Source organism: Monodelphis domestica, chromosome 3 (genome assembly GCF_027887165.1).
Source record: "Monodelphis domestica isolate mMonDom1 chromosome 3, mMonDom1.pri, whole genome shotgun sequence".
In the NCBI taxonomy this organism is placed as follows: Eukaryota; Metazoa; Chordata; class Mammalia; order Didelphimorphia; family Didelphidae; genus Monodelphis; species Monodelphis domestica.
The window spans coordinates 82,993,175-83,137,353 of NC_077229.1; the positions used below are offsets into that span (position 1 = coordinate 82,993,175).

Sequence of the window (144,179 nt, forward strand, 5' to 3'; positions counted from 1 at the left end):
GTGACCTCAGCAAGACAGTATATGACAAACCCAAAAATCCCAGCTTTTGGGACAAAAATCCATTATTTCATAAAAACTGCTGGGAAAATTGGAGGACAGTGTGGGAAAGATTAGGCTTAGATCAACACCTCACACCCTACACCAAGATAAATTTAAAATGGGTGAATGACTTGAACATAAAGAAGGAAACTATAAGAAAATTAGGTGAACACAGAATAGTATACATGTCAGACCTTTGGGAAGGGAGAGGCTTTAAAACCAAGCAAGACTTAGAAAGACATGCAAAATAAATAATCTGGAATACATCAAATTAAAAAGTTTTTGTACAAACAAAACCAATGTAACTAAAATCAGAAAGGAAGCAACAAATTGGGAAACAATCTTCATAAAAACCTCTGACAAAAGTTTAATTACTCAAATTTACAAAGAGCTACATCAATTGTACAAAAAATCAAGCCATTCTCCAATTGACAAATGGGCAAGGGACATGAACAGGCAGTTCTCAGCCAAAGAAATCAAAACTATTAATAAGCACTAGAAAAAGTGTTCTACATCTCTTATAATCAGAGAGATGCAAATCAAAACAACCCTGAGGTATCACTTCACACCTAGCATATTGGCCAACATGACAGCAAAGGAAAGTAATGAATGCTGGAGGGGATGTGGCAAAGTAGGGACATTAATTAATTGCTGGTAGAGTTGAGAATTGATCCAACCATTCTGGAGGGCAATTTAGAACTATGCCCAAAAGGTTATAAAAGAATGTCTACCCTTTGATCTAGCCATAGCACTGCTGGGTTTGTACCCCAAAGAGATAATGGGGAAAAAGACTTGTACAAGAATATTCATAGCTGCGCTCTTTGTGGTGGCCAAAAATGGGAAAACGAGGGGATGCCCATCAATTGGGGAATGGCTGAACAAATTGTGGTATTTGTTGGTGATGGAATACTATTGTGCTAAAAGGAATAATAAAGTAGAGGAATTCCATGGAGGCTGGAATGACCTCCAGGAAGTCATGAATAGCAAAGGGAGCAGAACCAGGAAAACATTATACACAGAGACTGATACATTGTGGTACAATGGAAGGTAATGGACTTCTCCATTAGTGTCAATGCAATGTCCCTGAACAATCTGCAGAGATCTAAAAAACATTATCCACAAGTAGAGGATAAACTGTGAGAGTGAAAACACCAAAGAAAAGCAACTGCTTGACTACAGGGGTTGAGGGGACATGTCTGAGGAGAGACTCTAAATGAACACTCTAATGCAAATATCAACAACATGGAAATGGGTTCGAACCAAGAAAACATGTGTTACCCAGTGGAATCATGTGTCGGCTATGGGAGAGGTGGTCGGAAGGGGTGGGGAGGAAAAGAAAATGAGCTTTGTTTCTAATGAATAATGTTTGGAAATGACCAAATAAAATAATGTTTATAGAGAAAAAAAATAAATAGTAATCTGGCATTTGGAAGGCAGTTTCCAAAGCAAGTGGCATATATTATTTCATCATGGCTCCCAACAATACCAGGAGACAGTTTGTTCAAGTATTATTATCCTTAATTTATATATGGAGAGACTGAGGCACTGAGAAGAGATGACATTTGCCCAGTGTCACATAGCAAATAAGTTAATGCAGCTTTATAAAGTGAAATGATTTCATAAAACGATTTCTATGATTCCTCCTCACTTCCTTATCATTACAGCCCCTCTGAGTTCTAGGCTCCCTTTATTTGTATGGGTAGAATTTTCCCTTGATTTAGTTGCCAATATTGGCCAGTATTCTACATCTGACTACTATGTATGATGTATCATTCATTAATATAATTAGAATATAGCTTAAATGAATAGAGAATGTCAGAACCCCCAGAATGTCAATTTGATCTTAGTAATTTGACAATAATTCCAGAAATGGTTATAAGGAATTTTGAATTCCCCTAGGCCCTGTATCTACCCAAAATATTTCTATTTTTTCTATCCACACTTAGCTTTTGCTTTGAGTTCATCCAAATCTTTTGTTTTGCCCAAAATATATAGTTGCTGATAAACATCTCAAACTACCTTTCTCTTAGAAACTATCTATTGCCTATTTGAGCCCTACTTGAGACACATTTTTATTCCAATTTTTGAAAATGCTATAAAATGTAATTCTTTGTATTAGAAAGGTAAATCTGTGTAGAAACTATTTCTTGTTGCAATGACTGATGTACTCTGGCTTGTGACTAGAGAGAGCTGCTAGTATGGGGATACACCTGAAGGTACCTAGTTACAATGGTGCAGATAGAAGTACTACAGAGATAGAGAGATACTGAGAGATACTGCTACAGATAGAGGGATGTTGCTACAGGTGAATGCTCTGGGGTCTGCCTACTGATCACTATTTGAAGAGTAATGGATCAATCTATTTCCTAACCTCCTCCTCCCTTCACTCCCTCCCTTCTCCAACCCTCTCCCACCTGCCTCCCTTCCCCTCCCCCTTGTCAGTCAGTCTCCTTTCTATGTAACTTAAAGGTGACTATTAGGTTTAGAGAAACTTCTCTTGTTCTCTTTCTCAGGTAAGGAGGTTTATTGGAAACAAACAGGATGGGAGTTGAGGTGAAGGGGATAGGGGTGTCCCTAATCTTTAAGGAGAATTTAGGAGAGTTATGGAAATAGTCAGTCTTGTCACAATTGTGACTCAGGGACAGTTAGAGATATGGATGGAGGACAACTGTTTAAAATCTTCTTTCTTCACAAAGCCACCAAGGTCTCTCAGCCTAATTTCAGAAGCCCCCCCTCAAGGGTCCTTCAGCCTGGGACAAAACTAGCAAGATTAGTTCAGGGCTTCTCTCCTTCAGCCAGCCACCAAGAAACATCTCTCCTTCAGCCTGGTTTTCCTCCAACTTGTGGTCAGTCAAATCTCAGAGAGAAAGCAGAAATCAAAGTCCCAATTCCTCTCCTCTCATCAGGCTCCCCAATTGCCTCTCTTGGGAACATTCCATTTGGAACCTTCTTCTTGATTGACAGACAGGTCCCCAACCTTGTTTCTTGCATCTTGGCATATCCTGCAAAAACCTCTCTCTCTTCAAGTCTCTACCACACTCTTCAGATACCAGATTAGAGGGAGCCACATTTTTTATCTATCTTCTCTACCAAGCAACCGAATAAATTTGTAAAATGATTACACATTTCAAAAGTTTGTATTTTTGAACAGATTTTTGAATCTGATATATTCTTTGTATTTTTGAACAGATTTTTGAATCTGATATATTCTTTATATTACATGTGAAATTCCTTGAGGGTAAATGTATGTATCTTCTTTCTTTTTTTTCCTCCTTCCTCAACTAATATATACCCTCAAATGTTTTGTATGAACTAAAAAGTATTCCTGATGACTATCTACAGTCTTTGATTATTACAATTCTAAGACAGAACTCAGGCCTGAACAAATGATGGATTTCACACAAGATGGTATTCTAATGTTCCTATTAGTGTATTGGGTGACTGGAGGATTGTGTATTAGGCCTATCAGACATACCTTAAGTCAGGAATCATTACAGACAAAATAGCAACAATCCTTCCAGGGAGTGAAAATTGACCACTTAACTATACCTACCAACTACTTTTTGTTTTATCAAAGTAATAAATTCCGTAAATTATCTTTTGGAGATTTATCCCAGAGCCTCATAGTTTTTGTGGATAATTTATTTATTAAATTCTTTAGCTCCTTGTTCCTCAGACTAAAAATGATAGGACTCAAGAAAGGAGTGACTATCAGAGTGTCTCCTTCCAGAGATTCTGGAACCTTGGGCTTAAGGCAGATAACAGAAACAAAGCCATAGTGTAATATAACCAGTGAGGTAGGAGGCAATAGGTAGAAAACACTTTGTGTTGACCTTCAGCTAAAGAGCTCCTCAAGATGGTGGCCACAATGAAGGCATATGAGAAGAGGATAAGAAGGAAGCAGCCCAATATGATTATAATGGAGACCATCCCCACTTCCATGGTCATAGCCCAAACATAGCCATAGGCTAGCTTCATCAAGGAGAAAGCATAGCAGGCAAAATGGTAAATCTCATTGTGCCCACAAAAGTGCAAATGGAAAATGGCAAGGGTAACCACTAGTCCCAAAACCATGCATGAGGATGCCTCCACTAGATACAACTTGGTTGGCTTATATACTATATTGTAGTACAGGGTGTGAAAGATGTTCACATCTTGAACATCTCACATGCTCACATGAGCAATCTTAGCTCATAATAGTGAGCAAGTAGGAGTGTGTGAAACCAAATGTGAAGGAGAAGAACATCTGGTTGGCATTGCCCAAGAAGGAGACCGCATCATGAGTGGAGAGTAAGTTGGTGAATGGATGATGACAAAAGTGTAGATTTCAGTAATTGAAAGTGCACAGAGGAAGAAATACATGGGTAATATACTTTGAATGGTTAACTTGAGGTTACCCATAAGTATGAACAAATACATCCACAGAAAGAGCACAAAGAACACCTCTTGAAGCTGAGTGATTATAGAGAAACCAATGAAGAGGAATTTGGCCACTGTGTTGTCATTTTGCCCCAACATGTAGGCTTTGCCAGATTTGGTTGCAAGAAAAGCAGAATTTTTATACAATCATAGGCTCTGAGAATTAGAAGGGACCTCTAGGCTTGGATTCCCTCTATCATATCCCCTAGAAGTGGCCATTTAGTTTCCATTTTGAAGACCAGTGGGAAGAAGACTACTTCTCTATGATTTGTCCATTCCATATTTGGACAATATTCCTCATATCTTGCCAAAACTGGTTTCTGTGTAATGTTTTACTATTGAGCCCAAATTTGCTTCCTGGTGTCAAGGGAAGCAAATTCTATAAGTGAACATCTTAAAAAACCCATACTCTATATCTAAAGTACTTTGCAAATCTTAAAGCAATATGTAAACATTAGTTTTGAAGATGATTATGGGAATGTATATGATGATAATGATGATGATCCTGATGCTCTAGACATTTAATAAGCTGAAAAAGTTTCCAAGAATATGCACTGCAGAAATAGACAGAATCAAAATTGTTTTGAATGTTAGGGAATTAAAAATTTAAACCCATTGGACAAGTCTCCACTTTCATGTGTGTCTTTTTTTTTACAAAATTTCAAAATCTACCTTCTTTAGATCAGGAAATTTCCAAGGTTTCACATCAAACTTTGGTCCTTTTAGTTGAACTTAGCTACATGTCACTGTATAGGCTTGGAAACATTAGGAGAATGTAAGGTGGGCCTCAGAAAATTGGAAGAGTTGCTTGGATACATACTGATGCCTCTATCTATATGATGGAGATACTCAGTTATCAGGGCCATGATGATTCTCACTTTTTATCAATCTTTCTGATGTACTAATCCCTTTAATTCTGAGTTTAAATGAACCAATTACTTCACTTATTTTGATAAACTGATAAATTTTTCATTTTTTTAGAGAACACTTATTTTATTTTTTTTGGCCAAAAAAATTGATTCCTTTAATTTTTTGGATAACTTTTTTCCCTTCAAAATGTTCATCTTTGACAGCCAGTATTATGAGAGTTATCTGCAAAGATTCCAAAAGTATGCACTTCAAAATTAAATAAGAATCCAAATTATTTTATATGATCAGAAATTAAAAAATTTGAACCCTTTGCATGGGTCTTGACTTCTAAATTCCTTTAAAAATGTCTAAACATTATCTCCCTTGTAAAATTTAAATTACTACCCAATAAATCTAAGCATTATATTTTATAAAGTTTATTAATAATCACTTGAAGTAGAAAGAAAATAAACTAAAAGAAACAGTTCAAATCTAATTATTTAACAAAAAGTAAACTCATATGGCTGGCATAAAGCATGGTTTCCCAGCCACAATCAGTGGGAAAAAAGTGAGGGGCAAATCTATACAAAACTTATATCCTCCCTACATTAGCATGTAATGTGAGAAGGAACATGGGAAGCTGGGAAAGAGAGTTCTGGGGTTCAGATTCTAATTACTCAATACCCCACTGTGATTCCATTGGAAAAAGAACATACAGAAATCTCCTAGCTTTACATGCCTAATTTCACACTTATATCTCTAAAGATCTTTAATTAGAGATACATATAATATTACATTTTCTAAGGGGAAATTGCAATAATTTGGGGATAAGAGGGAGATAAAAGAGAAAGAAAACAAAACCAATGTTAGGTGCATTGACAAAAAACAATTAGGGGGCAGTCAAAGAGGCATAAGAGTTTACAATCAAAATAAATGCATTCAACCCCCCACAGTTCAATTCACCACACCCCAAAGTTCATTCTAGATCTTGTGGTGCAGTGTAGTTTCTGCAGGCTTCTTTATGTTGCCTTCTCCAAACAGTTCACTTTCTTGATTTGAGGAGGTAGCAAGCTTTTTATCCTAAAATTGCTCTCAAAGAAGAAAAAAATTTATAAATATAGAATTTTATGACAATTATATAATCCCCCCTGGGGAGGATGTTGACAAACATATGGATCATCCAGGGATACATGATTGAGTTATGAGGTTTGTAAATCAATTGTTAAAAGGAAGTAAAAAAAACACATAAAAACATTAAAAAAAGAAAGAGAAGAAAAGAAAAAAATAAAAATTAAATAGCATGAAAAATTCAGAGTAACCAAGAATAAGCCCATGAGAAGTTCTAGAATCAGGGTCCAATAAAGTGTTTAATGTCTCAAAGCCTGTAGGATCATAGCAGCAATATGCACTTACCCATTCAGCATCCAGGACTACAGAAAATTGCCACACTAGGAAAGACAGAAAAAAGACTAGATTTTTTAAGTAAATGGAAAAATATCATTTCCTGGTCTGATTTTACCTTCACTTACAGTGATAGGTGAACCAAAATCACAGCCAAACTGAGGTAGTTTGTCTGAATCTGGCCCGGGGAAATCCTGTGTCTCACATTATCAAACAGTTGCTTCCTCTAACTCCAAAACAAGTTCTTTTCTTGGTGCAGATTCTCCTCAGTACCACTGGGATTGGTTGGTCTCCTTGACCTTGTGCTTCTTGGCACTATATAATGGCTCTTTTGTGATCCTTTCTACTGAAATTAGACACAATTATTAGTCAAAGTCTCATAATATTAAAAATCAATGGCAGGTTTCCATAGTCTAAAGCTTTTCAGTAGTGTAAAGGGTGAAATTATGGTTGAGACTGAAAAAAAATCTAAATTTAAGTGGTTGCCAAGGAAAATCCCAAATAAAAAAATACCCAAGTCAGCTGCCAAATTTTATGGTGATTTAATTGATATAGTAGAGAAGATTTTAAGAAGAAGGAGGAAGGAAGGGGCTAGTATCAGGCAGGAAGATAGGGGATCTAGAAAGTAAGGTTTTGAGTGTGAAGTAGGAAATAATCAGCCTGACCTCCAAAGTGGCTTAGCTAAGATGCCTGAACCTAAAATCAGCTCCAGGGCAAAACTCACCATCCAACACTCCAAGATGTTGGAACACTTAGCCCACTGCTAGCCAGAGTCTTCTCTCCAGGGAAAGAGAAAGAGGCAGAAACTGATGTGCCTTATATGGATGTTTTTACATCACTTTTCTGCATCTCATCTGTACCAATGAGGACTTAGCTTGACTTAGGACAGCCCAGAGGTCTGTCTTTTTTTGCATATGTCTGTGGAAGGCCGTCTCCTCAGATAATTAAATCTTGAGTTTGATGCAGACCTTTCAAAATCTTGTTAAACTGTGTAGGGTGGAGAATGTGGAGATTCCAAGATCTGATTCTGTTATTCCAAGTATCTCCATTGTTATTGATCAGGAAATAGCTAAATCAGATATTCTAAAGAATGGTCTGATTAGGGTGGAATAGTTTTAAAATTCACAGGAGGCATTAATATCAGGGCTAATAGATATTGTAAACTTATATTAGTGCAAAATAAAAAAAATACTGGTAACGTACTTTAAGTGCAATAAATAAGTGAGGAAAGATAATTAAAGTATCCTATTGCACATAAAATGAAAAATAATAAAATTCAGAAAAATTCATAGTGCACATTCCATGAGAAACTGTGTTAGCTAAGCAGAGGCACAATACAAAGTTTTCTCACTCAAAAATAAGATTTATTTTCTTCTTAACTTGGCCATGATGCCCAGTGTGAGTGTACATGATATATTTTTTTTACCAGTTAACAGCTATGTAACAAAAAACCAACAACAAAACAGCAGTACAATAGTTAGTTCCCATTTTAAGAAGTACCAAAATCCCCTAAACCATAGGAGCTCATAAATTCTACAAAGGTTACTGATACAGGTTGTAACCATTTTGATGAAGTGCATTCATCTTCTATGTGACAATTAGCAAAGGCAAATAGGCACAAAAGGTTGTATAGGTAAATATGACCTCAATGGATCTGGTGACAAACCTAGTTTCTATTAGGACTTATGACCAAGTCATGGAAAATGTTTGCCCAATTAGATTATGGGCTTTTATAATGCGATTATCTCCAGTTCAGGAATAGGATAGTACAAATAAATATAGTATGACGGTAAAAATAAAAACAGTGTAACAGAACATATAGCTAATAGCCAAAACACAGTAACTTAAAGTGACATAGAGTAACAGAATATATTAGATTATATCAATATGTGAATTTAAAAAACAAGATTAAATCTTAAAACATTCAGCAAATACAATCAATTAGCTCGAGTTCTTTTCTTCAATTCCAATATCTGTGTTACAGAAACTTCTTCACTATTTGGAGGGGAACAAATTGAAACAGTTAATATCCATAAAGCAGTGGAGTCTGAAAATTCACCTCCAGACTTTTTATGGTTCTTTCCCCTCCCCAGTATCATTATCCATTTAGATTCCTTTGGTCACACTTCTGGGTTTTACCATACCCCCCACTGAGCATAGTGTGGGTGAACCCCATATTGGATGTGTTGCAGAGACTGGGCAGGCCAAAATGGAAGGGGGTTTAGGGAGATGAATCTTCCCTCTGAATCTTGAGAATACTCAAGCTAACAGCAAGGACAAGTGCACCTAGGAACGGCAGAAAGAAAAGACATCCTAAAGTGGTAATGCACTGCTCTTTCATTGAGTGGTCCATGCTTGCAATTCTACTTCCTGCCCGTAGAAGGCACTACCCTAGTATGTACTGGCTAGGACTAAAGTGAAGAGGTTTGGAAGAGTAACCTTCCTTCCCCTCTCCCCTAGGGGTAAAAATGCTAGTGGCTACTTGCTTCCACTGTCACATGGGCAGGGAACTGCTGCTCCCCTTGATTGCTCTCCCCAGCTATACAGGCAGGGAGTTAAGAGGGAGGAAGCTTGTCTCCAGGTGAGAGCCCTGAGGAAGCTAATTGTTGCCTAAGAGAAACACCCAGGCTTCCAAGGCAGCAGCAAGCACTCAGGTATTAGCAATGTGAGGAAAATTTATAGTTTACCCGCTGTTTAGAAAGTAGCTCCCAAGGACCCTCAAATAGTATGTTTAAGAGATGGGGTGGCAGACTTGTGGCACCAGGTTTGGCATAGCAACAGCAACAGCAACAGCAGTGGTGGGTGGGAGAAGAGGAGCAGTGAAGGCACCAGAGGCTTTTAAAACTAATCTTTCTTTGTGTCTATTTTAACAAAATTACTCTACCAATGTAGAGAGGGGCAAAGATTCTAAACTCCAGACTTCTGGTCACCATATGTAAGGTTTAAATTAATATCCAGTAACTCCAAATATATTTTATAAAATTTGTTAATAATCACTTGAAGTAGAAAGAAAATGATCTAAAAGAAATAGAAGTTCAAACCTAATTATCTAACAAAAAGTAAACTCACATGTGTAGATTCTCTTGCCTGGCATAAAACTTGCTTTCCCAGCCATGATCAGGGGGGAAAAAACCGAGGGATGAAGGTATGCAAAACTTATATCCTCCCTACATGAGCACTTAATGTGTGAAGGAACATGGGAAGCTGAAAGGAATAAGCTGGGATCCTTGGATTTATTGTACACTATCTTGCTAAGGACATTTAACCCAAGTCTATTTCATTGATCCTCCCTTCTATCTTAGTCAGTACCATGTTGTTTTGATGACCATTGCTTTATAGTAAAGTTTAAGATCTGGTACTGCTAGGCCCCCATCCTTCCCATTTTTTCCATTAGTTCCCATGAACTTAGTAATTATAGTCATTAGTCTCAGCTTTGGGGACAAAACCCCACTATTTAAAAAATTAGAAATTTTTCTGCTGGGAAAATTGGAAAACAGTATGGAGATTAAGTTTAGATCAACATCTCATACCCTACACCAAGATAAATTCAGAATATGTAAATGACTTAAATATAAAGAAGAAACTAGGTGAGCATATAACAGTATACCTGTCAGATCTATGGGAAAGAAAGAATTTAAGACCAAGCAAGAGGTAGAGAATATTACAAAATGAAAAATGAATAATTTTGATTACATTAAATTAAAAAGGTTTTGTACAAATCAAACTAATAATGTAGCACACATTAGAAGGAAAGCAATAAATATGGAAAAAATCTTTATAACAAAAGCTTCTGAAAAAGGTCTAATTTTTCAAATTGTAAGGAGTTAATAAATTGTACCAAAAATCAAGCCATTCCCCAAATGATAAATGGGGAAGGGATATGAACAGTCAATTTTCAGATGAAGAAATAAAAACTGTCAGTAAACATATGAAAAAGTGTTCTAACTCTCTTATAATTAGAAAAATGTCAATCAAACCAACTCTCACACCTAGCAGAGTGACTAATATGACAGCAAAAGAAAGTAATAAATGTTGGAGGGGATGTGGCAAAATTGGGACACTAATGCATTGCTGATAGAGTTGTAAATTGATTCCAGCCATTCTGGAAAGTAATTTGCAATTATGCCCAAGGGGCTTTAAAAGACTGCCTACCCTTTAATCCAGACACACCACTGCTGAGTTTTTTACCCCCAAAAGATAATAGAGTAAAATATGTGTACAAAAATATAGCTGCACTCTTTGTGGTGGCAAAAGTAACTGCATTTCTTTATAGTTTTTCTGCCTTGGGTTTTGTGAACATTTTTTTTGAGTCTTTAACCATGGAGGCAGCTGAAATTACCCTTACTTCTTGAACATAATTCTTATTTTGGAGAGGTCTGAGGGATTTTGAGAACCAGAGAAAATGGCTAATCTTCCATCTTTTTGTTACATGACATGTTGCCACAGTCAGGGTCCAGCCCCATTTGCGACTTCAGGGTTCCCGATAGGTGGTGAACGATCAGTCAAAATAAATAAAATAAAATAAATAACAAATGGAAGACAGCTTAATCATTATGGCCATGAGACTGCTTTACACCTAACAGCTGCTCCATCATTCCCAGGCTTGGTTTTTATTTTTATACCCATTTTCTTGGCAGGCAGATTACATTACCTAACACACATGTTTAAAGAGAGATAATTGGAAAAGTGATACATTAACTTTTAACAAATCACTGGATTAACATTCTATATTTTTGTATGGTGATTACAGACAGAATACAAGATAAATGATTTTGTCACAGGTGGCTTACTAGGGAGTTTGAGTTGCTGATTTGTGTAACTGAGTCACTGAGGCATATTGAAGCTTAGTGTACCTGTACTGTACCTGTACATATTGTATGGGCCTCTATGATTGATTTGTGTGCTGGCTTCATGAGAAAGTTTTGGGTTTGGCTTGTAGCTGTGGTTTTGCTGGAAATTATGTACCTAAGGAAAAGTTAACCCACAATAGTCTTTTGGGATTGGGTTTAAGGGTCTGATCTTTTGGTGATGTTTTGGAGAATTGGGGTACAGGTGTTTTGCTCTTGCATTCTTTCTTTTGGGACTAGGGGGAATAATAATCATGCCAATCCATAGGAAAGGGGCATTGATGAAAGAAGTCATGCAAGGAGGATAGTGGGCAGTCATATCTCGCCAAGGACCACTCTGTGGTTTCCCCAGCTACCACACATGACTCTGTCAATGCATCATGGTCTGAGGCCCCCAGCAACATGTAATCCTCTGTGTTTAGCTAAGATATCAAAAAATTGATGAGCTATTTCCTTCTTACCATATAAAAGATTTTCAAGTCAAGGAACATTTTCCTTGAGAGACAAAACAGAATAAAGAGAGTTGAATAGTTCTAATTTTGTCCTTTTCACATTGTTTTGATTTTTATGTTTGGGCTAAATAGATAAAGTAACTTCACACAGCTCACCAATTATGTCTTGTTTATTAAATATACATCCATTTCCTTTATTTTAGTGTTATTCATTGTTCATCACCTCCATTGACTTCTGATTCTTGCCTTGAAAATATCTATGATGTATTCATCTCCCAACATATAGTCTTTCTAGACTTGCCTCCTATCAGCAATACAATGATCCAGGACAATTCTGAGGGACTCATGATGAAGAATGCTGCGCATCTCTAGAGAAAGGACCATTTGAGTCAGAATGCAGATTAAAGTATATGATTTTTCATTTTAATTTATTTGGGTTTCATTTATTTGAGTTTAATTTTATATGATTATTTTCCCACAAAATGAAAAATATGGAAATAGATTTGATAATATATGTATAACCCAGATCAAATTGCTTCTCAGCTCCAAGAAGGGGGAGAGTTGGGAGGGAGAAAGAAAATTTGGATTATATAACTTTGGAAAACTCATGTGGAAGTTTATTACATGTAATTGATAAAATAAAGTATCTTTACAAAAATATAGTCTTTATTTCCTGGATCCTGAGTGATATTTTTCCATGTTAAGATTCTATGATCCTATTTTACTCATTATCATCTTTAATGCATTTAGACAATAAAATATTTATATTGGGGTGCTACCAGATAGAAAAGCTAGATTGAAAATTTGGGACAAAGGAGAAAAAGTAATATGAAGTTGTTTGAATTTCTTAGCAAGAGTGGAAGGGAATGAGAATGCTTATTAAAGGAAATGAGACTTGTAGGTATCTTGCAGGTGCATCTATGAAATTAGCAGAAGAGTAGTTCTATAATCCAAGTCAGACTTGATGAGTTCTTGGTGAAGATGTTGGCTAAAGAAGTATATGTAGTCTGGACACAGAATCACTTCACTGAGGTCTGGCAAAACTGATGTTCTGCCTTCTTGTTCTTTTCTCTACCTCAAACTTAGTCCTGCTCTTTCTATCTGGAAGTTCATAGCTCCTGATTATTGACAGTTGTTGATATTTAGCTCAGAGACATATACTGAATCCTTAGTATATTTTTGCTGCTCCCTAAACCCAAGTCTTTGTTTGCTATCTTTATTTCTGGAAACAGTAATCAGAATAATGTTACTTCTGCAGAGGAAAATGAGCCATCAATAGTGCATTGCTATCACACAGTGTCCTTGGATCTTGCAAACCAAAGCAGCCCCACAACTGCACACTTCCATATTTTTAGTCTTCTTTGATTAAAATGTAACTTTCTTCAGGATAGGTGCTATATTGCTTCTTTATGTGTATCCTCAACACTTAAAATGGTGCCTAGCACATAATATACACTTAATAATTTTCCATTCATTTATTTATATGGCAAAATGTATATCCCAAAGCCATAATGTATGCAAAATGTATATCCCAAAGCCATAATTTCAATAGCCTATAAAATATATAAACCAAGGTTTGAATTTATGGCACATTAAGACCAAAAGATGAGAACAGAAATATCAATGTGCAGTTAATTAGGAGAGGGCCATTAAAGAAAGTAGAGCCTATGTGAAAACATTTCAGAAATTAATTGTGTTGGGGGCAGTTGGTTGCTCTGGCGATAGTGTGCCATGCCTGGAGCTCGGAAGACTGGAGTTCCAATCAGGACTCAGACACCTCATACTGACATGGGCATCAACTCCTTTGATCCCTTACGTCTTCATGACTGAGCCTAAAAACACCCAATGACCCCATCTAGGGTCCTGAGATGACTGTCTTCCTTTGAAGACAGTCCTCTAGATTTAAGTCCTCTAGATTTAAGTCCTCTAGATTTAAGATGAACAGAAAGATGCACCTCTAGGCTACACCTCCATCCTATCAGACATCTGTTTGTTCCCTAAAACTCAGGAATCTTTATGTCCCCAGGCAGACCCCAGTGTGATCACCCCTCCTCATGCCTGGGTGACTAACGCTGTTGTAAAAAAGTATAAAAACCCCTGAAATGATGTCATCAGGGGAAACAGCCTTTCCATTCATGCTGTCCTCCCAAGGAACTACTCCCCATATTGCTGTTCCACCTTGCTATCCTCCTGGCCATTCTCAACATTACCTCCTAAATTAATAAATTCCTCTTTTTGTTTTTAAGCTAAGTTTTGGAGTCTTGCATTCTTGCAAAAGGTATCCTTCCCGAACCTCAGGGGTACACATCGACCCCCATAACAATACCTGTGGGCCCCTTGGCAAGTCATTAACCTCAATTGTCTATAGTCCTTACCAGTCCTCACCATGGAACCAATACGTGTATCAAATCTAAGAAGAAGGTTAAAGGTTTGAAAAAAAAAAACCCTTACCTTCCATCTTAGAATCAATATTGTATGGATTGAAAGCCAGGCCTAGAGACGGGAGGTCCTAGGTTCAAATCTGGCCTCAGACACTTCCCAGCTGTGTGACCCTGGGCAAGTCACTTGACCCCCATGGCCTAGCCCTTACCACTCTTCTGCCTTGGAGCCAATACACAGTATTGACTCCAAGAAGGAAGGTAAGGGTTTAAAAAAAAAGAATCAATATTGTGTATTGCTCTAACCCCCTACCCCAATAATTAGAAAAAGCTAAAAACACATTGGCTGAATAAATTAATCAATCAAATAGAAATTGGTACAAAAATGCTGTTATCAATTTTAAAGTATCCATTGTGTTTTGGGTTCATTAGATGAAAGCAGATGATCAATAAAGAAGATACTTTGAGATTTACTGAACAGAGGAAGTTATATCCAGTAGAACTATGGATAGCACAACAAAGTTTTGAGAGTTCAATGTTTTAATTTGAAAATGAAAAAAGGAAATGTTAATAGGACTTGATGTTGGGATTGGAAGATGGGAGAGCTTCCTCATAACTTCCCCATGTTATAAGGGATGCTACTGAGAATATCAAATTTTCTGGAAATTTGAGTTTCCAGATTTCCCACTGTTGGTGGCAGTGTCCACCAAAATTAGTAGCAACATTCTTTTTTTCTTTCTTTCTTTCTTTCTTTCTTTCTTTCTTTCTTTCTTTCTTTCTTTCTTTCTTTCTTTCTTTCTTTCTTTCTTTCTTTCTTTCTTTCTTTCTTTCTTTCTTTCTTTCTTTCTTTCTTTCTTTCTTTCTTTCTTTCTTTCTTCCTTTCTTCCTTTCTTCCTTCCTTTCTTTCTTTCTTCCTTTCTTCCTTTCTTTCTTTCTTTCTTTCTTTCTTTCTTTCTTTCTTTCTTTCTTTCTTTCTTTCTTTCTTTCTTTCTTTCTTTCTTTCTTTCTTTCTTTCTTTCTTTCTTTCTTTCTTTCTTTCTTTCTTTCTTTCTTTCTTTCTTTCTTTCTTTCTTTCTTTCTTTCTTTCTTTCTTTCTTTCTTTCTTTCTTTCTTTCTTTCTTTCTTCCTTTCTTCCTTTCTTCCTTTCTTCCTTTCTTCCTTTCTCTTAAAATGAATATATCTTCATTTTATTTTAATAATGGGCTTTCACATAAGTTTTCCAAAATTACATGATTCATATTGCCTCCTTCCCTTCTTTCCTCCCCTCTCTGGGAGTTGTCAAGCAATTCAATCTGAGTTCTTTGTTTTTGAGAGTTTTTAAAATTTGGAAAATTTTCCATGGTTACATGATTCATGATACATCCTCCCCCAACTTCCCTTTCCCTTCCCAGAGCTGACAAGCAATTCCACTGGGTTATACATTTTTCAGGGTTCAAAACATATTTCTGTGTTATTCATATTTGCAACAGAGTGATCTTTTAACATTAAAACCCAAATCATATCCCTATTGAACTACTTGATTATTCATATATTTTTCTTCCACATTTCTTCACCCACAGTTCTTTCTCTAGATGTGGACAGCATTCTTTTCATAAGTTCCTCTGGATTGTCATTGCATTTGTAAAAATGGAGTTTTGAGCCACGGACTTCAATCCCCATAAGTCCTTGCTCCTCTAGTTCCTGAGATGCCCTGTAATCTTACTGAGATTTCCACCTGGGCAAGATCAAAATTTCTATTTAACTGGCTGTAAAAGCCTACTGAGTCTTTTCCTACTTCCACTTCCAAGCAGACACGTCTCTCATGATGTAAGTAAAATTGAATGGGCCTTTCGGCTCTCGTAGGCACATGCTTTCTTATTTTGTATTTTCTTTATTTCTTAACCTCTAATAAACCTCATAAAAATATAATACTTCTAGCAGAGAAACTAATTTTAACTGCTACAGTTTGGCTTACCACTTTGGGAAAACGAAATACCCTCAATCTTCTGATCTTTTAAGTTTAGCCTTTAATAGCTTAGTGCCTATTTTGTTTGTTTTTTAAACCACGTTTCTCCAAGATGCTTTTTTAGAAAACCATCTTGATCAGCTCTGGCCTGTAGCCATCCACTTCAGACTTTCTTGAGCCTTTCTCGCCGACCCATCTGCACTCCATTCTCACCTGGTGCCCACTCTCCCACCTGCCTGCCCGCTCGCCTGCCTACCTGCTTCTGTGCCCCAACAAGCTCCTGGTTCCCAGCCCTGGCCTGCCTGCTTCTGCTGCCTGCAATTCCGACTCAGATGAACCGGCAGCCCCAGAAATTCTGACTCATCACCTCAGGCCCAGGACTCATTTCTATCAGCTGGTAAAAAACCATGTGTGGGGGGGTAATTTTCCCTTAGGCTATGATTAGCCTCCATGTGGACTGGGGACAGGGGATCACAGGAGGGGAGAAAGAAAGGGAAAGAAGAAACTTTTTCAAACAGGAACTTAAAAGCATGGCTACTTTAAAAGGATATCTTTTTACTGCATCAATCCTCCTTTTATTTACTCCACCTATGTGCCAGGGGAAAAATTCAGCTTCCTGCAACTTTTTAGAAATTCCTAAAATACACTCTTACTATGGGGAGGAAACTCAGCGGCTCAATGAATTGAGAGCCAGGCCTAGAGACGGGAGGTCCTTGGTTAAAATCAGGTCATTTAAACCCCATTGCTTAACCATTACCAATCTACCTTCTGACAATAGGCATCTAAATGGATAAAAGAAATCCAAGGAACTTTAAAGAGACTGGAGGTTATATTTTTGAGGCATTTCTGACTCCAATGAAAATCTCTATATTCTATTGCATTTTACTGTTTGCTTTGTTTAAGATTTAACTTTGTGATTTTAAGTTCATATATTACTGCATTCAATATTATTGTCTTATACTGTTCATTATAATGTACTGAGTTTTAACAACTGTTAAATTCTGTTGCTTTCCCCCTATAACCATACTGAATGAACAAATATTATTGTGTAGGCCCATATAAAAAACAGCTTTTCTATTTTTGACTTTGTAAATTGTCACATAGAAGATAGATGGACTCCATCAGAAAAATTGCTATAACAACCTTTGGAAAATTTACTGTGCTAAATATCTCAATTGATTTTTAGGGTTCTTTAGACATGATTTTTAGAAATTTTCTTAACAATCTCTGGTCATTTTTGCCTGCCCCTAACACGAGGTGTAAGGCCTATTCTAGTAGCTGAAGTGAAATACAATTATAACCCACAACATTCCTGCATTTCTAAAAATGTGAATGGAAGTTGGGCAGTTGATCCCAGGGCATGTACCCCTAGAAGCCTCCCAAAAGAAAAATAAAAGGGAGTATCTCTCATTTATACTCTTCAGCTCATTTTACTTCCACCAGAATGATCTCTAGATTTCTTGATGATGTTCTAAACCCAAAATGAGTTTTACTTTGTTAAAAAATGTATTTGCCAAGGTTGAAAGATTTGCTACATTTGAAAAAATTGTGATAAACATCCATCAGTTCATATGCTTTTAAAATGCCATATAGCAACTCATGTAAAAATGATTGTGTGTTTGCTATTGTAATTAATTGGGCTATTGAGAATTTTGGGAATACTGATTCCTACATATTTGTATTACTGTTCTTTAAAAATGATAAATGTTACATTGTTCAAATTCATTTGCTTATACTTACAGTGGATTATGGCCAGGTATGAAGAGGAAATGGATCACATTTTGGTGAGAAAGCCTTGTATTCTATATTTTCTTAGCTGACACAGTGTGTCAATGATTATAAGCTACATTTTTGAATTTTTAAAAACTCTTTTACTATTATATTTTTCTTGCATGTGCAATATACTATTTCAGTTTTTTATTTTTTCTCTCCTTATTATATTTGAAGCACATGTCACCAGTATTAAGGTTTTCTTTAATTTTTTGATTTTGCAGTAATATAAGTTTAAAATACATTTGCTATAATGTCAATGCATTCCCCCAAAGCTTGAGACTATAAAAATGATGCCACTAATTGTTTAAAAAATTTATGGGACTTTACTTAATGATTTTGTCTGATTCCAGGACAATATATACACAAAAGAGTCATTACATAGGGTCAAAAATAAGCCAATCCTGGTCAGATTGATGCACTTCCAAGCCAATACAAAGGTCTTGAACCTAGTGTGAAGACTCGAGGTTGCAATGTTTAACATTTGTTAAGACATAGGCCTTCCTTGTGTCCACACTCACTCTGAAAATACAGATGAGTATCCTAAACTTGGCTCCTACTTGGCTCCCATAATCTGGTCCCTTTTCTGTTTTACATAATCTGGCAACTTTCTGTAGTCCTAGCTACTAACTGGGTAAATGTATCATTGCTTAGATCATTTTAATTGGGCTCTGATTCAAGGACCTGTTATAGATTTACTTTTCCTTTACCTAGAATTTTTACACATAAGATTTTGATAGTCTATATTTTCATCCAGAAACTATCTTTTTTATTTGGATTTTTCTGATGTCTTTTTAATTTCTCTTACCAATTGATTCATATACCTCATAACTCAGCCATATATTCCTAACTGATCCTATGTTTTTCAATCACCCTTTTAATGGGGAAATGTAAAAAAAATATTATTATTTTAAATTGCAAAGTTTAAATTCCTCTTAAGAATACTTTTAGGTAAAGAAAGATGCTACCTCTATGAATCCAGAAACTGAACTGTTAGAGAAGACACCATGAAGAAGCCTCCAGACCACAAGCTGCAGAAGAAGATCAAAATGAAATTTGGGTGTGGTTGATTGAACATTTATTTGTATCTATACTTTCATGCCAAAGGGTACTTCCCCCTAACTGGCTTTTTGCCAATGCATCCAGCAATTATTGGTTTTGTTCTTTTTTCCCTCTTATCCTCAAATTATTGTGATCTTTAAGTTGATTATGTTTTCATGATATTTTTTGGGAAAAAAATTTTCCCCAACAAGGATCATACAGAGAAATGTAAAAATGGAGATTTGAAACTTGGACTTCAATCCCCAGAAGTCCTTGCTCTAGTTCCTGAGATGCCCTCTAATCTCACTGAGATTTCCACCTGGGTGAGATCAAAATTTCTATTTAACTGGCTATAAAAAACCTATTGAGTCTCTTCCTACTTCCGCTTCCAAGCAGAAGCATCTTTCATGGTCTAAGTGAAATTGAATGGGCCTTTCGGCCCTCCTAGGCATGTGCTTTCTTATTTTGTATTTTCTTTATTTCTTAACCTCTAATAAACCTCATAAAAATATGATACTTCTAGCAGAGAAACTAATTTTAAATGCTACACATTGTTGCTATTAGAAAAGGCATTTATTTGATTGTGCCATAATATATCTGTCTCTGAGTACAATGGTCTCCTGGTTCTGCTCCTTTTGCTCTGCATCATTTCCTGGAGGGCTTTTCAGTTTACATGGAATTCCTCCTGGTCACTCATTATTCCTTTCAGCACAGTAGTATTCTATCACCATCAAATAACACAATTTTTTCAGTCATGCCCCAATCAGTGAACAGCCCCTCATTTTCCTTTTTTTTTTTTGCCACTACAAAGAGCCTGGCTATAAATATTTTCCTTCAAGTTTTTTTCCTTATTATCTCTTTGGGGTACAAATCCAGCAGTGGTAGGGCTGGATCAAAGGGCAGGCATTCTTTTAAAGCTCTTTTGGCATGGTTACAAATTGCCCTATAGAAAGGTAGGACAAAATCATAAGTCCAAGAGCAGTATATTAGTGCCTCAATTTTCCACTTCCCCTCTAAGGTTTGTCACTTTCCTTTGTGCCATATTGGTCAGTATGCTAGGTGTAAGGTGGTATCTCAGTTGTTTTAATTTGCATTCCTCTGATCAGGAGGGATTTAGAACATTTTTTTCATGTTCTTATTAACAGTTTTTATTTCATCATGTGAAAACTGCCTATTCATGTCCCTTGACCATTTATTGATTGGGGTATGATTTGATGTTTTGTAATTTTGATTTAGTTTCTCATATATTTGGGAAATTAAACCTTTGTCAGAGTTTGGTTATAAAAATATTCTTCCAGTTTGTTCCTTTCCTCCTAATTTTGGTTGCATTGTTTTTCTTTGCCCAATAACTTTTTAATTTAGTATAATCAAAGTCATTCATTTAACATTTTGTAACATTCTCTATCTCTTCTTTGGTCTTAAATTCCTTTCTTTCTCACAGATCTGACAGGTATACTAGTCTATGTTCACATTATTTATTTATGATTTCACTCTTTATATTTAAGTCATTTACCCATGTTGGGGCGGGGTTTAGAAAATGTGAGGGTTGTTTTTTTTTTAATAAAAGTTTGGACTGGATTATTCAAGAGTAGAGTCTCCAGGAATCTTATGAAATTCCAAAGAGATTTATTTAACAATTCATTTACAAAATATAGAAAGAGTGAAGTAAGAAATCAGAGAGATGATAGGGTAAGATATCTAGCCTATGCACTAAGTATTTTGCACTGGCCCCTGGCTCAAACCAGGCAGGGCTAATTAATCCTTAACAAGAGAGGCATCAGCTTTTAGCTGAGGACCTGGGGATGCAGGAAGCCTCTCTCAAGAGGGTAGGTCATTCCTGAGGCTAGTCTCTTCATAAAATCCAGGAAAGGAATCACCTCTTTCACTTACCACTTGTCAGTCCAAAGGGAGAGATTTAAGAACAGTCTCACCAAGTCCAAGCCTCAGGTCCAGTAAGCAGATTCTTCACGAGCCTCCAACTCGAATTCAGAACTCCAGAAGAACACCACACAGGAAGTTGTAACTCCTTTTTTTAAAGACATTTCTTTTGCGTCACTTCCTGTGCCTTCTTCCATTTTTACGTGTACCAATTACAGCTAAAGCTTTGCTTAGGACTGCCCAGAGGGGCAGTCAGTCAATTCTGATTCATCACTCACTTTTGCATATGTGGGTCACAGACTTCCCCTATTCAGGTGTAAATGGGATGTTTATACTTTTGTTGATTAAATATAAACATGGGCAGGGGAGAATTAATTTAATCTTTACAAGCAGGGGAGAGTTAATTTCACTTTCACAATCAGGGGAGAGTTAATTTAATATTCACACCCATTTTAAATTTATCTTAGTATAGGGTGTAAGATGTTGTTCTAAACCTAATTTTTCCCATACTGTTTTTCAGTTTTCCCCAGCAATTTTTGTTAAATAGTGAGTTTTTGTCAACAAAGTTAGGGTCTTTGGGTTTATCAAACAGTAGCTTGCTGAGGTCATTTACCCCTAGTGTATTCCATTGTTCCACCCTTCTGTCTCTTAGCCAGTAACATACTGTTTTGATAACCAGTGCTTTATAGTACAGTTTAAGATCTGCTACCACTAGGCTCCCATCCTTCACATTTTTTCCCTATTGTTTCCCTTCATATTCTTTATCTCTTTTTCTTCCAAATAAACTTTGTAACAATTTTTCCTAGTTCTATAACATTTTTTGGTAGTTTGATAAGTATGATACTAAATAAGTCAATTAATTTGGGTAGGATTGTCATTTTTACTGTTAGCTTATACTACCCAGGAGCAATTAATGTTTTTCCAGTTACTTAGATCTAGTTTTAATTGTGTGAAAAGTGTTTTGTAGTTGTGTTCGTATAATACCTGTGTTTGTCTTGGTAGATAAATTCCTAAATATATTATATTGTCTAGAGTTATTTTAAATGGAGTTTCCCCTTCTAATTCCTGTTGCTGAATTTTGTTGGAAATATGTAGAAATGTGGATGATTTATGTGGGTTTATCTTGGACCCTGCAACTTTGCTTAGGTTGTTAATTTATTTCTCCTAGTCTTTTAGTTGATTTTCTAGGCTTCCTTAAGTATACCATAAAATCATCTGCAAAGAGTGATAGTTTAATTTCCTCATTGCCTACTTTAATACTTTCAATTTCTTTTTCTTCTCTAATTGCTACTGCTAGCATTTCTAGTACAATATTAAATAATAGAGATGATAATGGGTATATTTAATTCACTCCTGATCTTTTTGGGAAGGCTTATAACTTGTCCCCATTGCAGATGATACTTGCTGATGTTTTTAAATATATGCTGTTTATTATTTTGAGGAAAGACCCTTCTATTCCTATACTATCTAATGTTTTCAGTGGGAATGGGTATTGTATTTTGTCAAATGCTTTTTTTGCTCCTATTGAGATAATCATGTGATTATTGATATGGTCAATTATGTCAATGGTTTTCCTAATATTAAACCTTTATTGCATTTCTGGTATAAATCTGACCCAATCATAGTGAATGCTCATTGTGATAACTTGCTTTAGTCTTTTTCCTAGTATTTTATTAAAATTTTTTTTGCATCTATGTTCATTAAGGAAATTGGTCTGTAGTTTTCTTTCTCTGTTTTTGGTCTGCCTGGCTTTGCAATCATTACCATATTTGTGTCATAAAAAGCATTTTGTAAGACACCTTATTTGCTTATTTTTTCAAATAATTTGTATAGTATATGGATTAGTTGTTCAAATGTTTGATAGAATTCCCATATGGCCATGGGAATTTTTAATTAGGAAGTTCCTTGATGACTTGTTCAATTTCTTTTTATGAAATGAGATTATTTAAGTGTTCTATTTCCTCTTTTGTTAATCTAAGCAATTTACATTTTTATAAATATTTACCCATTTCACCTAGATTGTCATAGTCATTGACATATAATTGGGAAAAATGTTTCCTAATAATTGCCTTAATTTCCTTTTCATTAGAGGTGAGATCACCCTTTTCATGTTTGATACTATTAATTCTCTTCTTTCTTTTTTTTATTAGATTAACCAGCACTTGATCTATTTTATTTGTTTTTACAAAGTAGCAGCTTTTTGTCTTATTTATTAGTTCAATAATTTTTTACTTTCAATTTGATTAATTTCTCCTTTAATTTTTAGGATTTCCAATTTAGTTTTTAACCTGGGGATTTTTAATTTGTTGTTTTTCTAATTTTTAAAGTCACAAGCCCAATTCAGTTATCCCTTCCCTCTTGATTTTGTTGCTATAGGCACTCAGAGATAGAAATTTCCCCCTGAATATTGCTTTGGCTGTGACCTATAAGTTTTGATATGATGTCTCCTCACTGTCAATCTCTTTAATCAAGTCCTCAATTAATCAATCAAATATAAACTGGTAAAAAATTCTTTTTTCAATTTTAAACTATCACTGGGGTTTTATATAACTGGATGGAAGCAGATGATCCATAAAGAAGATACTTTGACATTGACTGAACAGAAGAAGTTATATCGAGTGGAACTACCTATAGCAAAATAATTTTCTCAGAGTTAAATAATTTAATTTGAAAATGAAAAAAGGAAAGCTTAATGGGACTTGATACCGGGATTGGGAGATGGGAGAACTTCCTCCTAACTTTCCCATTGTGCAAGAGATGATACTGAGAACTTCAAATGATTTAGAAAATTCAAGTTCCAGATTTCCCACTGTTGGTAGCAGTGTCCACCAAAATTAGTGGCAACATTCTTTTTGTTTTTCTCTCTTTGTTCATTTGTTTCTTTTCCTTTCTTTCTATCTCTTTAAATGCTTTATATTTATTTTATTTTAATAACAGATATCCACATAAGTTTTCCAAAGTTATATGATTTGTGTTGTCTCCCTCACTTCTTTCTTCTCTTTTCCTGGAGTTGACAAGCAATTCAATATGAGTTCTATATTGTATTAAACACAAAACTCATTTTCACATTATTCATTTTCTTCAGTGATTAAGCTTTTAAAACCAAAACCTCAAATCATATCCCCAAATAAAAATATGACAAATAATATGTTTCAATTTGCATTTATACTCCAATTGTTCTTTCTCTCGAGGTGCAATATTCTTAAACATCAGTAGTCTTTGTTCTCTAGGAATCCAGTACCTCATGTTAGTGGAAAAGTGGTCAGAGAGAATGCCACACAAACACTAATTACGGTTCAAATAACCCCCAAATGACAAGTATGATTATGTCAGATTAATGTGGCTTATTCTTCAAACTTTGATTTCTAGAATTGAATTCATAAGGTCATTATCTAGAAGAAAATCTTGCCACTGGACTCCTTATCATTCTGAATCTGTTCGGAGTATTTCTGTCTGGCTTTAGGAGGATCACATAACATTTGGGAATAAAAATGCACCCCAGTAACCCAGCACTGGAGGCCAAGATGGCAAAGATCTCAACAGTCACCATGGCCTTCCCTTTGGCACTTTGATATGTGGGGAGAAAAGAGGCCCAGACACTGCAAAACACTAACATGCTGAAAGTGATGAACTTGGCTTCATTGAAGGTATCTGGCAGGTTCCTGGCCAGAAAAGCTACTGTAAAGCTTCCCAATGCCAGAAAGCCCATGTAGCCCAGGACACAGTAAAATGCAAAGGCAGAGCCTTCATTACATCGAATGATTATGTGGCCATATTCAGAGTGTGTGTCTGCCTCTGGAAAGGGGGGATAGGTTCCCAACCAGATACCACAGAAAATCATTTGAATCCCTGAGCAGATAAGAACAACATAATTGGACACTCTAGGACTTAGGAACATCTGAATCCTGCTTCCTGGCCTTATGCTCCTGAAAGCCAGAATGACTATTAAGGTTTTAGCTAAAATGGAGGAAACAGCCACTGTGAATACAACTCCTAATACAGTTTGTTGTAGGAGACAGGTGGTAGTGGTGGGGTGACCTATGAAGAGCAAGGAGCAAAGGAAACAGAAGATCAGGGAGATAAGGAGAGTATAACTTAGCATTTGGTTATTGGCTTTGACAATGGGAGTGTCTTGGAACTTAACAAAGATCCAGAGAACCAGAGCAGTCAAGAAAGAGAAGGAAACAGCCACAAAGGCCAACATTATCCCCAAAGGTTCTTTTATATCCAGGAAGGTCACCATCTTGGGGAGGCAGAGATCTTTCTCCTTATTTGGATATTTGTCCTCTGGGCACTTCTTACAATGCTCTGCATCTGCAAGAGACAAATAAGGGTTCAAGATTGGATTGAAAGAACTATCTAACTGCTGAAATATATGATATAGCTGTTATAACAACACAAATTTCAATTTGTTTCCCTTGTTCTCAAAATCCTTAAGAGAAAATTTCATTGTAAAATAATAACATGGCACCCATGTCTTGACCCAGTCTATTCAGGTCTGTTATTATTGGCTGGTCCTAGATAATAATTATTCCTTGCATGCTGATGCTATGTGTTTCTTTTAATTTATTTTCTAAGTATTGTGAACTTGGAAATTGGAGTCCTTTGATAGAAAATGTAAATATTGCTTCTGTGTCTTTTGCATTGTGTTAAGGGTAAAATTAGGTTTGTTGACTGATATTAGTGATCACCAGGGATTTAAATTCAATTCCAATAAAATACTCACGTCTCCTTGGGTTTTTTTTTTGGTGGTTTAATTAAATAGAAGGAAGAAATTAAGAAGAAGGAGAAGAGGGTAAGGGAAGGCGATTTTATCCAGCGTGGAGTAAGTCAAAGGGAGTTTAGAGGCCTCAGCCAAGGGGCCTTCTCAGAAGATTAAATCTAGCTTGTCTTCCTGTTATGAGGCCTCCTCCAAGATGAGGGGCCTCCTAGGAGGATAGTGCTTTTCAGGAAGTCAAGGAAAGGAGGAATCAGCCTTTCAAGTCACCAAGGATGCTCAGGGAAGACACCTCACCTAAACCACACAACAGAGTCAAACACCTCAAGCATGCCAATATGCTGCCCGGAACTCCCAATGCTGCCGAGAGAGAGCTCACAGGAAGTGATGTGAATTATATAGCTGTTCTTTACATCACTTCCTATTTCTCACATGAACCAATGGTAGCTTAAACTTGGCTTAGGAACGCCCAGGGGGTCAGTCAGTTATTTCTGATTTGTCCCTTGCTAGCACATCTCTGTCATAGGCCATCCTCCCCTACAGTTAATCCTTAAGTGGGGGTGTATACATTCCTGGTTGCTAGAATTCTAAAGACTAAGCAGGGTGGAGTAAATCTAAAATTCACACTTGTTAACAATAATTCTAACTGTGAATTCCCTGCATTAGTCTTCTTGTTCTTCCCAGCTCTCATACATTCTTTTTCAACAATGAATTTGTATGCATTTTTCACATATTTTGTAATTCCTATACTGTGTATGCATATTCAATTTGTCATCTCCACTGCAATGTAAATACTCTGAATGTAGAAATTATTTTTTTGTCTTTATATCTGTGCTATTTGCCACCCGGACTGTCAAATAGTGGCTATCAATTGATTGATAATTTATTAACTTGCTAGCAGACTTGTAGAGAAAACTGTTATTTTGTAAATGGTCCTCTTTTTAAATACTGGAAAATTAATTGTGGTTTATGATGGTGATGGAATACTTTTTTTTCTATAAGGAATGATGAACTGTTTGATGTATATAAAAACCTCCATGAACTGATGCAGAGTGAAATGAGCAGAACCAGGAGAACATTGTACACAGAGACTGTAACATTGTGGGACAATCAAATGAGATTGACTTTGCTACTACAAGCAATGCAATGATCCAGGACAATCCTGAGGGACTTTTAAGAAAGAATGCTATCCACATTGAGGGTAAGAATTGTGGGAGCAGAAACACAGAAGAAAAGCATGATTTATCACTTTTTACACGGGTAGAGGATTTTAGGCTTTGGCTTTAAAAGATCACTATTACAAAATGAATAATATGGAAATAAGTATTGATATCATATATATATATATGTGTGTGTATATATATCATATATATGTGTATATATGTATATATATGCACATATATATACATATATATATATAATATATATCATACGTTGCAATGAAATTGCTTGTCAGCTCCTGGAAGGCAGAGGGAGAAGGGGAGGGAAATTTAATGAATCATGTAAAAATACTTAAACATAAATTAAAAAAATGAAAATATCCATGTTTATTCAAACAGATTAAAACCACATTCTCAGTAAATCACGGAATATTTTTTCACTTGATTTTGGAATATTGTATTGCCCATATTTTAACCAGCTCATTTAGAACAATGAGATCTTTTTGAAGTTTACCTCAGAAATAGTTTTTGGAAAATCCTCTCTGGCACCCGAGAATCATGCTTGCTCTTGTAGGCTTTCTTTTCTCTAGAAAACCTGTTTCTTCCCTTTTACTTTTCCCTCCTTGAATCTTTCCTGTCTTGAATAAAACTTTGAATTGTCTTTATGGCAGTGAACATGAAAATCCAAGGGGATTTGTCTGCTGGTGATATTACAAATCTCTATCAAACACCATAATTTTATTATTGTCTTGTCTCACTTTTCATGACTGCATTTGAGTTTTTTTTTGAGTAAAGATAGTGGAGTGGTTTATCATTTCTTTTTCAAGTTCATTTCACAGATGAGGTAACTGAGAGAAATGGAGTTACATGACTTTCCCAGGGTTATAGAGAGAGTGTATTTGAAAATAGAAAGAGACATTTTTATGACTCATGGCCCAGTATTCTATTCATCCAAGTTTTTTTTTTTAAATCCTGATATAAGTGAGTAGGTGGTAACCTGAATAGGGTTTAGGCAAGGACTTACACAACCCTAGTGCACTGTGGACTGCCATATGATGGTTCTTGGGTCCCCATTGCAGGCTTGGGCAGAGGATCTCCCCTTATGCAAGAATGGGCCAGGCGGCAAGGATTACCTTGAACTGGGGCTTGTCACCTGAATGCAGGCCTGTGCTAGAGTTTGGAACTTCAAGGAATGGGTTTGGGATGTTCTGTGTTTGGCTTTGGCAAGGTGTCTGGGTTTAGCTGTTTGCTTGTGTCTAGGTTCAGAACTTGGTGTGGGTGGGCAATTTGTACTTCTCCATGCATGACTTTACTTCTGGATGTGCTTCTCTCTCACCCCAGTGAAACAGAGCCTCTCTGCCTACCTTTCAGATTGTTTTCTGTAAGAGACTTATTTAACTCCACTCCCTTGTTAGTTTTGTCACTACAGTATTTATTTTCAGGTTATATTTTAAGCCTGTTTTGAGATAATTCTCAAGGTAATTCCAGTTTTCCATGCTACTTGCTCCATTATCTTGACTCTGCCCTTATTGTCCCATTTCATATTCTCCTGAATTGATACATTTTTTGATGTCACTCCATGGGCAGTATGATGTAGCTGATGGAGGGCTGATTGCAAAGGTAGAAAGACCTGAGTTCAATCCTTCCTCTGATGCATATGATTTTATAATCCTCTGGAGGTCACTCAACCTCTTAATACTCCAGGAAAGTCTAAGAATAAATTTCAGATAAGTTGTTGACTTGAATTGATAGTGGTAGTTCCTGATCCAAGAGTTTCCTTTACAAGTAAAGGTACAGGTCCATTCCTAGCCCTTTGTTGTATAAGTACCTTCTTTTAAATTGTTTAAAATGTCTGGAAATTAGAATCCTATTGCTTTTAGTTTTCTCTAGGAAGTATTAGTCTTCCATATCTTTTTGTGGATCATTATTAATATGATAGCTAAATAATTTGGCAGAGGTAAAAACTGATGGACTTAATTAGGAGACATAGGTAGTACTTTTCTATGGGTATCATCAGTTTTTGGATGGCCCATGGGGAACCTTGCAGAATCATGTAATTGCTTTTCCATGTGTGAAATAAAGTGGGAAACAGGACCTCTGAATACCCTTATAGACTTTGGCATTGTTTTAGTTATGAATATATGTTTCTCTGATAACAGACCCTAAGCTAACAAAAAAGTGAAAGATATGAATTATTTTTCATTACACTCATGAATATTAAAAACCTCTCTTTTTCACCCTCATTATAAACCAGAACTATACAGGACATTCATTCAGCTAATGACATATTAATCTTTTTAACTCTATTTTTATCACCAATAGAACTAAAGAACATAACAGTTCTTTCAGAGCATAGGCATGTGTGTGTGGTGGCTCCTTTGTATAAAGATTTGGATTTATCTCCTGATTGTAACAATGAAGGTACTTAGATCTTCCTTGATAGTGAAGCTAGAATTGTAAGCTACAATCTATGTTTAGATTTTAACTACTAAAAGATGTTAAGTAACTACAAAAGGTGAATTAACCACAAAAAGGTGTTAAGTTACTACAAAAGGTGAACTTAACAAAAGAGTATTTAAGCAACCCCAAAAGATAAAATCTAACCAAAGAAGGTTAGAACTAAAGAATGGGCAGTCCTGGAGAAAGTGTCTGCTGTGATTGGTAGATGTGAAAATTTAGAGGAGGTGACACAAGCAAAAAAGGTCTTTAAATGGAGGGGAAAAAAAGACTGATTGAGACAGTCAGTCACCCTGAGCTTGGAGGGAAGATCAGTAACTCAGAGCTGAAGGGAAGACAGACATTTGGAGAGTCAGTCACCCAGGATTGGAGTGAAGGATGTAGGAACGACTAGAAGACCAATACCCAGACTTCTTTTAGACTGTTATTCTTGGTGAGTGAAAAGCTGACTTAGTAACCCTGCCTTTCTGGAGGTGTGAAGCCTTCAGGTAAGGCCCAACTTCTTGAGATTCTCTTCCCCTGGCTGGGGCTTAGAAATTCTAACTGGTATCAGAAGAAGCCAGAGTTATCTCTCTCTCTCTCTCTCTCTCTCTCTCTCTCTCTCTCTCTCTCTCTCTCTCTCTCTCTCTCTCTCTCTCTCTCTCTCTCTCTCTCTCTCTCTCTCTCTCTCTCTCTCTCTCTCTCTCTCTCTCTCTCTCTCTCTCTCTCTCTCCTTAATATCTTCCTTCTATTGTAAACATTGTAAATAAACTTCCATAAATTCAATTTACTTTAGTAATTCATTTTGGGATTTAGAAATTAAATCCCTGGTGACCATCTAATATATATATATATATACATATATATTTATTATATTATTATATAATATATACACATATATTATATATATTCAGAGTCCAAACAATTTAATTTTAATATCTGTATTTGAATATGAAATGAATTTGTTCCAATGGTTTTTTCTGATTGATCTCAGACCAAAAATCACACAGTAAATCCTCTAATCTGGAGATCACTTTATACTCTTGAACCCATCTCTACCTTTGATTAGAACACTTTCCCTAAGATTGACCACCCCTATTCTTATGTTAAGTTCCCTAATGCATAGGTAAACATAATATCTTTCTTTGTTTAGTTGTTTAGTTTCTTTCTTTTTACTTTCTGTCTATTTTCTTTCTTTCTTTCATTATCTGTGTGTATGCATATACAGAGATGTTAATATAGATATATAACATCTGTATTATATGTATGTTTACCTGCACACACTGACACATAATATATCCTCTACAAACCAGCAACTGTATCCAAAACAAAACAAAGTTTGTCAAAGAAATTAGATACCAATCCCCCCCCCCCCCGTGGATTATACTTCTCATCATGTAGTGAGATCAAAAGTTCCTTGCCATAAGTACTTATTTCAGGATATTCCTCTGCTTTTCCTTGATATCATAGGATATCTGTCTCAGATAGTGATGTTCTTGGTGGTTATATGTGACTGTATAAGAATAGTCTGTTGGTTATTTTCTATATCAGTGATAATGAAAAGGGAAAGACCCTGCAGAAACTCACCCATTTGACTGGAAATCTCCCCTTCTGGGCATGGGAAACAGTCAAAACAGCAGGAAGCCTCACCCTCCAAAGTGTTCTTCCTGAATCCAGGACAGCAACTGTCACTGCATACTCCACTGGGAATCTAAGACAACAATAGAGTAGAATATTAATCTTTCACTAAGAGCTACTGAGGTTTTAGACTAATGAAGAAATCTTATTTTCTATTTAATTCCTGCTTTGACAGGCATTCTCAGAGACAGCTAAGTAGTTGTATGGATAGAAAGCTAAGTTTGGAGTCAGGAAGACCAAAATTCAAATCTATCATAACATATTAACTGTGTGGTCCTGGGTGAATATTAAACTGATTCAGTTTACTACACTGTCAAATGATATTAATATAATACTCACATCACAGGACTATTGGGAAGATAAAATGAGATAATATCTATAAGCCACCAGGCATACAATAAATGTTGAATAAATATTTGCTCTCTTGTCCCCCCTTTTTTATATATCACCAAGAGGGAAGGGATTCCTGTTGACTGTGGTATATTTATTTTGGAGAAGCTCTCAGCTAGCATGTCTCAAGAGAAACTTAGCACAATGGGATTTTGATGAAGGGGAGTAACATGGTAAAATAAGTATAAGAATTTCCAGATGATGAATATAGTTTTTCAAAAGGAACAAAACCAGTAAAGTGCTATGTAGGGTGGAATTAGTACTGAATATATTAAGAGGGTATACTATTAGTCAGAATAAAAATGATGGAAGAGCAAAAAAATAGCAGATCTAGAAATGGATCAGAATAAATGCTCATGGATAAATCTAAGAAAAAGTCATAGTCATATTTCCAGCCTAGATTGACATGAAGTAATGAATAGGCAGGTCTACAGATATTAGGGAAATGATTATACCATTTGAGACTGGGAACAAAGAGACAGGGAACAAAGAGGTCCTAGTGTCATACAAAGACACCTTGATGTGAACAAGTGCTTATTTGAGTCACTGATCTGTGGTGGAATGGAAAGGGAATATGTGCCCTCAGGTGACATTGTGGGATAAGTACTAGTCTTAGGCCCTATATTATGGACTAAAAGAAGAGCAGGTTCAATAACAGACAGCAACATGGTGGCTCAGATTCTGAATTTAGAGTTGAGGCTTGGTTCCAGTTTCTATTTCAGTGTGATGTCTGCAAAGGAATAAGCAGGGCAGGAATCCATATAAAAGAAGCCTGCAGTTCTGCCATTCTCAACCAGCAGATCTTCCCTAATGATTGACAGTGACTGAGTCATTCCACTGTTTCTCAAATGTAAATTTAGTTAAAAACTTAGAAGGGGGGGCAGCTGGGTAGCTCAGTGGATTGAGAACCAGGCCTAGAGACAGGAGGTCCTAGGTTCAAATCCGGCCTCAGCCACTTCCTAGCTGTGTGACCTTGGGCAAGTCACTTGACCCCCATTGCCTAGCCCTTACCACTCTTCTGCCTTGGAGCCAATACACAGTATTGACTCCAAGATGGAAGGTAAGGGTTTAAAAAAAAACTTAGAAGGTTCAGAATGGGGTTGTGAAAAGGTAAGGGGAGAGAAATCAGATTTTTTCCCCAAATCAGAACATTTTAAAAACACTGAATTCTTGTTCTCCCAACATCAAACTATTCCTGATATTCTGAAATAACATAAAATTCAATCATCTCAATGAAAGAACAAAACAATTATTCAGGACCTTCTATCCAGAAGTTTTCAGAGGCTGATACATACATTAGGCAATTCAAAAATATAGAAATAGAGAATCTCTTTCAGGAGATGATTGATAGATTCTTTTAATTTCTATTTTACCCCCAGGTTTTAGAATATCAGTACAATTTTCCATGATAATTGTATGAAGGATGAAGGCTAGGATCTGGTGTTGTTTTTTTATCATTGCTAATAATACAATACAATAATTTTAAAATGTTTTTTCCTAGATCTATTTTCCAGACCTGTTATTTCCCCAACATGCTGTCTAATATTTTCTTCTATTTTTTCATTCTTTTGATTTTTTTAGTATCTAATGGAGTCACTAACTTTGACATTCCAAATTCTAACTTTTAGGGAATTATTTTGTTGAGTGAGCTTTTTTTTTATCGCTTTTCCATTTGGCTTATTCTACTTTTTGGGAAGTTGTTTTCTTCAGTGGGTTTTTGTACCTCTTTTTCCATGTGACCAATTGTGCTTAAAAAAAGGTAATTCTCTTCATTGGCTTTTTGTGCTTCTTTTGTCATTAATCCTATTTTTAAGTGATTATAGTTTTGTCAGTAATTTTTGTGTCTCCTTTACCAAGGTGTCAACTTTTCCCCCTGATTTTCTTGTATCATTCTTATTTCTTACCTCAGTTTTTCCTCTACCTCTTCTATTAAATTTTCATAATACTTTTTGAGCTCTTCCAGGAATGCTTTTTGGGCATAAGACCAATTCATATTTCTCTTTGAGACTTTGGGTTCAAAACAGCAGTTTTGATTTTGTTGCCTTATTCTGAGTGTACATTTTGATCTTTCCTGCCACTATAATTACTTTCTACAGTTAGCTTCTTTGTTGGTTGTTGTTGTTTGCTTAGTTTTTCAGCCTTTTCCTCAACTTTTTAACTTAAAAAACCTCTTAACATTAGGCTTTATTCCTGGGGTGAAAGAAGCAGTGTCCAAAATGTCAGGTTTTTGTGCACTGTCTTTCAAAGCTAGTTCTGGAGATCTGTAAGTTTTCAGTTCTTCTAAGGTGGTATGATATAAGGAGAAGTGTATTTCTTTCTCTTCTGGCTTGTGTTTTGATGTGTGATCAACCAGAAGTACTCTTTTTTATACTGGAAATGTGACCAGGGCCCCTAATCCACTATAATCCCTAAGGACAGATGTACTAGTACTCTTACCTGTCCTGGAACTACTCCCTGGGATTGTCATCATTTTCTGTAACCCAGATGTACATATAAGCAATGAAATAGAATTTTACACCTATATCAGAAAGGTTCTCCTATAAGTTCCTTCTGACCAGTTGTTAAATCCACTTACTGTTTGTGGACTGAGAGCTCTGTAAGCCATTGCTGCTGATTCAACAGCCTCAAAGCTTCTGTTGGCTTGTCAGGGTAGGGTGTCTAACTCATGTTGCTAGCCTGAGCCCCACAGTTACCCTAGTGTGACAATCTTTATTCTGATAAATTTCTAAGTTGTCTTGGGTGGCAAAATTATTTCAATCTGTCCTTTTGTGGGTTCTGTTTCTCCAGAATCCATTTTATATATAATTTTAAAGCTAAAAGTGAATGGGAATTTGAGAGAAATTAGACAGGTCTCTTCTGTGAACATCAGATTCCTCCTGTCTAAAATGGAGGGTATTTCCTTGATAGCCCATAAATTTTTTTTATTATATCAATATATAATCTTATTTTTAAAGTAGTCAGATTGCTAATTATCATAAATATATGCAATATAGAATAAATCAAATAGGTCAAGAATTTTCTCCTTAATTAGAAGTATACATTTAACATGTAAAATGTCTCTGACCTTTGAATCCCACCAGCCCCACACTATGGCATCTTCACACATCATGAAATCTTGACCAAGTGGAGCCTTGGGGATAAACTGCCCCACTTCCACCAGAATCTCAGTATCATTAGGAAAGAACACATAGTTCATAATGGTATATTGAGCCTCAGAGTTTCTATTCTCATCCACATACACCTGATCACCAGCAGTATTGTTAAATTGGGTGTTCTTCAGGAAGGAGTGGAACTGAAAGGGAACAGAATTTATCATCAATGGTTGGTGTCTGAGGGGAGGGCCTCCCTCCAAATACAAAGCTTACGTTATATGAGAGATAATAGACTTCTTTTGTACTCTTATTGAGTTGTATAGCCTTATTTGGAGGTCTAATAAAAACTGATTTTTAATTGGAACCCATAGAAATGATTTTTGGGGAACCACTGGGTTGTTTACATCCTCCCCCTACCTGTTCATTGTTTTCATTTTATCCATGACTCCTCATTATCTTATCCACTTTATCTAATCTATTATCAATATTGTTTGATTTTATCTTTGCAACATGGCTCAAATGTTCTCCCTTCTGTCTTCTGATACTTCAACAACATCATTTTTTTACATTTGAGTTATCACAATATTTATAGCCTTTCTGTCTCTGTTTCTCTCCTCTCTCTCTAAACAAGTTGTAGAACTGACTCTGTCTCTGGGCTTATTCCCTTATGTCACTTGGCAATTTCTCAGCTGCTGCTCAGTGTTGGCTGTAATGGAGGATGAGATTTTTACCTAAAATTAGACATGTTGAAATGGATCTCTCTCTCTCTCTCTCTCTCTCTCTCTCTCTCTCTCTCTCTCTCTCTCTCTCTCTCTCTCTCATTCTCCCTCTCTCTCTGTCTGTCTTCCTCCTTCCTCTCTCCCTCTCTCATAATAAATGCTTATAAATCTAGTAATAAGCCTACAGATTAATTCCCATTTACAACACTACTTATCCATTATGCAGCTCATTTGAATATGTTGATTTTCTTGTTGGCTCCCTTATTAGATAGTTATCACCTCAAGAGGAAAGACTCTTTTTATCACCAGTGCTTACTTCAATACCTGGCACACAGTAAGCTCTTACTAAGTAGTTATTGTCTGACTGATTACATACTATGTTTCCCCAGACCTGGCCTTTAATTATGATGCTCAGAATATGAAGAAGGGGATCATTATATTTCTTGGTTTTATATCTCCCTTGTTATCTTTCTAAATAGGAAAAGATAGTCTTGGTGCAGGACTTACATCCAATCAAGATCATCTCCTGGTCTCAGAGAGATCTGAAGCATGTCTGTCTCCATATATTCCTGTGTTTTATATACAGGCTGGGAAAAAGTGTGTTGAACCAGTTGAATGGTTTTCCAAGAGGAACTGGATTTCAGGAAACTAAAGTGAACCACATTCTTGACTAATGAGTACATTTATTTTTATTTCTATGAAATGTTTGAGCCCAGAAACTTCCTTCTCTGACTTATACTTTAAATAATTTCCCAAATAATACCTAATACCTAAAAATTCATCATCCAGTGTCTACTTATATCAACCATTCAACCAACTTTTCTAAAGTACCTACAAAATGCAATAAATTAAGCTAAGTTGGTGCTGGAAGCCCTGCAATGTGATGGATCTCACTGCCTACTGGCTATTACTCTTTTTAATAGCTCCAATTGGATTATGTTCATTATTTGAACCTTCTATTCACTTTTCTTATGTCTCCCCCTTGGGAAAAATAGAACAAGTTAAACCCCTCTTCCACATGAAAGTCTTTCAGTTTCTTAAACAAAACTTCTATTTCCAATTCCTTTGAATTCTCTCTTTGTCAGGTTAAACTTTCCTAGACCTTTTGAATTATCATCATATGAAATGAGGAAAGAAGTTCCTCACCTGGCAGACTTCCAATAGACATTCTCCAGATTAAATTCCAATTGTAAATTATCAACATCCCTCTTTGAGTGAGGCTGACACATTGAACACAAGATTTCTGATATGGGAATATCTTTTATTCAGATTCCATGCTTTAATTGATATTATCCAGGGTCTTCTTAGCTTTTATGACTATCACATCACATTTCTGTATCTTATTGACTTCACAGCCTCCCAGATAGTTTTCAGAGTTTTTGTCTTCCATTCTCATATCTCTGTCATCAATTGAGACATTTTAACCTGCATGGCTTTTAGACCTCTTAAAATTAACCTGTCCAAAGCAGAACTTTTTAGCTTTTGCCCTAAGCCCTTCCCTAACACCTTATTATTGTAAAGGGCAACATCATCCTCCTAGTCCTGCAGATACAAAACCTAGTAATTATCCTTAATCCTCACTATCTCTCAACTTCTACCCACAAATCCAATCTATAGTATCTCCCTCTCTTCTCTAATACAGCGACCAGCCTGGGGTAGGCCATCATCACCTAGACCACACACCTAGACTAAGGAAATAGCCTGCTGGTGGGGTTTTTCTTCCTGAACTTTCTCTCCACTCTCATCTACTCTCCATTAAACAGCTAACGTGATTTTCCCAAAGTATAAATATGAGCATGCCATACCCACTACTCACCAAATTTCAGTGGCTCCATATTCTCTCCAGGATCAATTCAAAACCTTTAATAAATGGGGTCCTTCCTACCTGTCTAAACTTTTCTAAATTTTACTTCTCATAACTGCATTTGATGTCTTGAAACTGGCCTCCTTGCTGTTCTTCTAACCCCTCATTTCATCTCTTGATTCCATTAGTTTTCTCTGTGCCTCATACTTGAAAAGCTCACCTTCCTCATCAGCATTTCCAAGATTCCCTGATTTATGTCTCAACTACAATCCTATCTTTTACAGGAAGATTTTTCAAACCCTTCTTAATTCCAGCCCTCACTCTGTTCATTCTTTCCTATTTTTCCAATTTATACTTTTTGATCTAATTCTCTCAACAATATGGTGATCTCTTAAGAACAGAGGGTTAGCAGGCTACCTAATGTCAAATAGTGTAGTTCAGAGAAACAGAGTAGGTTAAAGCTTTGAAGACTGTCAAATAGTGCAGGATATTTTATGGACTAACCAATACCAACTAGTCTAATGAGGAATAGTTTCTTAACAATAAGAGAGGACACAAAATGTAATATGACATATTTGAAGGTGACAGGTCACCCCAAACTAAATGTTTTAGAAAAACTGTTAATACACTAGCAGTTATTGAAAAAGGGTTTCCTGTCCTTATACATGGATGGCTTCTAGATGGTACCTGAGGTCCTTGTCAACTCTAAGACTTTGTGAAAAAAAAACAATTATAAGTTTCACATGAATACTGAAAAGAAATGGTAATTAAGAATAAAGAACACATAATCACAGAATCTGGGAGTTGGAAGGGGCTTTATTATCCAACTTGTCCCACAAATATCCAAAACGCAGCCTCACTTTACCATAGCTAAAAAGTGGACACCTATTCAGTACTACCTGGCATGAATGAAGTTTTAAATATTCTTCACCTCCCACTGGTCTTTCATCTGAGTTTCTCATAAACATTTCATGGAGAGCCCAAGCCACAGCGTAGATGGTATTGTATATGGTGTAACTCAAGCCAGACATGTTCATATCAAAATAGTTCAGAGGCAAAGACTCCAAAGAGGCATTTGGTGAACATATCTCTTGCTCTGGGTTTCCTTGTTGATCTGGGCATGCAAAAGCTGAGAGCCAGAATTCCTTAAGTAAGATATCATCTGAGTATCTAGAAGGTATAACTGTCTTCAAAAAATTCTTGAACCCAGGAACTTCACTGTTTAAATATGAAAATGTGAGAGCTCCATGGAAATAATAACCATAATGAAAGATGGGTCTCATAGTAATGTCCCAGTGTGATGTGGCAATCCATACCTTCTGTGCTGAGAAAAAATGCATTTGTGAATGTCTCAGAATCATTAATGAATCTGTGTCACCATGGATGACAGTCACCTTGGTTGCTGAGATTGCAATTCTGGGCATGAAGTATTCATGTGATTCCATATGCCTTCTCTCACTGACAGGGATCTTCTCTGTGAAGGACACACAAATGGCATTCTTTATCATCTCCTCTCTTATTTCCCAGAGGAATTTCTCACCTCTCATGTCATCTGTAACAACCAGTCCTATCCAGTTCCACTTAAAATTTACTATTAAGCGGACAACACCTTGATGAAGAGAAGAATCTTTGGGGGCCATCTGATAGAGATAAGGAAACTGGACCTTGTCACTAAGAATGGAATCAAATGGACCATAGCTGATCTAGTGAGAAAAAATAATGGATCAGTTTGAATTTGGTAATGCTTAGAGAATTGAAGCAGGATGCAAATTCAGAAATGGGCATGTTTGTTGATAAGAAAAAAACTATGTAGGTTTCTGTGTACAATTTGTTATGATTGGTATTTTAGTCTTTGAAAGTCTCTATATTTATCCCTCTACTGAGTACTCAAAAAAGACAATTGTTTCACAAAAACAGAACTGAGATTCTGTTATTACCTCTACTAAAGGCATATTTTCTTCCCTGTGCTTTCCCAAAGGACCAGAGTAAATTCTTACTTCTTTGTTTTCTCATTGTCCACAGTAGATATCCAGATTAAACCTTTTACATATAATCGAGGATAGGGAAATCATTTTCTTTTTTACATTAAAGATAAAACACACGAATGATGCTGTGAGTGTTTTTTATTTTGGACAAAAGAATTCACCTATACACGTTTTCACTTGGTTTAAATATATTTCAAATAAGCAATCTAATTATTTTCTTCTTGAAACTGGAATAAGGATTTATAGTTGTTTGGAAAGAGAAATCTGAGACAAAGGAAATTAGTAGAATTCAAACCAATCAATAAGAAAAATAATTCCCACTACAAGAACTGAATTGTAAGAATACAACTCATGATTGAAGATCTCCAATTAGTGTTAACTTGCTTCTTGTAAAGATAGCCCACTCCACTTCATGTATAACTGATATTCATAATTGTTAGGAAATAAAAGATCTTTTCATCTAAACTAAATTTCCTTTTTTTAGGTAACATTAAAAAAGAATTACTGGTTCTGGTTCTGGATAAGAAAAATCAGTTCTTAATGATAGAACTAGTAAATTAATTGACCAGTGATCTCTCTTATGGATCATAAACAGATTCCATCAGCTTCTTGAGACTTTAAATAAAGATTTATATGCTCATTATTCAATCCTCCCCAATATATCTTTAATTGGTGAATACTTAATGAGAAGAGGGGGGTAATAATTTTCAGTCTCTTCATGATCCTCCTCATGATAACCAGGTCTGATCATAGACTTCTAATAGCCCTGTTGATCTAGAAAAAGAAATTAGTTTGTCTGTTTTAAATTGGCCTTCCCTCATCCATCCCATGACTCAAGGACTATTGACACTATGAATTCTTGGCTTAGTAATACTTCTTGATAATTATTCTTAGAATCAGACTTAGAACAATATAAAATACAGTCCAATATCATTTCCCTTCTAAGAGCAAGTTTCACCAACCATAGCTTAGGGCTAAGTAAAGTTTTCTCACAAAATGTTGCAATAATAAAGTTTAACATACCTTAAAATCTTACATCCTCTTCTAGAGTCTAAACTCATCCTGGTATAAAATCCATTTCTAGAAATCAAGTAATTAATTACATTCTGGAATTCTACACCTCTAATGAATATATGGTAGTTTACTCAAAACTTGTTGTAAACCTCTACATTATAATCTGAGAATACATGCATACACACATCCACATATAAACACATATATGGGTGTATGTACACATGTATGCATATCTGTATGTCCAGATTAAAACTGTACTGCAGATATAACTTTATGAAAATAATTATATAAGATAAGTAAATTTATAATTTCCCCCCTTTTTGATAATCACTTTCCCTCCTATAATAGAGAAGGGGACAGGAATTTCACTTGATGTTTTGGCTTTCAAGAAAATGAGAAGATTTAAAAAGGTGTTTTCAGTTTTCTCCTTTAAAATATAACCAATTAAATACTCGATTGAGTTTTAACATAATTATTATTCAAAATTATACAATTGATATCATGCAATAATTTAACAAGTTATTTCACAATTTTCATAAAGGATAGTCATATAAGTTCAGAATAAAATTTAATGCTTAGAATTTAATTTAGAATAAGGATTAGAATTAAAATCCAGAATTATAATTCCTTTGAATATTATAATACATAATCATAATGGCTAATAAAATGATATTACATTTCTCCAAATATATCTATATATATTTTTGTCTGTGTGTGTGTGTGTGTGTGTAGTTAAACCATGGTGCTTGACAGTTTCAGGACTCATTGAATTTGGAATTAACAAATTTTGATGAGAAAAAATTATCATGGTATTAGATGTTTGCTTGGCACTTAAGATGCTTGCTAGAACTTGTTGGCATCATGATTTTGTGAAGTGTTAGACACTCCATCCAAAACAAAAGATCATGTTAGTCTCAGTATAGTTCTTTAATAGTGAAGAATCTCACTTGATTTTGTGTTCACCTTTTGTGGCTTTTGTGACATTTTGAAGGTTTTTTTTAATCTCAGAGTTGACTTTGTGTAAATTCTGGTAGAATCATTTCAGTATCCTCCAGCTTACTGATAAAGCCTGGAGGGAAGTGAAACTCTGCCTGGAAAAAGTAATGTCAAGAAGCTGTAACTCAAAGGGATTTTGAAGATTTTGAAACTGAGCCTATACCAGTCAAGGAGGATATTGTGAGTGAGCCAGTCCATGGTCTAGAGGTGAGTGGTGATTATAAGGAGGCATTATTTCAGGATCATAAAGAAGGGCTCAACACTGAGGAGCTGAAGGAACTTCAAAGGGAAAAGCAACAAGTAGTGAAGGGTAGTTTTCTTTAGGTGAAGAGGAGTCAGAGGAGGATGTCCTCACCTCATTAATCAAGGAAATGCATGCAAAATGGGTAGAAGTGCAACATTTTGTTGAAAAATATCACCTTGATGACTCTTTAACAAGCATATTGTAAATTTCTTAAATGATCAGAATATCTACCACTTTAGAGGAATTGTGAAATGCTGACAAAACCAAACATCACTGGATAGGTTTCTTATGAAGCTTATACCTGCTGAATCTCAAGCAGGATTGAGTGGTGATAAGGGACAGTAAAGAGAAAAAGGAAGAACTTCAAAGGGCAGTTGAGCTCAGATATTATCAAAGGGACTCCTCTTTCAGATAATAACATCTCTCCTCCTTAACATCCCTTTTTAGGCCATAAACTCCTCTCAATAAAAATAAAACTAAGTTAAAATTATTTGATTTAATAATATTTTTGTTTTTTATTTTTGTCTATTTTTGTTAATGTCTATTTAGGGAAATACAACTCCATTAATGCAAAGAATGTCTCATAAAATCTTTTTTTTTTGTATCTGGAACAGATGAATTAAATTTACATTATTCCTCATGGGAAAAATTAATATGGTACTCAACCTTTTGGGTTGACCTGCTTTCTGGAATGAATTACCAACAGGTACAATGATACCAGTGTATATGTGTGTGTGGGCATATATATATATATATATATATATACATACATATATATATATATCCACATATATCCACATACTGAAAGTATATATACACACATAGCCTATATATATATACACACATATCTATCACAGAGTGTTGTAGAATCCTAGTAAATGATCACAGAATTCTTTGTTGTAGTAACATCACAAGAGTGTTGTTTAGGTGATTTGATAATATCCAATCAAACTGTAGAATGTCACATACATAGAGAATTGATTATGTGTGTGTACCAAAAACCTATATAATAAACACCACGATCCCATGGCAGAACACTGTGTATGATGCCTGTGTACATGGGCTGAATGCACAGTGTGTCTCATCTCATTTATCCGACCATGACGTCACACCTGGGCAGGCAACCCTGGTCCTCAGAGAGGCCACTGGGTGGACCTCAAGAATTGTGCTTCTTCCTTAGAATCAATTCTATTGATCCTAATACAGAAGGTAATGGTGTAAAAATGTTACTAGGAAATATTTAAGGCATTAAATATACAATAAAAGGCATTGGGGACAGTTAAAATGTTTGTTGTCATCCATTTAATAAGTCATACATAAATAAAATGTATGTAAGCCATAAGATGTGAATCTACTATAATAAGGCACACAGAGAACACTGGAAATAGAAAGCAAAAATTAACACTATATCAGACTTTTATGACTGTATCTGACACCTTGACTCTATAGAAGAGACCTCCCTAACTAGTCAGGTAAAACTGAAATGTAATATCTATCCACCAAGAGGCATCAGAAGTCCTTCTCATCTACCTGATGGTCCTTGGCCCAACCTACCACCAGAAAACTTGTCTCATCTATAAAAACAATCTACATCAGCCCCATGAGAGGGCTAATGCCTGGTCTTGCTAGTCATGACCACTGTGGTCTGATATCAGAGGATCAGATATGTATGCACACATGATACTATGAAGGAAGCTATACATTTCTGGAAGCAAACAAATTCCTCCTCTGCTACCATTTTGTACTCTATCAGGATCAAGCAATAAGAACCCTAAAATGGACCCACTAGTCTGCTTCTTTCCTGTCCAGGACATTATGGAACTATATCATATGGAAAACAAAGGTGAAGATGAAACCTGTTGCATGGATCCCTTTACTTAGTGATCTCACTCTGGTTTCCAAATACCAACCTGGTGTTAATACCTATACTTTTTGAGCTTAGAGTTAAAGATTTTTTTTCTTCAAGTATATGATGGTAATTCTCTCTAATGTTAATGCTAGTGACACGACAAAGCTCCCCCTAGCTACTGCTCCATGGCCCATAAAGTCTGAATTTGTATGTGTGGATCTATTGGGATCAAATAATAATGAACGAAGCTATGCAAATGTTAACATAAGGATTGTGGTTATGAATGGGGTGAGGCTGTCAGTCATACATTTGTAATTCCATATTGAAAACTGGCATCCATTTCATTTAAATCAAGGACTCACTGTTAAATTTATTGTTGTTGGACTCTGGATATTTATATAGGTGGTCACCAGGGATTTAATTTCTAAATCCCCAAATGAATTACTAAAGTAAATTGAATTTATGGTAATTTATTTACAATATTTATAATAGAAGGAAGATATTAAGGAAAGAAATAGAGAGAGAGCGAGAGAGAGAGAGAAAAAGAGAGCGAGAGAGAGAGAGAGAGAGAGCGAGAACTCTGGCTTCTTCTGATACCAGTACCAGCTAGGGGAAGAAAGTCTCAAGAAATGAGACCTTACCTGGAGTCTTCATGCCTCCAGAAAGGTGGGGTCACTAAGTCAGCTTTTCACTTACCATTGGTGACAGTCTAAAAGAAGTCTAGTGTGTCTGCCTTCTGGTCACTCCTCAAGGGTCTGTCTTCCAGTTGCTCCTCTGAGTCAGTGCCCGAATGAATGACTGTGTCTGAGTCCAAATGAATGATCTCCTTCTGCCTTTTGGCCCTCTTTTTAAAGATCTTTTTCTCTTGTGTCACCTCCCCTAAATTTTCACTTCTACCGATCACTGCAGAAGCTTTTCTCCAGGACTGCCCATCTTTAGTTCTCATCTTCTTTGGTTAGATTTTCTTCAGGACTTTCCTTCTTTAGTTCTCACCTTTTCTGGTTAGATTTTCTCCAGGACTGCCACTCTTTAGTTCTCACCTTCTTTGGTTAGATTTTATCTTTTGGGGTTACTTAAATCCTCTTTTGTTAAGTTCACCTTTTGCAGTTACTTAACACCTTTCTGTAGTTAAAATCTAGACATAGATTGTAGCTTACAATTCTAGCTTCACTATCAAGGAAGAGCTAAGTACCTTTGTTGTTATAATCAGGAGATAAATAAATTCAATTGTCATGCTCACATTTTCCTTTACTTCTTTTCCAAGAAGTCACCTCTACATCTGCTCTGACTTCTGCACTAACAAAGCAGTCAGTTGTATGCCTCAGCAACCATGATAAAATTCAGTAAACAGCAAGAATGAAATGCAGAATAGCTCATCTGTAAGATCAGTGCCCCCATAAGACTTCTTCCAGGCTTTAAAAGGTAAGCTGACTTCTGAAAGGAATTATCTCATGCCACACATATCTGTGTGTCTACTGTGCCCATCAGTAAAATTAATGATATAGTTGTGCACTCCAGAGCCTCCATGTTCTGCAAGGTGCTCATGGAGCTATTAGTACAGCATCACAGATATCCTTACCATTGACCCCCAAACCTGTACCTTCTATACCAGTTCTCATATCTAACATTTCTTTTGAAATAAACTCTATTCTCAATAATTTTAGAACTAACATGAAAATCAATGAATTATTCAATATTGAGCAAAATATTTTAATTTTTTAGATATTCAGAGAACTTATCTGTGTAATGGGCAAGTATATCAAGGTTTCCTCTCACATCCTTTTATGGGTTGGAAGCTAAATGACTGCAATTCTGTTTTTGACTTAAGATCTTAGTCATGATCTAGGAGAGGTTTACTTTCCCTGATGTCTGAGAGAGCTCCATGATAGAGTGACTAGAGTGAGAAAGTAGCATCAAGAAGAACTGAGGAAAAACCTTGCCACAGGAACTTATTAACTGCATGAACTTGGAGAAGTAGCTTAACTTTTCTCCATCTCAGTTTCTCACTCTCTAAAATGGATATAATTATACCTACCTAAAAGTTGGTTGTGAAGATGAAAAGAAATATATTTGTAAAGCACCTTTAAAACCTTAAAACACTTAATAAATATTAGTTATTTTTCTGATATATAATTGCTGCCATTATTATTATTTTGGTTGATGAAGGCATAGAAAATGTGAGTTCAATATCACTCACCTGTGGAAACTTGTAGAGGTCAAGCAGAGTCCCCATCTGGACAGAGAGAGCTGATGTGACTCCTCCAATAACAGCCACAGAATTGTCCATGTTTCTGCAGCTATAGTTAGGGATGAACTGTGGCCCCCCAGAAAGCCATTTCAGGGAACTCTCCAAAGTTTTTTCATCACTGTGGTAGGTGTTGTAGAGGTGGAATCCCAGGGAAATGTTGGGCAACAGATTGGGATCCCTATTAATCTCCTCTAGAGCAAACACTACTGCCAGGGCCTGCTGATAATTTTTGTACAACCACCTGTGGAGGAGAGTGCCAATAGAATATTAAGAAGTCATCAAAAAGAATGCTTTTCAGGAGAAAGAATTCTCCAACCAGGTGAGTCAAAACTAAGGATCTCCAAATTTGTTCTACTCACTTCATTCATATTGAAAATACTCTCACCCATATGGCTTGTTTCTCTACTCCTCACTTTTTGTGATTACTGAGATGGTGAGGAGAATTGCCTTTAAGTTCTTATGTGACTCTGCATTCATTCCAGAAATAGGTATTGAGCATATAATATATATGAGATCCTGCTGCATGGTCCTTGAGTTTGGAAGGTTTAAGATATATCGGGAGAGAGAATAAATGCAGCGATAACTGAAATACAAAGTAGCAGGGAACATGATGTACGTGAATGGCAGTGAGATCTAAAAAAGATGAGCACAGTATTGACTCCAAGGCCTCATAGCCCTGAAGAAATAAGGGAATTGTTCCTGGAGGGCATCATGGGCCTTGAGAGATGAAGGAAGATTTGGAAATATGGATATATATAGAAGATGGCATTCCAAAGGGAGGGAATAATAGAAATAAGCTCATATAGGTGTAGGAATAAGAGATATAGCACATTTGGGACCTTGGTATTTTTCTCAAGTCCTGTCTGATATCTCTAAGAAAAGGTGAAATCCCAAGTCTTCCCTCCCTCTTCACTTCCTTCTCTTCCTGTATAGGATATGAAAAATATAGAAAACCAAAATCATTTCAGAGACCATGACTAAATACCATGTTTTAAACCAGTTTTCTGAGCCTTTAAGTCCCTGTATCAATTCTTTCCTTCTTTATTCATTTTCCATTGAATTAGAATTACAGAGGACAGAAGAGCCCTAAACCTCACAAAAGTGTGCTATTTTCAAGAAAAATTCTAACATTGCAGAATGTTTAAAAGGGCATTTGACTCTGAATAGGATTTTTATTAAAAGTTTCACCAAGGGATGATAAAACCTTCTCATCCATTTAAGCCAAACCACCAAATCTGCCTCATTGGTGAATAACAAAGAAATGAAAGAAAATAGGTATATTAAAATATTAAAAAGTAAACAATGATTAAAATGCTTTAGCGATTTTCTCTTTTAGATAAAACAGTGACAAAAATTATTCCTAAGAGGAAAGAAAGAGTTCCAGGTAATATTTAAAAAGTGACAAAAGATAAGATTGATATAGAGAATGATTTGTCTACAAGAAGGTACAGAATAAGATGTCAGTGCACTCATCTGCCAAAGAACTGTCCAATGTATTCTTTTCCCACAACCAGATAGATCAGAAGATAGAATCAACCGCTGACCTACTTATTTTCTGCTCTCACAAAGTGTACTTGTCTAGGGATTGTGTATTTTGTTTTGAATTCCATTTGCACAGAGCAGGTTCACAGAGACTTATATGTGATTTTGCATTGCTACACACAGAGTTATTACTATGGAAACTCAGGTTTCTGTAAAGGGAATTAATATAGGCCAGAACACAAAATCAAGGCCTGTGCATGAAAGCAAAATGCTAATACAGCTTGTCCAAGTCCCAGAAAATAAATCCTGTTCCACTTCTCTTGGATATATCTAGTCAAGCAAAACTAACCTAGAGAAACAAAAGCAAATCAGTCCCATATCATCTGGAGAAAATCAAAGGAAGCTGGACATCACTGGGAAATAGCAAGCATTCCATTAAAATAATTTATTAATCTCCCTCAGTTATTTGTTAAGGCAGTATCCTGGGCATAGCTCTATCTTCCCAGGAAACTCAGATCTCCTGAGCCCTCAATTTCAGACTCTGCCTCAGGCTCATCTAGTCAACTTTGTTGTGGTTTTATAATCTAGACTGTTCTAACATGAATATGTAACTAGTGACAAGAAGAATAGAGGAAAATGATGAATTCATATATTAACAATACCTGATGGCATTTACCAATGATTGGTGGAGTGAGAGGAATATGCCATTTTCAGTAAACAAGGAGTTCCCAACACTCCCTAAAAGGTTCTGTTCACTTGTGATCAGACAGTCAAATGTGGAGAGGTAATAAGGGAGCTTTAATTCCTGTGGATGGGGAAGGCATTTTGCCCAATATCAATAGACTCAATAGTAATAACTCTGTTCAGGGCACAGGATTCAAGAACTTCTCCCATATCTGGGAATTCATTTAATTCCATCAGCATGGGGTCCATTTCCACTGCTCATCAACATAAACTCAGCATAGGGTAGGGAGGGTGATGAAAGACTAAGCCTGTTCTAGACTGAAGTAGAGGTGAGACATTTTTTTCCATTCAACTCTGAAAGCTATTCAGACATATGGGAAAATGACAAGAATATAGAAAAATTCAAAGAAAATATAGGGGGAGAGTACCCACTGGGTCCTGCTTCATGGACTTTCCCTTCTATTCTGTCTATAAGAATATTTTTCTAATGATCATACTGAAAATAATCCCAGACAGATATGGTGGCACTTACTGATATGGTTTACAAGCTTTGTTAGGAGGACTTTCAAAGAGTTTTGCTCCTGTAACCTGGTTCACTTCAACTGAGAACAAGGATAAAAATACTCCAAATACCAAATCAGCATCTTGAGAAATGATGGGATTAATCTGGTGGAAGCAGGAAAGCTTCTCTTTTCTGTGCTCAGTACTATGAGACTGCAACAGCAGAAATAGGAGAAGGGAAGAAAGCAGATGAAAAGTGCTTCTCTGAATAGAATGCAACATCTCCATGAAAGTTCTCCAAAGTTCTAAGCCTGGAAACACTGAGGAGACACTTAGACTAAGGTAAATTCATGTGCCTCGTCATGGACTGATGAGGAGCTGTCCAACAACAGAAACGATCTGTCCTTCTATAGATGTTCAGTCTCTTAACTGTTTATCACACCTGAGGGAACACAATAAGTTATTAATTCGTTCCTTGTCCCAGACAAGGACAATGGTTCAAGAGAAATTGGCATTTTATAGTTCCCCAAGTTTTTGACTGGATTCTGGTTCACTGCACCCTTATGTTTTAATACATCCTACTGCATCCTCCACAGAGAAGTGTTGCTCCATGAAGAACTCTGGGGACCAGACTGCCCGGGGCATCTCCAGCTGGGTCTCTACATCCGAGGGAAAAACATAAGTTCAAAATTGTGTTTTAGATTATTTCCCCTTTATTACTAGCAGATGCTACAATATAGAAGTGCCATCCTAGGAAAGTAATTTCTGTTTCCTAGGTTCAGCAAATGACCTGTGATGGTGAAAACACACGAACAATTCCCTTTTAGGTGACAAGATTAAAAGAACAACCATCAGTGATACTAATTTTTTGATGTCCTGTAAGACTGGTGACCTTGATGTTCTCTATCTTCCCTGTGCCACGTACAAGTTAATTCAGGTCTCATATTCAGGATTTAATGTAATCCATTCAGAAAACATACTAGAAGATGGACAATGCTCACAAAACCCTTTCCTACTTCTCTCCTCACTCTTTGGACCAGATCATAGCATCACAGTCTCAGAGAGAAAATGGGTCTAAGAGTTGTTTAGTAGGATAGATTTATGACAATTCTCCTTTCCAGTAACTTGCATTAGAAACACATGTAGTCTCACCATATTCCCTATCTGAGTAAGGCCATGACAAGTTTTGGTGATTCTTCTTTTGCTATATTAATGATGAGAGTAAAGAATTTAGAACTACCATAGACTGGAGGTAATCTGATTTAACACCTTCATTTGACAGATGTGGAAACTGAAGCTCAGCACATGTAGGCTATGCCAGAGTTGGACGTGAGAAAAGCAGAATTTTTATAGAATCACAGACTCTGAGAATTAGAAGGGACCTCTATGTTAAGACCCATTGCTTTGATTTCCTCTATCATATCCTGAAGCTACATGTCACTGTTTAGGGTAAGAAACATTGCAAGAAAGTATTGTGTGCCTCAGAAAATTAGAATTGCTTGTATACACTCTGATGTCTCTTTCTTCAGATGGAGATGCTAAATTATCAGGGCCACAGTGATCCTCAACTTTTATCAGTCCTTCTGTAGAACCAATGTACTGATGACTTTAATTTTGAGTTTAAATGGACCAATTACTTGACTTGTTTTGATAAATTGATACATTTTCCATTTTTCTAGAGAACAAATTTATTTTTTTTTGGCCCAATGAATTTATTCCACTAATTTTTTGGATAACTGTTTTTCAAAATGTTAATCTTTAGGGGGCAGATGGGTAGCACAGTGGATTGAGAGTCAGGCCTAGAGACAGAAGGTCCTAGGTTCAAATCTGGCTCCAGACACTTCCCAGCTGTGTGACCCTGGGCAAGTCACTTGACCCCCATTGCTTAGCCCTTACCACTCTTCTGCCTTGGAGCCAATACACAGTATTGACTCCAAGACGGAAGGTAAGATTTTTTTTTAAATGTTAATCTTTAAGACAATCAGAACCATGAGAGTTATCTCTAGAAATTCCAAAAATATGCACTGTAAAATTAAATAAGAGTCCAAATTATTTTATGTTATCAGTAATTAAAAAGGTGGGGTGTATGGGGTGCTCAGGGAGGAGTAATATCTTTGGTATGGAGGGCTTGTCATGCCCTCCTAGGGCAGCTCTCCAGCCTCTGACCCTCACCTGACACCCAGCTCTCACTTGTGGCTCCTAGTAGCTGCTAGCATGCGACAGCGGCCACACCCTGGGCAACGGCTTCGACAGGCCGGCCAAACCTTGTGAGGGTAGCCATCAGGTCGTTGTCGACCCCTGGTGAACTAGGGCTTTGCTCACCCAGCATGTGAAGACTGCTTCGGTGGAACAGGAGGAAGAAACCAACAAGAAGGTTCAATGGCTGAGAGGGCGATGCAGCAAGGCACTGTGGAGTGCTTAGGGCGTGTTGGAGCACAAAAGACAACATGGCCATCCAATGCAGCTGAGGAAGTCTCCAGGTGTAATGACTTTTCATGCCACTGGACCCAGGCTTCCAATGCCGAGAGAGTGGGACTGTCTCTGTGCATCGACTTTTCCACTTAAATCTTCACGCACAAGTGTCTTTGTGCACACAAACGCACAAAGACAATCGTCATCCTCGGTTACCGAGAGACTACTACTATACTATACTAATTAAAAAGGTGAACCCTTTGCATGGGCCTTGACTTTCTAAATTCCTTCAAAAATATCTAAACATGATCTCCCTTGTAAAATTTAAATTAGCATCAAATTACTCTAAGTATTATATTTAATAAAGTTTATTAATATTTACTTGAAGTAGAAAGAAAAAACTAAAGGAAATAGTCTATTTAACAAAAAGTAAACCCATGTGTGTAGATTTCCCTGGCTGCAATTAAGCCTGGTTTTCCAGTCACAATCAGGGGGAAAAAGGGAGGGGCAGAGCTATGCAAAACTTATCTCCTCCCTACATTAGCAGTTAACATGAAAAGGAACATAGGAAGCTGGGAAAGAGAGTTCTGGGGTTCAGATTCTAATTATACACCTTGAAACCAAGAGATTTGCAAGGATATCATTACACCTATGGTTCCACTGTGCCAAAATTCATTATAAAAATTATAAAATGGAGTTGGCTATGTTTCTCAGTGGACAGGAAGCCAGACCAAGAGATGGGAGGTCTTGGGTTCAAATCTGGTCAGAAACTTCCTAGGTGTTTGACCCCAGGACGTCACTTAATCCTCATTGCCTAGCTCTTACCACTCTTCTGCCTTAGAACCAATATACAGTATTGATTCTAAGATGGAAGGTAAGGGTTTAAAAATGCTGAAATGTTAAGGTAGCAAATGGGTTTCTTAATAAATTTAAAAAATACTTCAAATATTCTGGTGCATATGTGTCTGGAGATCAAGATGTTTAGTTCCCAAGATCTCAGGGATCTTTGGCCCTTTTAAAATTTTCTGTGCAAACCAATGAACTGGTCATTAATTCTGTGTTTGAATAAATACATTTTTCTATTTATTTTAATAAATTAATATATGCTTACATTTTTTCTAGTAAATGAAACTAGTTCTTTATTTGGACAAATAAATGGATTTCTCTATTTTTTTTGAAAATCTTATCCAAAATGATACTTTCCAGGAACCTAAATGCCATGGCAATTATTCACAATAATTCCAAGAGTATGCACTGGAAAAGTAAATCCAAATCAAGATTATTTTGCCTTGTAAGTTATAAAAAATTTCACATCTTTTGCACTAGTAATGCCCGCTCTTTTAAAAAATAAATGTCAAAAAATCATATCACTCAGATCTGCAAAGTTTTAAGATTTCCCTTGGTCCTCTGCATGTAACTTTGCTCGAGGTCATAGTACAAAGAAGGAAGGAAGCCATAGGACAGAGCAAGATGGAACTCAGAAAAATCTGAGAAGGTGTTTGAATTCATTCTGGTGACTCTTTCTGTAGATGGAGGTGTTCAATTCCAGGATCCCAGGGGTTTTCAGCTTCTCTCAATCTTCTATAACAATGAAGTTATGCCTTTAATTCTGAGGTCAAATGAAGACATTTGTAGGTTAATGTTTATGAATATTTTTTTTCATTTTTCTTATTGAATGAAAATATTCTTTTATTTGAACAATGAAATGGATTTCTCCAATATTTTTAGATAAAATATTTTAGAAATATGCATCCTAGGATTATCAGTATGATGAAAATAATCTGAAAAATTCTAAGAGTATGCGCCACAAAATTAAATCAGAATCTAATTACTTTTTATTTTGGTTGATCCAAAATTTGGACTATTTATACTGGTTTCAACTTCTATGTTTCTTGAGAGAATGTAGAAAAACCTCCTTCTTCATATCAGCCAGTTCTGGAACATTGTATTATGTTTCCATGCTCTCATCAGTTCATAATATCCCCTGACTCGTAGGCGGAGATAAGATGGTGGCATAGAGGCAGCGAAAGTTCAGACCTCTGAAAACCCTTCCTCATTGATTAAAAACAAAATGTTTCTAGGAAACTGAAAACCAAATCTAACTATATGACAGAGATAATGAGCCCTCTTGCTGGACTCAACTTAAAAGGTATGCCCCCCAAAAGCCTGAATTTGAGAACAGTGGAGTTTAAGGGGAAGGAAGAAGGAAGGTCCCAGGACCCCTCCCCCACTTACAGTACTGAGTCTCTAGCAGTGGCTGTGATCTCTGGGCAGGCAAGGTGCTAGTCTGGAGGGAGTACCTTGTGGGCAAAGCTGTGCAAGGTGCAGGACTTTGAACACAGGGGTCAGGGAGGCAGCTGGAGGAGAAGCTCAGTGATTGTCAGTCCAATCACAGCCAAGACACTCCATATCACTTCCCCCTTCCAGAGGTTTTGGCCTTAGGGCACATTCAGCTCTGCAAAATCAACTCTTCCCTGGCTTAATCTTATCAAGCCTTCAGAGGGCAGGGAAGCTCAAGCTCCAACACCACTCCCCCAGAGACTGCTTTGAGAGTCTTGCTGATCAAGCTCCAAGAGTAAAGGCTGCAACTGCTATAGAACACCTTAATAACAAGGTGGGAAGCACAGTTCCTTTTCAGCTTCTACTGACAGCTGGGGAATATCTAACATCAGGACTCAACTTGACCAATCAGCAGGTCAGAGAAGAAGTCCCTTCAGGACAGAAAGGCCCAAACCCACAGATCCAGCACATAATGAGAGGAGCAAGACTAAAGACAACTATAGGAGGAAAAGAAGGGGAAAATATGAGCAAAAAACAGAAAAAGAAAACAGAAATTATAATTGACAGCTTCTATCCAGGCAATTAACAAAGAGCAAATGAAACAGAGGAAATCAAGGAACACCAAGCAAAAACAGAGAAACTCCAGTGAATTGAACACAGGCTTTATAAGAACTCAAAATACAATTGAAAAAACAATTAAGAGAGGCTGAAGACAACTGGGAAAAGAACTTAAAAAGCAAGATAAGTTATCTGGAAACAGACACTTGAACTAAAATGAGGAAAGAGTGTCTTGAAAGCCAAAATTAACAAGCTTGAAAATGAGGCAAAGGAGATTAAAGATGAGGCAAAGAAAATGAAAGATGATATAAATATATCCAAATAAAATCAGACCAGAAGGAGAAAGATGACCAAAAATCCAGGGATGAAATTCAGTGTTTAAAAACTAGAATACAACAATTAGAAGCAAACAACTTCCAAAGCAGGAAACTATAAAACAAAATCAAAAGAATGAAAAAAAATTGAGGAAAATATGAAACAATTCATCCACAAAACTGAAGATTTAGAAAACAGGTCCAGAAGAGACTATTTAAGAATCATTGGTCTACCAGAAGACCATGACAAAAGAAAGAGCCTGGACATTATTCTACAGGGAATTAGCCAAGAAAACTGCCCCAACATTCTAGAGCAAGAGGGAAAAGTGGAGATTGAAAGAATCCACAGATAATCTCTTGTACTTAATCCCCAACTGACAACATCCAGGAATGTTATAGCCAAATTTAAGAACTACCAGACCAAGGAAAAAATATTACAAGGTGCTAAGAATACATCATTCAGACACCATGGAACGACAGTGAGGATAACACAGAATCTGGCTGCATTCACACTGAAGGACCTAAAAGCATGGAATATGATATTCCAGAAAGTAAGTGAACTAGGTCTACAACCAAGAATCAACTACCCATCAAAACAGACTATATTCTTACAGGGGAAAGTATGGTCATTTAATAAAATAGAAGACTTCCAAGCATTTGTAAAGAAAATACCAGACCTGAACAGAAGATTTGATGCCCAAACACAGAACTCAAGAAAATAATCAAAAGGTAATTAAGAAAGGGGGGAAAAAACAAAACCAAAACAAAAAAGAAACATTTTTTTAAGGAACCCAATAAGTGAAAATGGTATGTATCCCTACAAGAACAGAGGATACTGGTAACTCTTAAAAATTGTTATCATCACCTAGATAGCTAGAAGAATTATATTTTGAGAGGACAGTGACAAACTGTGTAGGATGAAATGCGAAGACATAAATATGTATATAGATATATGTATGCATAAATATATATGTATATGTATATATATATATGTATATTGTAAAAAACAGACATGAATCCAAGACTTCACTCCCCAGAATGCCCTGTAATCTCACTGAATTCTCACGTGGGCTGAGATCAAGAAGATATTTAAACCTGGTTGTGAATAGGCTTGGTCCCTTTTTGGACTTTTTGGATGTTTTGGAGCAAATGCGGCTCTTCCATGATGTGAGATTATCTTGTCTAGGCCTCTCTGGCCTAAGCACATGTTTCTTATCCTGTATTTTCTTTAATCCTTAATCTTTAATAAACCTTATAAAACTATAATACTTCTCACAGAGAGAATCTAATTTCTATGTGCCTCAAATTCCTAAAATTTTAATCTTTACAGTTTTGGCAACCTAATGGGAAAAAAAAACTCTCAATCTTCTGATTCTTTTCTGATCTGAAGTTCAGCTTTTAATAGCTAGTGCCTAGAAATTTTTTGAGCCACATTTCTCTGGTCAAGTTTTTTTTTTACCCTTACAAAGCTGCTGCTTGTTTCAGCCATTAGATAGCTCACAGGCTCGCTTCGAACCTGTTGCATTTGCCGCCCACCCCACCTGGCTCAGCCACTTCTGCCTGTGTGCGTTCAGATTGCAGCTCATCTGCCCACCCCGGCTGCCTGCTCTGGCTCCCGGCCCTACCTGCGTTCCTGTCTTTCCTGGCCTACTCCAGTGCACCCGATCCTTGTTCAACACAGATCCTTGGAGCAGATCACTCAGGACTCATTTCGACCAGCTAGTAACTATTGGCCATGTGGGCGGATGGTAGCAGGGGAGAGAAAAAAGGAAGAGGAGAAGACTTTTTCAAGCAGGAACTTGAAAGCATGGCTATTTTAGAAGGATGTCTTTTAATTGCATTGATCCTTTTATTGACTTCACCTGCGTGCCAGAAAAAAGATTCAGCCCAAAGATTCAACTTTGAAGGGCAAATGCGTGGCCCAGTGAACTGAGAGCCAGGCCTAAAGACATGCCATCCTGGGTTAAAATCTGGCCTCAGATACTCCCCAGCTGTGGGGCCCTGGATGGGTCCCTTAACCCCCAATGCTTAGCCCTTACCACTCTGCCTTCTGACAATAGACATTTAAATGGATAATTAAAAACAACAACAAACAACAACAACAACAAAAAACACACCTAAAGAACTTCAAAGAGACTAGAGGTTATAAATTTTAAGGCATTTCAGACTCCAATAGTTTAAACATATCTCTGTATTTCTAAGGTTTAATTTTGTGATTTTAAATTCCAATATTATTCTGTTATACTGTTCATTAATGTACTGAGTTTTAAAATTCTGTTGCTTTTCCCCTATAACCATATATTGAAAAATATTATTGAATAAGCCCATATTAAAAAAAAAACAGCCTTTTTCTATTTTTGCCTTTGTAAATTGTCACATAGAGGATAGATGGACTCTGCCAGAACTGGTTACAATTGCTATAACAACCTTTGGAAAATTTAATGTGCTAAATATCTCAAATGATTTTAAGGAGTTTTTTTTTAAATATGATTTTTGGAATTTTTTTTAACAATCTCTGGTTATTTTTGCCTTTCCCTACCACGAGGTGTAAGGCCAATTCTAGCTGAAGTGAAATACATTTTATAACCCCCAACCCTCCTGCATTTCTAAATATGTGAATGGAAGTTGGGGCAGTTAATCTCAGGGCACATATCCCTAAAAAAAGCCTCCAAAAGAGGAGCACCCCTTTATTTATACTCTTCAGCTCACTATTTTACTTCCATCAGAATGATATATAGATTTCTTGATTATGTTCTAAACCCAAAATGAGTTTTACTTTGTTTAAAAATATGTTTATTACCAAGGTTGAAAGATTTGCTATGATTGTAAAAATTGATGCATATTTGTCACAATTTTTACAATGTAAAACTTATTTGGTTCTAGAACATCGCCAAGAATTCTAAATTGTTCTGGTGAAAGTAAATTAAACTGAAGAATTTTGCAGAAGCTCTTTTTGGCTTCCTGATTCATATAAATACCTTGGTAGGAACATTTCTTTGTTTCTATACCTTTAATACAACATTCTTTAAAATATAAATATAAAAAACCTCATCCATTCAGAAATCACTAGTCAATTAAAATTATTTCTGAATACCCCTTAACATTACAAGTAAATTCTTAGCTCATTAAATTCTCTAAAGGTTGTTATCCAGGTTGAGTCCATGCATCATCCATGTGACAATTAACAAATGCAAAATGGACAAAAAGGCTGTTTATGTGCTTTTACAACATTTTACAATATTTTGTTCAGTAGCCATAAGGGAAAGGTAACTGAATATATCTGATACTTAAAATACAGGATATTAAAATGATTCAGTGTAATAGTGTATAGTGGTAGTCTCTCGGTGATCAAGAATGACTATTGTCTTTGTGCAGTTTCATCTACGGTGTACCCTCATGTGGCTCAGCAAAATACAATAAGATACAAAGACTTTCATTAAAAAATGTTACCTCCAGACCCTTTAAAGTCCCTTTTTCTAAAATTCAGATTCCTATTGTCAGCACTGTGGTATCTCCCATAATGAGGGAGAACATGGGTTTTAGGAATCACAAACTGGGCAGGCACAAATGGCAAAGGGTTGTAGGGGAATGAATTTTTCCTCTGAATCTCAGGCAAGATAATTGAAAGGATCAGTGGTTGAAAGAAAAAAAGAACATCCTAAAGCTGGAATCTGTTTGAAATAGGTAATGCAGTGTTCTTTCATAGAATACACCATGATTGTAATCAATTTCCTGTTTGGAAGAGTCTCTTCCTTCTCCCCATCCCTCCTTAGGTAAAATGCTAGTTTCCCCAAAGGGAGTTAGGAGGCTAATCATTGCCTAAGGAAAAAGAAAACACCCTGTTTTTGTTTTTGTTTTTTTACCATCTGCCCTGAGGAGCAAATCCGAGGACTCCTACCTTCCTTCTCAGTGGCAGCAATCAGTCTAGCAGAGGCAGCAACAGCAATCAGGCTCAGGAAAGAGGCTGATTTAGGATCAGAGTTGGAGATCAGGAGGAGGATTTCTGGAGGCAGGGGCTGAAGCCAGGTGAGCAATCTGGGTCCATAAGATCAGGAGGAAGCTGTATCAGCAATGCCAGAGTCAGCAGGGAGGAATAAGGATGGAGGAACAATGAACGAAGGACTCAAGCAGTTGGAGGAAAGAAGTGGTTTATTTCTTCTTCACCAAGAGTCCTCCCAATAAAAATAGCTTGGCCAGTAGGGAGAGCAAGCAACTGGGCAAAAAGTATTAAGAGAAAAATGCAGTAGTTCCAAAGAGAGTTGGAGTTTTCAAGGGTGGGCAAAAAGCCTTGGCAGGAGAAATGTGGCTTAAAAAATTTATCTAGGCTATTTAAAAAATTTGAGAGGTTCTTCTCTGACTTGTGGTTGCCATTAATGTAAAAGTTATAATTAAATCTCAATAATAATGTTATATTTTAAGAGATTTATTAATGATCATTAGAAATCAAGGAATAAAGAAGATAAAAAATAAAGACCATGTGCCCATGACTGGTTAGCCATTTTTAGTCATTCCCACTCACCACTCACCCACATCATCTATGCTGATTCTAAATCAGAGAGAGGGAGCCTCAAAAGCCCATACCCTTTATCCTCTGTCTACAGGAAGTACGTAATGACAGGAAGTCAGTGGGCTCTTGGGATTGTAGTTCTTTTTTATGGTAACAGATTTTCAATCATATAATCTACTGGGACAGAGATTTGATTTGTGCCCTATAGAGAAGTAGAAGGCTAACAAAAGGACTAGTGAGGAGGGAAGCAATACAAGGGAGGGAGAAGGTGGAGGGGGTAATTTAAAAAGACCTTAAAGAAAATAAAAGGGGAATAAGAAGGGTGGGTAGAAAGGGAAGTAAAATAAGGGTGTGAATTAGGGGGGCTGAATAAAAATATCACCTGACTCATCCTATGTTGTTTCATTTTCCTTTTTCTTACAATTTGTTAAAAAAAATCTATCCTCTTTTACCTGACATGTCCATTTCCCCTTCTGCTATTATTGTCTTCTCTGTTGATCTGCATGTGCTCCTGGTCTTTACCTGAAGTTTCTTCTCTTTAAATCATTGAAAAATGTAACCATTTCCTCTTATTTTCCCCTGTTGACTTGCCTTTTTAAGGGTAGGTCTCATTGAGGAGCCAAGAATGGTACCGAATGCATCTCTCCTCCTGTATTGGAATTAGAACTTCATTTGTCTAGGTTTAAGTTTCAAATGATTTCTATAAGGACAGAAATGGTTTTAGGTAAAAGTGACCACTTTTTTTCAGGCTTAGTGTAGTGCCACACAGACATCCAGATGCCTTGTCCAGTTTTCTATGTTCCTCAGTTCTCTGGCCTTGCAGCACAATATGCTGCCACACTCCTATCAAAGCCTGAATGAAATTTCTACTCTACAAAATTTGGGTTCCAGAGGCATTGAGAGAAAGGGAGAGTTGGGGTGTAGAGTTAAGTTCTATTTAAAGCTCAGACACATTTCCTGACCCTTTACCCTCTATCCATTCTCTGGACAACCCTTTTGGATTCTAGAACATACAAATGTGAGGAGGTGGGGAGAAGGTACTGAGTAAACATATTAGGGAGTGGAGATTAGCCCTATTTCTTGATAGCTTTTCTGCTTTGGGGTTTATGAACATTTTTGAGACTTTAACCATGAAGGAAGCAGAAATTGCCCTGATTTCTTTAATATAATTATTATTTTGGAGAGATTTGGGGGGTTTTGAGAACCAGAGAGAATGGCTAATCTTTTTGTCACGTGACTTATGTAATCTTTTGTGTTTATCTGAAATATCAAAAATTTCAATGAATTATGTCCTTCTTATCATATAAAAGATGTTCAAGTCAAGGATCAGTCTCCTTGTAAGGCAAAAGAGAAGAAAAAAAGAGAATTGAATAGTTGTAATTTTTTCCTTTCCACATTGTTTTTATTTTTACATTTGGCCTAAATAGTTAAACTAACTTCACACAAGTCACCAAATATATCTTCTCTGCTAAATAATCACCATTTCCTTTATTTTTTGTTATTCGAGTTCATCACACCCATTGACTTATGATTCTTGCCCTGAAAACGTTATCTATGATCTACAGATACAACGTTTCATATTCATCTCCCAACATATAGTCTTTCTAGACTTGGCTCCTCTCAGCAATACAATGATCCAGGACAATTCTGAGGGACTGAAGACAAAGAATGCTGCTGTCCATTTCCAGAGAAAGGGCCATTTGAGTCAGAATGCAGATCAAAGTATACGATTTTTCATTTTACTTTACTTGGGTTTTTATTTTGGAGTTTAATTTTATATGATTATTTTCTCACAAAAATGAACAATATGGAGTTATATTTTGTAGGATAATGCATGTATGATCCAGATCAAATTGCTTTCCAGCTCCAGGAAAGGGGAGAGTTGAGTTGGGAGGAGAAAGACAATTTGGATTATATAACTTTGGAAAACTCATGTGGAAATTTGCTATTACATGTAATTGATACAATAAAATATCTTTACAAAAAATGCAGTCTTTATTTCCTGGATCTTGAGTGATATTTTTCTATGTTAAGATTCTCTGATCCTATTTTACTCATTATCATCCTAAACACATTTAGACAGTGAAAATATTTATATTTGGGTTCTACCAGGTAGAAAAACTAAGTGGAAAATTTGGGACAAAGGTGAAAAGGTAGTACGAAGTTGTTTGAATTCCTTTCAGAGTGGAAGGAGATGAAAATATTTATTAAAGGAAATGAGACTTGTAGGTATCTTGCAGGTGCACCAGTGAGATTAGCAGAAGGGTAGTTCTATAATCCAAGTCAGACTTGATGAGTTCTTGGTAAAGATGTTGGCTAAAGAAGTATATGTAGTCTGGACACAGAATCACTTCACTGAGGTCTGGCAAAACTGATGCTCTTCCTTCTTGTTCTTTTCTCTACCTTAAACTTAGTCCTGCTCTTTCCATTTTGAAGTTCATAGCTCCTGATTATTTAGAGTTGTTGATATTTAGTTCAGAGATATATCTTACTGAATTCTAGTATAATTATACACCTCCCTAGACCCAAGTCTTTCTTTGTTATCTTTATCTCTGGAGACAGTAATCAGAATAACATTACCACTCAGAGTAAAAATGAGCCATCAATGGTCCAATGTTGTCATACACTGTCCTTGAATCTTGCAAACCAAAACGGTTCCACAACTCCAACCTTCCATATTTTTAATCTTCTTTGATTACAATGTAAGTTCCTTCAGGATAGGGGTTATATTGCTTCTTTATGTGTAACCTCAACACTTAAAACAGTGCCTAGTACATAGTATACACTTAATAATTTTTCATTTATTTATTTGTTTGTTTATTTATTTGGCAAAATGTATATCCCAAAGTCATAATATTAATAGTCTATAAAATATATAAATCATGGTTTGAATTTATGGCAAATTAAGACCAAAAGATAAGAACAGAATTATCAATGTCCAGGACATTAGGAGAGGACCATTAAAGAATGTACAGCCTATGTGAAAATATTTCGGAAATTATGTTGGGGGCAGTTGGTGGCTCTGGAGCCATGTCTTCAGTAAGGAGGATTAGAGTTCAAATATGACCTCAGACATTTCCTAGCTGTGTGCCCCTGGGCAAGTCATTAACCCCAATTGCCTAGCTCTTACCATTCCTCTACCTTAGAACCAAAACCTGTATCAAATCTAAGAAAGTAAGGGTTTGACAAATTCTTAATTTCCACCTTAGAATCAATATTGTATATTACTCTAGCCATACCCCCTTAATTATAAAAAAGCTAAATCCCCATTGCAGAATAAATTAATCAATCAAATATAAAATGTTACAAAAATTTTGTTATCAATTTTAAAGTATCATTGGGTTTGGGGGCCACTGGATGAAAGCAGAAGATCCATAAAGAAGATACTTTGAGATTGACTCAACAGAAGAAATTATATCCAGTAGAACTATGGATAGCACAACAAAGTTTTGGGAGTTAAATAATTTAATTTGAGAAGTAAAAAAGGAAACTTTAATGGGACATGACATTGGAATTGGGAGAGGGGAGACCTTCCTCATAACTTCCCTATTGTGCAAGGGATGATACTTAGAACACCAAATATTCTGAAAATTATTGTTTCCAGATGCCCCATTGTTGGCAACAGTTTCCACCAAAATTAGCAGCAATATGCTTCCCCCTTTTTGTTCTTCGTTTCTTTGCTTCTTTTTTCTGTTTCTTTGTTTGTTTCTCTTAAAATGCCTATGTCTTTATTTTATTTTAATAACAGATTTCCACATTAGTTTCCCAAAGTTATATGATTCATATTATCTTCCTCCCTTTTTCTTCTCCTCTCCTGGAGTTGACAAGTAACTCAATCTGAGCTCTATGTTGTATTATCACACAAATGTTATTTCCATTTTATTCATTTTTGTAAGTGAATAGTTCTATAAAACCAAAACCTCAAATCATATGCCAAATAAAAAATAAAAATATGTTTTGATTTGCATTAATACTCCAATTGTCAATTGGCATTAGCATCAGCAGCAACATTCTTAAACCTTCAGTAATCTTTATACTTTAGGAATCCAGTTTTTTATGTGAGAAGAATTTGATAAAGTAATCAGAGTGCAATACAAATACTGAGTAGGGTTCAATCATCACCAAAATGAAAACATATGTTTATGCCAGATTAATGTTGATTATTTTTCAAACTTTTTATTCCTAGAACTGGAATTATAAGGTCATTGTCTAGAAGAAAATCTTGCCCCTGTAATCCTTTTTATTTTGGATCTGTTCTGAGTATTTCTGTCTGACTTCAGGAGAATCACATAACATTTGGGAATAAAAAGGCACCCCAGTAATCCAGCACTGGAGGCCAAGATAGCAAAGATCTCCACAGTCACCATGGCCTTCCCTTTGGTACTTTGATATGTGGGGAGAAAAGAGGCCCAGACACTGCAAAACACTAACATGCTGAAAGTGATGAACTTGGCTTCATTGAAGGTATCTGGCAGGTTCCTGGCCAGAAAAGCTACTGTAAAGCTTCCCAATGCCAGAAAGCCCATGTAGCCCAGGGCACAGTAAAATGCAAAGGCAGAGCCTTCATTACATCGAATGATTATGTGGCCATATTCAGAGTGTGTGTCTGCCTCTGGAAAGGGGGGATAGGTTCCCAACCAGATACCACAGAAAATCACTTGAATCCCTGAGCAGATGAGAACAACATAAGTGGACACTCTAGGATGTAGGAACATCTGGATCCTGCTCCCTGGCCTTATTCCTCTGAAAGCCAGAATGACTATGATGGTTTTAGCTAAAATGGAGGAAACAGCCACTGTGAATACAACTCCAAATACAGTTTGTTGTAGGAGACAGGAAGTAGTGGTGGGCTGGCCTATGAAGAGCAAGGAGCAGAGGAAACAGAAGATCAGGGAGATGAGGAGGGTATAACTGAGAGTTCGGTTATTGGCTTTGACAATGGGAGTGTCTTTGAACTTGACAAAGACCCATAGAACCAGAGCTGTCAGGAAAGATAAGGAAACAGCCAGGAAGGCCAAAGTCATCCCCAAAGGTTCTTTCACACTTAGGAAGGTCACCGCCTTGGGGAGGCAGAGATCTCTCTGCTTATTTGGATATTTATCCTCTGGGCACTTCTTACAATGCTCTGCATCTGCAAGAGACAAATAAGGGTTCAAGATTGGATTGAATGAATTATCTGAATGCTGAGATACAGTATATATCGAGGATAACTGTACCAATTTCTTTTGTCTCCCTTGCACTGAAAATCCTTAAGAGAAAATGTCATTGTTAAACACCATGGCACCTAAGTCTTGATCCACTCTATTCATGTCCATTACTATTGACTGGTACTAGATCATAATGATTCTCTTTCTTTTATTTGTTTTACTTAATTCTTTTTTATAATTTACTTTACTTAGAATAATTTACTTTATTCTTATTTGTTTTACTTAACTGATTCTACTTGTTCCTTATAATTTATTTTTTAGTATTGTGAACTTAAAAATTGGAGTCCTTTGATAGCAAATGTAAACATTTCTTCTGTGTCTGTTGCCTTGTTAACAACAATTCTAACTGCAGATTGCCTGCATTAGTCTTCTGGTTCTTCCCAGCTCCCATGCATTCTTTCCAACAATGAATTTGCATGAATTTTTCACATATTTTATGTAGATACCTATAGCATATGTATATTCATGATGTCCTCTCTACTGCTACGAAAACTCTCCAAATACTGGAATTATTTCTTTGTCTTTGTATCTGTGCCATTTGCCCCTAGGACTGTCACATAGTTAGTGCCAATAGATTGATTGATAATTTATTAAATTGCTGGCAAATTTGTTGTAGAGAAATATTTGATTTTGTCAGTGATCCTCTTTTTAACTTCAAGAAGTTGGCCCTATTTACTAACATTTTCTGAAATGTATTCAACCAGCCTATAATATCTGGGCTTAAAATTGTGGTTTATGATGATAATGGAATACTTTTTTGCTATAATGAATCATGAACTGATCTATAAAAGCTGGGAAGACCCCCATAAACTGATGCAGAATGTAATGAGCAGAACCAGGAGAACATTGTACAGAGAGACTATAACACTGTGGAACAATCAAATGTGATTGACTTTGCTACTACAGGCAATGAAATGATTCAGGACAATCCCGAGGGATTTATGAGAAAGAATGCTGTCCACATTGAAAGAACTGTGGGAGTAGAAACACAGAAGAAAAACACATGATTTATGTAAATTTCAAAACTATTCCACCCTAATCAGACCATTCTTTAGAAAATATGATTTAGCTATTTCCTTATCAATAACAATAGAGATACTTGGAATAACAGAATCAGGTCTTGGAAACCCACATTCTCCACCCTACTCAGTGTAACAAGATTAGGAAGGGCTGCATCAAACTCAAGATTTAATTATTTTAGAAAATGGCCTTCAACAGACATGTGTAAAAAAAGGACAGACCTCTGGGCGATCCTAAGTCAAGCTTGAGCCACCATTGGCACATGTGAGATGCAGGAAGTGAGGTAGAGAACAACCTCGGGAATTCTCGGGACTTATTTTAGAATATTCCTTTGGTTTTCCTAGGTCTCATAGGATCTCTGAATCAGATAGTGATGGTGGTTGTAGGTAACTATATAAGAATTATCTATTGGATATTTTCCATATCAATGATCATAAGAAGAGTAAAAGACCCTGTAGAAACTCACCCATTTGACTAGAAATTTCCCCTTCTGGACATGGGAAACACTCAAAGCAGCAGGCAGCCTCCCCCTCCAGAGGGTTCTTCCTGAATCCAGGACAGCAACTGTCACTGCATACTCCACTGGGAACCTAAGACAACAATAGAATGGAATACCAATCTTTCACTAAGAGCTATTGTGGTTTTAGGAAGGGAAGATAAAGGAAGATCATTTTCTATTAAATTCCTGTTTTGGCAGCCACTCCCATAGACAGCTAAATGGTTGTGTGGATAGAAAACTAAGCTTGGAGTCAGGAAGAACCATATTTAAATATTGCATAACATAGCAGTTGTGTGGTCCTGGGTGATTATTAAACTGCTTCAGTTTACTCCACTATCAAATGGTATTAACATAGTACTTAACTCACAGGACTTTTGGGTGGATAAAATGATTTAATATTTATAAGTCATGAGACATAAAATGATGTTTAACAAATGTCTGTTTTCTTTCCCTTTCCTTTTATATATATATATACATATGTGTGTGTGTGTTTCCCTTTCAAACATTATTTTATTTGGTCATTTTCAAACATTATTCATTGGAAACAAAAATAATTTTATTTTCCTCCCCCACCCCCACCCCTCCCATAGGCGATGCATGATTCCATTCGGTATCACATGTGTCCATAATCTGAACTCATTTCCATGTTGTTGGTATTTGCAATAGGGTGTTCATTTAGATTCTCTCCTCAATCATATCCCCTCCACTCCTGAAGTCAAGCAGTTGCCTTTCCTTGGTGTTTTTACTCCCACCTTTTGTCCTCTGCTTGTGGGTAGTGTTTTACTCCTAGATCCCTGCAGATTGTTCAGGGACATTGTAAAGCCATTAATGGAGAAGTCCATTACGTTCCATTGAACCACAGTGTATTAGTCTCTGAAAAATGATCTAAAATCAAATATTCTAATCAAAATAAAGAAAAGAAATAATAAAAATAAGGAAAAAATCAGTAATTCAATGTGTTCTCAAAAAACAGCATCCATTTGTGTATGGATTATTATCTCCAATTCATATGATAGGTTTTACTCAATCAGTCTCAGCAGAAGATGCTTTCTTCACATGTGAGCAATGAATCCAAGAGTCCTTTTCTCCAATCTTTATGGATGTTGGAGTAGTTAACAATATTTGGAATGGTCCTTCCCACGAAGGCTGAGTTGTTCCAGTTCGCTTGAAATTCTTAATATAAACTTTATCTCCTGGGTTCAGGTCATGCAGAGAAAAGTCTAATGGTCCGGCTTGTACTGCAGCTCCGGATTCATGAAGTTCACGTAGTTTGTGCTGTAACTCCTGTATATAGGAAGCAATAGTAATATCTCCCCCTAATAGCGATGTATAAGCCGGGGAGAAAGGCTTAGCCTGTATAGGCGGATGTCCAAAAAGCATCTCAAATGGTGAAATATGTAAGTCTCCTCTAGGCCTGCTTCTAAGATAAAATAGGGCCAGAGGGAGAATTTAAGCCCATTTTAAATGGGTCTCAGTGCATAATTTTCAAATCATCGTTTAAGTTCTTTGTTTATTCTTTCCTACTATTTGGAGTGGAGAAAAAAAACTGAAAAAGGTTAATTAACATCAACAAAATCAATACAATCTAAGAAGAATCATCTTCATTATACTGGGAAGTTCCCTGGGCACCCTCCTGAAGGGCACCTCTCTGAGGGTCATTAGCACCTTGAGTATTTTTTTGGATGAGCTCCATTTCTCATATATTCTTGTTGAATATTATCATTTTCTTCATTTGGAGCATTGTCATTATTTTCCCAATTCCTATTTCTATAATTCTTATATATATATGTATATATATATAAAAATATATATTTATTTATTTTTATTTATATTTATTTTTTATTTAATATAAATATAAATAAATAAAAATATTTATTTATATTATTTATATATACATAAATAAATAAATATATAAATAAGTTCTTATTTCTATGTTCATTATAGTTATTTCCATAATCATCATTATAATATTCTGCTCCTTTTGCTCTGCATCACTTCCTGCAGGTTGTTCCAGTCTCCATGGAATTCCTCCACTTTATTATTCCTTTTAGCACAATAGTATTCCATCACCAACATATACCACAATTTATTCAGCCATTCCCCAATTGAAGGGCATGCCCTCGTTTTCCAATTTTTTTGCCACCACAAAGAATGCAGCTATGAATATTCTTGTACAAGTTTTTTTCCTTATGATCTTTTTGGGGTACAAACCCAGCAGTGCAATGGCTGGATCAAAAGGCAGACAGTCTTTTATCGCCCTTTGGGCATAGTTCCAAATTGCCCTCCAGAATGGTTGGATCAATTCACAACTCCACCAGCAATGAATTAGTATCTCTACTTTGCCACATCCCCTCCAGCATTCACTACTTTCCATAGCTGTTATTTTAGCCAATCTGCTAGGTGTGAGGTGAAACCTCAGAGTTGTTTTGATTTGCATCTCTCTGATTATAGGAGATTTAGAACACTTTTTCATGAGCTTATTAATAGTTTTGATTTCTTTGGCTGAGAACTACCTGTTCATGTCCCTTGCCCATTTATCAGTTGGAGAATGGCTTGAGTTTTTGTACAATTGATTTAGCTCTTTGTAAATTTGAGTAATTAAACCTTTGTCAGAGGTTTTTATGAAGATTGTTTCGCAATTTGTTGCTACCCTTCTGATTTTAGTTACATTGGTTTTGTTTGTATAAAACCTTTTTAATTTGATGTAGTCAAAATTATTTATTTTACATTTTGTGACTCTTTCTAAATCTTGATTGGTTTTAAAATCTCTCCCTTCCCAAAGGTCTGACATATATACTATTCTGTGTTCACCTAATTAACTTATAGTTTCCTTCTTTATGTTCAAGTCATTCACCCATTTTAAATGTATCTTGGTGTAAGGTGTGAGGTGTTGATCCAAAGCTAATCTCTACCACACTGTCTTCCAAGTTTCCCAGAAGTTTTTATCAAATAATGGATTTTTGTCCCAAAGCTGGGGTCTTTGGGCTTGTCATAGACTGTCTTGCTGAGGTCACTTACCCCAAGTCTGTTCCACTGATCCTCCTTTCTCTGTCTCTTAGCCAGTACCAAATTGTTTTGATAACCACTGCTTTATAGTATAGTTTGAGATCTGGGACTGAAAGGCCACTTTCCTTTGTATTTTTTTTCCATTATTTCCCTGGATATGCTGATCCTTTCTTCTTCCAAATGAACTTTGTTATGGTGTTTTTCTAATTCAGTAAAAAAGTTTTTTTGGAAGTTCCATGGGTATGGCATTAAATAGATAGATAAGTTTGGGTAGGATGGTAATTTTTATTATATTGGCTATTCCTACCCATGAGCTGTTAATGTTTTTCCAATTGTTTAAGTCTAGTTTTAGTTGCGTGGAGAGTGTTTTGTAGTTGTGTTCATATAGTTCCTGTGTTTGTCTTGGCAGATAGATTCCTAAGTATTTCATATTGTTTAAGGTGATTTTGAATGGATTTTCTCTTTCTAATTCTTGCTGCTGAGCTGTGTTGGAAGTATATAGAAATGCTGATGACTTATGTGGGTTTATTTTGTATCCTGCAACTTTGCTAAAGTTGTTGATTATTTCCACTAGCTTTTTTGTTGATTCTCTAAGTAGACCATCATATCATCCGCAAAGAGTGATAGCTTGGTCTCCTCATTGCCAATTTTAATACCTTCAATTTCTTTTTCTTCTCTAATTGCTACTGCTATTGTTTCTAGTATCATGTTAAATAATAGAGGTGATAATGGGCATCCTTGTTTCACTCCTGATCTTATTGGGAAGGCTTCTAGTTTATCCCCTTTGCAGATGATGTTTGCTGATGGTTTTAGATATATACTGTTTATTATTTTTAGGAAAGACTCTTTTATTCCTATGCTTTCTAGTGTTTTTAATAGGAATGGGTGTTGTATTTTTTCAAAGGCTTTTTCTGTGTCTATTGATATAATCATGTGATTTTTGTTGGTTTTCTTGTTGATATGGTCAATTATGTGGATGGTTTTCCCAATATTGAACTAGCCCTGCATTCCTGGTATAAATCCTACTTGATCATAGTGAATGACCCTCCTGATCAATTGCTAGAGTTTTTTTGCTAGTATCCTGTTTAAGATTTTTGCATCTATGTTCATTAGGAAGATTGGTCTATAGTTTTCTTTCTCCATTTTTGACCTGTCTGGCTTTAGAATCAGTACTATATTTGTGTCATAAAAGGAATTTAGTAGAACTCCCTTTTTGCTTATTATGTCAAATAGTTTGTATAGTATTGGGATTAGCTGTTCTTTGAATATTTGATAGAATTCACTTGTGAATCTATCAGGCCCTGGGGATTTTTTCTTAGGGAGTTCTTTGATTGTTGGATTGTTGGATTTCTTTTTATGATATGGAGTTATTTAAGAATTCTATTTCTTCTTCTGTTAGTCTAGGAAATTTATATTTTTGTAACTATTTATCCATATTGCCTAGATTGGCATATTTATTGCCATATAATTGGGTAAAGAAGTTTTTTTTTTTTAAACTCTTACCTTCCTTCTTGGAATCAATACTATGCATTGGCTCCAAGGCAGAAGAGTGGTAAGGGCTAGGCAATGGGGGTCAAGTGACTTGCCCAGGGTCACACAGCTGGGAAGTGTCTGAGGCCAGATTTGAACCCAGGACCTCCCGTCTCTAGGCCTGGCTCTCAATCCACTGAGCTACCCAGCTGCCCCCGGTAAAGAAGTTTTTAATGATTGCCTTAATTTCCTCTTCATTGGAGGTAAGGTCCCCCTTTTCATCTATGATAATGTTAATTTGCTTTTCTTTTTTCCTTTTTTAAATTAGATTGACCAGTAATTTGTCTATTTTGTCTGTTTTTTCATTGTACCATCTTCTAGTCTTATTTATTAGTTCAATAGTTCTATCACTTTCAATTTTATTATTTTCTCCCTTAATTTTTAGAATTTCTAATTTTTTTCTGGGTGTTTTTAATTTGTTCACTTTCAAGTTTTTTGATTTCCATGTCCCATTCATTGACTTCCGCCCTCCCTAATTTGTTAATATATGCATTCAGGGATATTAATTTTCCTCTGATTACTGCTTTGGCTGCATCCCATAAGGTTTGAAAGGATGTCTCACCATTGTCATTTTCTTCAATGAAATTATTGTTTCTATGATTTGTTCTCTAACTAACTGATTTTGGAGTGTCATATTATTTAATTTCTAATTGGTTTTTAATTTGGCTCTCCTTGTACCCTTACTGATCATTATTTTTATTGCCTTATCATCTGAGAAGGTTGCATTTATTATTTCTGCTTTTCTGCATTTGTATGCCATGTTTTTATGACCTAGTATATGGTCAATCTTTGTGAATGTGCCATGTGCTGCCTAAAAGAAGGTGTATTGCTTTTTGTCCCCATTTATTTTTCTCCATATATCTATTAGCTCTAAGTTTTTAAAGATTTCATTCACCTCTTTTACCTCTTTCTTATTTATTTTTTGATTTATCTAAATTTGATAGTGGTTGGTTCAGATCTCCCACTAGTATAGTTTTACTATCTATTTCCTCCTTCAATTCTCCTAGTTTCTGCATTAGAAATTTGGGTGGTATACAAATTGGTGCATACTTATTGATTAATGATATTTCCTCATTCTCTATACTCCCTTTTATCAGGATGGATTTACCTTCCCTATCCCTTTTAATCAGGCCTATTTTTGCTTTGGCTTTGTCAGATATCATGATTGCAACTCCTGTCTTCTTTCTGTCAGTTGAAGCCCAATAGGTCTTGCTCCAACCTTTAATTCTGACCTTGTGAGTATCTACCCGCCTCATGTGTGTTTCTTGAAGACAACATATGTAGGGTTTTGTATTCTAATCTATTCTGCTATTCATCTACATTTAATGGGTGAGTTCATCCCATTCACATTCAAAGTTATGATTGTCACTTGTGAATTCCTCAGCATTTTGATATCCTCCCCTAATTCTGACCTTTCTTCTTTTGATATAACCTTTTAAACCAGTGGTTTACTTTAAATCAGTCCCCCTAGTCCCCTCCCTTGCTATGCTTCCCTTTATGGCCCCTCCCTTTTTGTTCCCTTCTTGTTTTTTTTGGGGGGGGCTTATAATCCCCCCTCCTTCCCTCACTTTTTGAACTCCCTACCACCAAACCCCCTAATTTTTCCCTTCTCCCTTTCCCTGTTTGATAAGATAGAATCCAAGATCCCAATGGATCTAGATGCTCTTCCCTCTCAGAGTTGATTTCACTGAGAGTAATAAGGTTTAAGTAATACCAATTAGCACTCTCTTACTCTCCTTCTTATAAGAGAATTCTTCCCCTCCCCTTCCCATGTGTATCTTTGTGTGACAAAGATTATTTTATTTTATTTATTTCTATTTCTTCAAATATATCTTGGTGCCATCATAGATTCCCCCTCCCTTTTTCTTTCTTTTAGTTTTTTTCTCCAAATCATCTTAATGCCCCAATCTTTCCCTCTGAGTGATTCTTCTGATTACTCTATTTATGCATACAATTTTTGAGAGTTTCACATAACTTTCCCCCATATATTAATATATATATATATATATATAAATATATATATATATATATAATTTGATCTAAGCGTAGACCTTATAGAAGAGAGTTTGAATAAAAAATATTTTTCTCCTTTTCCCTTTCTTTCATATTTACCTTTTCATGTTTCTCTTGCTCTTTGTGTTTGGATGTCAAACGTTCCACTGAGTTCTGGTCTTTTCTTTACAAATACTTGGAAATCTTCTATTTTGTTGCCCATACTTTCCCCTAGAAGTATATAGTCAGTTTTGATGGATAGCTGATTCTTGGTTGAAGACCCAGTTCTCTTTCCTTTCTGAATATCATGTTCCAGGCCTTGCAGTCTTTTAGCGTGGCCTCTGCCAGGTCTTGTGTAATCCTGATTAGTGCTTCTTTATATCTGAAGTTTCTCTTTTTGGCTTCTTGTAAGACTTTCTCCTTATCTTGGAAGCTCTTGAATTTGGCAGTTACATTCCTGGGGGTTGTCTTTTGGGGATTTAGTATAGAGGGTGTTCTGTGAACCCTTTCCATTTCTATTTTGCCCCCTTCTTCAAGAGCTTCAGGACAATTTTCTTAGATTATTTCTTGTAGTATGGCATTGAGATTTTTGTTTATCTCTGGTTTTCCTGGTAGACCAATGATCCTCAAATTGTTTTTCTTTCCTCTGTTTTCCTAGTCTGTCACCTTGTCAGTGAGATATTTTATGTTTTCTTCTAATTTTTTTTAATTTTTTGACTTTGATTTATTAATTCTTGCTGTTTTTCAAGACCATTGTCTTCCAGTTGCTTAATTCTGGTCCTTATGGACTGGTTCTGCTTTTCAGTTTGGTCTGCCCTACTTTTTGAGGCTTCCAGCTGTTTCCCCAATTGGGAGTTCTTGTCTATCAGACTGTTGACCTGTCTCTGAATTTTTCCCCATTTTTCTTGCCAGAAGGTTTCCATCTTTTGGATAAACTCCAATTTGAGTTCTTCCAGAGCTTGTGGACAATTTCCATTTTTGGGGAAGGGTTTGATTTTGTATGAATTTCATCCTCTTTTTTTCCTCTGTAGCCTGGGTTTTCCTTCCATAAAAGTTTTCAATAGTCACTTTCTTTCTTTTCTTCTTGGAGGGTTGGTCTTGGGCACAATAAGCCATCCCTTTGGTGGTTTTCCCTTTCCTTTTTAGTTAGGAATCTGAGTGAGATGGGCAGGTTTTCTGTGGAGTTACATGGCGAGGCTTTTGCCTCAGGCAGGTTCTGGCATCTCCACAGCATCTACAGTTTGCTAGAGAGCCCGCAGTCTGTGCTCTCCTGTGCTCAGGGGTCTCCTGTGAAAACACTCTGAGGGGTAGGTCCCTGGCAGTCCTAGTCAGTTCCCAAGGACCCTGGTGTGCCCCCCCTCACTACTGAGACATCCCTCATTCACTTGCTGTTTCTGGTGAGCGAGTTGGTCCCTACTCTGGTTCCGTAGGTGAGGTGGGGAAGGGTAGTTCAGATCATGTTTGGGTGTGAGCTTTTTCTCCTTCTTATAGTGTGGAAATGCTTAAACCCCACATACCTTTGTTTCTGCACCCTACTGTAGAGTCCCTTCATTCTTCCAAAGATGATTTTTATGTTCTTTTGAGGTAGTTATTTCATTGGGTGCTGGGGAGAGGAAGCAATTCCCTTCTAGATTGCAGCCATGTTTACCCAGAAGTCTCCCCTTTTATATATATTTTAAGAGAAAAGGGATTCCTGTTTAGAATGGTATATTTGGGGGGGGGAAGCTCTCAGCTATCATGCCTCAAGGGAAACTAACTTTGGGACCTTGAAGAGGGAGAGTCAAATGTTAAAAAGTTATAAGTAGTTCCAGATGATTAACATACTTTTAATAAAAGGACCAAAACAAGTAAAATGGTATGAGAGGAGGAGCTAGCACTGGATATATTAAGAAGGCATGCTATTATTAGTTAGAATCAAAATCATAGAAGATCAAAAAATAGAATGAAACAACAGAGTCAAACCAAACTCTACAAACAGATCTAGAAATAAATCAGAACAAATTCTCATGGATAAAACATGAAAAAGTCAGAGTCATTTTTCCAGTCCAGATAGACATGATGTAATGGACAGAAAAGTCTACAGTCATTAGGGAGAGGATCATGCCATTTGAGACTCTGAAACAAGTAACAAGGAGGTCCTAGATTCATACCAAGACATACTGATGTGAACAGGTGCTTATTTGAGTCACTTATCTGTGGTGGAATAGAAAGGGAATATGTGCCCTCAGGTGACATTGTGGGATAAGTAATGATCTCAGGCTCTATACAATGGACTAAGAGAAGAGCAGGTTCAGTAGTAGACAGTAATGTGATGGCTCAGATTCTGAATTCAGAGTAGGGCCTTGGTTACAGTTTCTATTTCAGTTTTAGGTCTGCAAAGGAATAACCAGGGCAGGAATCTATATAAAAAGAAGTCTGCAGTTCTGCCATTCTGAAGTAACAGAGCTTCCCTAATGACTGACAGCGGCTGAGTCATTCCACTGTTGCTCAAATGTAAAATTAGGTTAAAAATATAGAAGGTTCAGAGTGGGATAGTGAAAAGGTAAGGGGAAAGAAATCAGGTTTTCCCACAAATCAGAATATTTTAAAAATACTGAATCTTGTTTTTCCCATATCATACTATTCTTGATATCCTGAAATAACAAAATTCAATACTCTCTACAAATGAGCAAAACAGCTATACAAGAACTTCCATTCAGGAGTGTTCAGAGGCTGATAAAAATATCAGGCAATTCCAAAGTATGGAAATAGAAAATCTCTTTCAAGTCTCTTTCAGGAGAACCCTCTGGTTCTAGACTATCAGGGCAATTTTCCTTGATAATTAATTGAAATATAAGGGTTGGGATCTGTTTATTTTTTAATCATGGCTTTCAGGTAGTCCAATAATTCTTAAATGATCTCTCCTAGATCTAATTTCCAGGTCAGTTGTTTTTCCAATGAAATATTTGAGATTTTCTTTTCTTTTTTCATTTTTGATTTCATTTTACTGTTTTTTTAAATATCTACTGGAGTCACTAACTTCCACTTTCTCAATTCTAATTTTTATAGAATTATTATTTTGTTCAGTGAGTTTTCATATCTCCTTTTCCATTTGGCAAATTCTAGTTTTTAAAAAGAAGGGGTTTTTTTGGTTGTTTTTTTTTTTTCAGCAAATTTTTATATTTCTTTTTTCATGTGGTCAATTATGCTATTTAAAGAGTTGTTCTCTTCATTGGTTTTTTGTGTCTCTTTTATCATTTGGCCTCTTTTTTAAGGGATTAGTTTTGTTGGTATTTTTTTGTATCTCCTTTACTAAGTTCTTTTTTCTCTCAACTCTTTTTTATTTTATTTTTGTATCACTCTCGTTTCCTACCTCAATTTTACCTCTCCTATTTAATTTTTGTAAAACTTTTTGAGCCCTTCCCTTAATGACTTTTGGGCCCAAGACCAATTCACATTTTTCTTTGAGGCTTTGGATGCAGCAATTTTGTTGTCTTCTACTGAGTTTGCATGTTGATCTTTCTGCTACTATAATTACTTTCTACAGTCAGCTTCTTTGCTTATTGTTGTTTGCTTATTTTTTCAGTCCTTTCCTCAACTTTTGACTTAAAAAAACCTCAACATTGTTCTTGGAGTGGAAGAGGCAGTGTCCAAAAGTTCAGGTTTTCTTGTGCATTGGCTTTCAGAGCTAGTTCTGGGGATCTATAAGTTTTAAGTTCTTTTTAGGTGGTATGATCTCAGGAGAAGTATGTTTCCTGCTCTCCTGACCTGTGTTTTGATCCATGAGCAACCAGAAGTACCTTTTCTCTCCTGGAAATGCTGTAACTCAAACAACAAGTGTGCTAATACTCTTCCCTTCCTTGTAACTGCTCCCTTGTACTATGATTCTTTACTGTAACCCAAAAGTTCATATGGTCAATGGAAGAGAATCTTGAGCCTATAACAGAAAGGTTCTCCTTCTGACCAGTTGTTACATTAACTTATTATCTGTGACCTGAGAGCTCTGGAAACCATTGGTGCTTATTCATCAACCTCAGAGCCTCCTTTGACTTGTCAGGGTGGGGTGTCTACCTCATGTTTCTGGTCTACTCCCCACACTCACCCTAGTGTGGCAATCTTTTTCTTATGACTTCCTAATGGGTGGAAATTGTTTCACCCTGTCCTTTTGTAGGATCTGCTTCTCCAGAATTTGTTTTGGGTGTAATTTAAAAGCTTAAAGTGAAGGGGAATTTGAGAGAAATCAGACAGGCCTCTGCTTTTTCTACAGCATCTATATAGTTCATTTTGAAGAGACAAAAAGGGAGAATTAAAAATGATGCCTATGGATTGAAGAATGACTGAGCAAATTATGTTACACACACATATAAAACAAACATCTTTTAAAGAATTAGAAACTCTGAATAGTAGAATAATAACCAACCACAGATACATAGAGTTAAGGATGAAACATACTACCCACTTTCTGATAGAGAGATAAAAGACCCAGGATATAAAATAAGATATTATGGGTTTTGGTCATGGTTATTTTGAAACTTTTTGCTTTTTTTCATTCTCATTTGAGAAGTGGACTGAGTTAAAGTGAGACTGAAAGAAGGCTAATTTTTGCTCTTTCAAAAAATAGATATTTATATATTTGTATATATAGTTTCTCAATCTCTCTCTCTCCCTCTCTTTCTCTCTGTCTCTGTCTCTGTCCATCTGTCTCTGTCTGTCTCTATCTGTCTGTCTCTTACTTTTGGGCAACTTAATAGTGTAGAGGAAAGAACACCAGCTCTGGAATTAGGAATATCTGAGTTAAAACTCCAGTTTGAACATTTATTAGCTTTTCATGTAACCCCTATTTTCCTCAGTTCCTCATCTGTAAATTTGGGATAAATTGACTGAAGAAATGGCAAGCCACTCTAATACTTTTGCCAAGAAAACTGAATAACTGAATAACTGAACAATAACAACAAATACTACCTAGGATGCTGATTGCCTGTGTGACTGTCAATAAATCACTGAACCTTCCTGAGCATCATATTTTCTCCTGTCTATAATGGAGGATAATTGAGTTGATGGTTTGTGAAAATTTTTTCATTATATATATATATATGTATAGTCTTATTTTTAAAATACTCAGATTGCTAATGCTCATAAAGGTATGTAATGTAGAGTAAACCAAATAGTGCAATAATTTTCCCCTTAATTAGGAGTACAGATTTAACATTTAAAATATCTCTGACCTTTGAATCCCACCAGTCCAACACTATGGCTTCTTCACATAGTGTGAAATCTTGACCAAGAGGAGCCTTGGGTATAAACTGCCCCACTTTCACCAAACTCTCAGTATCATTAGGAAAGACCACATAGTTCATAATGGCATATTGAGCCTCAGAGTTTCTATTCTCATCCACAAATACTTGATCACCAGCCGTATTGTTAAATTGGGTTTTCTTCAGGAAGGAGTGGAGCTAAAAGGAAAAAGAAGTTCTCATCACTGAGTGGTTTCTGAGGGAAGGACTTCCCTCCAAGACAAGTCTAAGGTATATGAGAGATACTAGACCTCTTCTGTAGTTTTGTTGAGTTGGGTAGCCTTATTTGGAGGTCTGATCAAACCTGATTTTTAATTGGAACCCATAGAAATGAACTTCTGGAACCCACTGAGTTATTTACATCTCCCAGGTTTATTATTTACATTTCACCCTTTACTCTTCATTATCTCTTATCTACCTTATCTAATCTAATGCCAAGATCTGCTTATTTTATCTTTGCAACATGGCTCAAATATTTGCCCTTTCTGTTTTCTGATACTGCCACAACCTCATTACTTTACACTTGGGTTACTGCAATATTTATAGCCTTCTGGTGGTTTTATCTGCCACAAGACTCTTTCTCTCCCCCTCTTCTATCTTTCATTCTCTCTCCCCCTCTCCCTTTCCCTCTCCTTCTTTCTCCTGTCTTTGTCTTTGTTTCCATCTTTGTCTCTCTGTTTATCTATCTCTGTCTCTCTTTCTCTGTCTCTCTTTCTTTGTCTGTCTCCTTCTCTCTCTGTCTCTTGATCCATCTCAGAATTAACTCTGTCTCAAGACTTATCCCCTTATCTCACCTGCTGATTTCACAGCTGTGGCTCAGAGCATTGGCTGCACTGGAGGATAGAATTTTTACCTAAAGGTAGAGAGACTGAAATCTATTTCTCTCTTTCTTTTCTTTATTAATAATACTTATAAATCTAGTTATAAGCCTCCAGATTAATTCCTATTTATAACACTACTTATCGAATACACAGCTTATTTGAATATGTTGATGTTCTTGTTGGATCCCTCATTAGATTGTTAGCTCAAGAGCAGACTCTCTTTGTATCCTCAGTGCTTAGTATGCTCTTAAAAAGTAGTTACTGTCTGATCGATTACATACTATGATTCCCCAGACCAGGGCTTTAATTATGGTGCTCAGAAACTAAAAAATGGGATCATTTATTGCTGAGTTTTATGTTCCCCTTGTTATCTTTATAAATAGGAAAAGAGTCTTGGTGCTGGACTTAGATCCAGTCAAGTTCATCTCCAGATCTGAGAGGCCTGAGGCATGGCTGTCTCTATATATTCCTGTATTTCATAAGCAGGGTAGTAAAGAACGCGTTGAACCAGATGAATAGTTTTCTCAGAAGGACTGGATGTCTGGAAAGTAAGATCAATCATGTTCTTGACCAATGTGTAGATGTATTCATTATTTAAATTATTTCTATGGAAAGTTTAACCTCTGAGACTTCCTTTTCTCAATCATTCCATAAATAATTTTCTAAATAATATCTAATATTTAAAAATTCATCATTTTACTTGAATAAATCATTCAATGACAATTTCTAAAGTACCTACTCGATGCAGTAAACTATGCTAAGTAGGTACTGGAAGCCGTGCAATATGATGGATCTTAGTAACTACCTTCAGGCTTATTTCTCTTTTCAACAGCTCAAATTGGATGATGATCCTTCTTTCCACCTTGCATTCACTTCTCCTATTTCTCCCCTTGGGAAAAATAGAACAAGTTGAATCCCTCTTCTATAAACAAGTTGTTCAAATCCTTAAACAAGCCTACCATTTCCAATTGTTTTGAATGTTCTCTTTGTCAGGTTAAATTTTTACAGACTTTTCAAATGATCATCATAAGAAATGAGGAAAGAAGTTCATCCACCTGGCAGACTTCCTATAGACATTATCCAGATTAAATTCCAAATGTAAGCTAACAACATCCTTCTGCAACTGCAGCTGACAGTTTGAACACAAGTCTTCTAATATGGAAATATATTTTATTCAGATTCTATGCTTTAATTAATATTATCCAGGGTCCCCTTAGCTTTCAAGACAATCACATAACATTTTTTAGTTTTATTGGCCTCATAGTCCACTTACACACTCCCAGATAGATTTCAGAGTTGCTGTCCTCCAGTCTCATATCTCCAATATCGTTTGAGTCATTTTAACCTGCATGGTCTTTAGACATCATAAAATTAAAATGTCCAAAGCAGAACTCATTAACTGTAGAGGGCAACTCTATCCTCCTAGTCCTGCAGACTCACAATCTGGTAATAAATTATCCTTAATCTTCACTATTTTTCACCCCTCCCAATCCAATCTGTAATCAAAATCTGTTCATTTCACATTTGAAGCATCTTTTTATCTTGTCTCCTTTTCTTCTCTATTACAGCTACCAGTGTGGTGTAGGCCATCATCACATAGAACACACATCTAAACTAAAGCAATAGCCTGCTGGTAGGTTTGCTTGGCTAAAATCTCTCTCCACTTCCATCCACTCTCCATTAAACAGCTAAAGTCATTTTCCCAAAGCATAAATATGAGCATGTCATTCCCACTACTCAACAAAACTTCAATGGGTCCATATTGTCTCCAGAATCAATTCAAAGCCGTTAATCAATGAGGTCATTCCCACCTGTCCAATATTTTCACACTTTTATTACTCACAACAATGTTTGAGGTATTGAAACTCCCTCCTTGTTGTTCTTCTAACTAGACATTGCATCTCTTGATTCCAGTAATTTTCTCTGTGCCCCATACTTGAAATACTTTCCTTCATTGTCTCCATTTATTAGAATCTCTGATTTAAGTCTTAATTACAATCCTATCATTTACAGGAAGATTTTTCCAACCCTTCTTAATTCATGTGGCCTCCCTCTTTTAATTCCTTCCTTTTTTTTCAATTTATCCTTTTTATACCTTGTTTTGTCACATTTGTTTTCCTTTGGTCTCCCACCTATTAGAGTTTGAGTTTCTTTAGGGTGGAAACAGTCTCTCTCTCTCTCTCTCTCTCTCTCTCTCCTCTCTGTCTTTACTTTTAGTATTCCCAGAATTTAAAATAGTGCTTGGCACATAGAAAGTACGTAATATATGTTTATTCAATGATAGATTATATCACCATGCCATTTCCTATCTTTACTTGTGAAGTTTGATCAATTATAAGACTTTAAATATATTGCTATTGAATTTCCTCTCTTTCACTTATTCATTGGTTCAAGGTCTTTCTAAATCATTCACATGACCTCATTTTAAGGATTTTTTTTCTAGATAAAGAACTCCAAATCTTTAGAAATGAAGAAAATGTTCTACATACATGCTAAAAGAAAATCAATATCTGATGGTGATGCAATACTACTATTCTGTAAGGAATGATGAACTTGAGGATTTTTATATAAACCGGTAAGACCTCCAGGAATTTATTCAGAGTGAATTCAGCAGAACCAGGAGAACATTGTACATAGATACTGACATATTGTGGCATAATCTAATAGTAGTAATACAATGATCCAGGACAATCTCGAGGTACTTATGAGAAAGAAAACAATCTACATCCAGAGAAAGAACTGTGGGAGTAGAAATGTGGAAGAAAAACATATCATTGCTCACATGGTTCAATGGGGATATGATTGGGGTTTATGCTTTAAGATATCACTTTTTTACAAATATGAACAATATGGAAATAAGTTTTGAACAATGATACATGTATAACAGTGGAATTGCTTGTTGGCTTCATGAGAGGGGAACAAAGATGGGTGGGAAAGATCATTGAATCATGGAACCATGGAAAATATTCTAAATGAATAAATTAATTAAAAAAAAGAAAATCCAGAAATGAGTAGGGGATTGTGAGTATAATGTAGTCAACTTGTTCAAAAGATTGCATTTAAGAATATGAAAATTTCTGGTTGACAATAGTTTAGATTCCTGAAATTTCATCAGATTTGGGAACTTCCTGATGAGGAAACTCCTTTTATTAATGCAAAAAAACTCAGCTGCCATAAGCATCAACAAATTATACTCTTTGAGGATAACATGGTACATATAAAGGTTGAGTGAACAACCCAAGATTACATAGTATGTGTCCAACAGGTGGATTTGAAAACAAGGCTTCCTGACTGAGAGATGGACTCTAAAACTACTACAATACACTGCTTCTCTAGATCACATCTTTGAAAATCCTTATCTGCCATCTTAAAGTCAATACTGTGTATTGGTTGCAAAACAGAAAAGCAGTGAGGGTTAGGCAATGGGGACTAAATGACTTGCCCAGGATCACAAAGCTAGAAAGTATCTGAGGTTATATTTGAACCCAGGACCTCTTGTCTCTAGATGTAGTTATCATTCCACTGAGTCATGTAGCTACTTCTGATCATGTAAGAATGAAGGTACATTTAGGCAAAATGGAATGCACATGAATGAAATTAGTAAAAGTATACTTGTCTTGCTATCTGGAGATGATAAAGTGGACTCTGAAATGAAAGGGATAGATGTGGGAGAAAACTGACTGTGTATATTAAACATGAGAGAATACCTAGAAATTCAAGGATATTTTAATGAATGAGAAACAGATATCCAAAAAGGAAAGAATTATAAATAGCACAGTGATATTCTTCCAAGAATTGAATGAATTTCATATAGAAGAATTATTACATTATATCTGCCTGATCCAGAAGGCAATTGGAAGCAATGGCTGAAAGGTGGAGAGAAATAACTCTTGGGCACCATAACACATGTTTATAGTACTTGCTATTAAACAGACTGAGGCTGGTGGATCATTAAGTTCAGGACTTCTTAGCTATGGCAGGGATAAAGCTGATTGGTTATTTGATCTAATTCTCTCAATAATATGGTGACCCCTTAAGAGCAGAGGATTACCAGGCTACCTAATGTTGAGTAGCCTAGGTCAGTGAAACACAGTAGGTTAACGCTTGGAATGGAATCAGTATTGGGATGTCTACTCTTGGCTATATAGTTTCAAGAATAAGATGAATAAATAAAAATTGATTTTGGTTTTTATAAAGATTGAACACTAGCTCCTATAGTCCTTCCCAGAGAGACAAAGGATTGTGCTACTCATTTTAAAAGGGAATAAAATCATAGGAATTTTACCTTCCATATGGAAAAAGGAAACTGTCAAGATCATAGAGATTTTGTGAGACACAGAAGGAATATGATAACTGCTTTCCTGAGAGACTGAGTAACTTAAATGACATTAGAAAACCTGAAGAGCAATTTGGGAGAACTGAGTTTACATCAAGCTCTAAAGATAACCTTGGGAAAATTTTGACACACACACACACATGCACACATACACACACATATAAAGAGAGGGAGGGAGGGAAAGACAGAGACAGACAGAGAGACAACAGACAGAGACAAAGACAGAGGCAGACAGGGAGAGACACACAGACAGAGAGGGGAGAGAGAGAGAGAGAGAGAGAGAGAGAGAGAGAGAGAGAGAGAGAGAGAGAGAGAGAGAGAGAGAGAGAGAGAGAGAGAATTGACTGGAGGGAGTATTTATTTCCATGATTGTCAAGAATCAAAGTTAACAAAAATGATGAGGTAATTTCATTTAAAATCTTTATCACCACATAGGCATGTCACTCAGATATATCTTTTTATATAGTTTGTTATACTCAATTAAAAGTATGCTTGCTAGAATTTGTGTTTGTAAGAGGCTGATTATGAAAAAGGTTATAAAATATTTATATAAAAGGAAGTGCTTCTAGTTCATTTATAAATTGGGATTAAAGGTCCAGATTGAAATAATTGATTAATGAGAAACTTAGCATCACTCATAATTTATGAGAAAATGTCATAATTAATCCTAGATTGCTTTAAATTTATAATGAAAAGTAATAAGAAAATTACTTAGTAGCAGGTATAGACGTTATGAGGACTGGCCATTGGTTTGGTTGTGAAACAGTATAGGGCATTTTATGATCTAACCAACACCACTTAGTCCAATGATGAATAGTTTCTTAATAATTACGGATGACACAAAATGTAATAAGATGTCTTTTATGGTGGTATGTTACCTAATACTAAATGTTTTAGAAAAATGATGTAATGCACAAATAAAGTTGTTGAAAAAGGGGTTCCTGTCCATATACAAGCATGACTTCTAGATTGTTCCTGAGGTTCCTGTCAACTCCAAGACTCTGTGAAAGAAAATAATTATAAACTTTACATGAATGCTGAAAAGAATTGGCAATTAAGAATAAAGAGCATATAATCACAGAATTTGAGAATTGGAAGGGACTTTATTATCCAAATTGTCTGACCAATACACAAAATATATCCTCACTATACCACAGCTAAAAAGTGGCCACCTATTCAGTACTACCTGCCATGAATGAAGTCTTAAATATTCTTCACCTCCCATTGGACTTTCAGCTGACTTTCTCATAAACATTTCATGGAGAGCCCAAGCCACAGCATAGATGGTATTGTAGATGGTGTAACTCAAGCCAGACATGTTCATATCAAAATATTTCAGAGGCAAAGACTCCAAAGAGGCATTTGGTGAACATATCTCTTGCTCTGTGTCTCCTTGTTGATTTGGGCATGCAAAAGCTGAGAGCCAGAATCCCTTAAGTAAAATATCATCTGAGTATTTAGAAGGCATAACTGTCTTTAGAAAATCCTTGAACCCAGGAACTTCACTGTTTAAATATGAAAATGTGAGAGCTCCATGGAAATTATAACCATAATGAAAGATGGGTCTCATAGTAATGTCCCAGTGAGATGTGGAAATCCATACCTTCCGTGTAGGGAAAATGGGCATTTGTGAATGTCTCAGAATCATTAATGAATCTGTGTCACCATGAATGACAATCACCATGGTTGCTGAGAATCCAATCCTCGGCATGAAATTTTCATGGGATTCCACATGTCTTCTTTCACTGACAGGGATTTTCTCTGTGAATGACATGCAAACTCCATTTTTTGCCATTTCCTCTCTCATTTCCCAGAAGAACTTCTCACCTCTCATATCATCTGTAACAACCAGGCCTATCCAGTTCCATTTAAAATTAGCTATTAAGCGGACAACACCCTGGTGAAGAGAAGAATCTTTTGGGGCCATTTGATAGAGATAAGGAAACTGGACCTTGTCACTAAGAATGGAATCAAATGGACCATAGCTGATCTAGATAATAAAAAATAATGAATCAGTTTCAACTTAATAATGTTGAGAGAATAGAAATGGGATACTAATTCAGAATTGGGCATTTTTGTCAAAAAGAAAATTTATGTAGGTTTCTGTACACAATTAGTCATAAATGGTATTTTAATCTCTGAAATTCCCTATATTTATCCTTCTACTGAGTACTCAAAAAGACAATGATTTCACAAAAACAGAGAATTGAGATACTGTTTTTATCTCTAATAAAGACATCGTGTCTTCCCTATGATTTCCAAAAGGACCAGAGTCAATTCTTATTTCTCTGTTTTCTTATTGTCCACAGCAGATTCCAGATCAAACCTTATATCTATCTATACCTATATCTACATCTATATCTATATCTATATCTATATCTATATCTATATCTATATAACTCAGGATAGAGAAATGGTCTTTTTAAGATAAAAGAAAAACACATGAAGGATACTGTGCACATTTTTTTTTTATTTTGGACAAAATACAATTCATCTACACAGGTTTTACTTGGTTTAAATATATTTCAAACAAGAACATTTAATCATTTTCTTCTTGAAACTGGAATAAGAATTTATGGTTGTTTGAAAAGAGAAATCTGAGAGAAAGGAGGTTAGTGGAATCTAAACCAACCAGTAAGAAAAATAATTCCCAATACATTATAGCTGAATCTTAGGAATTTAACTTATGATAGGACTTCTCCAATGAATATGTCCTTGCTTCTTGTAAAGATAGTCCATCTTAACTAAATTTCCTTTTTTGGGGGGTAACTTTCAACAATTATTATTGGTTCTGGTTCTGGGTAAGAAAAGTCAATTCCTAAGGCTAGAAATAATCAATAAATTAATTGTCCAGTGATCTCTCTTAGGGATTATAAACAAATTCCTTTAGCATCTTGAGTCTTTAAATAAAAATTTGGATGTTCATTATTATCTCTCTTCAAGACATCATTAATTGGTGGATACTAAATGAGGAGGTGGGATAATAATTTTCAGTCTCTCCTTGATTGCAATAATTGGAAATCACATTCCTGATCATAGGATTCTAATCTCCCAGCTAATATAGAAAATAAATTAGTTCAAGCTTGGTGAAGATTGACCTCTCAACTATGTGAATGGAGGAATCAAGGATTTACTTGCTTTATAGATTATAACCTATATACAAGTGTTAGTAACAATTCTAAATATAATCATATGAGTTTTTGAGGCAACACAAGATAGACAATAAATCATTCTTTTCTAAGATAAATAATTGCATAAACATTTTTTAACCCAGAACACAAAATGTTTTTATTTTATCCTCACTAAGTAGTGGTATCATATCCTGGTTTCATAGATTCCTACTTAATCATTGCTTAATCATTACTATACTATTCTCAGATATTTGAAAGATTTTATCTTATATACAAATAAGTAACTAATAAAAGGCAGATCATAATCCCAAACACTCATACACTTAGTTGTTTCTTGCTTAAGGAAAAGATTATAATTACTGATTGAAAAGAATAGCTTAGATCTTCCAAAGTGGTATCTTAGTTCCAGCCTTTGTCTAATAGGTGAATATTTAGTATTGTGTCCATATATTTCACTGACACTTTCCCTGATTATAGAACATTTTCATAAAAAGAAAAAGTGGGAGGGCAGCTGGGTGGCTCAGTGGATTTAGAGGCAGGCCTAGAGACAAGAGGTCCTGGGTTCAAATCTGGCCTCAGATACTTCCTAGCTGTGTGACCCGGGGCAAGTCACTTAACCCCCATTATCTAGCCTTTACTACTCTTTTGCCTCAGAACCAATACATAACATTGATCCTGCATGGAAGGTAAGGGGTTAGAAAAAGTGAGACAAAGATATAGTAAGGAAAAAAATTTTCTCCTAGTCTGATTTTAGGCAATTCTAGGCAAAAGTCATAGATACCCAATTGCACTGATGACAGTTCCATAAGCCTTACTCAGAATCATCTAGGTGGAAATGTTTTCCATTGAAGAGGAAATATCATCTTGGAGAAATCAAGAGAGAAGAGTCCTACTGAAGCCTTTATCAAAGTTGCTCTTTCAGCTTTTCCCTTGAGACAGAAATCTATCTACAGTTCACAGATATCTCAAAAAGGGCTACTAGAACTATGAATCTTAGGTTTATTAATACTTCTTGATGGCTATATCTAGAATTAGACACAGAACAATATGAAATACAGTCTCATATCATTTCTGTTCTAACAGCAACTTTTAGTAATGACAGCTTAGGGCTAAGTGAAGATTTCTCACAAAATGTTGCAATAATAAAGTTTAATATACCTTAAAATCTTACATCTTCTTCTAGAGTTTAAACTCATCCTGATATTAAATCTATCACTAGAAATCAAGTAATTAATTATGCTCTGAATTCCATACATATAGGGAACTTGTAATAAACCACAACATTATAATCTGGACACATATATGCATATATCTACAATTATGATTGAACTGCAGACATAATTTCATAAAAGTAATTAAGTAAGATAAACAAATCCACAATTTCTCCCCTTTCTGATAATTATTTTCCCTCTTATAAAAGGGAAGAGGATAAAAAATTTACCTGCTACTATTTGCTTTCAAGAAAATGAGATTTAAAAAGGTCTTTTCTGTTTTCTCCTCTAAAATATTTCTAATTACATACTTGATTGAGTTTTAACATTATAATTATTATACAATCAGTATCATGCAATAATATTAATAACTTATTTCACAATTTTCATAAAGGATGGTCAGATAAATTCAGAACAAAATTTAATGCTTAGAATTAAATTTAGAATAAGGATTAGAAATAAAATTCAGAACTACAATGCTTTAGAATATGACAACACACAATCATCATGGCTGATAAAATAACATCATATTTTTCCAAAATTATACATACAGTAAAACCTTGGTGCTTGATAATTTCAGGACTCATCAAATTTTGTTTTTAACACATTTTGATGAGAAAATATTGTCATGGTATTAGATTTTCTTAGCACCTAACATGCTTGCTAAAATTTGTTGGTATCATGATTTTGTGAAGTGTTGCTCACTCCAGCCAAAACAAAAGACCACGTTAGTCTACATGTAGTTCTTTCACAGTGCGAAACCTCACTTGATCTTGTGTTCTCTTTCTGTGGCTTTCATGAAATTTTGGAGTTTTTTTTTAATCGTAGATTTGACTCTGTGTGAATTATGAAAGAATCACTTTTATATTCTCCACTTACTTTATCATATTGATAAAGCCTGGAGGGAAGTGAACTCTGCCTGGAAAAAGTAATGGCAAGAAGCTATAACTCAAAGGGATTTGGAAGAGTTTGAGACTGAGCTTATACCATTCATGGAGGATATTGTGACTGGGCTAGTTCATGGTCTAGAGGTCAATGGTAATTATAAGGAGGTGTTACTCCAGGAGCATAAAGAAGGACTCATCACTGAGGAGCTGCAGGAACTTCAAAGGGAGGAGCAACAGTTAGTGGCAGGAGAATTTTCTTCTGGTGAAAAGGAGGCAAGAGAAGATTTCCCCACTTCATTAATCAAGGAAATGCATACAAAATGGGTGGAAGTGAAAATTTTGTTGCAAAATATCACCTTGATAAGGCTTTAACAAGCAGAATTGTAAATTTGTTAAATAACCAGAATATTTCACACTTTAGAGGTATTTTGAAATGTGGTCAAAAACAAATATCATCGGATAGTTTCCTGTGAAGCTTATACCTGGTGAATCTTACTCAGGATTCAGTGGTGATATGGGACAGAAAAGGGAGAACTTCACAAGGTTAATTGCCTTCAGATATTATCAAAGGTACTCCTCTTCCAGATAATAACATTCCTCCTCCCCACAAACCCCTTTGGCCATGAACTCTTCTCAATACAGGCAAAGCTAAGTTAAAATTATGAAAATTAATAAAATTATTGTTTTTATTCATGTCTATGTGTTATTAATGCCTATTTAGTGAAACATAATTCCATTAATGCATAGAGTTCTTATAAAATCTGTTTTTTTGGGGGTATCAGTAACAGATTAACTCAATTTACATTATTACTTATAGAAAAAAATTAATTTGGTACTCAACCTTTTGGGTACTAAACTTGCCTTCTGGAATGAATTAATGATAGGTACCACCATATATGTGTGTGTGTATGTGTATATATACACACACACCCCAAATGTATATATACACATATATAGACTATATATACACAAACATACATACATATGTATATATATATATTCTCTATACCTTCTTTTAAAAGTTCAGTTTATGATCTTACAATTTAATCTTACAGATTAAAGAGATCCAAAGAATGTGACATAGCTCTAATCACCCCAGGGTGAGAGATTGGGTGAAGGGTAGAATAGAGGCAAATTTAAAGTCCCTCCCCCTGCTTTCTTCTGTTTAAGCTAAGAAAACTAACCTCTTTTTTATTCTTTAGCTTTCTTTTATCTGCTTAATTCCCCTCTCTCTCTCCATGTACACACACATACATTTTATACACACACACACACACACATACATATGTTTGTGGGGAAAACAACTCAAAAGTCCATCAAGATGACTTCAGTAATTACAAAATCTTTAGAAGTTATAACATGATCCACACTTCTGTTAAAGAATGGGAGAGGGTTTCCTAACTTCTTGGTCTTAGGGGACAACCTAAAAAGAAAGTTGCTGAATTAATATTCAAAGTCTATTATATTACAAAGAATTTTTTCATATTAATTAATAGTTATTCTGTTATTCTCTTCTGCTTGCTTGCTCTTCACTTTTCAGAATCTGAAGGGAGCTAATGATCCTATTTCAAATGAAAAAGAGCTGAACTTTCCAAATTTTAAAAATATTAATGTCTAAATTTATTGCATTTTGAGAAATTAGTTGCATTTAGAATGTCAAGGTTTAACTGGTTTCTAAATGCTTTGGGCTATTTAGAATTGCCTTTGACCATGAGGATGAATGTTCCTGCACAAGAAGAGTCAGTGCAGCCTTGAAAGGTCACTCAGTTTCTACAGATAACAGCAAGGCAGATCTTGATTTACATTCCAAGCAGCTAAGGAACATCTCTTATTTCTCCTTTGTTGTCCAATCCTAAAGACTGTCTCCTCTTTCTTGAAGCACTATGAATACCTGAAACCTCCTTTTCTTCTCTGGCACTTGAGTCTATCCAAATCTTCCAGAAATGTGTCTGAGTTCTCTTTTTTTAAAGGAAACAAACTTGCTGAGCACACTGATTCTTTTGGTTTTCAGGTGTATATGCCTTCTTTGACTTTCAAGGGTTAACAAAAACTAAGTTTACTTTTGCAGTTTTAACTATAGTGTCCTGATGTTAGCTATTGGACAGGCTACAGAATATTATCATAGAGCAGATTTGGGATCCAACTAAACCTTAATTCATACAATGTTGATTTTTTAAAAAAAGGTCCAGTGAAAATTTTAGTTATAAAAGTAGGAATGAAAGTACCTATTTAATTGAGTTAAAACAAAAAAATTTTTCCTCTCAGCTAAAACTGGTATAAAAAAGTGGGTGAGTCAGATCAGGGAGAAATTGCAGAAAAAGGAAAAATTATCCTTTAGATACATAGTCTATTACCCTCATCCCCTAATTATAGGATCAGGAGGTTCAGATGAGTTGGATAATTAATGCTGATTGGAACTTGGTCAAAGAATTGGAAATTGAAGGAATACCCAGCAAATGGGGAATGGTGAACATGTGACATGATTCCAATGGAATATTATGTGCTATAAGAAATGATGAGCAGTATGGATTCATTAGAACCTGTGAAGACTTGTATGAACTGATGCAAAATGAAGTTAGAATAACCAGGATTTGTACAATAACAAGACAATTATCCAAAGATCCACCAAAAAGCATGGATCTTTGTCATCAAAAGTTCTATGATGAAAGATGTTATCTACCTCTAGAGGGGAAATGAAAAACTCTGACTACAGATCAAAGCATTCTCTTTTAATTTATTTTTCTTGTACTTTTGAAAATGTAAATATATTTTTCATCATGGCTCTTATAGAAATATTTTGCATGATTTCATAAAACATAATTGATATTATATTGTTTAACTTCTCAGTAGGTAGAGGCGGAGTATGGTGGAGAATTTGGAGGTTGCAATTTCAAAAAATGGATGTTTAAAAATTTTTAAATATAATTGGGTAGGGGTAGCTAGGTAATACCATAGATTGGGTACCAGACCTAGAGTTGGGAGGATCTGCATTCAAATCAGGCTTCAGAAACTTCATAGCTATCTTAACCAAGTCATATATCCCCATTTGGCTAGTCCTTACTGATCTCAATACAGATGGTAATGGTTTAGAAATACTACTGGGAGGGGGCAACTAGGTAGCTCAGTGGATGGAGAGCCAGGCCTAGAGATGGGAGGTTCTAGGCTCAAATCTGACCTCAGACACTTTATGGCTATGTGACTATGGGCAAGTCACTTAACCCCCATTGCCTAACCCTTACCACTCTTCTGCAATAAATAGTATTGATTCTAAGACAGAAGGTAAGGTGCTTTTTAAAGATGAATCCTATTGCATGTATCCCCTCACTTAGTGATCTCATTCTGGTTTCCAAATCCCAACCTAATGTTAATTCCTATAATCTTTGAGTTTAGAGTTAAAAAAAATGTTTTCTCCAAGAGTATGATGAGAATTCTTTATAATCTTAATGCTTTTGACACCAAAAGCATCCTCTAGTAACCTTTCCAGAGTCTATAAAGTCTGAATTTGTATGTGTGGATCTATTGGGATTAAATAATAATGAATGAAGCTATGCAAATGTTAACATAAGGAGTGTGGTTATAAATGGGGAGAGCCTTCAGTCATACATTTGTAATTCCATATTGAAAACTGGCATCCATTTCATTTAAATCAAGGACTCACATTTTCCTTTATTTCTGTTCCAAGAAGTCACCCCTCCATCTGCTCTGACTTCTGTACTAACAAAGCAGTCATTTATATGCCTCAGCAACCATGATAAAGTTCAGTAAACAGCAAGACTGAAATGCAGAATAGCTCATCTGTAAGGCCAGTGTCCCCAAAAGAATTCTTCTAGGTTTTAAAAGGTAAGCTGACTTCTGAAAGGAATTTTCTCATGCCACATGCATCTGTTGTCTACTGTGCCCATTAGTAAAATTAATGATGTAGTTGTGAACTCCAGAACCTTCATGTTCTTCAAGGTGCTCATGGAGCTATTAGTACAGCATCACAGACATCCTTACCATTGGCCCCCCAAACCTGTACCTTCCGTTCTCATGCTTAGCCTTTCTTTTGTAAGAAACTATCTTCTCAATGATTTTAGAACTAATGTTAATGACAATGAATTGTTCAATACTGAGTAAAAATATTTTAATTTTTCAGATCTTCAGAGAACTTATCTGTATAATGGGCAAGCACATTATGGTTTCCTCTCAGATACTTTTATGGGATGGAACCAAATGACTTCAATTCAGTTTTTGACTTACAATATTGGTCATGATCAAGGAGTGGTTGACCTTCACTGATGTCTGAGAGAGCTGCATGATAGAGTGACTAGAGAGTTAAAGTGGCATTAAGAAGAACTGAAGGGAAATGTTGCCACCGGAACTTATTAACTCCACGAACTTGGAGAAATAACTTAACTTTTCTTCATCTAAGTATTTCACTCTCTAAAATGTATATAATAATCATACCAACCTAAAAAGTTTGTTCTTAAAGTGAAAAGAAATACATGTGTAAAATACCTTTAAAACCTTAAAACACTTAACGAATGTTAGTTATTGTTTTTTATATACTATTGCTATTGTTATTATTATTTTGGTTGATGAAGGCATAGAAAATGTGAGTTCAATATCACTCACCTGTGGAAACTTGTAGAGGTCAAGCAGAGTCCCCATCTGGACAGAGAGAGCTGATGTGACTCCTCCAATAACAGCCACAGAATTGTCCAGGTTTCTGCAGCTATAGTTAGGGATGAGCTGTGGCCCCCCAGAAAGCCATTTCAGGGAACTCTCCAAAGTTTTTTCATCACTGTGGTAGGTGTTGTAGAGGTGGAATCCCAGGGAAATGTTGGGCAACAGATTGGGATCCCTATTAATCTCCTCTAGAGCAAACACTACTGCCAGGGCCTGCTGATAATTTTTGTACAACCACCTGTGGAGGAGAGTGCCAATAGAATATTAAGAAGTCATCAAAAAGAATGCTTTTCAGGAGAAAGAATTCTCCAACCAGGTGAGTCAAAACTAAGGATCTCCAAAGTTGTTCTGCTCACTTCATTCATATTGAAAATACTCTCACCCATATGGCTTGTTTCTCTACTCCTCACTTCTTGTGATTCCTGAGATGGTGAGGAGAATTGCCTTTAAGTTCTTACATGACTCTGCATTAATTCCAGAAATAGGCATTGAGCATGTAATATATACAAGATCCTGTAGAGTATCTGAATGATTCTTAATATTATAAGTTTTAAAATATAGTGAGAGAGAGAATAAATAGAGCAATAATTGAAATACGGCATCAGGGGATATGTTAAAGGTAAATGGCAGTGAGATCTAAAAAAGCTAAGCAGAGACCTCATAGCCCTAAATAAAGGAAATAAAGGAAATGTTCCTTGAGGGCATCATGGACCTTCAGAGGTGAAGGAAGATTTGGATATATATATATATATATATATATATATATATATATATATATATACGATGCCATTCCAAGTGGAGGGAATAATAGAAATAAGATCATATAGGTGTAGGAATAAGAGGTCTAGCACAATTGGGATCTTGGTATTTTTCTCAAGTCCTGTCTGATATCTCTAAGGAAAGGTGAGGTCCTGACTAAGTCTTTCCTCCTTCTTCACTTCCTTCTCTTCCTGTACAGAATCTGAGAAAAAAAGAAAACCAAAATCATTTCAGAGAATGTTACTAAATACCTGGTTTTTAACCAGGTTTCAGAGCATTTAAGTTCTTTTATTCATTCATTCCTTCTTTATTCATTTTCCATTGAATTAGAATCAGAGAGTACATACAGAAGAGCCCTTACCCTCTCCAATGTGTGCTATGCTCAAAACAATTCTAACACTGTATAGAATTTAAAAGGGCATATGACTTTGAATAAGATCTTTAACCAAGGGAAGATAGAACCTTCTCATCCTTTTAAACCAAACTTCCAATTCTGCCTAGTTAGTGAATACAAAAAAATAGGTATATTAAAACATTAAAAGGTAAACAATGATTAAAATGATTTCGTGATTTTGTCTTTTATATAAAAATAGAGACAAAAATTTATTTTTGAGGAAAGAAAGAAAACCAAAGAAATTTTTAAAAGTGACAAAAGGTAAGATAGATATAGAGAATAATTTTTCTACAAGAAAGTACAGAATAAGATGTTAGTTCACTTATCTGCCAAAGAACTGTCCAATGTATCTCATAGTTCTTTTCCCACAACCAGACAGATGAGAAGATAGAATCAAGTGCTGACCTATTTATTCTCTGCCTCACAAAGTGTATTTGTCTAGGAACTGGTGTATTTTGGGTTGAATCACATTCGCACAACAGAGTTTTTACTAGGGAAATTCAGGTTTCTGTAAAGAGAATTAATTCAGGCCAAAGCACCAAACAAAGGCGTGACTATGAACACAAATGCCAGCACAGCTTGTCCAAGTCCCAGGAAAGAAATACATTTCCACTTCTTTTGGATATTTCCTGTCTAGCAAAACTAACCTAGAGAAACAAAAGCAAATCCCTCCCATATCACCTGGAGAAAAAAAAACATTATTCTGGATATCACTGAGAAATAGCAAATATCTCTAAAATTTTTTTTAAATAAATCTCCCTCAATACTTGTTACGATAGTATCCTGGGCATATCTCTCTCTTCTCAATAAACTCAAATTTCCTGAGTCCTCAGTTTCATACTCTGCCCCAAGCTCATCTAGTCAATTTTGTTGGGGTTTCATAATCTAGATTGCTCTATCATGAATATGTAACTAGTGACAAGAACAATAGAGCAAAATGATAAATTCATGTATTCACAAGATCAGAAGATATTTCCCAGTGATTGGTGTAATGGGAGGAATATACTATCTTCAATGAAGAAGGAGTTCCCAAGACTCCCTAAAAGGTTGTACTCACTTGTGATCACACAGGTAAATGTGGAGAGGAAATAAGGGAGCTTTAATTCCTGTGGACAGGGAAGACATTTTGCCCAATATCAATAGACTTAATAGGAATATCTCTGTTCAGGGCACAGGATTCAAGAACTTCTGCCATTTCTGGGAATTCATTTAATTCTAGCAGAGGGAAGTCCATTTCCACTGCTCATGTACCAATATAAGCTTAGCATAGGGGAGGGAGAGTGATAAAAGACTGAGCCTGTTCCAGACTGAACTTCTAATTTATGGGCCTTTGGACAGGGTTGGGGAGAGGGAAGTAGAGGTGAGACATTTTTTCCATTCAACTTTGAAAGCTATTCAGACATATGGGAAAATGACAAGAATATAGAAAAATTCAAAGAAAAAAAATAGGGGGAGAGTACTCACTGTGCCCTCCTGCATGGACTTGCCCTTTTATCCTGTCTATAAGAATATTTTTCTAATGATCATACTGAAAATAAGCCCAGACAGATATGGTGGCACTTACTGATATGGTTTACAAGCTTTGTAAGGAGGACTTTCAAAGAGTTCTGCTCCTGTAACCTGGTTCACTTCAACTGAGAACAAGGATAAAAATATTCCAAATACCATGTCAGCATCTTGGGAAACAATGGGATTAATCTGGTGGAAGCAGGGAAGCTTCTCTTTTCTGTGCTCAGAATCATGAGGCAGCAATAGCAGAAATAGGAGAAGGGAAGAAAGCAGTTGAGAAGTGCTTCTCTGAATAGAATGAAACTTTTCCATGAAAGATCTCCAAAGTTCTAAGCCTGGAAACACTGAAACACTTATACTAAGGTAAAATTCATGTGCCTAGTCATGGACTGATGAGGAGCTGTCCAACAATAGAAATGATCTGTCCAGGCTCTTAACCATCTAAAACACCTAAGGGAACCCAGTAAGACATTAGTCAGTTCCTTGCCCAAGACAAGGACAATGGTTCAAAAGAAAAGGGCATTTTATAGTTCTCTAGCTTTTCAATTGGACTTTGGCTCACAGCACCCTTATGTTTAGATACATCCTACTCCATCCTCCACAGAGAAGTGTTGCTCCATGAAGAACTCTGGGGACCAGACTGCCCGGGGCATCTCCAGCTGGGTCTCTACATACAAGGGAAAAACATAAGTGCAAAATTATGTTTTAAACTCTTCCCCCTTTATTTCTAGCAGATGCTACAGTACAGAAGTGCCATCCTAGGAAAGTAATTTCTGTTTCCAAGTTTCAGCAAATGGCCTGTGATGGTGAAATCAAATGAAAAATTCCCTTGTAGGTGAAAAGATTAAAACAACAACCATCAGTGATACTAATTTCTTTTATGACCTGTAAGACTGGTGGCCTTGATGTTCTCTCACTTCCCTGTGTCAGGTACAATGTAATTCATGTCTCATATCCAGGATTTAATATAATCTACTCCGAAAACATACTAGAAGATGGACAATGCTCACAAAAATCCTTTCTTAATTCTCTCCTCACTTTTTGGACCAGATCATAGCCTCTCAGGCTCAGAGATAAAAGGGGCCTAAGAGTTGTTTAGTATGATAGATAAATCTATCATTTATTCTCCTTTCCAGTGACTTGCCTTAAAAACATATGCAGTTTTATTATATTACCTACCTGAGTAAGTCTATGACAGGTTCTAGGGATATACATTTTGCTCTATTAGTGATGAGAGTAAAGGATTTACAGCTGTCAGAGCCTCTGGAGGTAATCTGATTTAACACTTTCATTTGACAGATGAGGAAACTGAAGCTCTGTGAGTGAGAAAACCTCTACCCCATTATATGAGGATTAGATTTTAATGTTAGCAGTAGTCTTGAAATAACCACAATTGTCATTCTATGATAAGTAAATAATGTTAGCATAAGTGAGTATTTTAGTAGGCCTTTTGTGATTATTTTAGTATTAAGATCTAAAGTAAGAAAACTACTTGAATATAGTTAATCATTGTTAAGTATAGGCCTCAGCTTTAGCCAGATCCTGTAAATTTGCTATATCATGCACCTCAGAAATAATTATAGTCTTGAACTTGTGATCTACTATATGTCATGATGCCTGACCCTGAGTTCAGAACCAGGTACCACCCAATACCACCTTCTCTTTTCTTGTGAGTCACTAGCCCAGGCATATCAGTTCCCCCTATATCTATCAAGTGACTCTTGAGTCATGGTCAAATGATTTCTTTTTACCAATAAGAAGTACTTCCTAGTTCTTCTAAACAATGAACATTGCTTCTGGCTATCTCTATTTTTAGGGGGTACGACTATTTTCTTGGACTACTTTTGTGCTGGCACAAAAACTTGTCTAATTCTTTGGGGATAAAAGAAGTTCTCTCACAAGGGTCAGGGTCTTTTGGTCTTGACCAGATGTCTGGCTTTGTTATGGGACTTGGCCCTCTCATAAGAAACTTAACTCTTTACAGTTTGGACTCAGTTTATCTAAATTGTGTACCTGTAGAAATTATGCAACAGCTCAGAACAATAAAACAAATTACTTATATTTACACAATGTAATTTATACAGAAGATAGTTCTGGTCTTCTTACTAACTCTAAAACTACTGCCCCCTAGAGAAATACACAAGCCTTGCTCATCCACTCTGAAAATAAGTGTACCCATGTATGTCCATGAAGCCCCTTTACAACGCTTTTGCCTTCAGAGATTACCAGGATTATAAGATACTTTACTAATCATGAAGCATAAGATATCAGAGATGTAACTGAGCATTCTGGTATGTGGGGCTAAATCCAGCAGAGGAACAGAAGGAATACAGAAATCTTGGGATAGGTTGAAGTCACTGATTAAAAGACTAAAATGCCTCAAAATTACCTCAAGATTACCACTAATCATGGGCATCCCATGTGGCCTTGGGGAGGAAGGAAATGAACAATAATGTGAATGAATGATTGGATGGATGAATGAAAGAATGAATATGAATTTTAGTACTCACCATATTACATTCTTGTGATACAAATGCCAAAAGAAAGACAGACTTGTCTTTTAAGAAACTGTCATTCCCATAGAGAAAGAATACACATATAGAGGAGTGGTGGCCATCAATGTTTGGAGGTGTGATAGAGACTGGCACTAGAGAAAAAGTGCCAGACTGAAGAGTATATGAAATTGATCACCTTGATGGGGGAGGGGCCCCAGGAGTGAATTTCCTGAGGGGAGAAGACTCTGCCTGGAGAACAGCGAGGGTCTCTCCATCTGGAGATGTCAAAGAGAGAGGGTGGACTCACCCCTGGGCAATAGGAGCTGAGGTAAAGTCTGCTCAGTTTTCTCTTCAGAAAGTCCCTTCAATTCAGAAGTGTTGGGGGAGGGAAAGATTTCCAGTCACCAGCAGGAAAAGTGGGTAACCCTCAGGAGAAAGTCTTTTTCCACCCTCTCTCTTCGACTTCTCCAGACAGAGAGATCTCTGACCTACCACTGGAAGAAAAGCCCCTACATCATTGCATACAAACTGTAGAAACAGTACATAGAACCAGAGAAGATCTGAAGGACACACCACTCAATGATCCAGACCTTCAGATATATTTGGATGGTTCTTCATATATTTTTAAAGGCAAAAGAATCACAGGGTCTGCAGTTGTGACGGGGGACAGGACCCTCTGGCATGCATCATTACTGAGTTATGTCAGTGCTCAAGGAGCTGAGCTCAGAGCCCTCAAAGAAGTGCTGGTGCAATCCAAAGGCAAAAGGGTGAATATATATATACTGATTCAGATTATACCTTTGGCATTTTATTTGCCACAGGACAAACTTGAAAGAAAGGTGATTTGTCACAACATTTGGAAAAAGGATAGCATATGAGAACCTCATAAACGAACTCTTAGAAGCAGTGAATTTGCCAAAGGAAGTGGCAGTGATCCATTGCAAGGCTCACTCCTCTGGCAAGGATGAGGTATCCCTAGGAAATCACAGGGCAGATATAACGCCATGATTCATGGCCAGATTTGGTACTCTCCGTGTTCTGAATTTCTCTCTGGTAGATAAGCATGATCTCAAAGAAGCATACTGCCAAGAAGAGATTCAGTCATGGCAAGAACATCTAGGAACCAGATTAGTCAGAGGAATCTGGTTATCACAAGGAGGGAAACCCATATTGTCCAAAAGGCTGTACCGACATCTATGCAATGTGATTCACTCCAGAGGTCATTATGGAGTGTAATCCATGCTGGATGAGGTCTGCTGGTTTTGGGAAGCTCCAGGGATATCAACAACTGCTATAAGAGTGTGTCAGACATGTAACATATGTAGAAAGTTTAATCAGGGTCATTTCAAATGCAAGGCATTGGGAGGACAACCCTTAGCTTATATGCCTTTTCAGCGTCTACAGATCAATTTTATTAACATGCCTGGGGACTGAGGATATAAATATGTTTTAGTTATAGTGGACAGACTCACTCGATGAACAGAAGCATATCCATCAAAAAAGAACAACACTGGCATGGTAGTGAAAATATTGCTTAAAGAAATAGTTCCTAGATACGGCATTCCAAACATCATAGACTCAGATAGGGGAAGTCACTTTACATATAGCATTTTACAGCAAGTGTATAAGTCCCTAGGAATAAAGGGTAATTTCCATGATGCATATAGACCAGAAAGTTCAGGACAGGTGGAAAGAATGAATAAGAAATTAAAAACCATGATAGCCAATCTCTTTGCCCAAACTCATCTTAAATGGACAGAGGTTCTTCCACTTGCACTGTTCTATCTGAGGATGAAACCCAGAGGAGACTTACATATTTCCCCATATGAGATGTTGTTTGGACAGCCAGTCTGGATAGGAATGACTGCTAAACAATCTTATCTTTCCATACTGGGAGGGGAATGCCAGTTACACACCTATCTGACACAGATACAAAATAGGCTGGAGGAACTGAGGAGGCTGGGACTACTAGTGCAAAAGGCCCCACTAGATTTCTCATTACATACTATAAGACCAGGGGACAAAGTATATGTAAAAAATTTTGCCAAAGACAAACCCACAGAACCCAGATGGATTGGTTCATATGATGTAGCTCTCATCACTCCTACATCGGTCAAAGTAGTGGGAAAAGATTCTTGGCTTCACACATCTCACATTAAACATCACTATGCCCATGATAAAACACCAAAAAAACAACTTAATGGGAGCCAAAGAATCCATTCAAACACAGATGCCCCAAGAACAACCCTTGATAAATAAAAATAGAGCCCATGAATACAACAAAATCGCCCAAGAAGAAATAGAGACACTGAACAGAGACAGTGAAACTGAAATAGAATAATGCTCAAGACAGATAGTATAAGTTTGGGTTAGTTAGATCAGGGAGGATTAGTGTAGCTTGTGAAACCCAGGAGAAGTGGTTCCTTGTGGAACCTGGGAGTTTATTTGGGTGGATTTAGAATCCCTTAGAATTATTAAACCTATATACTAATTTCAATCAAAAGCCTAGGCTAAAATATCATTAACCTCTACAATCAACCACATAGGAATATAATAATCTCATTACAATCACACATTATGAAAGTTACTTACTTTCATTACATAAAAAAAAATCTCACTTGCATCATGTGAATGGCACAAACATCCTGTATAAAGTCTCAGTCACATGCATCAAAATATTCACTCTTACATGCACACACACATTAATCTTACACATATGCATGTTCCTGTAGTTCTGGATACCTGAGATCATCTTTCAAGGTGAGATGATGCAAGTATGTATCCTGTAAAGGAGAAGGCACCCTTGTGTGACCGTGAAAATGTGGGTTTCAAAGACTGTGATATGTGATATAATAATATGTGAAATATATAAATGTGTAAGAATAGTAGATGTGTATATATATATGTATATATAATGATGTCATCAATGAATGTAGAGAAAAGAGTTAATATGTTAAATAGACAGGGACAGAGTAGTTTAGGGTGGAAAAGGGAATATTGTAACTAGAGAGGTACCATAGGGATAGAATAAATCAGATTTCATTAGATACAAGTTAATATATAAATATATATACATATAAATGTTATGAATTGTTACATGTGACAAGGAAATCACTTTAAAAGACTGATATATATTAATTTAAGGTCGCCAAGGAATTCAGCTATGTAATTCCTAAATGAAAACTCAAGTCAGCAGTCAACCTTTTATGGAGTTTTTAATTACAAACAGGAGGAAGAAAGGTATGAGAGAGAGAGAGAGAGAGAGAGAGAGAGAGAGAGAGAGAGAGAGAGAGAGAGAGTGGGCGGGGAGAGGGAGAGAGGGAGAGAAGGGAATAGGGCTTAAATACCCCCTCTGTTTAGGCTGGGCCAAAGGCCCAAGCCCTTAGATAGCTGAGGCAAAGAAAAGAGATCAGTCCCTATCACTCATGTGACCAAAATGGAGAAACAGACTCAGGGGCCTCCACCTCCAGCCTCCTTCAGAGCAAGCTTCTCAGAGCACAACCTCTCAGAGCAAAACCTCTCGAACTCCTCCAGTCCTCAGACCCCGCTATCTTTAAGGACACCACCTAAGTTCCCTCCCCTCAGTTCTCACATCTACCAATCACTGTCCATGCCTTCCCTGTGCCAATGGTGGCTCTAGCTTAACCCAGGACCACCCAGAGGTCTGCCCCTTTGCACATGTCTGTTGAAGGTCATATTCTCAAATAATTAAATCTTGATCCTTTGCTGCAGCCCTTCCTAAATCCTGTTACTCTGAGTAGGGTGGAGATTGGAAGTTCCAAGACCTGGTTCTGTCATTCCAAGTATCTCTATTGTATCAATTCTAAAATCAATCATGACTTAAAGAACTTCCTGTTCTATGCTTAAGCATAGGTCAAAGCCCTTTCCATTGTTTAGCAAAAGGTTTCTGTCCTAAAGTAGTCTTAGGTAGGGAGGAGAAAGATCCTCCCATGCCAAGGGGGTTCACATTCCAATAGAGTTCTTACTATCAGTAGGAAATTTTTTCCAAGTATGAAATTTCCCAATGGTGAAATTTCCAACATTCATAAGTCTAAGAAATTTTAAGGTTTACATACATTGGAATTAGCATTATATATGGCATAGGATAGTTCAATTTTACTTAAGATTTGAATTATATATTGATTGCAAAAGGAATGACCTTTTGTATTAGGAAATTGTTATGTGGTAAAAAATGTTTTTGTTGGTACATAATCCTAACCCTCTTCCCACAACTCAGTCTTAGGATAAGATAGGAATTTAGATTAGGAAATAGACAGATTAGGTTAATATTTATTATTTTGGGAGGGGGAGGTTAGATGGGAACATCTAGCAGCATAGATAGATTCAGCCTAATTGGCACACCCTTGGCAGCAATCAGCAATTAGTGACAAGGGGTGCATGCTCAATTCTATATGCTCATAGAAGTTTCTCTTGGGGACAGGTCTATTTCCAAAAGCTGGGGATTTTGCCCAGGGGGTTCCAGAACCTCTAAGGTCTGGGAAAAGCAGCAGTTCTAAAGAAAAGGAGAGGTATAAATATACTGATCTGTTCCCACTTGGTCTCTAACTATCTCACTCATGGCAGATTAGCCAATCTTCTCTATTTACTTTGCAGCTAAGCTTGAACTCATTGTACTCATACCCTTTGCTTCAGGGGAAGCAGCACCACTTTGGGTAGCTACAGAAGCAGTTACTCAGGACTCTGAGGCCCCCTCAGGTGAGCAATTTTCTTCTCTCCATACTTCAAAGAGAAGGGAATTGTCGCTCTATTTTATCAGAACACTTTTAAGATCCCCTGCAGGTGAAAAGAGAAGCATGGGTCTTGTTAGTCTATAAATTACAGAATTGATAGTCAGGGGAGAGAAAACAGATAGGAGCAAAGGGGCAGTTTGTGCCAGGTCCAGAGGTTTTGGCAATAGGGAGAAAATATGGAGAAACCCTCTTATTTGGTCAGGTCCCAACAGAATAATTGTACTAATTTCTGGCCAGCACTAAGAGTGACAGAATTATAACATTTAAGCATAGGAAAAGAGCTTCAAACATGAATCATTAGGGCTGTGAGGGATTGGGTGGAACCTTAAGGAAAAAGAATGCCAGAGGTTCAGAGCTGGGAGGATCATTGGAAAAGAGGATGTCAGGGCCGAGAGTTCCCTAAAGAAACACATTGACTGACTAGAACATTTCTGGAAGAGAGCAACCCAGGTAGAGAGGATTGAGAGAATTGTGGATTCCTAGCTTGGAGAAAAGGTGAATTAGTGGAAGAAAAGAAGGAAATCATTATGTGGTTACAAACTGGCCAAAAATGGAATGGACTTAGTAAAGCTTCTTCTCCCCAAAATGCCTCAGTTTCCTTATCTGTAAAACAAAAGACTTTTATTAGTCGACCTCTAAGGTCTCTTCCAACTTTTAATTTCTGATCTCTGCTCTCAAGTTCCCCTGGGGGTCAACAAAAGAAGGGCAGAATCATATGTTAGTAAAGATGTGGCAAGAATTGTCTCATTTACATTCTTTTGAAGGAAGTGACAAAAGAGAGATAGAAAAGAGGGCATAGGGGGCAGTTGGGTGGTTCAGTGGATTTAGAGCCAGGCCTAGAGATGGGAGGTCCAAGGTTCAAATCTAGCCTCAGACATTTCCTAGCTGTGTGACCCTGGGCAAGTCACTTAACCCCCATTTCCTAGCCCTTACCACTCTTCTACCTTAGAACCAATACACAGTATTGACTCTAAGATGGAAGATAAGGGTTTAAATAAAAGGGGGGTATTACAGGGAGGGAAGCAGATAGGAAGTATATCATGGTAAGGGTATGTGGTTTATAATTTTAAATCCTGAAAAGACATAAAGGTAAAAGTTACTAGTATAAAAATCAGTGTAGACAAGGAGTAGAGGTATCTGACAAGAAGGACATAGAACTGACAGGGAGATAAGATGTTGAAGCAGCTAATATTTTGAGATAGGGTGACATGTAACTTGTAACTATGGAGTAGAAAGTTGTGATTTCATAAGTTAAAATGGAAAGAGCTCTTGATCAGGAGTCTGACTAACTGAGCTCAGGTCCTAGCTCAGGGTCTTGCTACTAGTGGAACTTTGGATGAATTCCTCCCTATTTCCAGGCCTCAGTTTTCTCACTCATAAAATGAGGGCCTTAGGCCAGAAGACCTCTGAGATCCTTTCCCTGTCAAATCTATGACCTTTTTGATAGTAGTATTTCCCCATTGGGTAAGGAGAGGTCCAGGAAGTTCTGAGAAATATCTATAAAGGAAAGAGCTTCAGATTCTTCAGTGGATGGAAATCTGGAAGAGATAGTCAGCAAGGAGAAAGGTCAGAGGGATAGACATTCCTTTCTTCTGTGCAGTTGGGAAAGGTGATTCAGGATAGTGTGACATAAAGACTTGCCCAACTCTCTCAGGAATCAGGGCGGTTGGGGCAGAATGTGGATTATACCAGCAGAAGAAAAATTTGGGTGATACCTTGGGACTCAGTAAGTCTGAGGAATGTTAGAAGGGGACACAGGTTTTGCCTGTCTATTCCTGCTCTGGAAGACTATTTTGTGACCAAATTTGGTAAAAATCAGATTCAAAATAAATTAAATATGAAAACTAATAATTGGATTTTTAAAAATTAACCCAATAGTGTAAGCTAGAGAAAGGGCAGCTAAGTTCAAGGCAAAAAATGAGTATTTCTTACACATTACATACTCGGTTTGAAGCAACTCTGTGATATAATAACCAAAAAAGCTATAGCAATATCAGCTAATTTAGCAGCATCTAGAAAGACAGAGATCGTTGAACAAAAAATCACAAAGAAACATCATAGATTCTGAGCTAGAAGAGACCATACTTGTCATCTAGTCAAACACCATAATTTTATAGATGAGGAAATAGAGTCAGTTAGGTGAAATGATATGCCTGAGACAAAAAGTAAAGTCCTATATATGGATTGAAACAATCAATTGCCCAATTTGAGCATACTAGTTGTCAGTTATGTGAACATCACAAATTAATTTATTTTTCTAATCCTCAGTTTCCTCCTCTGTAAAATGCCTGGATCAGACCCCAATCTTTGAATTCTAAAGGAAGAAAGGCCACCAGGAAATAGAACAAAGTAGGCAAATTTGCATTACAAACTCAGTGAAGGTAGCAAGGTGACATAGAAGCCAAAAAAACCACTCTGAATGCTTAGGCTACCTTAATATATATATATAAAGATCTGAAATAATAAGATTATAAATGGAGGGGACTTTAGAGGTCATTTAGTCCAACCCACTGATTTTTATAGATGAGACTTGCAGACATTAAACCATACAGGTAATAAGTAACAGAGCAAACATCTGAATCCAGATCCAATCCTTTCAGATCTAGCACTTTCCTCTGTACCATTCTTTCTTCATAATAAGAGGACACACTTGCAATGATCCTGTTAGCTTTGCTCCAATTGAATTTGATTTATTATGCTCAGGTCCAGGAATCTCCTTTTAGGAAGGTCATTACCAGTGTCTATTGTATTGGACTGGAAGGGGCCTAAAGAAAGTCATGTAGAAATTGTTTAATGCAACTGGGTTTATTGTAGAAAGGAAATTTGGGGGGAAATCATGCTAGCATTTAAGTATTTAAAGTACTCCTATGTAGGAGAGAAATTAAACCTGTTTAGCTTAACCCCAAAAGGAAGAACAAGGAGTCACAGGTAGAAGTTAAGAGTCTGATTTTAGTTAAACATAGAGAAGCATCATGACATAGTCTATAGAGTTGAAGATACATTTCATATCCATTTTTGTTAACTGTTCCTTATTCCACTGTTCTACTAATTACAACTGTTCTATAGAAGAATAATTTGCTTGTGCGTGTAGCAAACTTCAAAAACTAGAGGTTTTTCCCTTGAGGCTGCATGACTTCTTGTTGGGGATTTGATAGAGAAGATTGATGCTTTGAATAGTGATAGCACTAGATGCCCTCTGAAGTTTCTTGCAACTCTCAGAGTCTGTGATTCAGTGATAATTTTGCTTTACTCATATCCTACTTTGCCAGAACCTCCATGCTGGGACCAAACCAAACCACAGTATCTGAATTTATACTCATTGGATTCTCACCATTCCCCCAACTTCAGCTGCTGTTCTTTGTGCTCTTTCTGCTGATGTATTTATTCACACTGCTGGGCAACCTTCTCATCATGTTGACTGTTTGGCATGAACGGAATCTCCATAAACCCATGTATTTCTTCCTGTGCACTCTTTCGATCTCAGAAATTGCCTATACCTTGGCTATTAATCCCCGCATGCTTGCTGACTTAATCTCCACTCACCACACCATCTCCCTCTGGGGTTGTGCCAACCAGATGTTTTTCACCTTTTCATGTGGCCTCGCTCATGCCTTCTTGCTCACCATCATGGGCTATGACCGCTATGTGGCCATTTGTCATCCTTTACGCTATGGTGTGCTTATGAGCTCACAGGGCTGTGCTTGGTTGGTGGCCTCCTCGTGGCTAAGTGGCATAGTCATGGGGCTAGTTATCACTCTTCCTATTTTTAGCTTGACCTTCTGTGGACCAAATGAAATCCATCACTTCTTCTGCCAAGTACCTCCATTGGTGAAGTTAGCCTGTGGAGATGTCTCAGCAGTGGCCTTAGGGATTGGGGTGGTTTACATTATAGTCCTGCTTGTCTGCTTCCTCCTTATCCTCCTCTCTTATATTTTTATCGTGGCCACCATTTTGAAGATCCCCTCAGCTGAGGGCCGCCACAAAGCCTTTTCCACCTGTGCCTCCCATCTCATTGTGGTGGTTATACACTATAGTTTTGCCTCTGTTGCACACCTTAAAGCCAAGGCCTTAGAAGCTCTGGAAGGGGATACTCTGATGGGCATTTCCTACAGTGTTCTGACACCTTTCTTGAGTCCCATCATCTTCAGCCTGAGAAACAAGGAACTTAAGGATGCCCTGAAAAAAGTCTTCCTAAGGAATCTGTGCCCCTCAAGGTTGTGATGGAGAGACTGTAGGATGGTCAAGAATTAGAATTTGTTTGATTTTTGATGTTATGGGATGCTTCCTATATGGATAGATGATGGATGAATGCAAATGTATTTTATGCACATAGTAGATGGCAAGTATTGTGCTAAGTGTTGGGGGCACAAATAGAGAAAAAAGTTTCCTTTCTCAAGAAATTCACATTCCAAATGAGAGGAGACAGCATGTTCTTACCTTTTTATTAGCTCATTTATTAGTGGGATCACAACCTAGCTGACACTGATCTCATATGATTCATTTCCTCTCTTTGCTTCCTCTTGAGAGCATGAAATCTTTGAGAGTTCTTTTGATTTTATGGATATTCACTCATAGTTGATGAGTTCCTGCCTAGATATGATAAGAAACCCCAGTCACCCTGCTCACTTGATTTCTGGCACGCTTTCCATTCTGTTGCATGTCAACTCTGGCTACCTTACCCAAGTTCTGATACTTTCTTTCTTCACTGTAATTTTGTAACTTCCTTTATGTCTTGTCAATTATAATATAATCTCCTGGAGAATAGGAACCATCTTATTTTCTTGTTTTTATATTTCTAACACTTAGCATAATGCTTGGCACTTAATTCATGCTCTCATGAAAGGGCAATTAGTAATATTTAACTTGGTGGCATTTTTGTCAAAATAATTTTGCTTTTCTTCCAATTAATTTATTTAAGCAAATAAAAGAGGCTGCTTAGTTAAGATTTAGTCTGTGGCAATCTTTGGCAATATTATAAAATGTTTGATGAGTATTTTTGTAAATAAAGTCATAAATTAATTAGATTATTCATGATCACCAGATATACTATATTTTTATCACATTTAATTTTAGTTTTTCATTTTCATTTTGTGTAGTAAATTTTTATCATGTACTCATTTTTGTAACTCAAAAATTTTCCATACATATATTTATAATGTGTACAATATAGTGATTTTTTATCAATAAAGGTGTTTGGTTAAATTTTAAAAAGAAAGGGGATTTACATTTCTCTCTCTCTCTCTCTCTCTCTCTCTCTCTCTCTCTCTCTCTCTCTCTCTCTCTCTCTCTCTCTCTGTCTCCCTCCCCCTCTCATTTATTGTGAAGAAATTAACCAAAGATACTTTTCATTCTTCTTGTGTATTTGACTGCTATCATTTAACCTGAGTCACAGTTTTCTTATCTGAAAAACAAGAGCATTGCTGCCATCTAGATGATCTTCAAGGTCTTTTCCCATATCATGAAACCTAGAGAGATAGAAAGTTGTTTGAAAATAGGAGCATCTCAGGATCTGGAGACATACACTCCTAGGTTAATCTATGTAAGAGAAAGTATAAAAGAAATGGGCTTAATAATAATCAAATCTATCACTATGGTCCTTTACAAAGCATTTTCCTTTATATCAACCCTCTGAGACCTGGAGAGCTCATGGTATTATTGAAATTTTACAGTTAAGGACACAAATTCAGAGAAAGGTAATAACTTGCTAGATCATGTAGCTACTAATATGTTACACCCAAGATTTCAATTTTTATCTAGAAGTCTAACCCTTTTCTCTGACATCATATTGCCTCTTTCCTACCAGACTGATGCAGTGGAAATATATATATATATATATAAGAAACATCTTTTGATGTTTCTTAAGCACCATATTGTGTCTAGGATCCTATACCTTGTGATGCAGTTTTAATTTGTTGGGGAAACATTCTAACTGACTTCTGAACTTCTTGAACTTTGTCTTTCCCTATGTGTTTAATAAGAGACCATCACCTACCCTATTTCTTGGGATATTAGCCTTCTCATCTTCTCAAGATGGCTAAGGTCGGAATATTGGGTGGGCCTTTACCAGGAGATATTATCTACCATACAGATGGATGGGAGAACATTGTTGAAGGTCCAAAATCCTTAGTCTGTGGAGCAATCACTATCAGTCCTTTGGCTGTATTATTGTCTCTTCCACCCTTATCTAATCCTCAGAGATCAGATCTTCCACTACACTAGGAATGCCTAAAACCTTTAGTAGAGTCCTCATTTCTTGATATGGAAATAGGTTTTGAACATTGATACATGTAAAAGCCAGTGGAATTGCTCTTCAGCTCTGGGAGTGGGGTGGAGGAGGAGAGGGAAAGAACATAAATCATGTAACCATGGAAAAACATTCTAAATTAATCAATAAAATTTAAAAAATTCTAAATACTACCCTTTCTCTCTTTCCTTTCTCTCTTTCCTTGTTGCTTCATGGACCTTGTTCATTTCTACCATTCTCATCTGATAGTGGTAATTTCCAATTTATTGCTAAAAAAATCTTATGTAATGATTTGGAGTAGTCTAAATGAACTACTTTGTTGGGTAATAGACTGAGCCTGGACTACTAGGACCTCCCTTTTGCTCATGAGTTGCTGACCAAAGCTTTTTGGTAGTTGCATTTCCACAGGCAGAGTAAGACAGGCAGCCTCACTGCCACCATGTCTTTTCTGGAGACAGTGAAGATCAGGTCACTTACTGAACCTTTTATTCAGTGGTAAGAAGTACTTCCTCCCTTGTATCTATAAGGCAATGACTAGGGCTGTGATTAGTATTCTTGGTCAATGCACCTTCATGACATGAGTTCCTGTCTTCACTGAAGAAAACAAGATATGAGTGTTGAAATCTCTTGAATTGGAAATATGCAATTCATCTTCCCTATAGGTCTAGTAGGTTGATGTATTCAGATAAAATAAAGCCTTTTACTTGGAGGGATCAAAAATATACCTGTACAAGCATATGAGGAAGAGTTAGAAGAACTAGTACCATTTTCTCTGGAGAAGACTTAGGTAGGATCTGACCTCCATGTTCAGACTTTTAAAGAGATATCATGTAGAAGATGAATTAGATTTATAGGATTTTAGAATTTATGGGGACCCAAGAAAGCCATGAACTCCAATATTCTTATTTAACTTATGACTCATATAAAGTGAAAGAGAACTCACTTCAATAAGGTGCCATATGTAGTAAATGGTCAATCCACAAATTGAACCTATGACCTTCTGCTTCCACACATAGGAATCTTTCCATTACACCCTGACCATGGCTTTCCCCAGTTTTTCCATATCTGAGGATGTAACTGGATGTTATCAGTAGAAATTAGAGTATAATTTCATCTTGATGGCACTAGACAGACACTCAAAGCTACCTTTAAGTTTTTCAAAATACTTTTCATACATTATCATATTTGATGAGTCTAACAATCTTGGAAAATAGGTAGCACAGATATTATGATTCTCAATTTACAGATGAGGGAGTTGACTTCTGGTGGCCAAAATGGTGGAGTCAGAATGCCAACCATTCTCAAAGCCATTACAGAAGAGCAAAGGTACCTCAAAATGAATCCTGAAGAAGGGGTGAAGCAGTACTCTGGTCCAGAGTAGCAAGGAGGAACAAGAAGAAGAGTCCATCTTGCTTGGGTAGGAGGAGAGAGGGCTAAGCAAATTTTAGCAGAACTCAGACATGATACAACTGAAGCAGCAGTGGTGAGAGCATATCCAACTCCATCCAACCTCAGAAGGAGAAGAGCAGAAACCAACACAATACAGAATAAGTGGGAATGGGACACCACATAATATAGCCATTGCAGAAGTTGGGTAAAACTAAGTAGGCAGCAGTGGGAAAAAGTCAGACCAACAAGGTCTAGTCTCAGTGGGAGAGGATGGAACCCAACATGACCCAATGTGACCTAGTGAGAATAGCATATGAACTGAATGGCTGCAACCCTTCTTATAGTGGGTCAACCAGATTACCTCCATAGAGAACTTAATCTGTGACTCAGATGGTCCAGCAACTCCAGACACTGGAATAGACAGCAGTATAATCATGGGATAATATTCCCTTTATCCTAGGAATAGAGCATAGAGAAAAAGTTTGACACTGGAAAACTATTTTAGCAACTGAGAAGATCAAAATACACATAAGAAAAGTAATATAATAATGCAAACGTGAAACCCTAAAGAAAAATGTGAAAGGATATCAGGGCCAAAATAAACTCCTGAAAGATCTCTCAAAAGGAAAAATACAAGTAATAAGAGGGTCAGAGGAAAATTTAGAAAGATAGAAAAAATCAAACCATTAGAATAAAATTCATTGAAAAAATAGTTTCCCCCTAAAAGGAAAAAACAATGTCTCAAACAGGAAAATAATCACCTAAGAAAAAATATAAAGCCACAGGGAAGAAAACAGCTCCCTTACAATAATAATCATACAAATGGCAGCTAATGATTGCATAAGACACCAGGAAACAATAAAAAAATTCAAAAGAAAGAAGAAATAGAAGAAAATCTGAAATATCTCACTGGAAAAAAACTGACCTAGAAAACAGACACAGGAGAGATAATGTAAGAATAATTACATCACAGATTTTTTAAAATAGCCTGGATACCATATCGCAATAAATTATAAGGGAGAGCTGCCCAAATATTCTTGAGCAAGAGAGGAAAATAGAAATTGAAGGAATTCACCTATCAACTCACAAAAGAAATCCCAAATTTAAAAATCCCAGGAATATTATAGTCAAATTCCAGGCCTCCTGAGCCAAGAATACAATACCACAAGCAGCCAGAATAAAAAAATTTGAGTACTATGGAACCACAGTTTCAAGATTGCAAAGGATCTAATAGAGTCTACATGAGAGGACTAGAAGGTATGGAATATGATATTCTGCAAAGCATCTAGACCTATAGCCAAGAATCCCCTACCCAGAGAAAATAAGCATAATATTTCAGGGGAAGAAATGGATATTTGATAAAATGGGTGACTTTCAGGTACTTATGACAAAATGAGAGAAGCCAAAAAGAAAATTTTAAGAGCAAATTTGGCATTCAATAAAAGCATAAAAAGCATAACTAAGTTAGAAAAATAAAAGGAATTGTTAGGGTTAAACTAATCACATTCCTGCATGGGAAAATGAAACTAGGTACTTAATCCTATTCTTAGATTTCCCTTGTAATGACAGTTAAGTGGATAGTCACTTGTCTAGGTAAAAGCAACCTGAGACATGTATAGACCACTTCTGATGACATATCCCCACAACTAAAGGCAAGGGAGCTTGATTCTAAGAAATCTTTGATTCTGTGTAATCAAAGGGCCTTGGAGAAACATTGGATATAGATATAGATAGATAGATAGATAGATAGATAGATAGATAGATAGATGGATAGATAGAAATAAAGATATAGATATGGATAAATATATATTTATATTTATATATAGATATCTATATATAGATATAGATATAAATATAGATATAAATGTAGATATAGATATATTCTACATCCATTTTTGAGAAGCTATACACATAGTGAAATGGAGGCTCTTGGAATGGCTATAAGAGCCTTTAAAAATGTCTAAAGACCATGACTTCAACATTTTCTCTTTGCACTCTGGTTGCTTTCTTACTTTGCTCACAGCATCGAGTGATATTCAGTGCTGGAATGAGAGACATCTTGTACCCTCTCCTTTTTGAAGTCATTTAGCCTTATGGAAAATTAGTCTCAGTTCCTTACCTGCCTCAGTGTTTGTTCTTTCTTTCTAGACAAAGGGTTGGAGGCTCCACTCTTGAAAGTTTTCCAGGGTCAAGGAGGGGAACCTCCAGGAATCCAGGAGTCAATTCAGGTACCATCCCAATAGTATCTTAGACAAGGGCTCTTCCAGTAGTGATTGTGCGCTTGGTGTAATCAGTGATGTGGGGGAGCTCAGATTCTCTCTCTCTCTGTGTCTCTCTGTGTCTCTCTGTCTCTGTCTCTCATATTGAATATTTTAATCATATTTACTTTTTAAATTATAAAACCTCAAAAATACACTGAAGTATATTGTTTTTGATTCACATGGCATATCTTTATTTCAATTTTATTTTATTTTTAAATTTTATTTTTATCTTAATTTTATTTTATTAAGAAATTTCTACATACATTTTCAGAAGTTATATGAATCATGTTGTTTCCCTACCTTCTTTCTTCCTCCCTCTTAGAGCTGACAAGCAATTCAATCTGGGTAATACATGTATTATGCAAAATATATTTCTATATTATTCATTTTTATAAGTGAATAATCTTATAAAACCTAAACCCCAAACCATATACCCAAATAAACAAGTGATAAATCATATGTTTTTATCAGCATTTACACACTAACAATTCTCTTTCTGGAGATGGGTAGCATTCTTTTTCATAAGTCCCTTAGAATTGTTCTGGATGATAGCATTGCTGTTAGTAGCAAAATCTATCACATTTGATTGTTCCACAATATTGCCATTACTTTGTATAATATTCTCCTGGTTCTGCTTATTTCACTCTGCATCCATTCACATAGGTCTTTCCAGTTCTTTCTGAAATCATCATGTTCATCATTACTTATAGCATAGTAGTATTCTATCACAATCATATACCACAATATATTCAGCCATTCTCCAACTAGAGGACATTCCTTCAGTTTCTAATTCTTTGCCACCACAAAAAGTGCAGCTATAAATATTTTTGTATAAACAATCTTTCCCCATTTTTTTAACTCTTTGGCATACAGACCTAGTAGTGGTATTACCGGATCAAAGGGTATGCATTCTTTCATAGCCCTTTGGGCATAATTACAAATTGTCCTTCAGAATGGCTGGATCAATTAAAAATCTCATCAGCAATGCATTAATGTCCTGGTTTTGTCCCATTCCCTCCAACATTTATCATTTTCCTTTGCCGTCATATTGGCCAATCTGATAGGTATGAGGTGATATCTCAAGTTTGCTTTAATTTGCATTTCTCTAATCAAGAGTGATTTAGAACATTTTTTTTTCATATGATTATTGATAGCTTTTATTTCTTCATCTGAAAACTGCCTGTTCATATCCCTTGGCCATTTTGTCAATTGGGGAATGATTTGGATTCTTATAAATTTCACTTAGTTCTTTATATATTTGAGAAAGAAGACTTTTATCGAATACATTTGTCATGAAAAATTGTCACACAGTTTGTTGCTTACCTTCTAATCTTGGTTGCCATGGCTTTGTTTGTACAAAACCTTCTTAATTTAATATAATCAAAAATTTTCACTTTACACCTTGTAAGTTTGTGGAGAGCCATCACCCCTGCTATCTGACAGAGTCACAGTCTGGGGAAATGGAGACTACAAAGCAGCCCCCAGAAAATAAGGCACCCACTGAACCCCCTTCTGTGACTTCTCCATTTAACTTCCTCTACTAATGGAATTACTATGATTATTGTTCTCTCCCCAATCCTCTCTCCCAAAACAGGAGAAATAATGAGAGCAAATACTTATAGGGTTAACACACATACATCCCACCTTAATCCCCCCCCCCAATTATTACCCTAAAAGATTACATTCACAGAATTAAAACCTAAAGATCATTACCAATTACTCCCCTCCTTTCCCTCTCCACAGAGTTACATTCACTCGCATTACGAGCCAGGCAAACCAAGAACCTCAATCACCTTCAAGCCCAGGTCTACAGGACACTCACCATTGAATCTGTTTGTGGACAGAAACCAGGCAACTTTGCCAGGTGCTTTAAAATAAATCAAGAAAAATATAACTTGTAAATTGAAGAAAACTCCAAATCTGGTCTGTCATTAAATTACCCTCTAACCCTGTTCCTAGCTACAAAATGTTTTATTACCCATCTCCTAAGTAATTGTGATTGATTGTGAAAGTTGACCAAAAGTAACAATGATCCTCCTAATTGGTCATCCCATAGGTCAGGGAGAACTAACCTCAAAACCACCCTACTCATGTCATTTATATTCATCTCTGTTGTAGCAACAATGTTTCATTGATTATCTCCTTGGGCTTCACATCTGTTGTTAGGTTCTATGGAAACATCTATGTTGAAAAATGATTGTGTGCCAGAAAAATATGTACTCACTAAACATATATAATAAACAAACCTCTTGCCATGGCAGAGTGCTGTGTGATACCTACATACATAGGATTGAGCACACAGCGCCTCTCATCCATTATTCAACTGACTGCTACACCTAGACAGAGCAACCCTCCCCTCTGAGAGACCACAGGCTTGGCTCTCAAAGTAAGTTTCTTTATGTGTTGTTTGGTAATAAATTCTTCCCTTCTCCATGGATTTGACAGGTAAACTATTCTATGTTCCCCTAATTTACTTATAATATCACTCCTAATGTTTAGATCATATATTCATTTTGACCTTATATTGGTATAGGGTATGAGATATTGATCTAAACCTAATTTTTACCATTGTGTTTTCCAATTTTCCCAGAAGTTTTTGTCAAATAGTGAGTCCTTATCCCCAAAACTGGGATCTTTGGGTTTATCAAACACAGAATTGCTAAGGTCATTTACCCCTAGTCGATTCCATTGATCAACCTTTCATTTCTTAGCCGGTACAAGGTAGTTTTGATGATTACTTCTGTATAGTACAGTTTAAGATCTGATACTACTTGGCCTTTACTTTTTTTTCACTAGTTCCCTTGATATTCTTGACCTTTTGTTTTTTTCAGATGAATTTTGTCATTATTTTTTCTAGTTTTTTGGTAGTTTGATTAGTATGGCACTGAATAAGTGAATTAATTTAGGTAGGGTTATCATTTTTGTTATATTAGCTCAGTCTATGAATGAACAATTAATGTTTTTGAGTGTTTAGATTTCATTTTATTTGTATGCAAAGTGTTTTATAATTATGTTCATGAAATTACTGTATTTGACTTGGAAAATAGATACCCAAATATTTTATACAGTCTAGAGCGATTTTATACGGAGTTTCTATTAACTCTTACTGCTTAGTTTTGTTGGAAATATATAGAAATTCTGATGATTTGTATGGATTTATTTTGTATCCTACAACTTTGATGAAGTTATTAATTATCTCAGTTAGTTAGTAGTTGATTTTCTAGGATTTTCTAAGTATACATCATATCTTCCCCCAAGAATGATAGTTTAATTTCCTTGTTGCCTACTTTAATTCCTTCAATTTCTTTTTTTCTCTAATTGCTAAAGTTAGTATTTCTAGTACAATATTAAGAAATAGTGGTGATAAAGTATCCTTGCTTTACTCCTGATCTTATTGAGAAAGTTTCTAACTTATCTCCATTGCATATGATGCTTGTTGATGGTTTTAAATAAATACTGCTCATTATTTTAAGGAAAAGTCCTTTTATTCCTATGCTTCTTAGTATTTTCAATAGGAATGGATGTTGTATTTTGTCAAAGGTGTTTTGTCTGCACCTATTGAAACAATGATGTGATTTCTGTTGCTTTGATTATTGATATGGTCAATTATGCTGATGGTTTTCCTAATGTTAAACCAGCCTTGCATTCCTGGTATAAATCCTGCCTGGTCATAGTGAAGAATCCTTGTGATATACTGTAGTCTTTTTGCTAGTATTTTATTTAAGATTTTTGATTCAATGTTCAGTAAGAATTTTTTCTATAATTTTCTTTCTCTATTTTTCATCAGCACCATATTTGTGTCATAAAAAGAATTTGGTAGCCCTCCTTCTTTTCTTATTATGTCAGATAGTTTATATAGCATTGGGATTAATTGTTCTTTAAATGTTTGTTCACTTATGAATCCCTCTGGCCCTGGGGATTTTTTCTTGGAGTATTCATGAATGACTTGCTCGATTTATTTTTTCTGAAATGTGATTATTTAAGTATTCTCTTTCCTCTTTTGTTAATCTAGGCAATTTATATTTTTGTAAATATTCATCCATTTCAGCTAGATTATCAGATTTATTGTCATATTATTAGGTGAAATAGCTTCTAATAATTGCTTTAATTTGCTTTTCTTTAGAGGTGCAATCACCTTTAAAATAAAGTAAAACAGTTATTGAACAAATAAATGAGACTAGGAGCTGGTTCTGGGCAGGGAGGGGGCAAATAACATATATAGAGTATTGGTTAATTTGATTAAAAAAAAACAAGGAAGAGAATCAAATTACTAGTTTCACAGATGCAATCTATGTTGCATAGATAGATTGTAATGGCTGCTCCATTCCAGGAGGGCTTTTTCTTCCTCACTCCATCTCTTAGCGTTCTTCCTGATTCAGTTTCAATTCCATCTTCTGAAGAAGGCCTTTCCAACCTGAAAATATTCTCCCAGGTTCTTCCCCTGATGTTAGGTCCTAGTTTATACTACATATATTCTGTATGATAGTTTTTCCCCTTAAACTGTGAATTCTTTAGAGGCAGGGTCTATTTTAGTCTTTCTTAATAGCTCCAGAGTTTAACAAAGTTCCTTTAACACAATAGGTACTAAATAAAGGTACTTAATAAATGCTTATTCACTGGCTGATTGACTCAGCACAGCCAGGGCTCAGCTTCACCTTGATCTTGCCATATAGAAGTTGAAAATGCTCATCTACTAATTGTACCACTGTGAGGAAGTTACTTAACCTAGCTAAGCCTCAGCTTACTTACCTAAAAGCTGAAATAATATTATTTACTCAGTAAGAATTGGTTAAGTCCCATTATGCTCCAGATAGTGTTAGATTATAGAAATACTTGAACTCCCTCTCTCTATTGTTGTGCCTTCTTGAGGGAAGGATGGGTAGTGCATGGACACAACATTGACTTTGGAATCAGTGTCTTGGTTCTAATCTTGTTCCTGTTGCTTAGAGAAGAGAGTAAGGTTTTAGGCAACTCTCTTTCCCATTCCTGACTGTAGTTCCTTATTTGTACATTGAATAGGTAGGATTAGATGACTTCCAAGATCCCTTTTGACTTTACAGATGATGAAAGAGACCCAGAGAGATTGAGTGATTTCCAAGATCAAAAATTCATTTAATAGTAAAGCTGTGAAGTAAACCTGGATCTCTCAGTTTTAAGGCCAAAATTCTGTGTCTCTTCCGCTGTCTATCCCTCCTTCCCTTCTTCCCTCTCTTTCTTTCTCTCTCTTTCTCCCTCTTCTCTATTCCTCTTCTTCCTCTTCTCTGTTTCTTCTATTCTTTCTCTGTTTCTGCCTTTCTCTGTTCTGACTCTCTCTCTTCCCCTTTTCTGTCTCTGTCTCTTTCCCTTCTATCTCTTTCTCTGTTTATCTCTTATTATGTGTCCATAGCTACCTTCAGTGAAGTCATTATAATGATAGTTGTGGGAGGTACAGTGAAAGCCTATTATCAGTGATGGAAACTAGGTGTTGCAATGAAAAATCATGTGGATATGGAGTCAGGAAGACCCAATTTAGACATGTACTAGCAGTGTGACTCTAGTCTAGTCTCTTGATCTTTCTCAATATCATTCTCTTCATCTGTTAAATGGAGATAATAATATCTACCTATAAAAGTTGTGAGAACCAAATGAGAAAACATATGAAAAGTATTTGAACACCTTAAAGCACCTTGTAAATGCTAGCTCTTATTTTATCATTATAATTATTATGTTGACTACTAAACAAAGGGAATGGCTATGTCACTTCAGCTATATCTTATGTTATTTCCTGTCCAAGCTGTAGCCTCTGGTTCTTGGTCCTTTGTCCCTAACTTACCAGTCTATGGCCAGACTTTCCTGTCTAGTTCCTCATTAGTTCCTGAAATATACAGTTTCCCCTTTTCCCTCTTCATCTGTTTACTCAACAAATGACAAACTCCTGATAACCATTAGAGGTCAGGGATCCTCTTATGCCTTTAGTGTTCCTAGGAATGAGAGTAAGGCTAACCAACTACAGGAAATTACCTGGGATATCAAAATACAGGCGGTATAGTGGGAGAGAATATATAGTTAGATGTTTAAAATATGTGATAAGAAATGAGAAATCAGAGGGCAAAAGCCAAGGTCAAGTATAGCTTTGAACTGTCATATTTGCTCAGGATGAATTTCCTAGTAGTCTGCAGATGAGAGGGACAGAGACAGAGACCAAACAACAGAGCCAGAGAGAGAGACAAAGGCAGAGATACAGGAAGCCAGAGAGAAAGACACAAAAAAAGATGGATGGACAGACAAATGGAAATGACAGAGAGAGTCAGAGACCAACAGTCAAACAGTGTCAGAGAGAGAGACAGACCTAGTAGCACAGAGACAAACAGAAACATAAAGGAATAACCACAGATGCAGAGACAGACAAAGAAAAGGAAGACTTGGGGTCCGGTCTAATTTTCCTCTACTTTTGAACTTAGGGAAGTTATTTGCTTAGCTTTTCTATTTCCTCTTCTATAAAATGAAGGTGTTATTCATTCTAAGCTGTTTGTTTATATTTCTATTCATGTACTACTTTCAGTAAATAAGTCCAAGAAGCAATGAAAATGGCCATGTCTTCTTCCATGGTTGGGCCATCACTCACATTCATAGACTAGGTAATGGGATATAGTATGGTACAATGGAAAGTGTGCTGGATTTTGTGTCAGAGACCCTGAATTCAAATTCCAATTCAACTATTTATAATTTGTGTGATGTTGGACAAGTCACTTAACTTTTCTGGGGCTCAATTTCATTATCTGTAAAATAAGGAGCTTGGAGTAATTGATGTCTAAGATCCTTTTCCAGCTTAAGTCTATAATCCCAGGAGAACCTAGAAAACCAAGGAGAAATAAAAGTAACATGGATAACCAGAAACAGGTAACAGTGAGTCAGGAACAGTAATTGTTGGATGTTAGAAGAAAAGATTGCTTGAAGATTGAAATTCTGAAATATTTTAACTGTCTATTTTCAGAGACTATCATCTTTAGATATCAATGATGTTCAATTAGTCCATACCCTCCATTACTATCTTCTGAAGTGGAGTGTATTAATTCATTGCACCCTCCCTTGGCCCAGCTCCCATCACATTTTTTCTTTGAACAATGTTTCATAGAGTGAATAAATTAATGGAGTGACTTTCTGTTTATAGCAGAACGGATCTCTATCATTCCCAAATAGATCTGCCTTCCCCTTAAATCTGATGACATTACAAAAATGTCATACCCGAGCATTTCAAGGGCTGACCGGAGTTTCATCAGGGGACAGTGCTAGAAAGAAATCAGTCCTATTCGTAGCTGTCAAAGTGATTTTCCTGAAGTACAAATCTGATCATGTTGCTCCTCAATTTGATAAATTCTATTGACTTCCTATTTCCTTTAGCATTAAATATAAGCTGCTCTGTTTAGTTTTGAAAACACTTCATGACTTAGTCCTAATTTACCTTTCCAGTCAAATATGATGTTTTTAAGGCACTTAATTCAATACGTGGCAGAGAGCACATGCTTAATAAATGTTTATTTACCCTCTCCAATATTATTAAATATTATTCCTGTACTTTAAATATGTACTTTAAATAAATATTTAAATATCTACTGTCCTGTCAAAACTGTCTACTTACTTTTCTTTACATACTATATACCCTATTTCCCATGTAGTCTTTATAGTTCTAGTTCCTGGACAGTGTGAGAACACTTTCAGATGGAATCAAGACATCTTATCTTAGTGAGGAAAAATATTTGTGTTCCTTTAGGAATTCAACAAAACAATACTGCGAAAGACCAAGTCAATGATAAGACCAGAGACCCCAGCTAGGCAACAAGAAACAAACTCCAGCTAGATAACAGAAAGCCAACAAAACAGTTGCCAACAACACCTGCAACTTCAAGCCCAGGACTCCCCACCTCCCTCAGGGACAGCCAATGAAGTTAACAACGTAGCGTAGCTCACATTCCCCAGAGACAACTAACAGAGGCAACCCAAATTGATGTACCCTTGAAGCCCCCTAATGCTATAATATCTCACGATTCCCCCACCTGGATGGGAGACCATGGTCACCTTTACTGGCAACAGACTCTCCCTTGCCACATCTTTCCTCCATTAAAGTTTTGCTATATTACCTTATGCTGCTCTCAGTGTCTCTTGGGCTGAAACCCCCTCAGTCAGAGTGACAGTCACCCTTTACACAATTTGTATAAAAGGAAAAGCTATCTCATAAAGGAAGCAGGGAGGGCAGAAAGAAATTCTGATCATTTATTTGAATTCATGAGCAAGCATAGAATAAAGGGAGAACTTCATTTTTGGTATTTCCTACATTGGAAGAAAGAATTTTCTTATCTAGGAATTGCCTATACTAATGAAATAATAGGGACAGTCTCTATATTTATATTTGTCCTTGTCTCCCCTCATTAGAGTGCATTATTGGTGAATTATATTCTCCTCACTGGCATGTTTACTGGCACACAACAAATGCTTAACAATGGTTGTTGATTGACTGAAGCAACATTGGTGATATTTGATAAAGTTTAATTTAAGCCAGCAAATACTTAGAAATAAAAAGGAAATGTTTAAGTAATATTTAAAGATTTTATCTAAATGAGAATAGAGAAATTTAAAAGTATATTTACCAAATAATATAGTAATTAACAATAGTACATACTTAAAGATTTATAAAAGTCTCAAAAATTACATCTATAAAGAAAAACCTCATAATCTTAAAAGAATATACATATTATAAAACATTAAATTGTAAAAGTTTCTGACTTGAGATGTTGGAAAAACAAGACCTCAATGTAAAAACATAAATGTGGATTTGTAAATGCATTAGAGAGATATTACATGCCCAATTTATAGATTACAGTGCTGATAATATCTGCCAAAAATAGGAAACTAAAAATAAAGAATTATTCATACAAAAATAGATGGATTCAGTAATTCTTGGATCAAAGAGGAAATTGTAAAAATAGTAAAAGATAATCTGAAAGACAAAAATATAGACAAAAACACAAAGAATAAAAAATGATGGTTTACAGCAATAGTAGGACCCAGAAGCAATACTGGTATGTACATATATACATATGTATATATTTGTGTATATATATATATGTATATATATATATAGTATGCATGTATGTATGTACATACTAGGGATCTCCTGGAGTTTAATGAAGGAGATAAGACATTAAAAAAGCTGAAAAGATTTGGAGGGATGGAGGTAAGGAGGTTGCTCTGCTTAGAGGCATGATTAAATCCTGTAGCCAGGGTGCATTGATTCCATCTTGCAAAATGTTGAGTTTCTGGGATCATGGAAGTCCATGAAAGCAGCTAGGTGGGAAATGATGAGAATACCATGAGAGTCTTCTTAAATAGTAGAATATCTGGAAGGAGTCTACTATGTGACAGGCCATGTGCTAAGCACTCATATAAAAATATCTCACTTGAGATGTTATGAAGATAAAGACTTGATAGGAGATTTAATATGTGGAATGAATACTAGTGAGGAGTGAAGGAAGACATCTGAGAGACTGGCAGCATATTAATGCCCTTAATTGTAATAGGAAAAGGAGGAGAATTTGGGGAGAAATGAAATAAGTTCTGTTTTAAACATATTGAGTTGGAGATGCCCATGAGACAAAAGTTGGAGATGTCCAATAGGCATTTGGTTATGGTGCCAGACTGGAACTCAGGAGAAACACTAGCTGGATATATAGGCTGGAGTATCTTCATAGAGATAATTAAAAGCACCACCAAGGGAGATAATATCAAAGGGGAAGAGGGCCCAGAACAGAGACTTAGGAGACACCCACAGTTAATGTATGACCTAGAGATAAATTCAGAAAAGAAGACTGAGAAGGTAGAAGTTTGATAGGTAGGAGGATCAGGGAAGAACAGAGTAATGTAAACTAGAGAAGAGAGAGCATCATGAAGAGCAGGGTAATAGAAAGTATCTGAGGCCACAGAGATATCAAAAAAGGATGAGGACTAAAAAAGCCATTAGATTTGACAATCAAGAAATCATTGGCAAATTCAGAGAGAAGTTTCTGTTTAATAAATCTGTAAGACAAAATATCAGAGTCATACATGTCTTTAGTGGGCATTTAGTTAAAAATCTGGTTGATCCCCCCCCCATCTTCTCTAAACTCTTATCTCTTTTTCATGACCTTTCCTCTCACAATTTTTATAGCACTTGACACTGTTCTAATGCAGGTCATGTACATTAGAGCCCCTGTGGCAAACTTATGGAAAGCTATCATGGACCAGAGTTAAACAGGAAGTTGTGACTCTCATTATCATAGAGAACATCCAAGTTGGTGAGATCATAAATCCATCTGACTTTTGTAAACAGTAAACACTAAAAAGTTTGTTGAATAGAACACCTAAATAAGGATATTGAATGACCACTTTTATTTTACAATGAGAATTGAAATCCAGGGAGGGGAGTTAAGTTGCAAAGGAAACTAATGGCAAAGCAAAGAGAAGAACCTAAGACTCCTAACTCCATTTGCTCAGCCTCCATCCATTGAACACCTACTATGTGTAAAACTCTTTGCAAATGAAGGAGGTACACAAATAATTAAGTGCTAACAATGGAGCTTGCCTCTCCAGGCAAAGGAGCTTTCCTCTAAACTACTTTGCTTCCCAGGACAGTCAGTAAATAAAAATTTATTAAGCACTCACTACGTACCAGGAACTGTAGTAAGCACTGATGGGAGAGATGGGGTGACAGAGAGAGAGACAGACAGACAGAGACAGAGACAGAGACAGAGACAGAGACAGAGACAGACAGACAGAGACAGAGACAGAGGGAGACAGAGAGACAGATAAAGGATCATTTTATAGTATGGCAAGTATTTAGCATAATAACTGGCAGAAAGAAGGAATTTGTTAAATACTTATTAACTGATTAATTGAAATCCACAGGACCTTACTTCATTTGACAATGGGAAATTTCCTCCTCAGTCTTGGGACCTATGATCTTTGGAGAGCATTCATATAAAGGTGAATCATATGGGTAAGGGATGAGTTCTCCCACTATTCTTTCCTCATTCAAATAAGCTAGAAGGTGTCAGTTGTTATATACTATGTTACCAAGCAAAGCAGGAGCTGAAGATCTATTGTAACAGGGCCACATCATTAACATTTAAATTTTCTCATGGGCACCCTTATTCACATTGCCTGGGAAACAAATTTGGGAATGGTAACATTTTACTTCGTGTTATTGTAGGAATCAAATGAGATAATATGGGAGGATGTGAAAATCCTTTGAAAAGTGTAAAGTATCATATAAATGAAAGGTATTCCTGATAAATCAGAATAAGTGACATTACTTGACATTAATCTTTGTGTTATAATTATTTCCTTTACAACTTAATTAAAAGAAGTTAGTGGTATGTTTGAAAAGAATAAGGATTTAAAAACAGCATCTGGATTTGAATCTTGACTCTGTTACTTATTCTTTGTGTGACCTTAGGAAAGTTGTTTAATATTTCTGGGCCTCAGGTGATCCACTGGATAGAGTGCTAAGACCAAAAATCTGTCTTCTCCTTTACTGGTTCATGACCCTGGACAACTAATTTACCTTTCTCAACCTCAGTGTCCTCATTTGCAAAGTGGGCATCATAGCACCTACCTCACAAAGCTACTGTGAGTATCAAACAAGATAATAAGACTTTGTAAGTCTTAACAGATAAATGATAGAGGTAATGATGATAATGGTGATGGTGATTATTATGATGGTAGTGGTGATGGTGATAAAGATGAAGGGTTGAGCTAGATGAAACCCAAGGTCTCTTACAAGTCTTTTTCTATGAAGCTATATGAGAGTATGTGTGACTTTTGACCTGGTAGTACTTTCTTCTACATTACTTCTAATCTTCAGGAGTTAGTATCTAGAAGGATCAATGGAAAGAATCCTAGAATGGAGCTAAGAAGATGTGCTCAAATCTTGTCTCAGATACTTACTAGTTGTATGACCCTGGGCAAAACATATAGCCTGTCTGCCTCAGTTTCCATCTATAAAATGATAAGAATAATAGTGTCTACCACCCAGAATTGTGAGGTCCAAATGAAATAATATCTATAAAGTATTTTGTAAACCTTATTGAACTATATAAATATCATCTGCTATTATTTTTATTAAACAGGATAATATTTACAAAGTGCTTCACAAGCCTTAAAACATTATATTAATGATAGCTATTATTATTGTTGTTATTTTATTATTATTATTTTCTATTTGCCTTGCATCAATTAGTGTTTACAAAGTATCACTGACTGAAATCTGTACCAGGCACCAAGGGCTTTATTCATGTGAAAAGATCTAAAGCACAGTAAGTCTCCAAGGCAAATCTACCATCTTTTGTGTGGCATGAACAGCTTCCAAATCTTTTAACACTTCAAGGGCAGCAATGTGCATCCTATACATTATTTCCACTGATCCCCACAACATTCCTGTAATGTAAGTAGTATGGGTATTAATGACTAAAGTAGAAATGGAGGAGCAGGAAGGGATAATGATGGATTGAATTTGGGAAATTTCATAGTGCTATCCTATCCATCACAACTCTAGAGTTGGAAGGGATTTTAGTGGCCATTCCATAAAAACCTTTCATTTTTACCAATGAAGAAACTGAGATCAGGTGAGATTAAGTAACTTTCTGACTTCATGGATGGAATAAGTTGCAGAATAGGGATTTGTCTTTGTAAAAATAAATTTTGTGAGCTATAAAATAAAATATTTAGTTGGAAAAAACTATTCAAAACTTTTCAAAACCGTTTAACTCGCCAATCAGGTTCAAACTGTTCAGAAACTTTTGATAGAGGTAATCAAAAGTATCTTCACTAATGAAGTGAAGCTCAAATGTGAACTTCCCTTCAGGGCCAGGAACAAGGATACTAAAGAGACTCTTATTATAAAATAAAGTATTTATTGAAATATATAAGGATAAATAAAGGATTTCTAATTCTAAGGGATTCTAAATCCACCCAAATAAATTCCCAGGTTCCACAAGAAACTGATTCTCCTGTGTTTCACAGGCTACACTAATCCTCCATGATCTGACTAACCCAAAAGTATACTACCTAAATAAAAACTACCACTATTATCCTTATAAATCTATACTTTGCCTTCAAATTATAAAATAGCAAAGAATAGCTGGTTGAGTCTCAACAAGAATCAAGTTAGGACTCTGAGCCTTAACAGACTTAGAGTCCAAACCAAAGACCAGGTTTTTCTTTGGTCTTCTCAGAGTTAAACAATATATAAAACCACAATTAATATTCAATATTGTATCCCAAGTTGAGAAAGGAAAACACTGAGCTCCTTCAGATCTTGCTGACAGACAGACAGAGAGGGGGGAGGGGGCAAAGGTGTTACCTCCTCTAGCCCTGAGAGAGAGTCTCTGAGAGTGTCTCTGCCAATTGCCAGAGAGCAACTCCCAATTGCCAGCGAGAGTAATTGACATAGAAAAATGGTTACAACTGTCAGCAGTTGAAATTGACACACTCTCTTAGCTCTGCTTCAAACTCCATTTCTTTTCTCAATCCAGCCATGTTACTTCTTATCCCTAAACTAATAAAACAATACTTATTTTCTAATATCATCCTTACATCTTCTAGTCCTCTGAATCTTAATCCAGAATTGTTTTCACTGCAACATATTTTCAATGGTCCCATTCTTTCTCCCACTATACAAAAACCATCTTTTTTCAAAAACAGTATATTCTTCTGGTGTTGTGAAAAGGTTGTGAAATCTGGAATGTCATAATTACCAACAACAACAAAAAAAAAAGATCCAGATTATGGACTGACTCTTCTCCAAGGGCTAATGAGATCTATAACTGCCATGCCTCATATTTGTGATAGTGATCTCTGCTCAAGAAAGTGTGTTCATCTTGGAGCAAGATACGAGACAGAATGGACAATCAGAGTTCTATACAAGTATCTAACATCATTATCATCAACAATAATATTTATCACTTATTCTGTGCTTTAAGGTTTGCAAAATATGTTACAATTATCTCAATTTATCTTCAAAACAATCCTGGGATATAGGTGTTGTTATCATCATAATTGTCATCATTATCATCATCAGTTCTATTTTACAGATAGAAAAACTGAGGCTGAGGAAAGTTTAAATAACTTACCTAGGTTCAAGTAATGATTTGAGATATAACTTGAAATCAGGTCTTCCTGACTCAAAGCCCAACACCCTATCCACTGTGCCACCAGTTATTTACCTATCTAATAGCTTAAATATTTATATAGAGTTTTTATATTTGCAAGATGTTTTACATGTATTATAGCATTTGAGACTCATAACAATACTGGGATGTAGACATTATTATTTATACCCATTTTTACAAAAGCTGAGGAAATCAATGATTAAGTGACTTGCCCAAAGATCAACTATTTAGTGTCAGAAGCAGGAATCTCTAAGTCCAGCACACTATATACTGTGCCACCTAGCTACCATGGAATCTACCTAGCCTAGAAAACGTTTCTAGCATATTGGGGAGATCCTTTATATTACCTCAAAACAACTCTGTGAAATACACAAAACAGGCACTCTCAGTATTTCTCAAACTGTGCTTTGCCACAATGCATATGGTAATTTCCATGCCATAAGAATGCAAGCTCCCTGCTTGCTGTTTAATTATTTTTATCTCCCCAGAGACTAGCATAGTTTATTTAGCACATGATATTTATTGAAGGATTGATTACATGAGAAAATGTGCATGCTTGTAATATTCTCCTGGTGCAAGGTGTCCTCATCTTTCCTTGGTAATGCCAAGGAAAACATGAAGAATGATGGCAAATATAGAACTAAAAGGGATGGTTGGAGTCTATATCAGAGAAGAGACTAGTTCTATCAAAGAGAATATGAATATATTATGTAGCTGAAGAAATACAATTAAGGAAATTGAAACTCCAGAAAACATTGATTAACTTGATCAAAGTCAAATTAGCTATTAAGTGTTGGGGCTAAGGTTTAAATCTGACATCTTCTGATATCTAATGCTTCTCACCCATGCCCCACTTCTTGCCATGGATGTCTGATAAAAAGATCCTTCTCCTTTTTTTTCTCCTCTCCACTCTGCCTCTCCCACACTTTTAATGTACACAAGTCACAACATAGCATGTGAAAGATGACAATGAAAAAAACTTTGTTATCCACTGGGGCCAGTAGGCTGTTCTCTACCTGAGAAATCCTTTATGTGTTCAACTGAAACAAGATAATGATAGAACAATTATCTGCAGAGATTCCATAAGGGAGATTCCCTGCTGCAAGATCTTAATAACTTTTCAGTTCTGTTCCTTTCTACTCCTTACCATCTGTGGCTCTGAAAGTCCTTAGTAAGGCAAAACTTCCAAGTTTTGCTCCTTAGAGACACATTAAAAATTAGTTAGTATGCCCGCAATCTTAACTGACATTGAACAGCCCAAAGGACCAACCCCCTATAGAATTTGTCTGACTCTACAGGTTAACAATTCCCTAGGAAGCTCATTGCCAAGTTTAGTGTGTGATTGGCATAGGAAGTTTTTAATGATACCCTGAGGGACTCATTTAAAACTTTATCAATTATTCTCCTGATTCCACTTCTTTTGGGAGATGAAATTATTCATAAATAGTTACAGAGTGATGAAGGGCAGACCAATGAGATTTGAACTTCCAGTCTGTTGTTGAAAAACTTGGCAGAGAATGTCTTTGGAGCTAGAATCCCACAGCATACTAGCCAATGACTTCTTTTTAGCATTTTATTTTAATATTTTATTGATATCTTTTTTTGTTTCATGCTCATTTTCTCCACACATACATGTTTGCATTCCTCTGGGCACTCATATATATATATATATATATATATATATATATATATATATGTACATGTATATATGTACATTTTATAGTTACTTCAATTTATTTCCCCTCTTCTCCTGGATTTTGCTTTGTGACAAAGAAAAACACCTAGCAAGACCAACTAACAAAATAGTTGTAACTTTACTGCATGCAACATTCTTTCATGGAAGTCCCCCCTGCCTCTCCACCAAGAAGAGGGAAGTGGATTTCATCTTTTGCTCTCCTGGACCAGCTCAGTTGGTCATTGTCATTAATGTAGGTTCAGTAGCTGCACACTACAATCCAGCTTCCCTGGTTTATTTGCTTATCCTTAACTACAACACTCCATTTCCTATTTCCATATTTCCCCATGCTTGGAGTGCTCTTCTCCTCACTTCTAATTTAGTTTCTCAGTCTTTCTTGAAGATTCAACTTAAAGCCCATCTTCTGGAGGAGGTCTTTCCATTGCTAGTAACTTCTCTTCTGAGATTACCTTCCTAGAGTTATTCTATATATCTAATATGCATTTAATCATTCATGCTTTGCCTCTATTAAAATGTAAGATCTTTGAGGATAGGGATCTTTTTCTCCTGTTTTTTATTTCCAGCACTTAGTACAGTGTGGTAGGTACTTAATAAATATTTATAGACTAAGTAACTGTTTTAAGATGCATTGATAGGTATCTGTATTTTAAGGTTGCATCAGCCATGCTCTTAATATTAGCTTCCATACTTAAGTGTTAAACAATAGTAAAGTAATTTTGAAGAAAGTGTTCTGACTTGGAAACAAAGGAAAACAGTAATATCACATTCTAAAAACACAGAAAAAATAACAGAAATAATTTAAAAATAAAAATAATAACTTTTCCAGTGAATTTTTTAAATAACAGGAGATTCAAGAAGGAGGATAGTCCCTGAAAATATATAGGGGACCTCAATTATATCCTGGAAAAGGTCCCAACAATGCGGTAGCCCATCTACAATGCAGCAGCTCCCCCTCTAACTTTTACTCTCAAGTTACTTCCCTTACAAGGGAGACTGCTACCTTGAATGTAAAGGTACTATAGCAGTCTATATACCTCAAAAAGTATTTATGATTCCCTACCAACACCATTATCTTTAATAGTCATTAGACATACTATGCTCAGAGTACAATCATTTGCTAAGATGGCATAGTAAAAATAGAGGTCGCAAAATCTTTCCTCCTGAACTTGAAGCACATGCCATAAATATATAAAGCACCAGTGGGAAGATGGAGAACAGAACTGGAGTATGATGGTGGTGAGAGATCTACAAAGGGAACACATGTATACTGACTACCTTCTCAAATCCTCCTTTCTACTTACATTAAGCTCTTGAATCCTTTCCACTAGCAAATTGCTTGGCCAGACAGAACCCACTGAGTCCTAGAGCATGAAACTTACCTGGTCATAAGGTCACCCTTCCCTATGGTACTATCCCACGTCTTGACCAGATTGTATCAATAGGACCTCTTCTTTCTAATGGTTGTTGGCCTGGGACCCTCCAGGGTTCTGAAAGTAGGTCACTTACACTATTTTGAGGAACAGGAGGTTACTAATACTCCCAGTAAGAAGGAGGATTCCCCAGACCTGTGTCTGCTCTGCCACTGAGCTTTAAGGACCCCTGAGCATTGATATGTGTCTTGCTACAGTGCCTGTAGGTCCCCTGAACCTTTCTATCTGCCTTGTAGCTGACCTTCTATAGATATTGTACATCCCAATTAGTATGTAAGTTCATTAAGAGTAGACACTGCCTCACTTTTTTATATGTATCCGTAGCATTTAGCTATTAGTACTTGGCACATAGGAATCAATTAATATATCTTTTATTCTTTCATTTATTCAAGATAGTTGCCAAAATCCCTGTGAGACTTCTCTAGATTAAACATTTCTAGTTCCTTCCACCAATTCCATGCTATAGACACCATGGATTCCATGACAAGGTCTTTCATCATTCTGTTTGCTCTTATTCTGGATGTTTGACAGCTTATCAATGTCCTTCCTAAAAAGTTGCACCTAAAACTGAACACAATACTCCAAATATGATCTAACTAGGATCTAGTACAGAGAATCTATTACCTCCTTATCCTTGAAAACCATGTCTCTCTAAAGGCAGTTCAAAATCACATTAACTTTCTTAGATGACATACCATATTATTGATTCATATTGAGGTTGCAGACTATCAAATCCCCCTTTTTTCAGACAAATTTCTATGTAACCATATCTTCCACATTTTATATTTATGAAATTGATCTTTTGAACCCTTTATATTGATCACTAAATTATTTATTATTAGTTCAGTTTGATATTCTAGCCTATCAAATATTTTGCTACTAACTTATTCTTCCAGTGTGTTAGCCCTTATTCTCAGTTTTGTCTTATTTGCAAATTTGATAAGCATGATATCTCTACCTTTATCTAAGTCATTGATAAAAATGTTAACTAGCAAAGTAACCAGTCCAGATAAATGGAAAACTCTATTGGAATTCTTCTTAGTAGTAATCAAACCATTAATGGATCTTCTTTGGATTCAGTCATTTAATGAATTCCAAATTCACCCAATTATACTATTGTCTAGTCCATATGTCTCCATCTTATCCATAAGAATAACATGACAGGCTATCAAATGCATGGGTAAGATATAGGCAAACTACCTATAAATTTTTTACTAAAATGCAAAGTCAGTTTGTTATGACCCCTTCTTGATGAAGATATACTGTTAATTTTTTTCTTTCCACAATTTTACTGTCTCTTTAAAAACACATTCTTAGGAGTTTCTTTTCTATGAGTTAAAGTCAAATTCACTGGCTTGCAATTTAAATATTCCATTTTCTTTCCTTTTGTGAAAATTGAATCAGGATTTGACCATATTCTGTTCTGTGGGTTCCCTGTGGCCTAGTTAGGACAACATAATTATCTACCTGAAGTCTAGGTGGTACAAAGGAAAAAGAAATGGACATGGAATCAAGAAAACCAGAGTTCAAATTCTGACTCAAACATTAGCCCCTTTCAAATTAATAGATTGCCCTTCTTACCAAGGTCAACCCTTCTCCATACATGTTTGGTCCAATCCATTGCCTCTCATCTTCTATAGAACATTTCCTATACTATAATTCCCACCTTCTCTGTTATCATTAGTCTCTCCTTATTTACTGGATCCTTCCCTGCTGCCTACAAATATATCCTTTCCTCCTCCATCATTCCTGTTGTCTTCTACAGTGATCCCTATTTATCACAGGAGTTATGTTCCAGAGAACTCCATGATTAATGAAAATCTACGAAGTAGCAGCATTATATTTATTATTTTATATATGTATATATATATATATATATTAAGGCTTTAAAAACCCTTCCCACTCTCCTATAAACCTTTTCCATACTCTTATTAGCCTTTCCACTTCACACCATACCTCTCCTACAAACTTGTCTCCTCTTTTGGTACTGTTGTACTTGGTGGCTTTACAAACTCCAAGGGATTAAATTATCATCTCTATCCAGACAATTTCTAGGTCTTTATAGCTAACACTAAACTCCTGACCTACAGTCTCATGTCATCAATTATCTTTTGGAAATCTTGAACTCAATGTCCCATAGACATTTTAAACAACTTGTTCAAAACAAAACTTATTATCTTTCTGCCCAAACCTTCTCCTCTATCAAACTTTCCTATTACTATTGAGCACATCACCATCTTCCTCTTTAATAACTCAGGTTTACAATCTTGATGTCATCCTCAACTTTTTACTCTTCCCCTGCTGATCCTTAACACATCTTGCCATTTCTCTGTGGATAATATTTCTCGCATACTCTCCACTCACACAAAAGGCCTCTTCTTCCCCACCTCCATACGGCTGCCACCCTTGTTCAGACCCTCATCACTTTTAACCTAGACTACAATAATAACCTGCTTTCTTATTAGTATCCCTGACTTAGTCTCTCACTACTCCAATACATTCTCTGCTCTGCTGTCAAGGTTATTCTATAAAGCATAAGTATCCTCATGTTTCTCCACTTCCATCTATTCTGTACATATATTATATGAATCTAGTTATTTATTTGCCCCCTCTCTCACTAGAATGTGATCTCATTAAGGGACTTGTTTGCTTATTTTTTTACATTCTTTGTGTCTCTAGCATTAAGCACAATGTATGGTGCACCATAAACATTTAACAAATGCTTGGTGGCTGAATGAATATATGGAGTGGAATACATCAAGGTTCTTAACCTTAACTTTCAATGTGTTTCATGAAACCTTTTGGAAATTTGGTAAATTCGAATAATACTGAGGGCAGCTAGACTGCATGACCTAGAGTCCAGAAGACTGCTCTCCCTGAGTTCAAATGTGGCCTTGGACACTTACTGGCTGTGTAACATTGAACAAGTAATTTAATTCTGTTTGCCTCAGTTTCCACATCTCTAAAATGAGCTAGAGAAGGAATGGCAAAACATTCCAGTATCTCTGCTAAAACCCAAAATGAGATCACAAAACGTTGGAAACAACTGAAATGACTAAACAAAAACAACAAATAAAATTGTGATTTTTGCCTGTGTTTGTAATGGAAAGAAATGCTAAATTTTGGTTATAAATTAGTGAAGATAAAAACATAATCTTTTTTCCTATCCATTTTTATAAACACTCTGAAACCTAATCACATACCCCTTACTTGTCTATGCATCCCAAGTTAAGAACTCTTTAATGAGGTTGATGGTAAGGTTACTTCAAACTCTCAAATTCTTCTATGAATCATAGAATCTTTGAGTTAAAAATTGTCTAGCTTCAGCTTTTCTCTAATATCTTGGAATTTTACCTATAAGACACCTAAAAGGTAGCTATCTAGATACTACCTAAATACTTTTAGGGATTAGGAATTTGTTACTTCATAAGGTAATTCTACTTTGGAGATCACCTATCTTAGGAAGTTATTTCTTATGTTGAGCCCATATCTCTATCTTATAACTTTAATAATAGTAGCAGCAGCAGAAGCAGTAGCAAATATTTAAGGTTTACAAAGAATCTTACAAATATCTCCTTTGATCCTAATAGCAACCTAACAAGATAAGTGTAAATATTATCTCCATTTTGTAGAATAGGAGATGGAGGTAGATCTTGCTTAGGGTCACACTAATAGTTAATATCTGAAGCCAGATTTGAACTGAAGTCTTCCTGACTGTAGGCTCAGCACTCTTTCCAGTGCCCCATCTAGCTGGTACATGTGTGTCTCTGTGTGTATGGTGGGGGAGGACTCAGTTCTGATACGGAGTCAGAGGTGTTACAGTACTACCATGCATAGGCCACTTAATACTTGTGTAAGCCACTTAACCTGAAGGAAGTAGGCTGTGTGATTTATAAGGTTCTTTCCAGTTCTAAATCAGTGATTTCATAGTCCACATATTGCTTCCAGTTCTGCTTCCTAGATCAAGCTGAATTAAATTGAAGACAACATTGAGGTAGCCTCTGAGTATTTTCTTCTCAAGGTTAAATATCTCCAAGTCTTTCAATAAATCCTTCTGTAACATGGATAGGTAGGATAGGTTCAAAATTCAGAACATCTATATTTATGGGATGGAGAGTATGGGCTTAATCCTGCAGAGAAATTTGTTCTGAATAGGGAGAAATCCTTGAACATTTGGTGTTAGGCTCTTAGAATAGAAGGAAATTTAGATATCCTTTCATTCTATTTCCTCTTATTTACAGAAGAGAAAACTGAGATCCATTAAGTTAGAGATTTGCCCAAGAAAACACAACAAATTAGTAGCATATCTTAAACTCGTTGTTCTACATGGAAAAGGTCATAGTACTGGAAGATGGAAGATAGTGGTGCTATTCACATTTGAAAATTCTAAAAGATTCCTAGACAGGCAGGACTATGTAGATGGGATCTTGGTCACCTTTCTCCCTTTGTCTTTATTATGATCATAGAGAAATGTTCTTTTCTTTCCCCTTCCATTAGGCCAAGAAGAAATTCTGTGGATCTATCTGGAAATAAAAATAAAAAGGAAGCCCATTTTCTTCTGTGGTAAATGGAATTAGATTGAATTAGACAGAGGAGGTAGAGACTGTCCAGAGTTTTATGAATCATAGCTTCCCTGAAAGAACTTTAACACCTGAAACATTTCCTGGATATGCTAGAGGTTGGAAGGTGATTTACTCCCAAAATATTGGCTCTTCTGTTTAAGTTTCTTTCTTTGTAACATCAAAGGAAATGTGATTCAGAGAATATAGCAATGGGATGGAGTTATGACTTGAGAAAACCTGTCTATATGAGGAATATTTGATAAAAACTAGTCCTGTTTGAACTGAAGAATGCATAAGGAGTAAAGAGGGGGAATGATGGCTGTCTTCAAGTATTTTGCCATGCAGGCAAAAGATTAGACTTTTTCTGTTAGGTTCTAGAGTGGAAAACTGGGAACGATAGGTATAAGAGATGTTTGACCCAAATAAGGAGCAAGGACTGGGGAACCAAACAGGGATTGCCCCAGAGATAAATTCTTGGACTTCCTCTATGTAACTCTTACCAATGACTTGGGCAAAAGTATTGAAGGCATGCTTACCACATTTACAAGGGAAGGATAGATATCACACTGGGTGGCAATTAGGATTTTATTTTAAAAGAATGAAAGACAGCAATGTAAAATGAATTAGGTAAAGTGTGATAAAGATAAAGTCCAACATTAGTTTCAACAATCAGCTTCTCAAGTACAAGATGAATAAAGCATGTCTAGGCAGCAATTCCTCTGAAAAATATTGTGAAAGCAGAATTGATAATGTTTAGCAGCTAAGTGGATGTGAGAAAGAGGGAAAAGTTGAAGATAACACAAATTTGTGGGTTTCACTAGGAGGATGAAGGTGCCCTTAAATAAAATATGAATGTTAAGAAGAAAGGAAAATTTTATAGAAAAAAATGTTTGATTTTGGACATATTAGCTTGAGATGACCATGGGACCTCTAGAATGAGATATCCAAAAGACAGTTGATAATTCAGGAATAGAGCTCAGGAGAGAGGCCTAGGCTCAATCTGTAGACTAAGATCAACAAAATTAAGAAGCATTAGTAAACATTTACTATGGGCCAGACACTAGAAAGTGCTGAAAAGACAAACACAAGAAAAAATATAGTTCCTGCTCTCAAGGGACTTACTAATGGAGGAAGACAACATATAAAAGTTACTTAAGAGGGGAGAAGGGAATGAAGATACCTAGAGTGGGAACATGGTAGATAAAGTCCCTTGAAGATGAGTAAGGAGTACTGTCTGGAAGGGAATTAAGTCATGATTGACCTAGTACTCCCTCTTAAAATGGAAGATTTGAGAAGAACCAGATTACCAAAGGGAGAGACTACAGGGATGGAAGATGCTTCCAGTGTATAAAATAGCACAGAAATGGAGTAAGCCTCCAAGGTTAAAGAGGTTTCAATGGCAGAGTAGAGAAAACACTGTGATCAGTAATAGAAGAGGCTCTAGGAGAGAGCCCTGATGTTCCCTTATCTATGGTAGGTGGGGCAAGGAGGGCAACATAGAAAAGGAGACAGGAAGAAGTGGTAAGACATATAAGAAGAAAATCAGGATATTGAGGTCATGAAAACCCAAAGAGGAGAGAGTGGCTAGGACAAAGGGCTGGTAGACAAGTTGTAAGAGCAGGTTTACACCTCCACTGTATTTATTTCCTCTGCTACACATTGACACCTTTGAACTCTTTCTCCAGTTATCTTTTCTATGAAATTCACTTAAGTCTACTGTTTAAGAAAAAAACATTTCCATATACCTCCTACTTCACTGAAAAAAATGAGGTCATTGCTTAGAGTTTCCTCTTTTCCCTCCTTATTTCACATCATTTTGACATCTTCCCCTGCTATTTTCTCCATCATCCTTGTCTCTCATTAAAAGGTGGCCTTTCTTCTTGACAATATTGCTCCTTGCTCTCATTCATTTCCATTTCTCCAAAAGACTAGCTCCTTTATCAATCCTACTTTCTCATTAATCTTCAGTCTCTCCCTATCTACTTACAGGCTCTTTCCCTGTTGGATACAAATATATACATGTTGCCCCTATTCTTACAAAATCTTCACTTTATCCTATTACTCTTAATTATCTTTCTTCCCCTTCTTGGTTAAGCTTCTTGAGAAAACTTTCACAATTGGTGCCACTATTTTCTCTTCTCTCACTCTCTAAATCCTTTGCAATCTGGTTTCCAAAATCATCATTCAACTGAAACTATTCACTCCAAAGCCACCAATACTCTTGTAATTGACAAATCTTATGTCTTTTTCTCAATCTTTATCCTTTGATTAAATATGAGTTTCTTTTAACTGTCTTTCTGGATCTTCTTTTATCTATATCAGTGGTGTTAAACTCAAATAGAATTGAAAGCCACTAAACCATACATAAGAAGGGGGTACAGTGCATAGAGGTCTGGGCCTCATCTTCCTTGTTTCAAATCTAGCTTCAGACGCTTACTCGCTATGTGACTCTGGCCAAGTTGCTTAACCTGTTTGATTCAGTTTCCCCATCTATAAAATGAGCTGAAGAAGGAAATGAAAAATCACTGCATTTTTTTTTACCAAGAAATGAAACAGATTTTTAGACATAGCTAATGTGAGAACTTGTTTCTCTTAAATAAACATATTTAGTATAATTTATTACATATTTATAATATCATATGTATTATATTGTTTCATATTAAAAATTAAAATAAATAGTAACTCAAAAATAATACATATTCTGAATATAAGCTATAATTTTACCCTATTTCTATTTCATTGGTTGTATAACTCAAAGCAGTACCTAGTAAATGGATAGTTGAATATTTTTTATCACAAGGGATAGAGTAGCAAAGAATGAAACAAATCTCTGCCTTCAAGGAGTTTGCATCTTTGGTGAGAGACAAAATGCATACATGAATGTATTTAGAATATCAATTAAGTAAATGAGTAATCACATATGGCAGTTCTATTAACCCCTGAAGATGTAGTTCAACTGAGCCTGGTAATGTGACCCTATTTGGACCAAGACACTGGGACAGATATCCCTTGTGTCTAGTATATTTCCTGATATATAATAAGTACCCAATAAATGAATACTGATTGCTTATTAGATTTAACTCATTATTCTTGACCAGTAAGGATATATCACCTTTCCTTCCATTAGAGGAGCAAAAGGATATTTCTCTCTTGTTAATTGAAAGCGTTTCCCAGCAAAGTAAACTTCTGAGAAGAACTAAAACCTTGGTTACGGCATTCTTTCCCTAAAGAGTACCTAGTGCAGAGTCACAGAGGATGAGTTGAAGAAAGGAAAATAAAGAGGGGAGGGGACAATTAAACCTGTTTGTTTCCCATCTAACAAGGTGCTCAGGGAATCCATTCTTAGATGCCCAAACCCTAGAAGTTCTCCCCTGCTGCCACAGTGTTCTTCCCATAGGCCCTGCTGAAACCTGTTCTGTCCAGAACGTCAGCTGTCTTTTCTCTCAAAAGAGTGTGAGTCATGGACCAGTCCTTGGTCAGGAAGTTGTGGGTATAGAAAGTGGATGAGTGAAAGCCAAGGAAACTGGTTTGGGGGTGCAGTGCCTCTAATATCAACTATAACTTTTCCAGTAAGTACTGCCCCTAGGAAAGCTTCAACTTCCAATGGATGTTGGAGGGCATTCATTCATTTATTCAACATGCATTTATTAAGCACCCAAAATGCAGAGGGGCTGTGCCAGGCTCTGGGTATACAAGGACAAAAATCTTACTATCCAGGAACTTAAGCTGTGTTATGAGGAGAAAAATGAAGAAAAATGTCAATGCAAATTTGGTACAAGATGATTCTAGTGGGTGGAGGGAGGGGAATGGAAATGGGACGTGAGTATCAAAGTAGGTCTTCTGAGGAGTTGGCACTTGAGATGAACCTTGAAGCAGTCAGAATAAATTCCTTTTTGCCAATACTTAATTGAACAAGATGAAAAAGTGGGAAAAGGTTTCATCTCTCTGATCCATCTATTCTGCCTCTCAAGGAGGGAGGTTACAGAAAGATGATTATTAGCATAGTAATGACAACAATAATAATAATGATCACCATCATCATCATGTTTCCAAAGTCCTGAGTAGTTTAAAAAGTGTTTTCCATTCATTAGTTCATTTTGTCTAGTTAAAGAATTTGTGAGAGGAGATTATTTGAGATTATATTCTTCTGTAATGAAGAAATTGAGGCATGGAGAAGTTCAGCGACTCTCCTAACATGAAAAAGTGATTAGCAAATTAGTAAATCTATATTAAAAAAAACATAATGCTTTTGAGGCAAGTAGGAAACTCAGTGGATATAGACTCAGGCCTGAAGAACAGAGGTCCTGGGTTAAAATCTGGCCTCAGAAACTTTCTACCTGTATGACTGTGGGCAAATCATTTAACCCCAATTGCTTAGCCCTTACTATACTTCTGCCTTGAAACTGATAATTGGTATTGATTCTAAGACAGAAGATAAGGATTTTTTAAAATATTGGCTTTTACTTCCAAAAAGCATGTCCTCTATAAAAACTTCCCTTGTTATGAAGAAATGGATTTAGAGAAAATAAATGCAATCTCTGATTATATTAGGAAAGGCACATCTTTTTAGATAAAGAAAAAAAAAAGATGGTAATCCTACTATAATATGCCCTGCTCAGACTATGTCTAAGTTGTTTTCTTTAAGTCTATGTGCCACCTTTTAGGATAAACATTAATAGAGCAAGTCAGGTGGCAGAGTGATTAGAGTTCTGGGTCTGTAGTCAGAAAGACCTGGGTTTAAATCCTTTCTTACTATCTGTGTCTAGACACTGAACCTCTCTGGGATTCAGTTTCCTCAATTATAAAATGAGGATATCAATAACACCTACCTCCCATGGTTGTTGGACAAATTGAGATATTTGTGAAGTGCTTTACAAGTTCTTCATAGCTATATAAATGCTTATGGTTATGATTAATAGGTAGAAGGGTATACAGAGGAAAACCAGGATAATGAAGGTCCTAAAGTCCAAATAAAATGAGAATTGGTTGAAGAAAGTTATAATATCTAGCTTGGAGAAGAGATGTCTCAGAGTGGCTATGGAAGATTGTAACATAGATGTGCATTAAGACTTGTTTAAGTTTAACCCAAAAGGTAGAACTAGAGCATCGATGGGTAGAAGTTGCAAAGAAGCAATTTAAGTTAAAAAATAAAACATCATAGAGCTGGCTCAAATTTGAATGGAATACCTTAGTAGGTAGTGAGGTCCCCTGCATTAGAGGTCTTTAAGCAAAATCTGAATGACTACTGATTAGATACATTATAATGAGGTATTTAGTTTGGGCAATGAAGCAACAAGGTGGAAAAGTGAGTAGAGTGCCAGGCCTAGGGTTATGAAGACTTATCTATCTGAATTCAAATCTGGCCTTAGAGACATACTAACTGTGACCCTGGGCAAGTCACTTAACCCTCTTTGCCTTAGTTTCCTCATATATCAAATGAGCCTCAGAAGAAAATGACAAACTAATCCAGTATCGTGGCCAATATGACAGAAAAAGAAAATGATCAATGTTGAAGGGAATGTGGCAAAATTGGGACACTAATGCATTGCTTGTGGAATTGTGAACTGATCCAACCATTCTGGAGGGTAATTTGGAATTAGGACCAAAGGTCTATATAAAAGAATGCATACATTTTGAACCAGTAATACCACTACTGAGTTTGTATCCCAAAGAGATTTTTTTAAAAATGGGAAAAGGACCCGTTTGTACAAAAATATTCATAGTTTCTCTTTTTTGTGGTGGTAAAGAATTCAAAACTCTTTAGTTGTAAGGATGTTTAGTAAGTTTAGTAAGGATGTCCCTTACTTGGAATGATGGAATACTCATGATTTCAGAAAGAGCTGGAAAGACCTACATGAACTGATAAAGAGTGAAATAAGCAGAACCAGGACATCATTATACACAGTAATTGTAGTATTGTGGAACAATCAAACATGATAGACTTGCTACTAACAATAATGCAATGATCTGGGACAATTCTGAAGGCTTACAACAGAGAATGCTATCTACTGCCAGAGAAAGAACTGTTGGAGTAGAAATGCAGATGAAAGCATATGAATTATCACTAGTTTATATGGGTATATGCTTTAGGACTTTGGCTCTAAAAGATTATTCACTTACAAAAACAAATAATATGGAAATATGTTTTGTGTGATAATATACATATAACCCAGATTGAATTGCTTGTTAGCTCTGGTAGTAGGGAGGGAAGAAGAGAGGGAGATAATATGGATCATATAACTTTGGAAAACTTATGCAGAAATTTTTAATTAAAATTAAAATGTTTTAACAAGTAGAAGTGCTAATCACTTTTACAAATATTATCTCAGGTGATCCTCATAGCAACCCTGAGAAGTAGGAGATATCATCTCCAGATCACAATTGAGGAAACTGGAACAAACACCAGTAAAGTGACTTGCCCCAAGTCACATATCTAGTAAATGTCTAAAGCAGGGTTTAAATTCAGGTCTTCTTATTTCTAGGACCAGAGTTCTATCCATTTTTGTGCCTCCCTTAAAAAGGCATATGTGCATAGACAGGGTCTTCCATGTAGCAGGGAAGAATTCTACCACTGAACTATTGGGAAACTACATCTAGCTCTGTAATTCTGGGCAAGACACAGCCTCCATCTTATCTCTAGCCTTATCTCTAAAATACAGGTAATAATAGTACTACTCCCCAGAGTTGATGTGAAGATCAATTGAGATTATATTAAAGTGCTTTGCAAAACTTAAAGCACTATATAAATGCTTGCTATTTTATTGTGATTATTGTTATTATTGTTTACAATGTCCTTCCTAAATGTGGTGCTTATAACTCAACATAATATTTTAACTATATTCATGCCAATTAACTAATCAACAAAGTCAGTGGCCAAGCATGCATTAAGTGCCTACTATGTACTTGGCATGACTGTCTTAAATGCTGTGTATACAAAGAAAGACAAAAACAAGATCTCTGCCCTGAAGGCTTTAAGGAGCTCACATTCTAATGGAGGAGACACACAGAAAACAACTCTGAAAACAGAAGTTATTTGCCCTGTAAATGGGAAGTAATCGCAGGGGGAAGATACCAGCAAAAGGTTGGGGGGAAAGGAGGATTCCAAGAAAAACTTTATGAAAGTTGATGTTTGGGTTGAGACTTGAAAAAAAGCCAAGAAACTTTGGTGAGGAGTGATAGTATTCTAAGTTTGGGGAACAGACTCTCAAAAGCTAAGGAGTTAGGATATGGAACATCAAGGTCGATGGATGCAAAACTATCACCTCTCTCATCTTGGAGGTGATTTTTCTCTTAATGTAGTCATATTTTTAGTTGCTACCTTGCTCTATTGATTTTTAAAGGATATGCTTATCCCTCTTAAATTTTATCTTAGTATATATATATATATATATATATATATATATATATACTAAGTCTCTCAGATATGTTTTATGAGAATTTGATGCATATGCCAATTTTGATATTGTAGGTGCATAAAGTGGTGGAACTGGAAAGTCCAGAGTTAACTCTCCACCAGAAGTGAGATGAAAAATTTATAACTAACTAGCTCTGCAAAAAAAGTAGCAGAATACACTTCTAAATTAATTGAATCTGCATTATTGATGTTTTCTTCATCACTTTTTAAAGTCTAGACAATCAACCAAACAACAAATGATGCCTTGAGTTGTAGTGTTTTCCCAAAATTTAACAATTTCTATCACTAGCCATCAGAACTGACTTCCATACATTCTCCTAAACTGCCTTCCAAAGACAACAATAGTCAAGTCTCCTGTGAGTAAAAAAGTTGCAGCAGAAAGCTGGGGCAGTTTGAATTAGTATTGGTGGATTGACCTAGGACCCAGGAAGTTAAGAGAAGAAAAGCCATTTTTAAGCTTTTGGTAATGAGTTCATGAGATGCCAGAGTACTAATTGCTTATGGCTTTTTATGTCTCTGCAGAAAGATTTTATTTTCATCTTTGTGAACTGTACTAAAGTATTGAGAAATGTTTTTACTTGAAGGCATTGGAATAAGTTATTTTTTCAATAGAACTGTTTGTTTGAACTGGCTCATGAGTGATCCATTGGACCATATGTGGAATAGCAATGTGGGCATCTATTTTTATCTGTCATTGATGTTAAACAGATCCACAGAGACCTTTTTAGGTGACCTTGAGTCATTAATTATGATTTTGGGGGGTCTAGTTCATTCAAGCAGTTCTGAATCAACCCAAGCCTGCTAACATTTACCTCCCTTCATTATGTATGGGTTAGAGGGAGAAAGGGGGCTAAAGGGAAAAAGAGGGTCCATTGGGCCTTATTTATCCAACTTGTAGCTTCTCTAGGCTGGTGCAATGGGTGGGTTGGCAAGTGTAAAGGATCTCAGAGCAAGGAGTCCTTGTGGCTCCTGGCTGTTCAGGGTGGTTTAGGATATGTGTACTGGGGAATATCCAACTCATTTTGAGTTCTGTGCTTCTGACATATTGCCATTATATTTTCATTTTTCTCCTGAGAAATGAGGAATCAGACCAGTGTCTTGGAATTTCTACTTCTGGGACTTTCAGAACATCCAGAAGAGCAACAATTCTTCTTCAGATTGTTTCTGGGCATATACCTAATTGGAACCTTGGGGAACCTGCTTACCATTTTGGCCATCGGCTTTGATTCCCATCTCTACACACCTATGTACTTCTTCCTCTCCAACCTGTCTTTCCTTGATCTCTGTTTCACCACCACTACAGTTCCCAAAATGCTTGTGAATTACCTGTCAGGGAGTAATGCCATCTCCTATTCAGAATGCCTGGCACAAATGTATTTTATTAATGCTTTTGGTGCCTCAGACAGCATCCTCCTCTCTGCCATGGCCTATGACCGTTATCTGGCTGTCTGCCACCCTTTACACTATGGCACAATCATGACCTCACGCCTTTGTGCCCTGTTGGTGGCTGTACCTTGGATTTCTGCTCACCTTATTTCAATGGTTCACACCATATTTATTGGTCATCTATCCTTTTGCATGAATAATAAAATCCCTCACTTCTTCTGTGACATAAATACATTGATAAGACTCTCATGTTCTGACACCCATATTAATGAAATGTTAGTCCTTTTTTTAGGGGGTCCAGTAGTTTTAATTCCCTTCATATGTATTGTTGTTTCTTATACTCCTATTGTCTCTGCTGTGTGGAAGGTCCCATCAGTTCAGGGGAAATGGAAGGCCTTTTCTACCTGTGGGTCCCACCTCTCTGTAGTCACTCTTTTTTATGGAACTGTCATTGGTGTTTATTTCAATCCTACATCTACACACACAACGCAAAAAGACATGATAGCAACTGTGATGTATACAGTGGTCACCCCCACACTAAACCCTTTCATCTACAGCCTGCGGAACAATGACTTGAAAGGAGCCTTGGGGAAGCTACTTGGCTTGAAACATTTCTCCAAGAGATGATTATAATTGTATTTGTCCTATTTGAATATAGCTGAATATTTAAAAGAGAAATAAATGAGAAAATGTATTGTCAAGACTGATTGATTAATGTCAAACTTGAGGGAGGCATCTATTATTGTGTAAAAAAGCTTGGTGCTTGGTGTTGTTGGGTTCAAAATTTATATCAATAAACTGAAAGAATATAAGCATTATAAAGATAAACATGGTGTACTTGTTTAATTTGTGGATAATATGAAGTTAGGAGGAATAGTTTCTGTTTTGGATCATAGAAGGATAAAGAGATCTCAATAAGTTGGAATAATGAATAAAATCTAACAAAATATGGATAATTGGATTGAATTGAATAAGTAAAAACATAGAACTGACCATTTTAATTCAAAATTTCAATAGTAGTAGAACTGATATTGTTAAGAAAATTGCTCATGTGGAAATGGACCTGGGGCCTGGGAAATGGATCTTATCCACTACAGTGAAGAAAACATATTTCAATAATTAATATGGGATCAAAAAATATTTTAATGTAATCTTAAATTATCTGATGACAGTTATGACATCTAGAATGAAGATGATAATTTTGGTTTCTCCTATTGTGATCATACATTTTATGTATTATTTTGGGTTCTGGAACTAGATTTAAGAAAAGATATTAAGGTACCAGAGCATGTCCAGATGCAGGAAACCAGTAAGTTAAGGAAAATTGAAATTAGAAATTATTTCATACAAGAATTGGTTGGAAGAAGCCCAGATATTTTGTTGGGATTCAGAAGGCTGAGATAAGATCAGTGAATGGGAATTACAGGAAAGCAATTTCATCTGAAAACAAACAAAATAAAACTTGTTCATAATGAGAGTAATCCAGAGATGCAATAGAGGATCTAAGAAATGGTTAACTGTCCATAACTGAATGTCTTCAATCAAATCATGGATAACCACTTTTTAGGATATTCTGAATATAGTTCTAATTACAGGTTGGACTAGGTGATTTCTCATGTCCTTTTCAACTTTGAGACAATAAAATTATATGCTTGTAGGTTTAAAAATTATAGCTCTCTTAAAATAATAAAGTTAGCTACTCTTTGTATGATAAAAACATCATTGATATAAAAGGAACAAGATCTAAAGGAAAAATAATCAATGTACATTTTTTGATATTTAATCTATTATCATTAATCACTACTTAATTTTAATTGAATTCTGTTATTTTAACAAAAGTTTTATCTTATTGTTTCAGCTGGAACATCAGAACCTAGAGTGACTATAAAAATATGCTTTAAAAAATAGAAAGCAAGAGGATTAATGAATTTAGAAATTTAGAAAGTCAGAAAATAAACAAACATAAAAGAAGGGATATTAAAAACTAGAGAAGCAAATAAACTGGGGAAAAATAAATGATAAATTAATCTAAAATCCTGTTCATTAAAAGGATAAGAAAATTGATAAACCTTTAGCCAA

At 36.1% G+C, this 144,179-nt stretch overlaps 4 protein-coding genes across 4 annotated transcripts; 2 read left to right on the plus strand and 2 right to left on the minus strand.

Annotated features, from left to right (window-relative positions):
• Nucleotides 1-24,407: 24,407 nt before the first annotated feature.
• Nucleotides 24,408-58,612, minus strand: VN2R505 (vomeronasal 2 receptor 505). The gene is made up of 9 exons (XM_056820986.1): nt 58,572-58,612; nt 57,441-57,577; nt 48,561-48,637; nt 48,010-48,242; nt 45,261-45,552; nt 37,914-38,678; nt 34,425-34,706; nt 30,920-31,043; nt 24,408-25,333 (listed from the first exon to the last, which is right to left on the minus strand). Exons 1-9 carry the CDS (start codon nt 58,610-58,612, stop codon nt 24,408-24,410), a joined length of 2,877 nt encoding a protein of 958 aa, XP_056676964.1.
• Nucleotides 58,613-62,251: 3,639 nt separating this feature from the next.
• VN2R504 (vomeronasal 2 receptor 504) lies at nt 62,252-94,466 on the minus strand. The gene is made up of 6 exons (XM_016432800.1): nt 94,348-94,466; nt 91,577-91,868; nt 82,920-83,723; nt 76,508-76,735; nt 64,743-64,866; nt 62,252-63,180 (listed from the first exon to the last, which is right to left on the minus strand). Exons 1-6 carry the CDS (start codon nt 94,449-94,451, stop codon nt 62,252-62,254), a joined length of 2,481 nt encoding a protein of 826 aa, XP_016288286.1. The 5' UTR covers nt 94,452-94,466.
• A 10,348-nt stretch (nt 94,467-104,814) lies between these two features.
• LOC100013726 (olfactory receptor 10H2-like) lies at nt 104,815-105,759 on the plus strand. The gene has a single exon (XM_001368058.2). It carries the CDS (start codon nt 104,815-104,817, stop codon nt 105,757-105,759), a length of 945 nt encoding a protein of 314 aa, XP_001368095.2.
• Nucleotides 105,760-141,791: 36,032 nt separating this feature from the next.
• Nucleotides 141,792-142,727, plus strand: LOC100013689 (olfactory receptor 1361-like). Its single transcript, XM_001368025.2, has one exon. The coding sequence runs from the start codon at nt 141,792-141,794 to the stop codon at nt 142,725-142,727; it is 936 nt and encodes a 311-aa protein (XP_001368062.2).
• The last annotated feature ends 1,452 nt before the right edge of the window (nt 142,728-144,179 follow it).

What these genes read in the sequence shown, in the direction of transcription:
- VN2R505 (XM_056820986.1), bottom strand. Translation starts at nt 58,612, where the DNA reads ATGGTTACATTTTTCAATGATTTAAAGAGAAGAAACTTCAG. An exon ending in GAAACTCAGATGAAAGACCA is followed by an intron (nt 34,707 to 37,913) that starts GTGGGAGGTGAA and finishes TTGTATTTGGAG; the next exon opens with GGAGGCCCTCCCCTCAGACA. An exon ending in GGAGATTTCCAGTCAAATGG is followed by an intron (nt 25,334 to 30,919) that starts GTGAGTTTCTGC and finishes TGTCTCTTGCAG; the next exon opens with ATGCAGAGCATTGTAAGAAG.
- VN2R504 (XM_016432800.1), bottom strand. Translation starts at nt 94,451, where the DNA reads ATGGTATTTGGAATATTTTTATCCTTGTTCTCAGTTGAAGTGAACCAG. An exon ending in TGGACTGGTGGGATTCAAAG is followed by an intron (nt 64,867 to 76,507) that starts GTCAGAGATATT and finishes TTGTTGTCTTAG; the next exon opens with GTTCCCAGTGGAGTATGCAG. An exon ending in GGAAATTTCTAGTCAAATGG is followed by an intron (nt 63,181 to 64,742) that starts GTGAGTTTCTAC and finishes TGTCTCTTGCAG; the next exon opens with ATGCAGAGCATTGTAAGAAG.
- LOC100013726 (XM_001368058.2), top strand. Translation starts at nt 104,815, where the DNA reads ATGCTGGGACCAAACCAAACCACAGTATCTGAATTTATACTCATTGGA.
- LOC100013689 (XM_001368025.2), top strand. Translation starts at nt 141,792, where the DNA reads ATGAGGAATCAGACCAGTGTCTTGGAATTTCTACTTCTGGGACTTTCA.